The 144,179-nt window shown below is 40.8% G+C and overlaps 1 protein-coding gene and 2 long non-coding RNA genes across 3 annotated transcripts; 1 reads left to right on the top strand and 2 right to left on the bottom strand.

The window, feature by feature from the left end:
• Positions 1–70,077: 70,077 nt before the first annotated feature.
• cspg4 (chondroitin sulfate proteoglycan 4) lies at positions 70,078–135,387 on the top strand. The gene is made up of 11 exons (XM_086074354.1): positions 70,078–70,207; positions 112,280–112,443; positions 112,890–116,447; positions 117,567–117,755; positions 117,830–118,105; positions 122,327–122,503; positions 126,814–127,012; positions 127,086–127,217; positions 128,499–128,659; positions 130,223–130,406; positions 131,095–135,387. Exons 1-11 carry the CDS (start codon positions 70,135–70,137, stop codon positions 132,957–132,959), a joined length of 6,978 nt encoding a protein of 2,325 aa, XP_085930480.1. The 5' UTR covers positions 70,078–70,134; the 3' UTR covers positions 132,960–135,387.
• LOC147175034 (uncharacterized) lies at positions 111,717–125,759 on the bottom strand. Its single transcript, XR_015094649.1, has 3 exons — positions 125,466–125,759; positions 124,303–124,355; positions 111,717–112,425 (listed from the first exon to the last, which is right to left on the bottom strand). It is a non-coding gene; the product is annotated as an uncharacterized LOC147175034 (long non-coding RNA).
• On the bottom strand, positions 126,468–142,954 carry LOC147175032 (uncharacterized). The gene is made up of 3 exons (XR_015094648.1): positions 142,707–142,954; positions 140,746–141,355; positions 126,468–127,236 (listed from the first exon to the last, which is right to left on the bottom strand). It is a non-coding gene; the product is annotated as an uncharacterized LOC147175032 (long non-coding RNA).
• Positions 142,955–144,179: the final 1,225 nt, after the last annotated feature.

Raw genomic sequence — 144,179 nt, 5'->3', positions numbered from 1 at the left:
AATGTCTGGGAGTGAATGAGTTAAAGTTCATATTTATATATGTTGTATAAGATATTATTTCCTTTGCCGCTAGAGGGCGCAGTACCACACATTGAGAATCACTGTACTGGAGGTTCAAGACCGATTTGCAGACGGTTCGCTGCTTTTCAAAAAAGGTTTTTCTTTTCAAGGTCGCAATTTAAACAGGATAAGTCTCACAGATGACCAAGAATCCTTTTCATTTTGAGTGACAGTCAAGATAACATGACCGAGGTAGCTTAAAGTCAAAAGTCTACCTGTCATGTTTTTATAAATCAAACTTCTGGACTACATCCGCCAAGAATAATTTTCACGAGTGTATTCTTCCGGTGATTTTCAGAATTTCAGGATAACGTTTTAACATCAGAGCAATCGCTCTAATGATTTTGATCATTGTTTTTTTTTCAAATGATCCAAAATTGTGTGTTTAAACGAGAATGAGCACCTTATTTATTTGGATTTTTTTAAACGGATTATTATTCTATTATTGTCAAAAGACTTGAGTGTTGATGGCGAATCACCTCCCTGCATTCCCGTGTGTATGGTTTTGTTAGGGTGGTGTGCAACACGAAGTATACATCAGAGTGGGAGTTGAATTTCCCCATGAGGGACATGAACAAGCACTTGTTTTGATATAATTAACATCAGTTTTAGCTTTATTGAAGGCTCTTGATGGCAAATATGACAGAGAGAGAGGAGCCATTTTCCAAGTACTTTCTTGAATTCTACGGTGTTTCTCGCCAGCGTTTGGGAACTCCGTACTTTGTAAGGGAGGAAACATGGCTCAGATTGTTAAAATTTAAAAGTCAATTAGTGCAGTTTTGGACTTTTTGGAGCAATTTTCACATTTCTTTCAAGCAGTCGACGGAAGGACTCTAATTTTGAATATGATCCAGTGCTGTCACTATTGAATATTTTTAGACTCGATTAATCTATTGATTATTTCATCGATTAATCGACTAATCCTATTCATTTTAATTTTGCATTAAAGTGTGTTACAAAAGCATTTTTTTTTACCTGATTGCTGTTTATTAACCAGTGATTGGTGTTTATTTCGTACTTCATATTCGTATCGTGTTAAAAAAAAAAATTATTATGTTGTACTATGATATCGATTTGGTCATTGTTTTCCAAAGTAAAAGCTGATGTTTTATATTGATTCAACACAGAATGAAGGACTACAGAAATCAGTGAACAATTACTGTTGATATGCTCAGAGGATTTGGACCATTTTAAATTTAAAAAAAAAATGTCTCCAAACGATTATTCGATTATTAAAACAGTTGTCGATTCATTTGATAATCGATGACTTGTCAGTTTTGACAGCTCTAATGTGATCCAATCCAAGGTCATATCTTGTCGATAAATATGAGCCTTGCCGAGCATCTCCAAGTCAACATTTATCTTCCAAATGTTCAGACAGAACATCACATTTGAAATGAACGATCGTTTGGTTTGCGCATCGCTGACTCTTGCCTCTTCCTCAGCGTGATGCATGTTCTCCGCAAGCGGCGGTGGCATGGAAGAAGTGGAGGCGGGGCTTAATCAGATTACCAATGGCCACAGCGCCATATGGCACCTGCGCGCTTCCAGGAAGTAAATTGTTGTAACTCACTCCATTTCCTCGGGGGTATTTATTTATCGCTTAATGTCGGCGCCGAAGCATCCATTTGCACTTTCAATTATTGCAAAATGAAGAAGGATGAAGGATGCAACGCTAAGGCAGTAAACAGCATCGGCCAGTTGTTCTCAAAAAATGTTTACACCTACTTTTTCCATCTTTGATTACACGTCGTCACAGCATACCTGCTGATTCAGAAGCGGACTGATGACGTTGGCGTGATAATTCACTTGAGTTTTGGCATTTTAAAAAATGGGGGAAAAAAATCCCAAAAACGCGTGATTCAAACAAGTGACTCAGAAACACTTGAACATGAGATGACAAACGACGTGCTCGGATTATTCTGAGTCGCTTCCTCTGAAAGGGAAACAGGCAGACGTACGATTTTCACCTCAATAGAAAATATTGTGTCGAGCTGACTTGGAGAGGAAGCCACTTATTTTCAAATTAGTCACAATTTGGTTCTATCAACCTCGCGAGGACTTTCAGACTTATCAAACAACCTCCAACAGTTTTGAATGGCATCCAACGAAGGGAAGAACTTTTTGATGTAAAAGGAAGGAACTATTGATTTTCAAAAGTTATCACACAAACGCCGCTAAGAGAATTGAAGGCGCAAAAAGGTCCCAAAATTGTCATGTCTTTGTTTTTCTAACCACAATTTCTCCTTAACAGCGTCTGACTTCGACCACCGACCTTCGTTGAATTCCAGTGCAATGAAAGGTGTGATGTTTCCCACACCATGTTAATACTTGGGCGGGCCACCCGAGTAAATTTTTCCAGAAAATGTATTTTAAAATATATTTTAAAAGCGGCACAGTGGCTGACTGGTTAGCACGTCCGCCTCCCAGTGCAAGAGGACGCGAGATCGAGTCCGGGCTTCGGCCTTCCTGGGTGGAGTTTGCATGTTCTCCCCGTGCTTGCGTGGGTTTTCTCCGGGTACTCCGGTTTCCTCCCACATTCCAGAGACATGCATGTCAGGTTAATCGAACTCTCCAAGTTGTCCATAGGTGTGATTGTGAGTGCGGACGGTTGTTGGTCTCTGCGTGCCCTGCGATTGGCTGGCAACCAGTTCAGGGTGTACCCCGCGCCTACGGCCCGAAGCCAGCTGGGATAGGCTCCAGCAGCCCCCGCGACCCTTGTGAGGGCAAGCGGTTAAGAAAATGGATGGATGGATATATTTAAAAAGAAAAACAAAACGTGTTCTTTCGACCGTCTTGACGTTACAACTTGCGCGTCTTGTTTTTCAAGCGCCTCCTTCGAACGCCTCATCGGTAAGTTAAAAAATGTTCATGACAATGTTTTTACAGCAACACTTCTCGTCGCCTCCCACTTTTGAGCGCCTTCTGCCTTCTTTCATGGCTTCCTCCAACTGCATGGTTCAACCCCCGCCTCCTTTTCTCGCCCCCTGTGGTCGGTTCCAGATGTTCATGTCAATGTTTTTTCCAAGCCCAAATTCTCCTTCACCTCTTTCAAGCAGCTCCTTCCAGAGCCTCCATCAAATGCCTCTTTGGTAGGTTCGAAAATGTTCAGGGCGAGCTTGCAATTTTTTTAATCAACTGGCCATGTTGCAATGAAGGCCTTTTACTTGGAACACCTTTGAGTGCCTCAGTTTTCTCTTTTTTTTTAAATTTATTTTTAATTTTTATTTTTTATTATTATTATTATTTATTATTATTTTTTTTTTGGTGGATCCCTCCACTGAAGAGCACCAAATAGATGATTTTTATTTTTTTTAATCCAACATGGTCTGATTGTTCATGTCAGTGTTTTTCCGCTAATTCTCCCTCACATCCTTCAAGCGTCGACTTCGAGCGCCTTCTTCCGTCACCGCCTTTGAATGTCTCCTTCAACCAACTCTTTGGTAGGTTACAAAGAATGTTCATGACAACGTTTTTCTCGCCGTAATTCTCATTTGGCTCTTCGACCACCCGCTCATATTTGTTTCCTTTAACCACCACCACTTTCGACCAAGCATATTTGACCCGACCGCCACTTTCACCCACAAATCGGCCATTTCAACCACGGACAAATGTTTGATGTTTTTTTTTTGTTTTTATACCTTAGAACAGTGGTTCTTAACCTGGGTTCGATCGAACCCCAGAGGTTCAGTGAGTCTGTTTGGCTGTAGGTGATCACGCTACATTGCTTGGCCTATCCGCGCTGCAGGAATTTGGTGCGCTCAGTAGTCGACTTTTGACTGTTGTGATGGCACGTCGTGTGATTTCTTCATAATTATAAACCCTTCATACTAACTTTGTCGGCAAGAAAAAGAAGGTGGTCAGACGAATTTGTGCGATATGAATTTGCATGTATAAGGGAACGCACGGTGTTCCACAGGGTTCAATTCTGGGGCCTCTTCTGTTTCATTGTATCATCTTAAGAAAACAGGTGGTTGTTTTAAAGTGCTCTATAAATATAAAATGGAGTTGAGTGATGGGAGTCAGCGTCCCAACTGCGTGATTTGAACTGCTAAGTTTAAGTTAAAGTAAACTTTAACACCTCCTACAAGGTTAAGAACCACTGCCTTAGAATAAGAACCCTATTGTTTAACTGACTGAGTCGAATCCAAGACGAGGTATTTGGTCTTATATATTGTGTGAATTTCTTCGTTTCCCGTTATATCGCCATTTTCTTATCCAGGAGCGTCTTCGAGACTGCCTATTTTTGGAAAATGCGCAATTGAAAGGTTAACAGACTTAAACTCAAACAAGATGGTGGCGTTGTGGGGATAAAAGCACGGATGGTGGCATTTTGAATCTGCTCCTGTGCAAATGCAAACGCGACCGACGACAAACAATAGAAAGCCTTTCAGACGCGCAGACTCGGAAGACTCATTTCCGTCACCGGGCTTGTTTTGATTCTGCTGGTCTTGACCCGTGGTACCCAAAAAAAGAAGTCCTGGCTCGCCAAGTACTTCATGTAGGTGTATTTCCGAGTAGGAAACCGCAGAAGCAGAAAAAGTAAATTCCATGAGACCGTGAGGGGAAGTGACATAATGAGGCTACCGTGCGTTTCGGCGTCTTGAGTGTCCCCGGCTAACGGCGCCTTGCGTTCAGTCGGCGCGACAGGCGCGCACGCTGGCTCAGTGGCGTCCAAATCCTTGTACCCCCCCCCCCCCTCACCAACCCAAACATACATACGGAGTTATTTGGCGCATTTGTCGAGGCTTCGTAAGGAACGCGGCCACATTTGACAACAAGAGGACTCACTGGGGAGATGACTCACTCCCTCCTTTTATGAATCATATTGTCTCGAGCTCAAGATAGCGCCGGCTTCGCTGAGGACGAAATAGATTCAATCGATGCCGCGGTTTCTGCTTGCGCCAGCAAAAACAGATGTCTTCACTTATTGATGCTTTTATTGAGCAGCGTTGGACAGCTCGGCGGCCCCTGCGAGTTGTCATCGGTCCCCAATTGAACCCATCACAGTTCCATTTGTCCTGCGCTTGAAACGTCCGGGAGTCAAAGCAAGATTCCTATTGATTCAAAATCAAATCTTACATAAGATGGACGAGTTAGCTGAGGTCAAAGGTAAATGATATTTTCCAATATCAAAGGATATCACCTATGGTCACGAGCTGTGGGTCGTCACCGAAAGAACGAGATCCCGGATACAAGCGGCCGAAATGAGTTTCCAGAGAGGAACCAGTTGAGGTGGCTGGGGCATCTGGTTCGGATGCCTCCTGGGCGCCTCCCTGGGGAGGTGTTCCGGGCATGTCCTACCGGCTTTAGGCCCCGGGGACGACCCAGGACACGCTGGAGAGACTACGTCTCACGGCTGGCCTGGGAACGCCTTGGGATCCCATCGGAGGAGCTGGCTGAAGTGGCTAGGGAGAGGGAAGTCTGGGCTTCCCTGCTAAAGCTGCTGCCCCCGCGACCCGACCCCGGATAAGCGGAATTGAAGACGGAACGGAACGGAAAGGATTTCTATTTCTGTGGGGGAAAAAAAATTGCATTTGACAACCTAAGGCCTGCCATAGACCACCGGTTCTCAACCCCGGTCCTCGAGTACCCCTATCCGGCCTGTTTTCCGTGTCTCCCTAGCCAACACGGCTGAGGATCGGTATCTTCATGCAGAGACGGCTGATAAGTTGATCGTTTGCCACACCTGTGTTGGCAGTGGGAGACATGGAAAACAGGCTGGATGGGTGTACTCGAGGACCGGGGTTCAGAACCACTGCCTTGGACTGCCATGTTCGACAGCCGTCTTTAAGCGTCACCCTGCCATCTTTGAACAAACTCTCTTGACCCTCAACCAACGATCTCAAACGTCAACCCCTGGCTGGCACCTTAGATCACCACTTTGGACCACTGGCCTCAACCACCATCCATGACTGGCACCTGAGACCGCCATATGTGACCACGAACCTTGACTTCTGGGCTCAGCGAATGCCCCTTGACCGCCACTTTCACCACTATCCTCGACCTCTGGTTTCAACCTCTCAACAATTTCCCTTGACTGCCGTTATACACTGTCGTCATAGATCGGCACTTTTAGCCACCGCCTTCGACCACCAACCTCAACTGTTGTCCTTAACTATCATCCTAGACCAGGGTTCACCAATTCCGGTCCTGGAGTCCTGCAGGTTGTAGATGTTTCCGCCCACTTCCGCACACCTGATTCATACAATCATATCATCAGCATGCCTGATAACGATCCTGATGTTTAGAATCAGTTGCGTTGGTCGGCGAAAAACGTCTCAAACCCGCAGGTCGGCGGACATCGAGGACCGGAATTTGGTCAACCCTGTCCCAGCCTCAACCACTACCCCGACTGACATTCTTGGCTTTTGACAACCCGCCTCGACCTCTCAACCGTCACCCTCAACAGCTACCAGACGACCACCCAAAAGGCCACCGGAAATTTATTTTGTAGCACTTTGAAATGTGCTAAACAAATATACATTCTATCACCAATAAAAATGTATAATAATATATATATATATATATATATATATTTTTTTTTTCACATGTAAGTAGCACTGTTGCTTCCCCCGCACTTTTACAACTGTATGTTTATCATTTTCTATAAAAGCACATGAGCTGATGACATACCGTGCGCGGCGTGCCTATTGTCGGTAGAATTGAATTGTAACGCTTTTAATTGAGTGCTGTCAACAATTACCCAAATAATGACTTAACCAAAATGCACTCGAACCCACAAAACATGCATTCGTGTCCTTGTGCAAAGTTTTCGAGCATCAGCAGCGATGCACGCAATTGAGAAGGCATCGCACCCACATTTCGTTCACAAGAGCGTGTATGGTTGGTCCGTGAAATGAATCCAATCTACGGCGCAAATAAAAAGCTTATTTCCCATTTCGTCCCTCAGGTCTTGTTCACCTTCATCTCATTCATCTATTGATTTTTTTTTCTTCTTTTTTTATAAGAGCTACGAAGTGATGTTATTGTGCGGTCCAAGTTCCATTCCCAATTGTTGTCTTCCAAAAGAATATATTGTGTGGAAGATAAAAAAAACACATTTAACATTTAACTTCCCTTCGTTGGTTGCAGACACTTTCCTATTAATTATTTGTGTGAAGCAGACTTTGAACTTTAAACACAATATTAATGTTACACAATGTTCATAAAAAAAAGTACACATTTACTCCTGCTGCTATGATGTCTCTTTGGCCGGGAAAAAAAAAAAAGTTACATTCCCAAGTGCAAGGCGAAGGTTATGTTTCCACTGCAGTTACGTATGTTTGTTTATTCCCAACACAAACTCCAGCACGCTCGCCAAGCCACTTCCAAAAAATCTGGTGGATGCTTGCAGTTTGAAATGACTTTTTTTTTTTTTTTAAAGGTTTTTATTTTTAGATGAAGACGATGAAGACTCCCTTCAAAAATTGACATTTTTATTCCAAATAAGAGATTTGTGCGTCGGTGCGTCATGACAGGTACAGTGCTCACATGAGCAGGATGTCCAAATCCAAATTATGCCGCGAATGAGGGATTAGGGGATAAAAGGTGGACATTCGGATACAGCCAAGGACATATTCTCGTATTTTTAGGCCAAATTGTAGAAAGAAGATTGCCTTAAAAAAAAATGGTGATCCTCCCACTGGTCGCTGAATCAGTGGAGGTTGGTGTTTGTGGATGTCACTCTGCTTCATCTATCCTTCCTTCCTTTAGTCTTTCCCATGGTCTCTTGATGTCTCCCTAATTTGTTGGAATTTAGATGTGTCTGGGGTTGGTGAAATATTCTTGTTTTGTAACTCTGTGGCTGGAAATTGGTGTCTGGTTGGTGTTGGCTTTCACTTAGTTTCATATTTCCTTCCTTTGATTCTTCCTCTGGTCTCCTGACAGCTTCACGACTCTAGCGGCACTCTGAAGTATCCAGTTATGGTGAAGGGTCTGGGATTTATAACAGGTGTCAGCTGTTTGTGGATCTCACTCTGCTTCATCTAGCCTTCCTTCCTTTAGTCTTTCCCATGGTCTCTTGATGTCTCCCTAATTTGTTGGAATTTAGATGTATCTGGGGTTGGTGAAATATTCTTGTTTTGTAACTCTGTGGCTGGAAATTGGTGTCTGGTTGGTGTTGGATTTCACTTAGTTTCATCTTTCCTTCCTTTGATCCTTCCTCTGGTCTCCTGACAGCTTCACGACTCTAGCGGCACTCTGAAGTATCCAGTTATGGTGAAGGGTCTGGGATTTATAACAGGTGTCAGCTGTTTGTGGATCTCACTCTGCTTCATCTAGCCTTCCTTCCTTTAGTCTTTCCTATGGTCTCTTGATGTCTCCCTAATTTGTTGGAATTTAGATGTATCTGGGGTTGGTGAAATATTCTTGTTTTGTAACTCTGTGGCTGCAAATTGGTGTCTGGTTGGTGTTGGCTTTCACTGAGTTTAATATTTCCTTCATTTGATCCTTCCTCTGGTCTCCTGACAGCTTCACAACTCTAGCGGCACTCTGAAGTATCCAGTTATGGTGAAGGGTCTGGGATTTATAAGTGTCAGGTAAATTAAAGAGCACAAACGCGCACGCATGCACGCAAATAAAAAAAGAGAGCGATGATGACATGTTGACTCCGGAAGGCTGCTGAATGAATAATACTGAGCTCTCATAAAATTAAAATTAAAATGGCGTCGTGCAATGCCTATCCCCAACTACTGGCTTGGCGGCACCCTGGTCACGGTCTTTGGTCAGAGTGAAGTGTGCAGTCCGTGCAATGAATTTGATCAGATACAGTGCGTGAGGGCAACATCTGTTTGGAGGCGTCCTGGCACACGCGGCTGCAAATTTGACCTTGCGTCAGCAGAGTTGGCCCGGGCCTCTCTTGCGCGGGCGCGTCTGCGGCATAAATGGGAGGACGCGATACTGAAAGCCCACACGCAAAAACAACAACAAAAAAGAAGGAGAAAAAAAGCACACATTTGCTTGTGGCGCCCGATGCATTCGTATCCATCACAGACAAACGAGCTGAGCTCTATATTTTTCCCGCCGCGGGCCTCCCAAAACACGGCGGCTCTGTCGTCTGGCTAGCATTGTGTTGTCATAGACGCAGCTGCTCCCCTTCACACACACACCTCTGGCTGTATGCTCATGACAATTATATTGATGTTCGCCACACGCATGCAAACACAAGCAAAAGCGGCGGCGTTGTCCTCAAGTGCAAAGCGAGGCAGCGGCAAAACACACAAGTGGGTTTTTATTTAGACAAACAACGCTTCCTTCCGCTGGAGCTGTCACCGTCTTCCCAGTTCTTTTTTTTTCTTTTTTTTTTTTTCTTCTTCCTGTGGTCTTTTCCAATAGCTGTCTCGCTCCTCAACATCGTTCCTATCCGACTACCTTTGTCGTGCTCGTTTCCCCTCCGAGCTCCAGTCTGTCAGGCTTGTCTGCATCTGAGTCGCTTTCCCATCCCGCATCCCGCATCCCGCATCCCGCATCCAGCATCCCTCCCGCTGTCCTTTGGCTGACTCGCCGAATGTCACTATTCCGCTTTATTTCTTCACCTTTCCCTCCTGACTTGTCTATCGCACCGTAGGCTTGCCAAATGCATCGTGCTCTCGCCAAAAGGGCCGCTCGGGGTTGGCATCCCAGCGGCAATTAAAGAGGAGTCGGATATACGGTTGCACTTCTAATTGCAAAACAAAAATTTGCCCCCCCATAGGTTAAAATATGACGCAAGTTCATTTGTTTACCATCGTAAAACCTTTTATGACATTGACTGTGCAGGTGGTGCACCTTTGGTACCAGAGTTTGGTGGTTCGATCCCTGCCGATTCATCCTGGGCTTTTTGCTGTAAACTAAACTGTAGACGTTCAAGTATATTTAAACATACCTAATAGTGCACTTAAATATACTATAAAGTATGCTTAAGTTTAATTTATAATATACTTAAGTATCCTTTTAAGTGTACTAAAATGGGCCAATTTAGTCCCAAGGAGTTTACTTAATGTTTACTTTTTTGTAGAAGAATAAGTACACTCGAAAAATAAATTTAGGTATATTCAAGTATACTCTATATTATGTACTTAAAGTATAATAGTTTTTGGTAAGGGAATAACAGATGCTGTCTTACTAATTAGCCATCATTCTTGCTCAAAAACCTCCAAACTATCTTAAGAGTTAGCAGCTATCTAATAGCATTATCCTCAGCTAACTTAGCTTAGCATTATCTCAGCTATCTACTTTTCAAACCCGTCTGTATTCTTCGGCTTTTGGCTTAGCGTGAGACTTAGCATCGCTTTGGTGCCTGCTGTATTTTGTGTTATGAATTTGATGTTCATTTTATTTGCTTATTCACTTGCCTACTTCTTGTTATTAACTCTTTGACTGCCAGACGTTTTCAGAAAAGGGATGCCGCCAGTGCCAGCCGATTTAAGCATTTTGACTGATTTTCAAGGTCCACAGAAAATGTTCTGTTTGGACTATGGAAACACACGTACTACCAAATGAAAGATTGGACTTTCATCTTTCATCAGAAAAAAAGAGTTTGTTTCTACCTTATTCCGTTCTTTAGTAATCAACAATAGAAAATGGTTAGTTTGACCCAATTTCGCCCGTGTTGGACCAAAATACGGAGAAATCAAGCTTTTAGTGAAACGATATTATTTCATGCATTCTAGTGAATTTGACACTTCTTTTTGTCCATGAATGATGCCACAAACACCTAAATAGTGCTTTACTTCTATAAAACACTACCACCAAGAATGAAAAAGTGTTTTTTGATAGCAAAATACGTTTATTTACATTCAACAGTGTAACAATTTGACAACAATTTGGCAAACTATTTACAAATGTGTGCAACTGTGGTGCTATTTACAAATATGTGGATGTTTCAACGACAGTTTTTCTTTGTGTAACACTCTCCTGCGTGCAAGAAGACGCAACAGCATTTGCATGATCCATTTTATCCACTCCATTCATGGTGGCATCGTAGTCCAGAAACAGTGTCTTCTCCGTGATCAGACTGTACCCGCTCCTCCGATGAATATGCATTGGACTCGGGGTACTCTTCATTGTCCGATCGAATGTCCGCTTGTGCAGCTCCGCGTTTTCCGGCCTTAGCAGCGCTAGCCGCGCTAGCCGCGCTTTGCCGATGAGGCTTACTACTTGTTCATAACAGTCACGCCAAAGCTTCCAACTTTGGCGTAGAGCTCGTTGTCATCTTCATCATCATCATCAATCTGCATTGGTCGATGCCAACTCTCCATCGCCCGATCGAATGTCCGATTGTGTAGAAGTACCCGGCCGGCTATTGTGCGCGTTTTCCGGCCTTAGCAGCGCTAGCCGCGCTAGCCGCGCTTAGCCGTGAGGCTTACTACGTGTTCATAACAGTCACGCCAAAGCTTCCAACTTTGGCGTAGAGCTCGTTGTCATCTTCATCATCATCATCAATCTGCATTGGTCGATGCCAACTCTCCATCGCCCGATCGAATGTCCGCTTGTGCAGAAGTACCCGGCCGGCTATTGTGCGCGTTTTCCGGCCTTAGCAGCGCTAGCCGCGCTAGCCGCGCGTAGCCGGTGAGGCTTACTACGTGATAGTAACAGGCCAAAGCTTCCAACTTTGGCGTAGAGCTCGTTGTCATCATCATCGTTGACATCAATGCGCTTTTTAGTATTGATTGATGCTTTCCGTCTTTGAAAAAAATGCTCAAGCTGAGCTGCTTGTAACCGGTTGCTTGGTCAAGCCATTGTGGCTTGGATCAGCCATTGTCTCCTCAACACTCTAGCTCCGCCTCACGTCTTCTACTGACGCCCACGGTGGGCGGCCCATCCAACCTTGTGCAAAGAGAGTCATCGCTGCCCTCTAGGGGCCAAAACGAGTCTTTGACTAATCAGATCAGCCTGATTCTTTCAGCACAGCTGCCCAAGGCTTTCCTGCACCCGTTTTTGAAAAAAAAAAAAAAAAACATAGGGGACGTCTTTTAACGTCCTCGGCGCCCTTCCCTAGGTTTATGCTAAACGTTTTATAACGTTTATGGCAGTCAAAGAGTTAATGTATTGATGTGAATTTTATTTACTTGTATAGCCTACTTACATAGAATGTTTGTTTTGTTTTACTTATCTTTACTACATGATTAATTTATGTTCCATGTACAGCACTTTGGATACAGCAATGCTTATTTTAAAGTGCTTTACAAATAAAGTCGAGTTGAGCTAACCATGCTAACGCTCTTTTGTAGAAAATATATGTGGCGTTTCTTTCCACGAAACAAACTATTCTGTTGTTTTATGATGTTTGTTTTTTAACCCTATTTCTAAACCATGACCAATTGCTCTCAGTTGTAACTAACTAATCACCGCTTATTGGTGAATTTATAGCTTAGCCGGCTAACGGTGCGATCACATCAAAGCTCTATTTTCTTCAAGTTGCGCAAGTTGTACATGACTGGAAATAATAATACTTTCCATGTTGTATTAATCGTAGAAATATTGCTGGAGCGTGTAGACTGTATAGCAACAACATGAAAAATCTATTTAAATCTGCTTTTTCGTGTTTAAATTAGATTACTTTTTTTTTTAATCCCTCCTTAAGGTTATTTATTTTGGTTTGTGCTTTGAGGGTAAACACATCTAAATGGGCTAATTTCAGCTTGACAAAATTAGGGTGGGTAAAGTGTTCTGCCTTTTTCTTTTAAATCATTGGGTTATTTTGATTTAAAAAAAAAACATGTCACAGACAACAGGGAACTGTTTCAAATTGTGGGAAATGTACATAATGTTTCTACTTTAAAGTCCCTATGCAGTATGACGAAAATAGAGTATGCACAGTATGGCTTGTTAAAATGATACACCAAAGAAGAAACGTTTAGCTAACGATGAATTTGAATAATTAAGGCAACAAAAAAAAAATGCAGTTGAATATAAAATGAGGCTTCAAAATGGTGAAACTCAAACGTTTTTCTCTGCTCTTGTGAATGTGTCAAATTTCACATCCTCTTTTATAAGACACTGCCATGTGTTGTGTTATCTGTTGTTATATAACATTTACTTTCACTCAAACAACTGAACAACATTTCTAGGCATATTTGAAGTCCAAATTACTGTATATAAAATTCCGGATATTAGTGTTTGACCTTAATGGAGATCTGAGCTCTCCTGTGTCTTTGCCGGGCCACCTTTTGATATTAAGTAGGTTCGCTGCCATCCCGCATGCAACAGTGCAGTATTGATTAGGTGGCTTGGATGTGATTAGATACAACCCCCCCCCAACCCCCCCACCTTCCCCACCTCATCTCATCCCTTCCCGTGGCCCTTTAGTCTCTCGCTCATCTCACGTTAGCACCATTTTATTCCCCAATGACTGCCTCTACATCGGAAAAGACCTCCTTGAAACGTATACAGCCCCTCCCTGGGTGATTCCTGGATGCAGAGCTTTAGGTTTACATGGTGACAGATGGGGGGGGGGGGGGGGGGGCTGTTTTCATTGTGTGTTTATCTGAGTGCACGAAAAAAGAAACAAAACAGTGGGGAAACATTGAAGCTCAATGTTGCCCCCTGGTGTCAGGAAGCGGTACTTACTCCCCTCACAGATTATTTATTTATTTATTTATTTTTTGCAGACAGGCCAAGATTATCCTCATAATAATTGCCTATCAAATTACAAGATACACTCTAAAAATATTATTAAAAGAGATCTTAATGTCATTTACTTTGTGTTGATTATTATTATTATTGTTATTTTTTCCTTTTTATTTTTTTTATCAGGGGCAGATTTTGGTCCAGTTTCATTTATTTTCTTTTTTTTAGAATAAAATAAAAAGTTTAAGTGAATTTAATTGAATAATTGAACCAATTTCAGATTAAAAATTGATTTGTTGACCAACCTAATAAATTTGCTTCAATTGGTAACACACGATTGTATTAAATTAATCCAAAGTGAATGTATTACGTTTAATTAATAATGAGTTCATTAAACTTCAAGTATTCACTTGAATTAAATTCATCCAAAATTAATAAAAAAAATATTGACTTGAATTAAATTAAACCAAAATTTATCTAAAGTGAATATATTAAATTTAATTAATTATGAGTTCATTAAATTTAAAATAATCACTTGAATTAAATTAATCCAAAATTAATCCCCAAAAAAATCACTTGAATTAAATGTATCCAAAAATAATCCAAAGTGAATATATTAAGTTGAATTAATTATGAGTTAATTAAATTTAAGATATTGACTTGAATTAAATTAATCCAAAGTGAATATATTAAGTGTAATGAATTCGTAATTAATTAAATGTAATATATTTACTTTGGATTCATTTAATTCAATCGTGTTACCTATTGAAGCAATTTTATTAAGTTTGTCAACAATTCATAGCGCAATTTTAAATTGGTTCAACAATTCTCTTTTTAGAGTGTTCGAATATTTTCAAAATGTCCTAAGAGTTTGTCCAATATTAATAAAGGGATGATTAATGCTTAAGGTTTTAACGTCATGCCTGTGTCGAAGCACTTTATATTCCCACATGACCATTCAAAGACCAATTAGCGCACGTTTCGGAAACTCTATTGATACTCGTCCTTCCATAGACAGAATACTGTAATACCTTCGCGTTCAACTAAAAAGGACCAGATTTCCCATGATGACGTAAACGTGTGTGTAAATTGAGACTCCACATCATTTGTTTATATTAACATTTAGCCAAACTGAAAAAGTGTTTTGGTTTTGGGGAAAAGAAGCAAGGGAATCGTTTTCTGCTGCCTTATTATAAGCAGTCCGCTGAAGTGTAAAGAAGCGATGCTCCATCTACAAGTAATATCCAAGCGTTATGTTTCCCAGATGCTGCTTAACAGCTCCTCGGAACCACGCAAGGAGTCTGGCTGGCGGTGTCGCGAAGGGGAGAACGGGGGGGGTCGTTATCACCCCGAAGGCTAATGGGAGTACAGTACTCGCAAATGGTGGCCGTGTGAGCTTGGAGTTCCAACTGCGTTAACTAACTGGAACTGGAACCGACTGCATGACATCAGGTCACCTCACTTGACCTCAGTTCAGGTAACGTCAGACATAAACCCAATCACAAAAAGTTAAGGTTTCTGGTTATTTGGGGGAAATTTCAAATGTCCGAAGGTTCAACATTTTCTTTTTAACTTTTCGTAAAAAGTGCCTGTTCACTGCAAAAACAGAAATCTTACGTAAGATATAATTCCTTAAATGTGCTTATTTGGCTCTGACACGTTATTTTTACTTAACATAAGATTGTCAGGCAAGATCATTCTGCTTACTTTAACATACTTTTATTACTTATCTTATTTGATCAAGCAGTCAACCTGAACTGAAATTGAATTTTCTTATTTTACGATTTTGCATAATCTAGTAATAAGATAAATGGGGAATATGCAAGTGTGAAAACAATCAAACAAAAGTGCATAACAGCACTTAAAAAAAAAAAAAAAAAAGGTGTTGGCACAAACGGAAGTAAGGATAGTTGCGGAGATGTACAGTACACACAATGAGTTGACATAAAGTGAGACGATAAACAACAGAAACGGCCAATCTGATTAAATGGACAATTTGCTTCCTGTAACCGCAATTAAGGGAAAAGACTGCTCATTGAGACATGAGCAGAAAGTGCTTCTGCAATTCCAACCTTACAAAAGTTGTTTTGAGTGTTTAACGTATCATAACATTAAAAATCAGGACAATTTAACATTTTTGCATTATTGGTGGCCATTCATTTTATACTTCAAGGGGGTGTTTTTTATTGTTGTTAGAACTGATTGGTACGGATTATGAGTGACTGGTGGGATTAGTCAATATTAAATATTATTATTTTAAATGCGCGCTGCACAGCAAAAAAGAAAAGAAAAAAAAAGTGTAATGATGATGACAGTTGGAATATCAATACTAAACACTGCCCTTTGTTGTCTACAAAATTATTTGTGTCATTTTGGAGTTTCCAGCCTCTCCGATCTTCGAGACAGCTCATAAAGTAGTTGTGAGATACCCTGAGGGATCACGGGAAGTCGTTGTCTTCGTGATTAAAATCTGACATGACTCGCGACTAAGCAAAACATCTCATATCTGCTCGGGGCAACGCAAACACAATAAAAACAAAATGGCTCTTAGGCAAAGAGGTTTTTATTACCGCAACAACTTCATGTTGTATTATGCACAATGTTTCTGTTCATGAAGTGTGTTATCTATATAGCATCCATGTTCTTATATAGCCTAGCGTTTGCATTGTCATTTGTGAATGCGGCCATTGATTCGTTTGGTTATTACGTCAACATAGCAGCAAAGTTTGATGACTTCCCATAAAACACAAAATGCTAATAGCTCAATTGTACAAGGTTGGATCTTGTATTGTAGTATTTATTATGGGGGACGCATACTGGTAGAAATAGTGAAAATGTAACGACTATATTGCGCGTCCCGAGCCAGACTGCCCAAAACTCCCTCGGCTGAAACATTTTGAAACAACAAAAATGACAGGAAATTTGGTTGATATGCCAAGGACGCATGTGTGCCTTGACGAACCCTTCTTTATTCTTTTTTTTTTTTTTAACCCACCAGAGGCAGCAGATACAATGAAAACACCAGAGGCCCCAGAATTGACCCCTGTGGAACACCATATGTTTAGTTTTACATGTTAATTCATATTGCATGTATTTGTCTAACTACCTTCTTTTTTTTTTTTTTTACCCACCAGAGGCAGCAGATACAATGAAAACACCAGAGGCCCCAGAATTGACCCCTGTGGAACACCATATGTTTAGTTTTACATGTTACTTCATATTGCATGTATTTGTCGAACTACCTTCTTTTCTTTTTTTTGCTCAACATAGTATGAAGGGATTACAATGAGGGATAGACCGATTATCGGCCTGGCCGATTATCAACGCCGATATTGGGCATTTTGACGAATATCAGTATCGGCCTTTTTTTAAAAATCTGACGGCTGACAAAAGGTAAATCTAAAACCACTTTAAACTCAGGGAACTATTTAAAATTTTCAGTTGACTCTATAAGAGATGCTGCTGACCCTGGGAACATTTTGTTTTTGGTCGACATTAAAGCAAAAAAATGTGAAAGTTTAAGATTTCAGGTACTTTTAAATTTCTGTATTGTCTAAGATTAAAAAAAAATTAAATATACGTTTTAAAAAGTCTGAAAAATAATTCAATAAACGTGCTTTAAAATAAAATAAATATTTTAATTTGTATTTTAGTTTTTTTAGTTTTTACGCCAAAATTCAACCCCGCCCCAGGTTAAGAACCCTTGTTCGACTTGCTATGCCACCAAAAAGCAATTATAATGATGTTCAAGAATGGAATGAAGTTAAACGTCAATGTGACTTTGACTTGGACCTCTCAGAACGAAAAAAAAGAAAAAGAAAAAGAAAAAAAAGGCTACTCATTGGACTATTGAGTGGAAGGTGGCCCATTTTTTAATCCAAAAGCTCAATATTATTTCACTGATAACACCTGCCTGTGAGTGCGGCAGTGGCAGGAAATAGTGCGCGCAGAGCAGCTGCAGGCCGGTGGCTAATTACTTGAGCTTTTGCTGCTCCAAGTAGGTGGCATTAGATCAATTATGAACAAGCTCAGCTGGCCGCCATGTTCACACATTTCTGCCAGCGGAAGACCTTTTCTCCTTGCAAGCGCTCACGTGTACCAGGATCGAGATGACCATCCGGTATCCAACTTCTATTCCCTCACAACTTTAGTTCATTGGGAAGATAAATAATTGCCTGGTATACAATATCACACAATTTGTGATTTATATCGGCTGATTATTTGTGTATGAAAATTCGGACTCTTTAAAATATCGAAAATCAAATTTTAAAAAATGGCAAGAAAATGATACGTTTACAAAGCTATTAATTCACCTTCCAATGGATTTTTTTTTTTAAATGGTTCAAAATAAATAAATAATTAATCGCACAATATTCCATATAATCGCGATTACTAGTTTCTACTAAACTTGTAATTTTGTAATGAAAGTGGAAGTCAACATTTCTTGACAATAATGTTATTTGTGACCTCACTAGTCTAAACATGACATTCTGATTAATATTACATTTGTGGAATATGAGTTATGAAGCAAAATTCAGCTGTTTTTATCCGTTTTAGGGGGCGGCCATTTTGCCACTTGCTGTGGACTGAAGATGACATCACAGTTGCTCAGAGCTCAGGCAATGACCAATCACTGCTCACCTGTTATCTGAAGCTGAGCTGTGATTGGTTGTTAACTAAGACCTGAGCAACTGTGATGTCATCTTCAGTCAACAGCAAGTGGCAAAATGGCCGCCCACTGAGATGGATAAAAACAACTGGATTATGCTGCCTAACTTCGCAATATAAATCAGAATATCATATTTTGACTCGTGGGGCTGCATAGAACATATTATTGTCAAAAAAATTGGGGGATGACTTCCCCATGTTTCTTTATCTTCCCGCCAATGACTCCTCCAAATTTGGTTGCACACTGAGGTCGTTATCTGAGTTCATTTTTCTCAATGCTATATTGAATTGAAATTAATCTCCAGAGTTAAAACTTTAATTATGACAGCCCTAAAAAAAAAAAAAAACAGTTATATATCAGCCATTGTTTTCTGCTTGTCCTGGGTCAAGGGAAGCCCAGATTTTTCACTTCTCCAAGACAAATCTTGGTGCTTCCCACTGAGTCTTCGGCATGTAACGATAACGGCAATATCGCGATATTGTGATATTAAAACTGCCACGATATCGTCGTCGTCATGCCACGATATTAAAAGCAGCACATCTGTTAAAAATGTCAAGTTGATTTCCATTCGTGCAGTTCGAGCATCCTGGAGTGCAGTTTAATTTTCATATGGCATGTTTTGGCCCTTCTATGTTTAAAATCCAACGCTAATCGTCAGATGAAGGGGACCGTAATATGCTTGGGAATCGAGGCAATATGTGGATGTGCGTGTGTGTATTAGCAAAAAAGTGCTATACTAAGTGTTATTAGAGATTGTAGGTTGTTTATGCATCACTGTTAAGTACAAAAGCACAATATTGTCTTTTTTTTTTCTTTCTTTTTTTTACAAAATCGTGACCTTTTTTAATATCGCCATCCTCCCCACAATATTGTGACAATTATCGTATTGCGACGTTTGGATATCGTTACATCCCTACTCATGTCAATGACAATTACAATGAACTGCAGTCACTTCAAACTAAGTGGCTTGCACTCGAGCAAACATTTGAGTAAACGTTGCCAATGAGTCAAACAGTAATAAAAAGCTGTCGTGACGAGATGTAACGGCTCCCACGCTAAATAGTGAACACGCTGCAAGCCCTTACACGTCTTTATGCTCCAGTTGCGTAACAGGACAGCGTTAATTTCTTGCACGCCTTCGTCGCGCACTGCAATAAATGACTGTGTGGAAACGTTAAAAATATCAAATAAGCCACTGATGACTACGGTGGAACTAAAGCGAGTGCACACGCTCCCTTGTAAACACTCGGTTATATAACGGTTCTCTGCTCCAGGAGGTTTTCTATTAATCGTTGGTAAATGAGACTTTTAGAAGGAACGCGGTGGTTCACGCGCCAGGAGTGCATGTGGAGGCTAACGTTGACGCTCGCCTATCTGCTCATCGTCAATTGTCTTCATCTGATAATGACGTCAAGTGTTTCATGACGTTTTACCATAGATAGCGGTGAACTTGCGCTTAACCTGGCAACGTATCATTTCTATTCCTATTATGTCCCCCTTTCTAAAAGTCACGGCGCAAGAAGATGCAGGTGTACGGGAAGCAAATGAAGAGGCGGTCTCTCTCTCTCTCTCTCTCTGGGAAGCTCTTAACGCATCTCGCCCACGGAGGTGACGAGGCTGCCAGGACTCGGTGACACTGACGCAAAAGTGTTAAGAGATGAGATAATGACGTCTGCTCGGCCCGAACACGCGGCATCGATGAGCAAATGTCATCGCACCTCACGGATTTGCAAATTTCCATCTCATCCCCAACGTGACATCCACATGACAGGCGCATCTTTTTTTTCATTCTTGCGCGCAGTGAGTCAATCCGTTAGTCTTTGAGGCACTTACAGTCACTTAGTTACAGTGGTTAATCAATTACAGAGTCATTTGTCAGTAGTAATATTGGAAGAAACTGTTGTTAGCTAGATGATTAGATAATTAGGTGTTTATCAATTAGTAAGTCGAAGTTGTTATTTCATTAGCTATAGTAGTTAGTTATTCGGTATTGCAGTCAACTACAGTTAACAGTTAGTTAGTCAGTCAGTCAGTCAGTCAGTCAGTCAGTCAGTCAGTCAGTCAATTAATCAGTCAGATACAGTTAGTTAGTTAGTTAGTTCGTTAGTTAGTTGAACAGTCATTTAATATGATTTTTAAGTCTGTTTTGTTACATTAGTTATTCAGTTAACCCATCAGTCAGTTGGTCCATTCATTTTATTTTGTCAGTCAGTTAGTTAGTTAGTTAGTTAGTTAGTTAGTTAGTTAGTTAGTTAGTGTACCTAATCAGCCAGTCGAACAGTCATTTAATATGATAAAATGAACGTGCTAGTTTTTTTTTAACTTACATTATTTATTCAGTTAACCCATCAGTCAGTTAGTCTAGTCTAGTTTATTTTGTCAGTCAGATACCGTTTTGAAGATTGTTAGTTAGTTGGTTAGTTAGTTAGTTAGTTAGTTAGTTAGTTAGTGAGTTAGTTAGTTAGTTAGTGAGTTAGGCAGGCAATATTTAGTTTTTCAGTTATTGTACCTAATCAGACAGTTGAACAGTCATTTAATATAATAAAATGAACGTGCTAGTTTTTTTTTATTATTATTTTCGGTGGGGTGACCAAGGTGACACAGTGAGGGGTGGCCTGTAGTCGCAAGTCAGAGGTTGGGAGGATGGCCTTGGCTACACTGCCAACACGGCCTACAAGTCATTGTTTACCGTACCGTCAACCATGAGACATGGTTTCACGAAATAATGCAACCATATACCAAACTTGCCCAACACACACATAGCACAAGCATTAAGTAAAAAGCAACATTTCATTGAGATTGAGATGAATTTACTGGATGTTGTTTTCTTTGCTTTTGTCACATATATCCTTTGCACTGATTCGCTAGCTGACAGCCAATCAGAGCGATTGTCTTGTCAGGGCAGGAACCATTTTGGAAACTGCCGATCAGTGGCTCATTCATTCAAATCATATCAATCAAAGTTCCTGGGTGACTATGTGACTATTCGAAGATGAATAAATCAGTTACTTTTTGTTTATTGCTCTCCCAACTCCCAACTTTTTTGAAGGCAGCTTTACATTTTAAACATCAGTAGCAACATTCCTTCCCACCTCCCTTCTTGATTTTAAAGCTGTCATTGTGATATGACTTCATTATCCTGTCATCACATTAGATGTCCGACAAGTCAACTTCAGTCCTCACTGTAAGAGGCCAACATTTATTTTCTCCCGCACTCAATACCATCATTTAGCGCTTTCAATCCCTCTCTCTCTTTCCACTCATCCTTTTCTTCCCTCCCACACTGGTGGCAGAAAAGGGAGAGACGGGATGAGACGAGAGAGGACAGCCGCGCGAGGGAGGTGAGGAATGATGTCACAAGTTGTGAGGGAAGTTTCGGAGGGAAGGTAAGGATGCGGGAGGCGGGAGGCGGAGTGTGGAGTGCATTGGCGTGAAGAGTGTGGGAGAATGGAAAACGCATCAGGGTGGCCAGGATGAGGCGGCAGGTGAGAACGATGACAAAGCCGAGCCGGAGAGGATGTGACGTCCGTTTTCAAGAAACGCCACAGATGCTCTTAACAAATTGCTTTGAAGTTACTAACCTTTTATTGTGTTGTCATTCAAACGTAAACCTAGTGGGCCATACCGGAATATGTTTTAGGGCGTATTAAGGCTACGTATAAATGTTGTTTTTTTAGAGGGCGGGGGCAATTTTTTCCGAGAAAGAAACTCCCATTGCGACTTATCAAAGTGGCAAATTTGCGACTTTATAAAGTGGCAGATTTGGGAGAAAAAAACTCAGAAACTTACGACAAATACACGTCGCGTAGCTATAGTCTATTAATTAATCGGACACTGTTTATAAAATGAAAAGTCAGGATGGAGACAGATTCATTCTTAATTTAAACTTTACTCGTCATATACGGCAGCCAGAGCGACAACACTTCCTGATCCCTTATCAGCTGACTAAATACTAACCAATCAGAAGTTAGCATACATCAGGTAAATGCAAGTGAATGACATAATCACATGGTTAAAGCCATTACTATCTCCCTAAAATCCAACCCAAAAGTATTGGTACAAATATCTGAGAAATACGCTCAGAAACTTATTTCTCATAGATTTTTGAGGGTTTTTTCTCGCAAATCTGCCACTTTATAAAGTTGCAAATTTACAAGTTTTAATATGCCGCCGTACCAAATAAACTCAGTTTAGAGTAAAAATTTACTCTGGAGAATTTATTTTGCAACAACATTTGTGAGATTTTATCTCGAAACATACATCACTTTTCTATTGTGCTTGTTCTGATTAGCTTGGTGAGCTGGTAACTATCCCAGCTGACTTTGGGCAAGATCCAGGATGGACCGCTTTCTCACTACACTGCCAGAACCACCCAGGAAAAAATGTTTTATTTGGTTTGCCAGAGTTTGACAGCTGCGTTCACACCGGACAACGGAAACGTTATAAGAGTTTGATTAAAATCAACTGAATGATGATGAAACTCTTCAACTCTTGCCTGATCGAGTTCATGTTGACAGGTTGCTTTCGAGTGTTCATAATTCCCATATGCACAAAAAAAATAGCTCGGAATTTGGAACAAATGTGATCAACAAAGATGACTATTAGACAAAAGTGGACCAGGCCTTGAGTGTTTATTCAAAGCATAAAGTCGCTTATCTCTTTTACTTTCTGATATATTTTCGACGACTAAGTGCAGTTCACTTAAACAGATTTAAGATGGAAGGATGAATAATTTACACCCTGAAAAGTTACTGTGGATTTATTCAATAAAGTCTTGTTAAAGAAATAATTGAGAGCAGACTGCGAAGGTCAATTTTCTATATAGCAAGCGCACATGGCATGTCGTAATACTTTTGAGTTTGTGGGAAAATTACATTTTCAAATGGGAAGGAATGCACAGTGGCATTCATTTTGATTGAATGAACTGTGAGATGGAAAGATTGAGAGTTGGGGAACAATTCCATTTCCATTCCACGGCCACACTGCAACGGGAACAAAACCAAGTGAATCAACGTATTGGCTGCATTATTGGTGGGAGGGGGGGGCGAAAAAAAACGTCCTTCCATTTTTCTGTTTCACTATCCCAAGGGGGGAAAAAAATCAAATGGCATTTATTGAGCTCATACGGCGACAGCGAGGAAAATGAAAAATTGCTCATGAAAGTGAAGGAAATGGCGTGAATAGAAGAATGTAGCTCTGAGCCTTGACAATAATTTGGAAGCGGAATGAATGAGGGGAAAATGTAGGTCAAAAAAAGTGACGGGGGGGGGGGGGGGTGGGCGATTAAAGTAGACCTGAAATGGTGGCTGGTGTTGGACAGTTTGCAGGAAAGGTTAAAAAGGAGGCGTCATGGAATGAACGTCTCCATCTTGGAATGGTCTCGCTTTTTTGCGTAAGTATGTTTTACTACAACCGTGAAACGCAGAAAAACACGGCCTCTACCCCCCCCCCCCCCCCCACACACACACACCTCTTTTTCCGTCATCACTCCTCTCCGTTTTGTAGCCTGAAGCTTTTGATTTCTCAGTGGGCCGCGTGCACGTCCAGCACCTGGACACCACGTGTGTCCGCCGGCCAAGTCGAGAGCGGCTGCCACTTTGCCGCCACTACATCATGTTTCCGTGGGCAAAGCGTTTGGACCCAAGCGACACCTCGGGGGGGGGGGGGGGGGGGGGGGGCATGTTGATGCTGAGATGATTAATTTCTTCATAGCTTGGCAATGCAAACATGCACTCGACTCAACTGCACTTGACAAAGCATTTTATGTACACACCGTTTGCTAACCATCTTGTGGAAATGGGCAGCTTTTTTTTGCGGGGGGGGGGGCAAAATTACAAATTCTTATGCCGTACGTGGATGTAAAAAATAAAGGGGTGTCAGGTGATACATTTTTTTATGACTTCAATAGTTAACTCACGATTAATCGCAAATTTTATATCTGTTCTAAATGTACAATAAAATATTATTTCTGTTTTCATACTCTTAACATAAAAGTGGGGAAAAAAATTAACTAATAGAAATATGGCTGCATCTTTTAGTCATTGTACAGTAATTTTGTAATAATTCATAAAATGTAGTTAAAATTAAAAGATGTACTGTACTGAAAAAAACAAGAGTGATATTGATTTGTGTTGAGGTCATTCTTCTGCCACTAGATGGCATAATTACATTTGTAAGACGGTGGTGACAGCTCAGTGCATTTTTCTTTTCATATTAAGAGCTATTGAAACTTTAACATGAAGTAACTTGTGAAATTCTGCATATTTTTTTAAATTGTAAAATACAACTTGACCCCAGTCTCCACAAATATATGCATTATTATTACTGCTAAATGTTGACGTTGACGTTTCTGCCGCGTTGCATTTGGAATTCCACCAGTACAGGCTTTTACAAGTGATGGGCGGTCATTAATCGCATGTTCAAAAAAAATGAGTGGGGTTAAAGGAACTTTAAATTAACTCAAAATGAATGCACTAATGTTGACACCCCTAAAAAACAAACAAACTTGATATTCGTACTTTCTGACCTCTTTCAAACTGGTCCAGGATTCTGCTGCTTGAGTACTGATAGCATAACAACGTTGGATCCCTGGTACAAATAGTGTGGAATTATAATTTTTTAAATCCACATCTAGCAAAATACAGAAAAGAAAGGCTACATTTGGAACAGCCTTCATAAGACTTTATGAAGTCTTCAAACGCAGACTCCAAAGGAGACCCTGAACTGGGACACAGCGACTGCGTTCCCGGAGTTCAGATGTACTTTGCTCTCAAGACTGAGCTCAATACAATTTTATTTATAGAGCACTTTAAAAGCAACCGCAGATGAAACGAAGCGCAGTACTTAAATATAAATCTCACAGAAAGAATAAACAGAGCTGGAAACAATAAAATCAAATTAGGCACTAAAACAATGGAAGATTCTAAAGATGTGTTGGAAGTCAAAGATTAAAAAAGGGGGTTCAGGCATGTTTTACAAATGGATAGTGAGGGTGCTTGTCTAAAGTATTCTGGGAGGTCATTCCATAGTTTAGGACTCGGCACGGGCCGATTACCGTTATGACGGCTTACCATGCTTTTAAAAAGTCAAGGTTTCATTTTTGAGGGCATGTTTTAGCAAGGCAAAATAGGATGGCAAGGCTGCTTGCAGAGAGTTGAGTAAACAAGTCTTTGAAGTTATTTACCTCATCATCACTTTTCAACAAGTTGTATAAATAACACTCACACTGTGGAAAAAAATAATACATTTGTCCAAAAAGGAATCATCATTTTTGGATCAATTAAGTGAAATGCCCCAGCAGCGTGGTGTGGTTGTAAATCAATGTTTTACACGATGTTCCACATTGTAAATTTGACTTGCAAATCCACCAAGACAACAAGTGTGAACATATTGCAGCAAGCGTTGGGTACAGCGCGAAGGTCCAAAAAGAGCGAGCTCACGAGCGCAAAACAGCTGCTCGCAGGTGAAAGGCACCAGACAAAATGGAACACCTCTGCGCTGACGTCTGTGGAATGTTTTCATCTGTGATGGATCTCCTCATTTGCGCATCATGACGTCTGGCTGCGAAAGCGGACCCGAGGGGGCTTCGGGTGACGCCGTAAGCATGCGTTTTTCTTTTACGCAAAACTGCCTTTGGAGAGATGACCGACCACATGATGCGGAAACTGATGTTACAAATCAAGGTCATTCAATCATCACAAGATATTAGTGGGTGCAACGGATCAAAAAAAGTCCTTGAACGGATCGTTTTTCGGATCAGCACATTTTTAATAAAAAATAAATACCTCAAAGTGCAATTTAAGGCACATTCCCTTCCTTTAAACATGGTGAGTGAATTACAAAGTAGCCTCAATCCAGAATGTTGAAAAATAATTCAAGTAAGCCAAGTACCAGCTGTCAAACTCGTTTACAGCTACCATCCAGACACTCGTTGCTAATGCTAACAGCTAGCCACGTACGTCGGCGACTTCTGCCGTATATCATACAATGACGGCGTACTTAATTAGCGGTTTCTTGAATACGAGTTCGGGATAGCGTTTGTGTTGATATTGGTCGCAAGTACAATCACAATCAAAACTACAATTAAAAAAAAAACATCCTAAACGTCTAAAAGGGAAGTGAAGCTAACCATCGCGCCACAACGTGCGCTAACTTCAATGGAAAATGTCTGCTAAGGGTATTTGCATTGCCGTTGATGAGTTATTAACATTGTTTTTTTAGTTTTAATATATATTTTAGCCGTTTTGGATTTAGTTATAGCAGTATGGCTCAATGAATAGAATTGTATTCTTATCTGTGTTATTTTCATGAGAGAAAGGGCAACGGGTTTGTACATTTGCTATCTTTAATGGGAGGGCCGGTCTCTGCCGGTCGGAAGAAGGGAGTCACAGGCTTATTATTATTGTTTTTCTCTAATCTGATTTATACCCATGGGAACAGATTCTCTTGTATTCACTGAGTTGTAACCAAGTGTGCTGTGGGCTGATGGGCGGAGACTATTCTATTTACCCACTTTTGAATAAATGATGATGTGACGGGGAGCCGAAGACACAATCTGACCAGAACACGGCTTCAGTGTCGTCAGCCTTTTGTCATCAGAAGCTTCTGATAATTATTTACCTTTGCAAAGGGACTTCTTCACCAGGATCTCGCCATTCAGTTAATTGAACACGCAAAGAGTACAATACTTAAGATTGTCTACTCTAACACCGTCAATGTGTTATTGGATCAACTTTATTTTGAAGTTAGCCTTAGCGTAAGCGGCGTTGTTGATCCGTTTGCACCACTACAAGATGCAGTATGTTTTTAAGATGTATCCAAAAATCCATTTTCTGTTTTGCTTGTCCTCATTGGGGTCATGAGATCTCCACGCTGCCTTTTTATAAATATCTAACTGCAAAAAAAATACAAAAAAATACAAAATGCTGACCGACAACATGGAAGTGTCCGCGGCTCCTTCTTCCTGCGTGTAAACTTCAACTCGAGCTCAGTCACACGCTCGTAACATTCCGTTTACACACTGCTTGATTTCATGTCGCACCTCAACTGCAACTATTATTTCCTAAAAGCTCGTACAATCCCTGCACGACACGGTTTGCCACATTGTGCAGCATTCAAGTATCAAGAGGACTCGGTCCTAATGCACTTTCCTTGTCGTTTCAGACCAAGCGCTACAAATCACTTGGAGGAAAGAAAAAAGAAAAACTTGACTGATTTAATGGATTTCTGCTTTCCCTGCACTCATGTGAGCTAACATGTGCTGCATCCTCACCTTTTTGCCGAAGTTTGAAAAGATAACGACGCATTATGGTGTTTTCTACTTTTTGCCCCTGATTTAATCTGACTCTTTGATCGATCCGATCTGGAAAACGCCGTCGTCCTCTCCAAATTTCCGGGCCGCAGAAAGCTGTCTGCTTTCTATCTTATTGGTGTCAGCACTTGCTGAAGGCGCCGAGATGCATCAAAAAAGCTCAGGGACTCATTACCAATTCCCTCTTCCAGAGAGGGATTAAATATTATTTATGGTGCGGGGGGGGGGGGGGGGGGTAGACTTAAGTTCACTTCAATTGCTTCTGCCCCCGTTGTCAATCCAAATGATGCGCTTTGAGCCTTTATTTGAGAGCTGAATGTATTTGGAGGGTTTGAAACTCTGTGTTTTGCCGCAGGACGTGTAAAAAAGAGCAGCCATCCAAATTAGGCTGAATGCACCGTGGGACAGAGAAATTGATATTGACTGACAAGAGCAATTAGAATCTGTCTTCATGTTCTGGACTTCGAGTAACATTCGGAACGTGACCGCTGATTGCTATTGATATGTGGTTTAGTTAGCGGTCGATGGAACGGAAGTCACTCCGGAGGACTCATCTTATGATGAATTTGCTGTTCTCTGGCAGGGAACAATATTTAACATCTTCATTTACGTTTTTAAAAAAATCGGCAGGTTTGTGCGTACTGCTCTTATTCTGCGCGGGCACTCGAGATGACAAACTAGCGTAGCATAGCATAGCATAGCATAGCATAGCATAGCGCCAAAGGGCATCAAGACATATGAAGAACACAATGAAGAAAGAGTAGAAGAAGAAATAAAAGAAGCTAGGCTTACTGTTAGCTTATCTGGCGACTCCATTTTAGTTTTAAACTCTTCTTGTCATTTTTGTTGTGGTGAATGACTTAAGGGATGTTGTACAAATGCAAGCTTGCTAATTGGCTATCGTTCAATTTCATAATTATGTGTGAGATTTGGCGTTAATCACACATCAAAGGATTTGCAACATGTTTAACAACTACAATTGTCAACCCTGACCAATTGACGAGCAGATCGGGGAGGAAGAAAGGAACACAAGGTTATTAAAAAAAACTATTGTTGAGAAGGAAAATACTCAAATATGGCAATTGTTAGATTAGGCCTCTTAATGATTAGATAGGTGACTCGAGCTGGTCCGTTGTGTCGCTGTGACCGGGCCTGATTTGACGCTTTTCCTATCTATCTGCACTCTGGCACACTTATCCAGTTCAAACCAGTTCAAACCATCAGGTCACATGGGTTAGGCTGAGCCATCCCCTGTTGTGGGTGGGCGGGCAAGACGGTATAGGAGAACAGACCATTTTGAATAGATTAGACCTTCTTCTCGACAGCTGTGTAACTCAATCTTTCGAGCATCCAGTAAATAGTTCAACTGAGAATATGCAGTTTCCTGGATTTTATTTTTAGCATAGCTAGCTAGAATGAACCATTTCTGGTGGAAAGGAGAGATGGCAAAACAGTTGATGCTGTCAACATGTTACGAGCTACCGGGATGCCATCGGAACCAAAAAATAAACTCTGTCGTTAAATGTGTGATAAGCCGGGGTTGTGTCAAAACAATATAGTACTGACAGTGCTGGCACTTCTCAAAGTCAAAATGGTCCACTTGCGCCACTGAACTGCTTTAAAATTCAAATATATCTCGTCGTGTTGCTAATGAATTGAGGTTTGCGATTGGCTGTCCTGAGTGGTATATTTCAGGACAAGAGTAAAAATGTATACGCCGTAGAGCTGCTTAGCTTTACATGCAGTTGCAAGCACAGAAGATCGACATTGTTGATTGTGCTCTGAATATTTATATTTAAATGTAAATATGCAACAATATTTCATTCGGCCCGAGTCGGGACAAGCCAGAAATCGTAACTGTGCGCCTGAGCTGTGCCATCAAGAATATGGCAGGTTGGCCTGTGTGGAACCTGTGTACGCTAGTTTCGGCTAGCTGTAGCTGCTAGCTAGTATTTCCATATATTTGTGGGTTTCACTGTTTCTACCATACAATAAACATCTGGAAAAAAAGTACTTTAGCGACTGAGTCCCCGTTTTGGCTTTGAAACCGCTTGAAAAAAAGTTAAGAAAGGTCACCACAGAAAACAATTTTGTATCTTTTGCGCTGTAAATTCCCCAACAGTGATCAAAGGAATGTTTTTGATGGCGCCGCAAGTAAGCAAATATCAAATATTTTTTTCAATTAAAGTTGAATAGTTGAAAGAAAAGGTTAAGGAAAGAGTTGCCCTTCAATGAAGCCAAGCAGACGCCTCCTCCGAGATGTTTACCGAGTAATCTCATTACATCTCAGCATTCGTGTGACGTCTGCATCCTTGAAAAAAGGTTATTTCATTAGTAATCCTTTGTGGGGAAAGATCACCTGCTATCTCTCCTTAGCATCCCGAGCCCTTTTTTGTCACCGATTCCACGCATTCCGTCGGGATTAGTTGACATCAAGGCCGCTTTTTGATGTCGCGCCTCAGCAAAGGTGCGGCGATATTAGCGCCTCATCACGAGCCTTCCGTTTGCTCTTGGTCTCGCCATCTGTCCGTGCTCATCAATGTGTGTGCTGTCATGGGGCGAGGACGTGATGGGGGGGGGGGGGGGGGGGGGGGGTGTCTGGGTACAAAGTAGCCTTCAAAACAATATCTGGGCTCCACTAAAAGGCATTTCTGCTGCGAGGCTGAACTTTGCTTTATCGAAGGTGTCAGACGGCTTGCTTGACACAAGACGGCGGTTTTCTGACGGGATTATTTTCCCAAAGACGTCTTTTGACAAAGCCTCAAAATTTAAAGCCAAGCTGCTCCCAAACGTCGAAGAGTGTTGAGGGAAATGCTCAATTCCAACAATTCACCAATGTTTCTTGTGCCACGAACCGCTTTCATAAAAAGCGATATTTTGACGGACAGGCATAAAAACTTTTACTGATGTAATTTTTAAATATATATAGTGCTTTAAAATGTTTGTAAACAGTTTCCAGGGGGAATTTGAATTTATTTATTTGAAAGGGACAATGCACGTTAATCAACATTTTACAAAGTTAGCTAAGTCAAGCTAATTTTCATTGTCAGTCCCTTGAGCGGATGTAAAAGCCTAAAATGAGAGTCACTAATCAATTTCCAACAATATACAATAATAATAAGGAGGAAGGGATCGTATTCTGCTTCAGTATGTCACTGTACATGATTCCCTGAATGAACTGCACCTCCCAATGCTGGTGTAGCATTCATGCAGCCCCAGACCATGACACTCCCACCACCAATGCTTAACTTTTGGAACGACACACTTATTTTTGTACTCATCACGTCGTTGCCGCCATTCACATTTGCCACCATCTAAACCAAATAATTTGATCTCGGTCTCATCAGACCACAGCACATGGTTCCAGTAATTAGTCTGCTTGTCTTCTTGGTCAGTCATTACATCATTACATTTGGAACTAGTGGCTTTCACTCAGTGTTGTCGAGGTGATTTTATTGTTTACCTCACAAGCCCTTTTTTTTTTTTTACTTGGCTTCATTTTTAAATATTTAGTCAACTCAAACATATTCATGTTTCATAAATGTAAGCCCATAGAAATAAGCAGATATTGGGGAAATATCATCACTATTAATTTTTATTCATTCTTAGTTTAAGGTTTATTCCCCTGAGGAATAATATTTTCATCCCAGTGAAGGGGAGGGCAACTAGAATGCAATGATGTGCGGCCATAATGAGATGCCAAAGCGATGATGGTGCATTTAAAAGATAACACTTTCATTAAGCTTAAATAAATCAATTTAGGAAGGCAAAATTAAAATTATTCAACTATGAACGATTGGAGGCACTGGCGTATTAGCAATCTGTAATTAAAGTGAAAAGTAAAACCAGTTAGTCACACTTCATTAAGATCAAGAAACATTGCATGCAACGTGGGCTTGGCAAGGGTTCATAAGTTCACTTCTTTTTTTTTTCCTAAATATACTGTAGATGCTATTGACACATCTTTAGGCGCCACTTTTTGATCAGTGATCACAATGCCGACCTGCTTAAGTAACTTCGTGATTTGCGCCAGCTCACCTGCTTTGATTAATGCTAATCAGGGCAAGTAGGACAGAAAATGGATGGATGGATCCAGATATGTAAACCTTGATGTAAAAGAGAAATGATGAGGAAGCACGTAATACTCTGACCTGAGAAAATTAACCCAATGACTTCCAGCCATTTTCACTGAAGTAACCCCCTTCGCTCCCGGCTGTTTTGTTTGGTTTTTGACTGATTTTGCAAGGCCCACAGAATATTCTGTTCTATTGATATAAAAAGATAGAACCTACCAAAAGAAATATTAGAAATGTTCTTCTTTCATCAGAAAGAAAAAGTACATTTCTATTTGTTTAAGGTTTTGCAGCAATTAGCAAAATGTCATCATTATTCCCGAACCTGTTAAAAACACTGAGAAAAAGAGCTTGTTGCAACATGGCGCTTGCTAAATTTTTTTGTTGCTAGTTTTTTGTAATAACTACCATTGCTTTAAACAACCTCTTCATGTCAGAAGCTGTATCAAAGCCTGTATGCTCTAGCATAAAAAAAACCCCACAAAAAAGTATTAAAATCGTATTTATAAATTTTGGGGTTTGAATGAGGTAAAAAAACAACTCGTTTGTCATATTCTCAGAAGCAAGATGCGCCAGACGTTTTTCGACGGTGAATATGGTTGACGAATTGCTCCGCAAATTTCTTCCCCTTGCGGATAAAGCAGCTGTTCCCCCAAAAACATCCGTCGTCACTTTACGTTATGGACTTGGGTGGGATGGATGATCCTCCGATTACAGCATATCGTAGTAATTGATCACTGATTTTTGTAGTACTTAACGAAAGAAGACTGATTATCTTATCTGTTTAATCAAAATAAGACATTTGCAAACATCTGTTTTTACTTTGGAAAAACAATGACCGAACCGGTAACATAGTACAACATCAATCCACCCCCACCTTTTTTTTTTAAATCACTATACGAATTCTAAATACGAAACACCAATTACTGGTTAATACACACTAATCATGGGGGAAATGCTTTTGTCCATCCATCCATCCCTTTTCTGTACCGCTTGTCCTCACAAGGGTCGCAGGGGTTGCTGGAGCCTATCCCAGCTGGCTTCGGGCAGTAGGCGGGGTACACCCTGAACTGGTTGCCAGCCAATCGCAGGGCACACAGAGACGAACAACCATACTCACAATCACACCTATGGACAATTTGGAGTGTCCAATTCACCTGCCATGCATGTTTTTGGAATGTGGGAGGAAACCGGAGTACCCGGAGAAAACCCACGCAAGCACGGGGAGAACATGCAAACTCCACCCAGGAAGGCCCAAGCCCGGACTTGATCTCACAACCTTTGCACCGGGAGGCGGACGTGCTAACCAGTCAGCCACCGTGCCGCCCTTGCTTTTGCAATAGACTTTAATGCAAAATTAAAATGAATCCGATTAGTCAATTGAATAATCAATAGATTAATCGATTCTAAAAATATTCGATAGTGACATTATTAGTTATTTTTCTGCACTGCAATAAGAGCGAGCCAGGAAGAAAGAGTGCGAAAATACAGACTATCCAAAGTTAGCTAAGCTACACAACTACTGTTAGGTAAACATTGTTAGCTAATTCCATCGAGCCTACAACCGCTTACTTAGAATGGATTGTAAACCCTCGACCCGGTGGCCAAGGCCAGACAGACACTAAGTTACACACGTGACAATGGGGCGGCACGGTGGCTGACTGGTTAGCACAACCGCCTCCCAGTGTAAAGGTTGTGAGATCAAGTCCGGGCTTGGGCCTTCCTGGGTGGAGTTTGCATGTTCTCCCCGTGCTTGCGTGGGTTTTCTCCGGGTACTCCGGTTTCCTCCCACATTCCAAAAACATGCATGGCAGGTGAATTGGGCACTCCAAATTGTCCATAGGTGTGATTGTGAGTATGGTTGTTCGTCTCTGTGTGCCCTGCCATTGGCTGGCAACCAGTTCAGGGTGTACCCCGCCTACTGCCCGAAGCCAGCTGGGATAGGCTCCAGCAACCCCGCGACCCTTGTGAGGACAAGCGGTACAGAAAATGGATGGATGGATGGATGGACGTGACAATGGCGATGCCAAGTGGACAAAAGTAAGACTCACCTCACATACATATTGTATTGTGTTCAGTTTCCATATGCTAATCGCCGTGAAGTATTGCTGTAAATGCCGCGGGCTGTAGTTTGGACATCCATGCTCCATGCTGTCATTTGTCATTTTAGCAATAAAAAAAAAAAAATGTAAATCAATACATGCAGTACCACAGCTCAAAGTGTCAAGTTTTGGGACAGATTGTCTTCCCCTCGCAACCCCAAGACAAGCAACATGCACTTGATCCGTTACGAGAGCCGCGGGCGATGATCGCGTCAAGGTCGATTGATTTAGCAGGCAGCTCGCGGCGTAATCAAAGCTTGTCATCCCAGAGGCGTCCCTTGCTCAGCTGCACCGCAATCATATTTGCACTTGATCACATCCCCAAAGAGCTTGTCACCTCCACATTTAAAGCCAATACAGCGCACGCACCCACCACACCGCAGCCCGGCGCTCCACTCGTAAGAAGGGAGTTGACCTTCCCCGGCTCAGGTACGAGCGCGCGCAGGCTCCAGTGCCTCGTAAATGAGATGCGCTCTCACCCATGCAACCGCCTGAAAGGGCTGCAAAGAAGCTGCCTGTGCCAATCCCCCCGAAATGAGGGCATGCGGGAAAAGCAGCCTCTGGCACTTTTATAAACTTTTATGTATGTATTTATTTTTAGGTAGCGGGTATGTAAACACACCAAAACGCTTGAGCAAATCTTAAAATCGACGTGATTGTCATTGGAGACGGGAATACAGTACATATTGACTTCGGTGAGAGTTACCCGTGCCGGGGAGGTTCTGCCTACCATGTCGAGATGATTTTATTTTAGATCAGCAAATGATTCCCGAGCGCACGCCGCTCCCTCCGGGGAAGGGTCCAATGCGGAGAACGAATTTCGCCCCACTTAGTTGGGTGTGACAATCAGTGGTACTTGAACTTTAACTTTATGATGTTATTTTTTATGACATTGAATTGTTTGCAACAAAACAGAGACCTGGGATAGAATCTTGTATAGCATAATTAGTATTTATTGAAAACAGTGGTGCCCTGTGATATGGGTTTTTTTTTCTTTTCTTTTTTTTTTCTTTTAAGAGCACAGTATTGTTCATTTGGTAATGTCATCATCATTGCTCTCTTTTTTTTTTTATTATTATTATTTTGTATGTGGATGAGTATGTGTGTGTGTGTGCGTGCTTGCGTGTGAGTGTGTGTGTGTGTGTGTGTATTCGTTAGTTCACTAAAAACCTATTAAAAACATCCCATACCGTTCATCTAAACCGAACGCCGCCGTCAGGAGACCCGAGAAAAAAATAATAATAATAAATAAAGAGCAATGATGATGACATTTCCGAACGAACAATACTGAGCTCTTTAAAAAAAAAAAAAAAAAAAGGAGACCCGAGGAAGGACCAAAGAAAAGAAAGGAAAGTGAAATCCAGCACCGACCAGACACCACCCACCGGGCCACCCACCAGAACTCCTCCCCAACCCAAGAAACATCCAGACCCCAACAAATCCAAAAAACATAAAATCAGGGAGGCCTCAAGAGACCAAAGGAGAGACCGAGAAAAGGAAGGAAGGAAGGACAGACGAAGCGGAGTGAGATCCATCCTCCATGTTAATGTTGTGGCAAATGTGAGAAACCAGCTTGTTTTGTCTCTGCATCGGTTTAGGAAAACAAGTGTGTAGCAAGCTGCGGTGCATCAGGGAATAACTTCCCATCGGTTAAGTAGGTCTAACCTCGACGATTAATTATTCACAAGAGCTCATAGTCTGATCTGCGATATTACAACCCTAAATTATGAATGTTTACTTTACTGCAACTTTGCATTATTTTGCAACACGGCAAGCTCCGCGTGCGTTATTATTCCACGTCTCTCCCGCGCTCTGCAGTAGACTGTAAACATGGATGCACATCGTCCGGAGAGAATTACCTTTACCGGGGGGGGGGGGGGGGGGGGGGGCGGGGGGTTGTGGGGGGGGGGGACGCTACGGAAACAAGATTTGTTGAGGAGTTAGCTGCAGCTGTCTGGAGTGTTCAGCATCAGTGAGCTTCACCCAATTGAAACGAAACAGTAGCTCTCGCTTGTCTATTCAGTTGTCCCGCGCAGGCATTATTGAGACTCCGGTCACTTAGTTTGTCCCGTCTCGAGTCGACTGCCTCACAACTCACGAGGTTGCCGGCTTAAGAAAAGGCTCTCGCGGTGCCTCGACGTTGACACATTTATGCGTTGTTGTGAGTTGTGCGTGTCAAAATAAATCACGACGGGCTTTTCTTGGACACGTTGTACGTTTGACAACAACGTCCCATACGGTTTGACCCTGGAAACGGAGCTGATTGATTGCAGGTCAAAGGGATTAATGCAGACTGCATTCCGCCTGGCCGGCAAAAAAGACACTTCCGATAAATTCAGCGCCCGTCACCATTCGAACCGGTGCCCCCCCCCCCCTTCCCGTGACCACCGTACCGTGATGGATGGCGGCTGTCAGTCGGGCGCTTCTGGTGTCACCTCTGAACAGGTAAGAAGCCGCCGCCTTTCCTCCTTTTAAAACGAGACCTTGTCAAAATGCTTAGCAACCGCTGCTTGTTAAGTGACGTCCAAGTTGTTGGAAACATAAAACCCGATATCCTCAGATCAGAATCGGCCCCTCTTCCAAATGTGGATACAATTCCGACATGAATCGCGCATCTGCCAATGCAACAGCAGCATAAAGACACAGACCGCATCTACCCCGTCAAAACCCGGCATCATCGAACAACCCTTTAGAATCTAAAGGGTTGTTCGATGAAGTTTAGATACTACTATAAGCAAAGTGCGCATCTCGGCAGCGCGGTGCATTATGGGTTGGTCGGCTAGTAGCTGGCTACCATTTTTTTATTAAGAACTAATGGAGTCTAACAGGGAAGGTCTGATTTGGACCATTTCAAAACTTTTAATCTATTGTAAACATGCACAGCGTGTCGTTACTGACTGCCGTCTGCCGGGACACGACAGTTAAGCTTATTTAAGTGCTTAACGTTTGGCTGAATGTGTGCACTTGACCGGTGGAGTTGGACCGAGGAGGGACATCAGGACGCGAAGGAAGAGACGGGTCGGATATTTCTTCATCGAGGGGGTCAATTGGGTCTGGAAGCCGGTTTCCTAAATGACCGTCACGCCATTAGCTTCGCTACACGTATGTCCGCTAGGCAAGCTTCGTGATACTTCAGTCTGTTTCCTCGGTGTCAGGATATTGACCAAATTTAATGTATGAAAGACATTTTCAATTTTTTCCTCTTTTACATCCATTTGAAGCTTTAAGCTGTACAGCTACGCAAACAATAGGAATAACAAGCGGCAAACAATACGGATACAAGCGGCCGAAATGAGTTTCCTCCGCAGGGTGTCCGTGCTCTCCCTTCGAGATAGGGTGAGAAGCTCGGTCATTCGGGAGGGACTCAGCGTCGAGCCGCTACTCCTCCACGTTGAGAGGAACCAGTTGAGGTGGCTGGGGCATCTGGTTCGGATGCCTCCTGGGCGCCTCCCTGGGGAGGTGTTCCGGGCATGTCCTACCGGCAGGAGGCCCCGGGGACGACCCAGGACACGCTGGAGAGACTACGTCTCACGGCTGGCCTGGGAACGCCTTGGGATCCCATCGGAGGAGCTGGCTGAAGTGGCTAGGGAGAGGGAAGTCTGGGCTTCCCTGCTAAAGCTGCTGCCCCCCGCGACCCGACCCCGGATAAGCGGAATTGAAGACGGAATATCCGCCATTCAAATGACGGATATTTTGGTAGCCACGCTTTTTTCAAACTCGATTTTCACGCATGAGCAAACGTAATGCGCACTTCGCTTAATATAGCAGTCCGTTTTGTTTTTCTTGTTTGTTTGTTTTCTGTCAGTGTATCAGTTGGAATTATGTTACTTTTAATGACGAGCGCTAATGGTTCCAAAGTTATGGTGATTTGAAAAGCATGCGTCATTTCCTCTCCTGCGTCACTCTCCTCTATGACGCACCACTTCCTCCTCCTCCACACATGACAATCTGCCAGCTAATCTAATGAATGTAGCATCGACGTAAAGATCTGCTTCTCTGCTTTCAGAAGCCGTTGGAATTACGTTGCTAGCGTAAACGGTTCAAGAGTTATGGTGATTTGGGAAAAATATGCAGATGTTCCTGGAGGGGAGGTATTTTGAGGGTCGTGTACACACGCTGGGCACGAGACCTGCAGTTTAAATCCATCCTTTGTGGTGAAGCAAGCAGCAGAAGGTGTAAAAAAGTGTGATTTCGTGAGGTGAGTAGTGAAGCTTCCAGCACGACGAGCGCAAGGGGGCTTGGAGAGTCGCTAATTAATCGGAGCAGTCTCAGCATTCTCGAGATGAAGCGCGTTTCACGTGACGTGCCGGCGGCGGGTTCTTTGCTTGCTAACGACTGCGTTCGCACATGCCAGAAGACGAGCAGATGAGCGAGCCCTTCCGACATTTCCAATGCCGGTCAGATTTGCACTATAGATCGCAAGCTGCAACGGGGGTGGGGGGTGGGGGGGTGGGGGGGGGGGGGGTTCTATTATTACTGTAGTTCTGCAAATAGTGGCGACTTTCAGATCCTGGAGGCTTTCATTTGTATAAATACATCAACAACATTCGCCGTACAGTCAAATTTTGCTTTACAAACTCAAACAAATTCATTTCGATTGTTCGTAAGAGTCTTGGAACAAATTGACTATTTCAATTTATGGAAATCTGAATCTGTTTCAGCTTCAGAACTAAGTTAACGTAATTTGTATACGTTTAAACAGAAATGACTGATCAATATTGAGGGAAGGTCCGTCAATCCGCAAATGACGGACGGCCATTTTGACGACGATTGACGAATGACGGGGAACTTTTCGTTTTAATCCGTCAATCCATCAATGACGGAATGCCCATTTTCGCTGACGAATGGCGGATTGATGATAACAACGTTGTTCGTCTTGAAATATATTGATGGCTTGACGATGACGGAAGGACGATTGATGAATAACGGACGCTAAAAATGTACCTTATTGGTGTTCTATCATGTAGACCAGTGGTCCTCAACCCTGGTCCTCGGGGACCGGTATCCAGCCTGTTTTCCATGTCTCCCGCAGCCAACACAGGTGATTCATATCATCAGCTAATTAGCCAGCTCTGGAGAAGCCTGATAACGATTCCCACCTGTGTTGGCTGTAGGAGACATGGAAAACAGGCTGGATACCGGTCCCCGAGGACCGGGGTTGAGGACCACTGATGTCGACGACTAGCGACCGCAGATAAGACAATATAAATAATGTGACTTGACAAATCACAGGACTTGACTAGAAAATGTGTGACTTGATCTGACATCTCAAAAAACTTGACCTGAGAACCTGCAATTTGGAACATGTCTTATCACAAGACTTGACGACGTATTACAGGACTTGACTTGAGAGCATGTGACTTGGGACTTGACTTATACAGCAATGGGACTTGACTTGAAATAACTGTGACTTGGTACGGGACTTATCATTGGACTTGAGAACACTTGACTTGGCTAAAAACTTGACTTGGCTGATATGTTACTTGACTTGAGTAAGACGAGACTCATCATAAGATTTGACTGGATATAACTTGTGATGTGACTTACCACAGCACTTGACTTAGGATAACCTGTGATATAAGACCTGATTTATCGTGAGACTTGACTTGAGATAGCTTGTGACTTGACTTGACTTGACTTATCGCAATATGTAACTCGACTGGAGATAACATGGACTTGGGACTTGACGTGACTCTTTATACGACTTGACTCAAGAACCTGAGACTCGGAATTTGACGAATTGACTTACATTATTAATCTTGCACTTATGAGTTGAACCCATTTTTTTAGTTTGAAGATCCTTATCTATAAACACGAACAACGCGCAGCACAACTACAAGTCATAAAATAAGATTAGCGATAATACTGATGTGCAACGTGCTATCTCAATTCATTGGAGAGACTGTTTACATGCCTCGCTAAGAGGTTAGCAACAGAGTTCAAACGGGCGCAGCAGTTAGCTCTTATATTGGCCGTGTGTGAACAAAAGCATGAACAAAGAAGATTATTGTCTCTATCAGTTTTTTTATGGGGGGGGAAAGGAGGTTTCTACTCGAGGGCTAATGGAGGACAGGACAGGACATGCCTGGCGATGTCTTTCACACTTTTCCCTCTCGGCCCTGACGTATGAGCTCTCCTTTATTGCGCCCCTTAAAAAAATGTGGCCGGGACGTATCGTGAAACGTGTTTTACCATCTGTTATCGACCTCCTTCGCTTCCACTCCAAAGACACGCCATCAAAAGCAGACGACATACTTTCGGCTTGACTGCTGACCACAATAAAAGCGCCGATAACTCCTACACTAACTTTTTTCTTGGGTAGCGATACGACCAAATGAGCGCCCGCTAAGAAGGAATTGATGCGGCGCGCTACTTATTTCTCCTCATATAACCTGCACAACGTCAATAAATTTGATGATTCATGAAGGAGATGTCCATAAAATATCACCATATTTTCCATTTTCATTCAACACTTTGATGCTTTATTAAACAAACCGTTCATTTCAATGGCCCCAAATGGCAAATAATTACTTTTTTTATTAGTGGTATTTTCCTTCAGAGATTAAATTGAGTCTAATAAATAAATGGGGGGAGGGGCGGGTCGTTGTCTCTTTGAAGTATAGATCGAAAAAAGTAGTTCTTTGGACGAGATTCCCACGAAAAATGGTCCCATAATCAGGGAATCAACTGCATTCTATTGACCCTTAGAGAGCAGTCTATTTTTCAAAATGTAATTTTATACACACTGGCAGGAAATCAATAGCACGCACGGGATGGGGTGGACTAAAACTCCAAAGAGGAAAAATATGTCTATAAAAATATATATTTCTAGAAGCATATGGCTGCTTCTTCACAATAGGTTTCCAAATAAGTGTTTTCTTCTTTTTTCTCATTTTTTTTTTTGTAATAAAAAAAGGCTTTAAACAGCCAACCTTGGTTAAAGATTACCCTGGGTGTCAATCAATAACCATAAAACACATCTTGCTAAAAAGTATTTTCTCTGCCACACACACACACACACACACACACACACACACACACACACACACACTAAACTGAAAAGAGCTTCAAGTTGTAATATTGGCAGTTGCAGCCACCTTGCAAGCAGCATTTGGAGGCAAAACACATGGTAGGTTCTCATTAGTGATGTCAGTCAAAGTATTTGAACAAATAGTGCCTGCTGACTGTGTTGCCTTTGATTAAAAATCAATAACAAATGCCACAATAATCTCTTAATCTTTGAAGAAGGCTCCCATGCACCTTCTATTCTGATCAATGGGCCATAGTTACCTCACTTTGTTGGATTTATAAAAATTAAAAAAAATCTTTGTTTGATATTGAACTGTAGCCATCACATTTTATATTAACATTTGTCATTTGATTGTTTTTCATATCGAATTCATTTGAAAATTGAAATTTGCCTTTCATATGGAATAGTTGTGACTTGAGATACAAGTTTATTTTGTTCCATGACCACACTTGTAATTCAAAACACTTAAAATATGATCTCAAATTATCATTCCCCATTGAAATGAATAGAAAAGCCATTAATGTGTTCCAGCCACCTAAGATGACTCCAAGAAAATTTGTGTTATATGCTTTTATTTGAAAATAACAGTCTTTAATATTGCACTCTATAAAAATATATTAAGTAATGACATAATAAAATATTGTACAGTGTAAAGAATTTTAAAAAAAAAAATTGTTTTTTTTTGCTTGACTTCAATGCACATTGTGCTGCTCTTTCTGGTGTGTGTGTGTGTGTGTGTGTGTCTTGGCCAGCTCGGGGAAGTGTAATACAGACACAGAGTCACAGCCAGAGGTGGGCGAGTCAATGAATTTTGAGAATCCGTCATTCAGCAGTCGTCAACAGTTCGGGAAACCCTTCCGTCAAGCGTAATCATCAATTTGTCAACGTTATTTTAACTGGGCTTCCGTCATTGCTAAATTACAGCTACTATTTTAGGACCAGCCGGAAAGTTCATAAGCGCAGTCTGTCAAAGTTATTTTATTCATGCTTTCGTCATGCTAAATGACATTCTGTCACCGCTATTTTCCGCTTGACAACGTTACGGTACTATTCTTTTCCTCACTAACGTCGCCATACATAGTATGTGCACACGGTCGTAACTGCCGCGAATACTGTTGCCTACGACCAACAGATTTTGTTATTTCATTCATAAACAAGGGGGGGGGACTCAATACTTCCCGTTTTTAGGACCCTTAGCTGTTCTATAACCTGCCTGACGTAGAACGGCGTACCAAAAGAACCCTTAGCTGCCTAACAACATCCCTGATGTAAAATAAATGAACTGAGCACTAGCATAAACATAGCAGTAATGAGGAATTTACAGCAGGAGGAAAAGGGCTTGGAGAATGGTGTTCGAGGAAGTTAGCATACCTGATAAGTGTTCTTGTCTAGGAGGGGGGGGGGGGGGGGGGAGTGCCTCTGCCACAATTCCAGGAAAGAATCGGAAGTACACGGCAAAGTGGACCTCAGTAAACTTCAGCGAAATGTGTCAGGGTAAGGAATAGATGCCTATTGAATATTGTTACATATGCTGCTCCACTGTTTATCTTCAAATGTTGATTGTGTAGCGGGTTATAAAACCTTTCTGATGGAAACTCATGTCGGCCATGATAGGACACTTTGAGAGTCAAGCATTTGTTTAGCTGATACTTGATCTAAAAAGTTCCCGAACCACTGGTTCTAAAGGATCCCCACAGATAGATAGCAAGGTCTCAAAAGGTGATGTCGGATATTTAAACGAGGTATACAAAGAATGCAGATCACTCACGTCTTGTGTGGGTGTTCCTCCTGGAGGTCTTTTGTTGCATGGGGGGGGGGGGGGGGGGGAAGGATGAGGGGAGATTAAAGGCATAAATATGGCAGGGGAAACCAATAGCGGTGTGCACCAGCGAAGACGCGACTGTGCATCATCCACACCTCGCAAACACGAAATGTCAGCAGGCAGAGCAGCAGCTGTAACCTTGGCAATGATAATAAAGGTGCTTCAAATGGGGAATAGCGCCGCCATTTTTTGGCCCGCTGAGATTGGAACGCCTCGCGTAATCTGTCTCCGCAACACAACGCTGACAGAGAATTGATTGACTCAATTACCTGCGATTGATTATGTGGTGAGCGGAGTTATTTCAAGTGTACGATGACCGCGCGCAGGGAGGCTAACGTGCGTATTATCGTCTGGATTTTATTGCCTCATCACTTTATTACCTCCTCCAAGGAGTTTGTTCCATTGATATGGATTTGTTGTGTGCAACTAGTACTTGGCTAAGGTTGCTGATATATCACGCTAATGAAAGGCAGGAATATTTCCCCAGAGGTAATAACGGGAATTCATTAGTTCTAGCGTCAATCTGTCACCATTCACAACACAAGAACATGAGCAGCAATTGGTGCATTTCAATATTCGTACTTGTCAAACAAGTGGACTGTAATAATGCGTTTACTGAGAGGTAAAGCTAAACAACTCACCACCAAGTAACTATCTAGTCTGACTCATTTACTGAATAACGAAATGACTGTCTCGCTAACTAATATAATGGCCGCTTGGCTGGCTAACTAAAATAAGTAACTAAGCGTGACTAACCAAATAGCTGACTGTCCAACTGGATAGTTGATTGACTAACTGACTGACCGACTGAGTAACTAACTGACTTATAATTAACAGACTAATTAACTAACTTACTGTCTGACATGGTGGCTGACTGACCAACTAACAGACTACGTGATTAACTAATCGACTGACTGAATTAAAAAAAAAACTGTCTAAGTAAATAACTAACTGACTGATTGACTATGAAATTAACTAAGTGACTAATTAACTGACTGGCTGACTTAGTGTTTGACACAGTGACTGACTGACCGACTAACTAATCGACTGACTGAATTAAAAAAAATAACTGTCTAAGTAAGTAACTAACTGAGTGACTAATTAACCGACTGACTAGCTGGCTGGATAACTAGCTAACTACAGTATATACTTTAATAGCTACCTATTTCGAATACTAATTAACTATCTAACTGTCTAACTGATGGAGTGACTAGCTAGATGACTAACTAAGTGACAAATTAATTAGTCGAGTTAATGCCTGGAATGATGGCTACTGACTAATTGAATAACTTACTGACTACCTGACTAAATCATCGACTAGAGAAAAAAAACTAGCTGTCCAATTAAGTAACTAAGTGACTAACTTATTAACTGACAGTCTGAGTAGTTGGCTGGCTAACTAAATACTTGAATGCCTAACTCATTAAATAACTGACTGAGTGGCTAACTAAATGACTGTGTGGAAAGAAAACAACTAACTGCAACTGAGTGACTTGAAAGCAAAGTTGCTGACTTGGGCTGGTGCGTGGGAGTGTCGTTAGGAGCCATCTGCTCACAAAGTGCGCACCAGCGGCAGGATGGATGATGACGTTCCCGCTCGTCGCATTACACCCGGCGGCCTCATACGCGCAGTTAACGGAGGACGGGCGTTTAAATGCGACTCGATGCCAGGCACAATGTTTGCTGGCTCACGCTTGCTCCACAACACAAAGGAAGCAGTGCTTTTTGGGACCCACAAACACAAACACACAGAAGTCATCTCATCTCACCATAGAAACTCGGAATGAAAGTTGGACATGTTCCATCTTGAAGGTTTGTCCAAATCATAACAAGCATAAGCGAGTGTTTTTGTGAGTGGACATCAAATCTTTACTCATTCTTACATACACTTTTATTGTGCTCCACTTTGGCATGGGCCCATATTAGATTCTGTAGTGTTCTGAGCAAAAAGACCATGATGGTACTAAAATGACAGCTCTAAACCATGTTGAGAAAAGAAAGGGATCATGTTGGAAAGAAAGAAAGAAAGAAAGAAAGAAAGAAAGAAAGAAAGAAAGAAAGAAAGAAAGAAAGAAAGAAAGAAAGAAAGAAAGAAAGAAAGAAAGAAAGAAAGAAGTCTTCGTCCCTTTGAATTCTTAGGTAGGTAGACAAACTATTTTTAGAACAGACCCATGGGCTACTGATGTTGTCCTTGGGGGCTAACTAGCACCCACTGGCAGTATATTATTTTTTTTCTTTTAGCTAAGGGTGTCAAAATTAGTGCGTTAATATTGAGTTAATTTAAAGTTCCTTTAACGCCACATTTTTTTTTTTAAATGTGCGATTAATAACCGCCCTTATTTGTAAAGCCTGTACTGGGGGAATTCCAGTCACAACGCAGCAGAGACGCTCAAGTCAAAATTTTGCAGTAATAAATTCAATAATAATGCATTTATTTGTGGAGGCTGGGGTCAAGTTGTATTTTACAATTTTAGATATGTGCAGAATTTCACAAGTTACTTCCTGTGAAAGATTAGGTAGCTCTTTATATGAAAAGAAAAATGCACTGAGCTGTCGCCATTGTCCTACAAATGCAATTATGCCATCTAGTGGCAGAGAAATGACCTCAACACAAATCAATATCGCACTCGTTTTTTTTTACAGTACAGTACAGTACATCTTTTTAATTTTAACTCAATTTTATGAATTATTATGAAATTATTGTATCAATTAGTTTAACTTTTTGTTTCCACTTATGTTAAAAAGAGTATAAAAATGTAGGGAAAAAATTATATTGTACAATTTATTGACAATTAATTGTGAGTTAACTATTGAAGTAATGTGATTAATTACGATTTGTTTTTTTAAATCGCCTGACAGTGACACCCCTACTTTTAGCATAATGCACATTAATCAACATCGCAATACGGCCTCTATGCTGGAATTATTATTATTTTTTTTTTTTAAACCATGGCAAACTGTCCATGCTTAGTTCCACCACTATGAGCTATATGGCTGCGTGTGTGTGCGTGTGTGTGTGCGTGTCTGTGTGTGTGTGTGTGTAGGGAGATTTAAGTGCCCGCAGAGCAAATAACGCCTCAACATTGCCCACGTTTAATTAGATGCATCAGCTTTAATGTTGGTAAATATTAAATCTGATATCAATTTGAATTAGGATTAGGAAACATCATCAAGAGAGAAAAGAGGGGGGGGGGGGGCGCGCGTGTAATTAATGGGAAGATCGATGATTGAGTTAATTACTTTCGCGTTTATTCTGTTATCTGTTAAAAGTGCGTCGTCGTCTGCATTTTCTTTAGGAGCATTCTGTGGTTTCAAGCGGAGAAAAGTTGTTGTTGTGGTGAATGCAATCAATAGGACGCCTCGTGTTGCAGTTTCTCTCTCTCTCGTTTAAAACGCTTGGCAAGTTTTATACATGGGGAAGAAATGTGGCATCGTCCACTCGTCCCGTTAATGGTAAGTAGTCAGCAACGGGGGTTTTTAAATGAGGGTTTCGAGACAGTTTTATTTGAGTGTTGGCGTTCGGGCTTCAAACTCATTTTATGGTTTCAAGAGACGAGGTTGGGGGTTCAAAATAATGTTTCAAGCCAGGCATCGGGTTTCAAGCCCAAGTTATGGTTTCGAGTAAGAGTTTGGAATTAAGGTCAGGATTCCAAAACAGGGTTAGGTTATCAAATTTTGGTTCGAGGCGGGGTTAGGTTTTCAAATTAAGGATTTAAGACTTGAGTCAAGGGTTACAAATCCAGTTTGAGTTTTCAAATTAGAGTTCACATTGCAGTTTCGTGCCACGGTTGAGTTTAAAATCAAGGTTTAGAACTAAAGTTAGGGCCTAATTATGGTTTCAAATAAGGGTTTAAAGCTAATGTTGTTTTTAATTAGGGTTTCAAAACAAGATTAGGGTATAATTTTTTGGTTACAATAAGAGTTAGGGTTCCAAACCTGCTTATGGTTTTATATTGGGGTTTTGAAGCAATGGCTTGGGTTTCAAATTCAGGTTTCAACACTGAATTACAGGGGTTCGAATGATGGTTTCCAGCTGAATGTCATGGTTTAAGTCGAGGTTTCCAACCCAGTTTAGGTCTTAAAAATAGGATTTGAAGCCAAGGTTTAGGATTTCAATTCAAGGGTTTTAAACCAGGGTTGGAGTTTCAAGCCTGAGTTGTGGTTTTGAAGGTTTAATGCTATGTAGATGATTTCAAAGTAGAATTCCTAATCAGGGTTTCAACCTTGGCTTCATTATTCAAATTCAGCTTTCAAGGCAAGGATAGGGTTTCAAATCACATCTGCCAGTCTTGGATAAGGTTTGAAAATTGGCCTTGGCGTGATGTGACTAAGGCGCCAAAAAAGAAAGGCTCAGCCCTTCCCTGCTGGTCCCGCGGAGCGCTACAAGTCCACCTGGTTGGAGGGCGCAAATGAATACACGCCATCCCACCGTGGTCCGGGTTCAGCTCTTTGGGCAGGAAAAAGCTCCATGATTACAAACAGACCAGACAGAAAGTGCTTCAGGGCCAGCTCGAGAAGTAAACAAAAAATAATCCAGTGTCAACTTGCGAAAAAGAAATACTTCAACCAGCTGGAGGCGATGGCGACTGTGCACTATTGTGTCACGTCTGTCTTTAAGTGCCTATCACCTTCCTAATTGGTTTCCTCCGGCTCTGCGTCTGCTTTTTTTTTTTTTTTTTTTTATCCGTCTCTTCCTGCGGCTCGGGCCTCGTCTCGCTGATCTCTGTCTCGGCTCTCATTATGCAACCAGCGCTCAATTTGGAAGGCCACACGGCAACAGGGATCAATTTGAAGTCGGGCACCTTTCACCACGGCCATCACAAATGTGGGGACAAATCGTGTACGGTTATATAAGTCCCATGCATCCCTTTAATCATCCAACCTGCTTATATCCTGATGAATTCACGCTTTGATTGGTGAAGAAGCCTAGAGTATAAAACGTAATACCGTAAAACAACTCCCCGGCAAAAAAAAAAATCACACTTAAAAAGCATTTTTTCTACGGTCTCCTGATTTGCCGGCATCCTTTATTATACTGGCCAATTATTATTTTTTAGAATGCCAAGGACATTTTAACAATTTGAGTCATTCCAAGCTGCTGAGTCCTAAAATGGCATCAATTTATTTGATTTGGCTGGAGTTTGAGAGAGATTGATATTTTTGACAATTAACTGATCATTCATTTGGGGATATCGTTTATTCTCCAATAAAAGTGAAACAAGCTTGTTGTTTACTGCTCATATTGCTTTTTTTCCGCTTTTTTTTTTAATGCGCAGAACCCTTCACCGTGTCATTTGGCTTCTGATCCAGGTCGTATCCTGTGCCACGTATCCTGTGCCAAACTGGCTTATTTAACCTTCAGGCCATGTCAGCCCACTTGTTTTATGTAACACATTTGCATTTCATTGAAATGTTCCTTTTTTTATGTAACACTGTACACATCCTCTTTCCTGCTGTCAAAAAATGTCTTCACAATAATCTGTTGCAGCCCCACTCACACACACGACATACTCAAACTCATTCAAATCCAAAAACGGGTAAACACGTTATTTTTAATAATTTGTCCTTCACTCCCAAAAACATATTTATACTTTTATGGGGTTTTTTTTTTATACAAGAGCATACAGATGGCTTTGATGAAGCTTCTGGCATTAAGCGGTGGCTTAAAGCAATGGTAGCCATTACAAAAAACGGTCAGCAGGTGGCAGCAGAGTATAAGAGACCATCCAGGGCCATGTTGCAACAAGCTTTTTTTGCCAGTGTTTTCAACAGGAATGTGAATAATGATGAAATTTAGCAATATTCTAATGCTAATGCTGCAAAACGGAAACAGATACAAATGTACTTTTTTTCCTGATGAAAGAAGAGACTCTAATCTTTTTAATTTTTTTGGTAGGTTCCATGTTTTTATAGCAACAGAACACAATATTCTGTGGGACTTTCAAAATCGGTCAAAATTCAGTAAAACAGCCGGGAGCGAAGGGGGTTGCTTCAGTGAAAAATGGCTAGGAGTGAATGAGTTAATATCGCATATTTGGAATATGAATTAAGTAGCGAAATCCAGCCGTTTTTTATCACTGCTGAAGACCTTATTGGGTATACCTGCAGCAACTCTCATGTCTATTATTACATTCTTTTTTTTTCCTGCTCTTGTTGTTATTTCGGCAGACTTGAATCAGGCTTTGACAATCTCCTTGAGATGGCCGCTCTCCTTCACTCTATTGGGGCCATGAAAAGAAAAAGAAAAAAGTCCAATCTGTCTCCGTGATCACCAGTTGACCTGCCACAAAACGACAAGAGCTCGCCATAGAGGAGCTCCAGATGTGACTCAGACGGGGGGGGGGGGGGGGGGGGCGGGGGGGGAACAACATAAAGACACTTAAGAGTCAGCCCACGTCTGTCATATTGCCCGCTGCTGTGCATAACACTGGCCGTGGAATACTCAACTCGTCTTGGCCGCCATTAAACACCTCAATAACGTTGGGAGCAGCTTAGCTTGCGATGCAATCACAAGCCTGCACAGAATTTAGGAAAAGTTTACAGGCAACAGAAAAGTAACACAACAAATGAACCCATTCGTTATCATGTCTGGATTTGGAAAATATACATTCATTATTTTCTGATTTAAAAAAAAACTTTTTTCTTGAAAATGTATTGCCTTTTATTGAAAATACAGGTATAGAGGTACAGAGATTTTTCAGTTTCCTCAAAAATATATCATTTTTTTTCTTGAGAAGAATAAAGCTTTTTTTCTAGAAAACGTTTTTATTGAAAATATACATTTGTAAGTTTATTGCTCAAACTCAATCGATTCACACCACGAGGCCTTTTTTGAACATCTTGTCAGATTTAACCGCACTAGCGCTAAAAGATCATCTGCAGCCAAAATTAATAGTGTGATGAATCTGCATTAATACATGATTAATAAGATAATTTTGGGTGATTAATTCATTAGTTGACGCTTTAACTGTGACAGCACGATTAATAACATTAAAGTACTATGCGCTTGATAATTTACAACTTTTCTCAACAATGTGGCTTTTTTTTTTACCTTGAAGACATAATATTTGACTCCTTGTAAATATGTTTTGTCTAAAATTTGGGGAAATTTTCTTCAAAATGTAGACCTTTTTTCTTGAAAAAACTTTTTGGGGTGAAAAAAAAGTCTTCAAAATTTGCATTGAATATTTATCATATCAAGAACATACAGCTTTTTTCACCAAAAGATACTACTTTTTCCGATTTTTTTTTTGTTGAAAATATATGCCATACGATTTGGAAAGTTCAAACCGTCGTCATGACTGACCATCAATCTCGAGACCTTAATTCCTTCATTCAAGAGAAAACTTACTTAAACCTTAAACCATATGACATCATCGCTTGTAAGGTAAGAGTATGATTCTTTTTAATTTTGACATCATTTTATAAATGAAAAAATACTAATACCCATTGTCAACATGTTTTTATGTCTGAGTGTTAATGGTATATTTTGACACTTGTCTTGGCTACGAGGGATGCCATATTACTTAACTCATTCACTGCCACAAATTCATGAAAAAAAAGATTATAAAAAATTAGGGGTGACAGGAGATTAAAATTTTTAATCGCATGAATTCACTAGTTAACTCACGATTAATCCCACATTTTATGTTGTTCTAAATGTACAATAAAAAAATTCTAGGTTTTCATACTCTTGTTACCAAAAGTGGAAAAAAAATGTTGAACTAATAGAAATAATTGTTGACGTTTATAGCCGTCAATGGCAGTGAATGAATAAAAAATAAAAATAAAGATTATTAAAATTTCGGGGCGTCAGGCGATTAAAAATGTTTAATCTTAATTAATCGCATGACTTCACTAGTTAACTCATGATTAATCACAAATGTTATATCTGTTCGAAATGTACAATTAAAAAAAATCGAGGTTTTCATACTTTTGTTAACAAGTGTGGGGGGGAAAAAAAGTTAAACTAATAGAAATAGTTCAAATGAATTTTTGACGTTTATAGCCGTCAATGGCAGTGAATGAATAAAAAATAAAAATAACGATTATTAAAAATTCGGGGCGTCAGGCGATGAAAAATGTTTAATCTTAATTAATCTTAATGACTTCACTAGTTAACTCATGATTAATCACAAATGTTATATCTGTTCGAAATGTACAATTAAAAAAATCTAGGTTTTCATACTTTTGTTAACAAGTGTGGGGGAAAAAAAAGTTAAACTAATAGAAATAGTTCAAATGAATTTTTGACGTTTATAGCAGTCAATGGCAGTGAATGAATAAAAAATAAAAATAACGATTATTAAAAATTCGGGGCGTCAGGCGATTAAAAATGTTTAATCTTAATTAATCTTAATGACTTCACTAGTTAACTCATGATTAATCACAAATGTTATATCTGTTCGAAATGTACAATTAAAAAAATCGAGGTTTTCATACTTTTGTTAACAAGTGTGGGGGAAAAAAAAAGTTAAACTAATAGAAATAGTTCAAATGAATTTTTGACGTTTATAGCCGTCAACGGCAGTGAATGAATAAAAAATAAAAATAACGATTATTAAAAATTCGGGGCGTCAGGCGATTAAAAATGTTTAATCTTAATTAATCGCATGACTTCACTAGTTAACTCATGATTAATCACAAATGTTATATCTGTTTGAAATGTACAATTAAAAAAATCGAGGTTTTCATACTTTTGTTAACAAGTGTGGGGGGAAAAAAAAGTTAAACTAATAGAAATAGTTCAAATGAATTTTGGACGTTTATAGCCGTCAATGGCAGTGAATGAATAAAAAATAAAAATAACGATTATTAAAAATTCGGGGCGTCAGGCGATTAAAAATGTTTAATCTTAATTAATCTTAATGACTTCACAAGTTAACTCATGATTAATCACAAATGTTATATCTGTTCGAAATGTACAATTAAAAAAATCTAGGTTTTCATACTTTTGTTAACAAGTGTGGGGGAAAAAAAAGTTAAACTAATAGAAATAGTTCAAATGAATTTTTGACGTTTATAGCCGTCAACGGCAGTAAATGAGTTAAGACCTTTGTTGAACAGTTAGTATACGTTTTACGATGGTGCCAGTTTGTCAGATGATTTCACTATCCCCGAAAACAGGAAGGACTGCAATCACCTTCAAATACGTTTGTGCCCCTCACAAACCTCGATGAACGTTGGCGTTCCCAACATGTCAGGTGCATTTGTTTTTGAAGAACACCAACAAGACCATCTTACAACATCTGCTCTTTTTTTTCCAGGGAGACGATAAGTGTTTTGAGAGGAAAGCTATTAAACTCAGCTGAGGAACTTGCAAGTCACCCTTTGCATGTTGCTGTGGATCTGTTTTAGGATGCAAGCGTCTCTTGCTAGTCAAAGACGCGCCGAAATCAGCTTCAGTCGCGCTTTCATATGTTCGTGCGTTAACGTGCCCCCACGAGGCCTCGCGTCGTTATTTATCCGGCTCGGATGAAATGAGGACTCTTGAGTCCTTTTGGTTGCATACACGACGAGGTCCGGTCGTTATCACGCGAGGGGGCCAACCTTCGTGAAAGGAAACATACTGTTATCGCAATTTAAAAGCGTTCCCGTGCGTCTTTGGTGACATTTTCGGAGACACGTTTTAGTCAAAAGGGGTTGAGACTGACCTTCTAAAGTAACTGAGTACAAATACTTATTATTGTGCTTTTCTTCTGCGTGTGTATTTCTGGCAACATTATTCTGCTAAGCCATCTTTATTTCTGTGAAATAAAATCACAGGAAATTGTTGGTTCTCGAACTGTGGAAAAGAAAGCGGAATAATTGTCTGACCAGAGCGAGGCAATTGCAGTATTAACAGGATAAAAGCAGCTCGCATAACATCTGCAGATGACCAGCAAAACGACGAGAGCCGTGAAAATAACAATGACCGACAGAGGGAGAGAGCCGAGGAAGCCTGGCGGCTCGCTAGTTAGCGCCCCCGAGTCTCTCAGGTGGAAATAAATGGAAAAACATGAGGAAGCGGGGAGAGGGGACGTAGTATGGACTTGGTCAATGTTTAGCGAGTCAAAACATGACGCAAGCCAACTTTGCTCAAGGGCCAACACGCACATTTTTAAACTACTGTACATCACTCAAGTAAACAGACTGATAATGTAACAACAGTCAAAGACGAGGGAGAGAGCAGAGGAAGCCTGGCGGCTCGCTAGTTAGCGCCCCCCGAGTCTCTCAGGTGGAAATAAAGGGAAAAACATGAGGAAGCGGGGGAGAGGGGACGTAGTATGGACTTGGTCAATGTTTAGCGAGTCAAAACATGACGCAAGCCAACTTTGCTCAAGGGCCAACACGCACATTTTTAAACTACTGTACATCACTCAACTAAACAGACTGATAATGTAACAACAGTCAAAGACGAGGGAGAGAGCAGAGGAAGCCTGGCGGCTCGCTAGTTAGCGCCCCCCGAGTCTCTCAGGTGGAAATAAAGGGAAAAACATGAGGAAGCGGGGGAGAGGGGACGTAGTATGGACTTGGTCGATGTTTAACGAGTCAAAACATGGCGCAAGCCAACTTTGCTCATGGGCCAGCACGCACATTTTTAAACTACTGTACATCACTCAACTAAACAGACTGATAATGTAACAACAGTCAAAGACGAGGGAGAGAGCAGAGGAAGCCTGGCGGCTCGCTAGTTAGCGCCCCCTGAGTCTCTCAGGTGGAAATAAAGGGAAAAACATGAGGAAGCGGGGGAGAGGGGACGTAGTATGGACTTGGTCAATGTTTAGCGAGTCAAAACATGGCGCAAGCCAACTTTGCTCATGGGCCAACACGCACATTTTTAAACTACTAAACTAAACTTAAAACTAAATTTTAATACTTTACCTCCAAAACTTGACATATTTTATTAGCAGATTTTTGGTGGCTTTTACCTCCATATTTATGCATTAAAAAAAAAAAATACAAATGAAAAATCCATTTTTGGAATATACTGAATTTTGGTGTCTTTCTGACATTCTGCAGCAGAGACAACAAAGAGCTGCCACATGGCCGGTGACCTTTGGACCGCCTCCTTTTTATTGGCTTCTCTTGGCCTGCCCTTTACAGCGGGCAGACGATTATGACTGATTATCTGATCTAACCTTTACAACTGTAAACTTCTTGTTTTTTGCCTCTTAAAAAACGGATCCGGCCTTTTACATCTTTTAATGCGGCACAAGAAAGCAAGTAAAAGTCGACTCCATGTTTTGTGCTAATTAACGAGGACGTGATGAGGGTAATATGCATAATGACGCCTTATACAAAAGGCTGCTATTGTAATATAAACAACATTTCACCAATGCTAATGAATAGCATCGGTGTCTCAGTATTAAAAACATTCAAGCAGACTGATAATGTCGCAACAGTCAAAGACGTATTCTTTATCCTCTGTGAAAAATGTTACAAATATTACGACATCTTACAGAACCAAAGTAGTCGTGAAACAAAAGGAGTGACGATTCATTCTTTATCGTCGATTTGATGATATTATTCCTGAATGTTTATATAAAGTATATGATTATAGCGTGGCCAATTTTTTTTTAAATATATTTTGGTCGGACGTTGGAACGGATTAATGTCATTTCTTTTCATTTCAATGTGGAAAATGATTTGAGTTATAAAGACAAATTATAAACTCACGCTACCGCTTTACGTATATGCACAATGTACACCTCTTAAAAGTGGAACCGCAATCATTTACATTTTGTTATCTCCGTAAGGGCCCAATTTGGATCTTTGCAGGGTTTAACGCCGCAGCCTGCGAGTGTCGGCCATATTGTCCAAATGGGAAGTTCGGGGGAGGACATAAAGGCCTGTCGGGCGGTCTCCCATCAAGTTAAGTGCTTCAACTTCTGCCAGTCTGATTGCAAATGAGGCCCCCGCGCGCCGCCCATTAGCGGCGCTGCGACCGGCCGTCCCCCAGCGGAGCAGAACGCCGCCGTCCAGCTTGAAGCAACAGCGCCCCCATTCGGAGCACGCTCAGATGAAGAACGCCAGGCAAGAAGGAGGAGGAAGAGGAGGAGGAGGAGGACATACCCGGCCATTTTATGAGGTGGAGTCCATTCCCGAGGTGGCCCTTGGAGAGAATTTGGAGCATTTTTTTTCCTCATCCTTGATACAGACAGCAGACAGCCAAGCAGAGCAGAATTTTGAAGCGCCGTGGCTGAGATGAGAGCAAGCGAAGTCGCACGACTGAAGGATGTCTTCTTTTTTTTTCCCCCCCATTGCATTTCATTATGAAACAAGCTCGTTTCATTCTTTCCATTATTTCCTGACATCTGGAACTCCCTGGTGATTACCGCACAGCTGAGTCCATTTCATTTGCTAAGATGCCGTCATAAGCACCATCATGACGTTTTTACTATTCAAACACGTTGCCTTTTCTATGAAACATTGATTTTAGAGTTTTCTTTTTTTCTTTTTTTGAAAGTCCCACTTTTTCATATATTTATATACTGTAGTTCGGCTGGAGGCGGCACGGTGGCTGACTGGTTAGCACGTCCGCCTCCCAGTGCAAAGGTTGTGAGATCAAGTCCGGGCTTCGGCCTTCCTGGGTGGAGTTTGCATGTTCTCCCCGTGCTTGCGTGGGTTTTCTCCGGGTGCTCCGGTTTCCTCCCACATTCCAAAAACATGCATGGCAGGTGAATTGGACACTCCAAATTGTCCATAGGTGTGATTGTGAGTATGGTTGTTCGTCTCTGTGTGCCCTGCGATTGGCTGGCAACCAGTTCAGGGTGTACCCCGCCTACTGCCCGAAGCCAGCTGGGATAGGCTCCAGCAATCCCTGCGACCCTTGTGAGGTACAGAAAATGGATGGATGGATGGATAGTTCGGCTGGTGCTGTGACTTATTCTCAGGTGTGACTTGCATAAAAGCTTAGACTGGGACCCAAAATCTCCGTTGCCAAATCATGTTGAGTTTCTATGGCCACGGACTTCCGACTTCCGTAAATCCCACAGGCAGCGTCCCAACATTCTCGCACCTCCACCCCCCCCTGTGCCCCCCAACCGGACGTCTCAGCTCTCTGAAATGCTTCGGAAAAACGCCAAGCGGGTGGCAAAAGGGGCGGAAGTGCAAGCACCGGGACGCGGCCTACACATCGCGAAACAGCGACCGGAAACAGCTCCGGTGTGTGACACACGGAAGCTGGAAGTCCTGCTTCCTCCGTGGGCGGTGGCAAAAGAAATTTGGTGCGTTACCATCGGTGCAAAACAGATGGTAGAAGAAGAAGAAGAAGAAGAACAAGAACAAGAAGATAGAAAGAGAAAATAGAAGAAGAAGATAGTAAAAGAAGATAGATTAGATGAAGAAGAAGAAGATAGAAGGAGAACAAGAAGAACAAGAAGATATAAGAACAAAAACAAGAAGATAGAAAAATAATGAATTTTGTTGTTTAAAAAAAATGATAGAAGAAGAACAACAAGAACAAGATAGAAGACGGCTCCCCTCTTTGGTGGAGATTTTCATGCATGCTAGATCCACCACACCAGCATCTATCGAAACTGGCTGGTGTCTGTGGATCTCACTCTGCTTCGTCTGTCCTTCCTTCCTTTTCTCGGTCTCTCCTTCGGTCTCTTGAGGCCTCCCTGATTTTATGTTTTTTGGATTTGTTGGGGTCTGGATGTTTCTTGGGTTGGGGAGGAGTTCTGGTGGGTGGCCCGGTGGGTGGTGTCTGGTCGGTGCTGGATTTCACCTTCCTTGGTTTTCTTTGGTCCTTCCTCAGGTCTCCTGACGGCGGTGTTCGGTTTAGGTGAGTGAACGGCATGAGATTTTTTCTAATAGGTTTTTGGTGAGCTAACAAATACATGCACGCACGCACGCACGCACGCACGCACGCACATACACAAACTCACCCACACACACAAAAAAAAATAAAAAAATAAAAATAAAAAATAAAAATAAATAAAGAGCAATGATGATGACATTTCCGAATGAACAATACTGAGCTCTTTATAGGAGAAAAAAAAAAAAGAAAAAAAAAAGAAAGATAGAACAAGAAGAAGATTTTATTATTATTATTAATGAAATAACATTTTACAAACATTTTGGCATTAAACACAAATCAAAACGAAATATCAAAGTGCAATTTACAAGGCACCAAAACAGTGACATGATCATCAAGAAGATCGATGAAGTAGAGAGATGAAGATGGAACAAGAAGAAGAAGATAGAAGAAGAAGAAGAAGAAGAAGGTCAAGCAAGCAGCAATCAATTGTGTCACACACATTTCCAAAGATGTTCGCATGTCGGGTCATAACTTGTTTACATATTAAGGCAATTTTATTATCACTAAGGATTTGGATTTTTTGTAGTTCACTTATTTGATATATTTCTACATCTGTTATGCTGCTGACTGAAACATGTCTTAATAAGTTTCTCTTTGCATCCTCTTCATTTTGTTTCAAAACATTTTTTTTTTTTTACATTTTGTTATATGTTGATAAAATATTGAGCGCTCTAGTTAACCTTACTGTAGTTTTCAGGACAGCTGTTTTAATTTTGGCGATTTGTTTTAATAGCAGCCAGCGGACGCTTGCTGGTCCACGTCTTGAGCATGTGTCACAAAAAAAAAAGGTCTAAAGCAACATAAAAAGAAGTTCAGGGAAGTCGAGAAAAACTCCAAGGAGCAGAACCATGGATGTGAAGATTGTCTTGAATTAGAAAGTTGAAAGGATCTCACGCGTCTTCGTCTGTCCTTCCTTCCTTCCTTTTCTCGGTCTCTCCGTTGGTCTCTTGAGGCCTCCCTGATTTTATGTTTTTTGGATTTGTTGGGGTCTGGATGTTTCTTGGGCTGGGGAGGAGTTCTGGTGGGGGGTGTCTGGTCGGTGCTGGATTTCACCTTCCTTGGTTTTCTTTGGTCCCCTCGGGTCTCCTGGTGTTCGGTTTAGGTGAACGGTATGAGATTTTTTCTAATAGGTTTTCTGGTGAGCTAACAAATACACGCACGCACGCACGCACGCACGCACATACACATACTCACCCACACACACACACACACACAAAAAAAAAAATATATATATATATATATATATTAAAAAAAAAAAAAAAAGTTGAAAGACTTCCAACCCAGACGCAATTCTGGAGTCTGCTGTTTGTTGGCCTTATGTGAAATAAAGCACTCTGGTGCAATCTAGTTATTTTCCCCAGCAAACCTCAACTGTCTCATATTGTCTCGTCTCGTCTCTCAATTATTTTCCCCTCCCTCTGCCTGCTCCACTTTCTTTCGCCATCTTGCAACACTTCACCTCGGGGCTTTTGAGGCCATTGTGGAAAAACTGGCCCGAGTCCCGAGTCCCGAGCCCCCTGAGGAGGCTCAAGGGGGCTCAGGGTTGACTGATCGCTGGATTTCAACACGGGCTCCCACAACGGGGATTGTTCAAGAAGCTTTGCCTTTCCGCCGAGACCCTCTCAGATTAGCGACTGCCGGCTTCCTCTTGCAATAACACGGCCTCACATGTTGCCAGGATTGCCGTGCAAGGAGAGACGGGGCAAGTCATGACACATTCGGTCCAACGATCCAATTCTTAGCATGTCTTGTCCATCACTATTGTCTTTCTTGTTGCTGTCACGGGGGTTGATCAATGAAAGCCACGAGTTAGAGCAAATAAAATAAAATAAAAAAACACTTTTGAGTGGCATGTAATATTTTTTATGGATAGACCCAGGCCGATTGTGGGCACCGATATCGGGCGAATATCGGTGTCGGCCTTTTTCAAAATCTGCCGGCCAAGAAAAAGTAAAGCTAAAACCATTTTAATCTCACGGAACAATTTATTAAAAATTTTCAGTTAGCTTTATAAGATGTTTGTTGATCTTGGGAAACTTCTGAACCTTTTGGTTTTGTTCAACATTAAACCAAAGAAATGTGGAAGTTTAAGATTTCAGGTACATTTTGGGGGGGGAAAAATGACTATAGAAAATTATCGAAAGTATGGTATTTACTTATTTAAGTTTCCTTTTAACTTTTGAAGACATACTGATAACCTTAGGATCTCCCTGAACGTTTTTATTTTATTTAAAATGTCTATTGTCAAAGACCCCAAAAAAAACAAAAAAACATTTTGACATTTTGAAAAGTCTGAAAATGTTTTCAATAAGCAGTTTTTTTAGCTTCAAATATTGGTTATCGGTTGTGGTGCAACAAATCGCAAAAGTCACGGTTCGGATCAGATCACGGATTTGAGTCACAGATCGGATCGTTTTTCGGCTCAGCAAAAAAAAAAAAAAAAGATAAATAGTACTTTGTCTTCATTTATTTTGTAAAGCGCTTTCCCCATTAAATATTGAATATAAAAAAAATATTTTGACTTTTTGCAACCCGCTACATGAGCAATGTGGGTCGGGAATATTTGGCTGAATAATGGCATTGATTACAGAAGAAGAAGAAGAAGACGACAAAGTAGAAGATGAAGAAGAAGCCTTTTTGGAGATCTCCCTCAGGTCAGCAAGAAAGTAATTGCTGGACTTTTGCACTCAATATAAAAGCGCGCTGCAGACAAATGGGCAGCGTCAAAAAGTAAAACGAGGTGGGGAAATCCTCTTCCTCCTTTCTTCTTGCTTTGGGATCCCGCCAGAAGAAACTTGAAAGATACCGAGGAAGGCGCGGAGAGGGAAAAGGCCGGATTGTGAACGTTACTCACGGGAACGCGTAGAAAAGGAAAGTACGCTCGCAGTTGTTTTATGTTACTTTTTTTTCGATTTTGGACTGAGATTTATCAAGCATCAAGACGCCCACACACACACACACACACACACACACACACACACGCCCGTACCACAATCCGGGTCCATCCAGGGGGCACACTCACTTTTTGTTTTACGTCCTGATAACTCCAAGGCAGATTTCAATATCTGTTAACAAGATGACTAAGGTCGTTCAGTACCTGAATGTAAGATGCAAACCACAAAATTTTATATAATTTTTCTTTTTAGATTAGTTTTTAAATTTTCATTTGAATTTTTTTTTTACTTTTTAGAGCGATTTTGTTAGTTTTAATTAGTTTGAGTATTTTTCGATTATTCGTCAAAATCATCACACCTGTCAATTATGTCAAATGAAACTGGTAGATAACTTTTATTAATACTGTATTTCTTTGTGTAGTAAATTGTACAATTAATTACAACTTTAAAAAGTACAAATGATTTTCAGCTCAAATATTTGTGAGGCGCATGACTCATTTAGCGCCAAAATGAACATGAATGTGTGAAAAAATGCTCTCCCACATCAGATTTCTGATTCATTCCTCAGTAGAGTCATAAGAACGCGTTCACATGCCCGGACCAGCTCGTTCCCAGCCGTTAGAACTTCGACCCTACATTTCTTACACCCGCTTCTGACCTATTATCATACACAATGGCTTCTGACGGAAATGATTATTTATTCAACATTCTGTTTGCTCACATGGGATTGTCATCACATACAAAAAAAAAAAAAAAAAAACACAGACCACAGACCACATCAGGCTCGTTCAATCTACAAGAAAAAAAATATATACTGTAAAAGTGCTATTCTCAACTGTATCTTAAGAAGCGAATGAAAGTGGACCACCATTTGAGTGCATGTTATCTTCCACCAGGGGGCACTGCTAAGTCCTGTCTTGACCTGGTCGCTCTGCTCTGGTGGACCGCCAGTTGCATCTCATCCCTCCCCAATCTCAGTGGAACACATTGGGGTCTTTTCACAGTCTTTTGGATGGTTGAAGGTGGATTTAGGTCAGCCCCTTCCCCTCGCGGCAATTAGCAAACGACGACACCAGACCCCTCAAACCCCATAGAATCCTATTGATTGTATTCCTTTCAAACATAAGACAGTCAAGGTAGCCATCAAGTTAAAGTGCTCTGTTTGCTGTAATTTTTCTGGAGTACAAAGCTATTGATTGTCAACGATATCCAACACAGGTTATCATATTTTAGCACGATGAATTATGTAATTCCTTTTTTTTTCTTTTTTTTCTTTTTTAAATCACACTTTGAGGCGCTTCTCCTTCCATGTAATTCATCTAATTCACATCATTCCAATTTCAACATATTCTAAAAATTCACTCCATGGGTGCTATTAAAAAAATTCAGTTTTTCCATAATTCAACATTTTCACTTGAAAATTCCCCATTCATTCATATTTACCATTCTTTTCGAGTGGCACATTCAAAACAACAGATTCAGATAGTTGCCATTTGAAATTGAAATCATTCTACTTATTCAATTCTCCTCATTGAACGATTTTCAGCATGACAACATTTTGCACGTACCAAGAATTCCCATTTTTTTTACTCCAAAAAATTCCCATAATCGGGACATATTCTACATTATTCACTTCTCCTCCGACACTACCTGACCACTTCAAATTTCAAAAACTCCAACTCTAACATTTTGAGATCATTCAAGCCATCTCATTTACTACTCCCATTCACAAAATTCACATTTTCTAGAGCCCCAAATTCTAAATACTTACATATTCACTTCTAGTTTGCGCCAATATTAACCATTAAAGCCAGGTCGTTCCGTGTCATTCAGGATCATTCCAAATCATTCCACATCATTCCACATGCTTCAATGTTTTTGATTCAGCCTTTCAACCTTTACACACAATTTCTCCAGAAAAAATGTCAAATGTCTAACGATGATTTTGCTGTTGTTTATCCTTTGGAAGCATCACTGACTAACTACAGTGATGGAATTTCAAAATGAATGGACTGAGTGCCTGTAACGGCAAATGAATGAAAAATAGAAGAGAACATGTCTTTAAATGAACTCAAAGCTCAGCCGTGTTTTCCCATTAAGCAAATATGTCAACGCTGCTTTCGAAATTGAAATGTGACAATTATCGTCACTGGAGGAAAAAAAAAAAAAAAGTATTTTTACACAGTACGTGCAAAAGCCAATTAAGTCGACGTCGCCCTAAAAAAAATAGAAGAGAAGCGGAAGCAGAAATTAGAAGCTGAAAAAATGATATCTGCGTTGCTCTTTCATTATCTCGCCAACGTTGGCTGCGGGGCTGCGACTGAGAATGTGGAGCGTTTTGTCCTGCGCGTGAACTGACTATCAGGGAGCGTCACCCGCGATACACAACATAAAGCTTTATTGATTCAAACCCTTTCGCTAACGCCGGAGAATACAACTGAATTAAATGAATTCCTCATTTCCGCATTTTTGTCACGATTTAAACACAAATTTAAAGGAGACGTATTTGCATGTATAATTTAGACAATAATGAGTGCCTCATTGTAAGGGTGTTTGAAAAGCCCCTTTTAAAGAATCCTAAAGTTAAATTAGGTTAAGTTAGGTTCGGTGGCTCCTCCTTAAATTTAGGACAGTGTTTGTTATAACAATTGCGCACAAGTTTGTAATTTTTGATACGATATCACTATGATACCACAAATAAGTAACCACAAATTAAAACAAAAATATTCCTGGTGATAAGTTTAGCTGATGATATTGGTGATTTGTGACAGGAATAAGTTAAGTATTATAAGTTGCGGGCTAGTCCGCTAGCTCTTTATTTTTTTTTATTTTTTTTTTTTATTTTTTTTTTTTTAAGAGCTCAGTATTGTTCATTCGGAAATGTCATCATCATTGCTCTTTTTTTTTTTTTTTTATATATATATATATATATATATATTTTTTTTTTTTTTTTGTGTGTGTGTGTGTGGGTGAGTATGTGTATGTGCGTGCGTGCGTGTATTTGTTAGCTCACCAGAAAACCTATTAGAAAAAATCTCATACCGTTCACCTAAACCGAACACCAGGAGTCCGCTAGCTCTTAGCAACAAGCGGTCCGGAGGATTTTGACAGCTCATACATTTCTTTGCAAGTGTTATTTAAAATGAAGAAGTCCTCCAGTTAACACGAGAGAAAACCATCATTCATTCCCTGTGAGCGGCTTTTTCAAACTGACTGCGTAAATATCGACGCGTAGCGAGCCCAGTGACCCGTCTCATTTATTTGCTGGCCAACGAAAAACCTTTCGTGGGAAAACCAACGGCAATCCATGGAGCTATATTGTGTGCGGTTATCGACTTCACTCCGGGAAATCTTGTTTGGCCAACAAGTCTGAGAGCGGACATTGACGTGACACCGTTTGTGTCCCAGCAAAATGTAATCCTGCAAAATATTCCACATTTCTAAGAAATAAAATCTGGTTGTGTTTTTTTTTTTTTTTTTTTTGTAACTGCAACAGAATACGGTTACTTCTTTGTTGTATCCTGAATACGTAATGCCGGTACATGTATCCCGTTACTCCCAACAAGTCCTCCAACATTAACGACCATATTGGTCGTCTTACCATGCACCAAAATACGACCAAGTGTTTTACGTATTGCAGTTTAGCGACCTCTATCGGCCATGTTAAATAGCAAAAAAAATACTTAACTGAGACTCGAACCCGCATAGTCTGGTCGCAAGACTAACACCTATCGGGTAATGATCTTAGTTATCGCTAAGAGCTTTCCTTTGGTCCTTCCTCGGGTCTCCTGACGGCGGTGTTCGGTTTAGGTGAACGGTATGGGATTTTTTTAATAGGTTTTTGGTGAACTAACGAATACACACGCACACTCACACGCACGCACGCACGCACATACACAAACTCACCCACATACAAAATATTTAAAAAAAAGAAGAAGAAAAAAAAAAGAGCAATGATGATGACATTACCAAATGAACAATACTGAGCTCTTAAAAAAAAAGAAAAAAAAGTGTAATGATCTTAGTGTCCATTTTTAGTGTTGACACGTTTGTCAATTCGCCATCACGGACTAATGGTTGGAGTGAGGATGAGGCTTTTAGTGAGGTCGTACAGTACACGTTAGGTTGAGATTAGGAAAAGGCACAGTGAGGTTGAAGACAATAAGAAAACGTGTCGTCAACACTAAAATAATCACTGGCCAAATAGCTCAATCAGATAAAGACTCGTCTTCCGACCAGTCGGACCTGGTTCGAGTCTCATTTTTGTATTTTTGGGCTATGGAGGTCGCTAAACTAAAATACGTAACACTTGGTCGTAATTTGCCACCTTTTCAAAACGACCGATGCGGTCGTATTTATTGGACGACTGTCTCATTCCTCCCCATAAATGCAGTCAAAATGTGGATTTTGCTTCAGGAAATTGAGCAGAAATGTGCTTCAAATGATGTCATCTTGGCCTCCATGACCTCTTTTTGTTTTGGAAGGAATCCCCCCATTCAGCCCCTCGAACAGGAACCAGGTCAACGCCGACGTCTCGTCTCTACTTCCCCATTTTTGTGTTTTCACCGAGCTGCCAAGGCAGACTTGGAGGAAGCGTGAACTTTAGCCCGCGCAATCATGCTAATGACAAGTGAGCTATTAGTAGAAGTAACAGACGGGCGGGGAGGCACGTTGACGGGCGATCCGTGGGAGAAATGACTCCCGGTTTCCTTGAACACACGCCCCCCCCCCCGCCACACCCCACCCCGCCTTAGCGTTCTTACGAGTGCCACGGCGCTCTTTGTTCCCGCTTAATTATCAATGCACTTTCCCCCCCCCCCCATCACCACATGATGATCAAAACAGAGCCGTGATGATCTGACTCAGTCTCACGTCCTGACAGCACCCCCAAAGAAATCATCGGCTTGGGGGAGCGGTCCGGCGGTCCGACAAGATGAGATCTGAGCCGGAACGCTGAAAGGCGAGCTGAGCAAAGATGACTTCAGAGGTGATATTTTTGGGGAGAATGTCCCCAAGTTGACCTCTGCTCGTGAAGATGACATCAAAAGGCCAAGGCGGAAGATCTGATCAGGACGGACGCCAAGCACAACGAACAACACAACAGCTTTGATTCAAACCACATGTTCAAATGTTAACACTGTCTTGCCGTGCTCGTTTCACTTGGTAGGAAAGCAGTTGCTTCATCTCGGAGGACCACAAAAAGACCAAAGCCGCTTTCGCTACTGACTTGTTTCGTGTTCCTGACCATCCGATGGTGGTCAATTGAGATGAAACCCTAAGCATAGTTTGAAATCCTTATTTGAAACCCTACTTTGAAAACTGATGTCACATATTTTGAAAAGTCTAATTTTATAGCCACTGTTATAAATTGTGACCCTGCCTTGAACCCTCTACCCCTAGTATAAAACCAATGCCAAAACAGAAGCGTGAAAATTATTAAAATAAGCAAAGTGCAATTTCTGCCGAAAATGGCGCGGCAATGCTGAAAAGATGAATGCTATTAGCTGAATGCTAAGATTTCAATACATGTGCTTATGAAGTAAATTGAAAGATAAATGACACATTTTTAATTGTAGTTAAATGACAAATGAATCAAAAGAAAGCTTAACCTGCAACCTGTCTAAGGTGGGATTGAATCATTTCAAATAAATGATCGACCATTTCCTGATATTTAGTTGGCGGCAGGCAATTGCTCGAAGCACTGAGCTAAGTTGACTTGTTGAAATTCTTGGCTAATTGCGAATTTATTTTTGAATTGTGTCATCTGATGCGGAAAGCTAACATGCATTTAATCATTTCAGTAAAATTATAATGAATTTCCTGATATGGTGTATGCCTAATTAGCATAACGGCCATGGAGATATTTGCAATGTATATTTCCGCATTCCCACAATGACACTCGTTTCTCACCAACGGTGTTTGATCCATGAATCGATCAACACACTCGCAGGTTGACATTGAAAATGAAATGGTTAACGGCTGCTCATGTTTTTATTATAACACAAGACCAAGGCCAAACCTATAATTGATCGAAAACTGCTGAAACATTAAACATTTGGACATTCAGAAGTTTAAAGACGGACAAATTAAGATGTTAGGCCCATTCGGATTTTTGTTGTTGTTGACAAAATAAGAGTTTTAAACAAAATAAAATTGCTTATTATATCCTTGTTTATTACACGCCGTAAGAGTCTATTCTTTAATAATCAATAGACAGTTTACATGTTTCGATATCTGCTGTTATTTTGGTTAGCAACGCAGCTAAGGGGTATTATTTTATATTGACATTCAACTGTACGTTTTCGAGGGAACAAAAATTCCAACTTGCTTCCAGTGAAAACGATACAAATTTGATCACGTCGGTGTTTTATAATTCCCGATCATACAGGAAATGTTTCGTGCTATGCTACAACATCTGTCAAACAACTCGTCTTGTCTCACAGCTGGAAGCAGGTATGGAGTGGCGGCTGTGGTGACGTTTGTGGTTTTGCTAACCCAGCCCGTCTACCTTGATATCGTTTTACCTTTGTAAAAACATCTTACACACGCACGCAAAGCTGTGTCAACATAACAGAGGCTGCAGATGCGAACGTTTGCATCGAGTTGAGAGTTGAGCTGTGTTGATTCTTTGGAATGTTGTGATATTTGATTTTTTTTTTTTTTAAATATCCATCAATGTAGCGGTAAAGCGGGAAATGCGTTCAACATGTTGAGGCCGGAGGAGACGTTTAATGTGTTTTATGGGGAGACACGCTGAATGCAAACAATTCCTCGTTTGGTTCAAAGACTCCGCAGGAATCCCGGCGTGCATGTTAAACATTATTAGTGCGCTTTTAATGAAACACTTTGAGCCAAAAGCGATTCCCTTGGGAGGGACTGACGCTTGCATCAGAGGAGCACACTGGTGACGTGGACTGCATACTCGATGCAGCCCATTCATGTCAGCGGTTTTCCGTGCGTGAGGATCCCAGGGTGAATTATGTCTCCCGGGGAGGCGGGAGCGTGTCCTAGTGGTCGCGGGCTCGAGAGGGAGCGATTTAAAAGCGTGGCTCGTGCCATGTTGAAATAATCAGGGAGCTTGTTGTCAAATGGGATTGTCTGCCAGAAATAGTGTTGGGTTACAACCCGCCATGTGTCGTTCAGTGGCTCGTCTTACAGCCCGCAATCGCTCGTTCGGGGGGGCTCGCATGTCACTGCGTTTTTTCGCAAGTGGGTCATTCCACAATTGGAGCACAATTTAGGCACCAACCAGTTTTTGAGAAATTGAATATTTATTTATTTATTATTACTTATATATAAGGCTGCTCTATAATGGGAAAAATAACAATCATGACTAATTTGGCAATAATTGAAATCAGGATTATTCAAATGATTATTTATTTTTTGGTACAAAACAAGAAATGTTTAAGCATTTAAAAATATTCAAACCGATTTTTTTTTTAAATAGAAAAACTATAATTATGTAAGTTCCTTTTGGACCAAACAGAATGTATTTATATATATATATATATATATATATATATATGTATATATATATATATATATATATATATATTTATTTATTTATTTATTTATTTATTTATTTATTTATGTTGGCAAAAACTGTGCAGTAGATCGATCATTTATTTTTTAGTACAAAACAAGAAAATGTTTAAACGTAAAAAACATTATTTTTAAATATTAAGACCAAATTTTTTGAAACACTATAATTATGCAAGTTCCTTTTGGATGAAACAAAATGTATTAAATAATTTAAAAATTTTAAAAAGGTACAAATGTATCAATTTAAACAACTCAAATTGTATTTATTTTTTCTGATTTTGTAACTGTTCAGTGTAATAATTGAAATTGTAATTGGATTTTGATTAATTGCACAGCCCTACTTATATATTTACAGTATAATTATTTATTTAGTATTATTATTATTACTATTATTATTATTATTTAAATTTAAAATGTGGGTTTATTTATTTATATATGTATTTATTTATCTCATATATTGCTTTTTCAAGAATATCAGGTAAAAAATTATCATACCGTAATGTGATTTTTCCGGCACAACAATCAATAGTTTCAATCAATTTTCATGTTCACTAAAATGTGTATATTAAGTTACCAAAGACCCAAAATTGTCTTTGATGTATTGTTTACAATAACGTACATGATATGCACATTAATGATGCCAATTATTGACTATGACACTCAAGATCCGGTAAACTTTCCACAGCTCCATCTGGTGGGGCACTTCCCCAACTTCCCCTCATGCAAAACTGATGCAAACTTGACTGTTTCTTCCGTTAACAAAATGACATCAGCAGTCATTTATTGTTTTCCGAGGTTTTCCACACCGCTAGAACATTCTAATTATATAGCCACTTCCCTTGTCAGTGTGGATAATTTGCCAAGCTGTTGACTGTGAGATGAAGAAAAACTCTCGACGCTACGCGCAAGCGGGAAGTTTAATCTTGCCATCCGAGCAGAAAGTGCTAATCCTTGTCAGGAGAGCGCGCGCGCTCGTTACAGGCAAAGTGGAGCGCATCAGCTGTTAACACTCGATTTAAGAACACGTTGGATTGTTTTAGCGGCGCAAAAAAGTTTGCTGCATATCTGTAAGGGCGAGATGTGAAGTGAAGCCAGAAGCTCTACCGGCACGCCCCGGCGTAAGCCTAATTAGCTCGGGGAGCAGGTTAGTAGAACAAAAACATAAAAGAAGCCGACATTGATCAAGGGAGAAGCAACAAGAGAGCCTTGGCAACCTGATTGGTCTTTAATTAAAAGCAAAAGGTTTATCCTTGCGGAAAGCAGGCTGCGCTCCCAGCAGGCCACTTCAATTACAGGGGAAGACAAAAGGAGGGAAGCTAGACGGAGGTGGACCTGTTTAGCCCCCAATACTATTATTTCTTGCTGCATTGTTTAAATTTTCTTTGGTCAGACATGGCGGAAGGTACCCAAAATAATCAATCCGCAGCACAGAGGAGCCGTATCATTAGGGCGGACCTGCACTACACGGATGGGTAGCGATTGAGAATCAATGCACTATTCTATATGACAGAATAAACACAATGAGGGATCAAATAAAAGTGGACAGAAAAAAATAAAGAGTGACTAATATCGGGCCAGAGCAACTGCATGGCAACTGACAACTTTGCATAAGACTAGACAAACTATGAGTGGCTAACACATCATCATCTAAATTTAGCATCATCACTGGATAGCGACTACAGAATAACAAGGACGAGGCTAGCGGTTCTCAAATGGGGGGTACGTGAAATTTGAGAATATATTTAAAATGTATACATAACTATTTCAGAAAAATATAAGTTCATGAAATGAATTCTATATTGAATAGGATATTTAATTGCAGTGTCTAAAAACACCAGCATCTCTTTCCATACCAAAATGGTTCGATACAACTTCCCATATGCCACCTTGAATCACTTGTCAATCACTTTAAAACTTTATTTAACATTCAGTTAATTATTTCACAGAGGTTTACTATGATCTTAAAGGACACTTTATGTTGACAATATTTTGTATGTGCACAAATCTTTATATATATATATATATATATATATATATATATATATATATATATATATATATATATATATATATATATATATATATACACATTTTATTTTTTATCTAGTTCAAGAGTGGCCACAGAAATATAAATAGAGTTCCAAAGTTTAATAAATTAGACAATGATGGCACTGCACTGGTCTTAAGTCGCCCCCCCCCCCCCCCCCCAACCGGAAATGCTTTGTGCTGGTTAGGGGGTACTTGGCTGAATATTTACGTCAATGAAAAAAGGTTTAGAACCACTGGACTAGGCAAAATGTGACTGACAAATATTTCTCATCATAAGTGACAACTTAACTCATTCAAACCCCAAAAAGTATAAATCTGTTTTTAATACTTTGTCCTGCACGCCCAAAAACATTTTTTTTTATGCTAGAGCATACAGAAGGCTTTGATACAGCTTCTGACATGAAGAGGCTGCTTAAAGCAATGGTAGTTAATACAAAAAACGACCAGCAGATGGCAGCAGAGTATAAGAGATCAGTCAGGGCCATTTGCTCTTTTCCTCAGTGTTTTTAACAGGTTTGTGAATAATGCTAATTGCTTTTTAACTGAAACCGATCCAAATATACTTTTTTTTCCTGATGAAAGAAGAGACTTTAATCTTTCTTTTAGTCGGTTCGATTGTTTATAGCAATAGAACAGAATATTTTGTGGACCTTGCAAAAACAGTCAAAATCCAGTAAAACAGCCGGGAGCGAAGGGGGTTGCTTCAGTGAAAATGGCTGGGCATTCACTCCCAATGAGTTAATCAGACCCAACCCAAAACACAGTCACATATGACCAACCCAAATCACCTTGACCGGAAACTCATCATTATCATTGAACTGTTTGAGAGTTTCTACAATTTAAAACCATTTAAATATCATGATTGCCTGAGATTTCTATTCCCGTTATTTCCCATGGGAATAATCCTATCAGAATGTAAACAAATCCTTCTCTTTCACATATGCGTCTCAAAATGAAGCGGAAAGAAAGCGAGACAGGAAGTCATTCTTCAGCCTTGGAACATGTGTGCAAGTGGGTTTGAAAGCTCTGAAATGGGGGGGGGAGGAGGGTGTCGAAGTGGGTTTGGAGAGAGGGGCGTCGCTCTCCTGGCCCCTCCCCGGCCCGGCCCGGCACGGCCCCTTCGCACAGAGCAGCATCGTGTAGTAGGTCCCCAAAGTAGAAAGTCATTCAGGCCCCGGCGAATGGAGTGTGTCTAAGCACAGAGGACTTTAACTGGCAGCACTCAAATATGAGATCCTCGCAATGTGCCCTGGTGGGCGCCATCCTGACCCTGCTCAGCCTCACTGACCCCAGCCATGGAGGTAAGGACCACTGCTAATTACTGTGCTCACCCCTCCCCTCCCTTTTGCTTCATCCACATCTGTTCCACGTTGGCAGAGACCCCCCCCCCTGATGTTTGAATTCAGGTGCAAGTCCAGGATTTTATCTCTATGCAGAACTTCCTTTTGTGGTCTTATTCTCACGCCTGATTCATTGCTCAGCATTTGGATGAAATTCAAGCGAGCGTCTGGTCCAGACTCTTGAGGTCTGTTTTCAATCCAGCGCTTGCTCTTACAATGTCTCCTATCGCGCCCCGAGAAGTGTTTGCGCATTGAGGTTCTGCTTGTCAGAGGTCAGCAGCGAGAGAGGTGAGAAGATGAAGGCGGCGGCGGCTATGAATCGTTCTTTCACAGGGAGAGCGAGCACCGCAGGGCCCACGTTTCAGCGTATCCACGCGGAGGTGGCGGTGGCGAGAAGGGGGGGGGGATGAAAGTAAGAGTGCAGTGTGAGTTTTGACGAGGAGGCGGGGGGGGTCCATACAATGGCTCCACAGTGCGCAGGCACAAGTCAGCCTCAGTACCTTTATAAATGTGACTTTGCACTTCCTCCACAGGGCAAGTAGAGTATATGCAAGGATGCACAGCGTGAATAAGCATGCGACGTATGTATTGGGTGGGGTGGGGTGGTTGGGGGTGGAGCTCAGGAGAGTTCCCTTGTGACTTTCACACATACATGTCCTGTATTCTAAAATGATCAACTGTATTCATACTTTGGTCAGTACGGAAGATGATTAGGGCCAGTGAAGAGGAAAAAAAGGGTTGGCAGGATTCTCACTTTATTCTCAGAATTCTGACTTTAATCACAGAACTCTGACTTTAAAGTGAGAATTCTGACTGTGACGTCGAGGTATGAATTGTGGGTGGAAGTCGGAAAGTCAGAATTCTGAGAATAAAGTCTGAATTCTCAATGGGGAATTCTGACTTTAAAGTCTGACTTAAAAGTCAGAATTCTGAAAATAAAGTCACAAGTCTCACTTTAAAGTCAGAATTCTGAGAATAAGGTCAGAATTCTCAATGGGGAATTCCAGGAACCAGGAACTGGACTAATTCAAGAATTTTTAAAAAGCTTTTCTAAAACAACACATTTTTGACCCATGAAGGCCACCGTACTTCTAGATTGCAGTCAACAAAACCTTGTGCACTAGTATGACCAATTTACACGCTGAGTTTTTTCTTTTCCATAACTTTCCGGCCAGAGGGTAAAAAATATGACAGCTGAAATGCTGTCAACGGCTAAAGACTGTACTTAAGTCAGAATTGGCAAGATGAACATTGGGCTTGGGGCGGCTGTCGAAACCCATTGTCTCGGTCCATCCGTCCCGCACCACAAATTGCACTGCGCAATTCCGCGCGGGGCAAAGCACTCCCATCAGCTTTGCGCCGTGTGCACACAGAGCGACGCTTTGTTTGAGAGTTGACGCTCGGCCGGAAAAAGCTCGAGTCAATCTGTTAGCGGTGTGAAAACAGTCGTATGCTTTCATGTTTGCTTGTTTACAGGGGGCGATAGGGGCGGAGACTTAAACCAAGATACAGTGCAGGGGGGCAGGCTAGACTGGGTGTTGGTATACTTAGTATTGATGGGCCATTTTGGTGGTTCTTCGTCATTATGATGGCACTTGGTATGCTCAGAATGTTTTTAGGAGGTACTTAGTGTTAAAAACACATGAACAAGACTTCACCAAATACTACTTTCCTATTAGCCAGAGCCTTGCTGCCGTCTTGTAGCATGTCATAGAAAAAAAGAGCCAAGTAAAAAGCAGATGGAAATGTGATTGGGCAGGGGGTTCATTGTGCATGCAGAAAATAGTTCACAGGGTGTCATTTTCCACCAAAACCCCGATCAAATAATCAAAACAGCCTAACAGAGGACTTTTTCTTCATCTACAGTAATTGTCTTCTGGTCCTGATTCCTCCTGAGTGGCTAATGCAAATGCTGGCCAGATGTACCACAGTCCCCCGATTAAATTTAACCTTTGCTTGACAAAATCTCCGCCACCAGCTGTCAGGATGGCGAGTGAGAAGGTTCTCGATCTTCCCGGTGTTTACATCTTCAAATGTCACAGGCCGTGTTACCACATGACGTCCTCAAGAAGCAAGCGATGGTCAATCTGTATCTATTTAGACCGTCTTGGTTCAATCAGAAGCAGATTTTGAGGTTGGGGGTGGGGGGGGGGGGGTGGGGGGGCGTGAACAGGAGCCCAGAGAGTCATGTAATAACATTTTCCGTTCATTTTCTGCAGCCCACAACTTTTCCACAGTTTTATGTCCTCATGTTACTCCCTGTGAGGATCTGCTAGACGATGGAAGGAGTGCGAGTATAAGCAGCGGCTCAGCAAAATGAAGACACAAAATGGGATTGCTGAGGAGCTGACGTTGTTTAACATCTGTGCTTCCGCACACTCACAATCTTATTTTGCCTGTCGAGATGGAGTATCACGACACCAATCCAATGAACAGAAACAAGGACAGCAAAACAGGCATCCTTATTTTTCTCCAGAGCGAGCGATTGCACATTGCGTCGCGTCTGTATCTGAAATTGGATATGACATATCACAGCACTCCGCAGCACGCTGTGGTTTTTTTGTATCTATTACGACTTTCCTTGAACTTAAGCGGTAACGAGGTTTGCAGAAAAATGGTGAGGGGGCCGTTTCCCGAGTGTAACTAGATCAAGTCGTGTGTCTGCTGATGACTCTCTTGATCGGAACAAGACGTTTGTTTTAGGTATCTGCTTGTGGATGGATGGATGGATGGATGGATGATGGCCAGAGGTCTCAAACAATGGATGGATGAATGGATAGATGATGGCTAGAGGGCTCAAAAACTGGATGGATGGATGGATGGATGGATGGACGGACAGATAGATGGATGGATGGATGGATGGATGGATGGATGGATGGATGGATGGATGGATGGATGACGGCCAGAGGGCTCAAACAATGGATGGATGGATGGATGGACCGTGGATGGACGGACAGATGGATGGACGGATGGATGGATGGATGAATGATGGCCAGAGTGTTCAAACAATGGCTGGATGGGTGGATGGATGGATAGATGATGGCTAGAGGGCTCAAAAACTGGATGGATGGATGGATGGATGGATGGATGGATGGATGGATGGATGGATGGATGGATGGATGGATGGATGGATGGATGGATGGATGACGGCCAGAGGGCTCAAACAATGGATGGATGGATGGATGGACCGTGGATGGACGGACAGATGGATGGACGGATGGATGGATGGATGAATGATGGCCAGAGTGTTCAAACAATGGCTGGATGGGTGGATGGATGGATAGATGATGGCTAGAGGGCTCAAAAACTGGATGGATGGATGGATGGATGGATGGATGGATGGATGGACGGACAGATGGATGGATGGATGACGGCCAGAGGGCTCAAACAATGGATGGGTGGATGGATGGATGATGGCTAGAGGGCTCAAAAACTGGATGGATGGATGGATGGATGGACGGATGGATGGATGGATGACGGCCAGAGGGCTCAAACAATGGATGGATGGATGGATGGATGGACAGATGGATGGACGGATGGATAGATGGATGAATGATGGCCAGAGTGTTCAAACAATGGATGGATGGCTGGATGGATGGATGGACGCTAATGACCTACATTAGGGACAGTTACATTGTTGGTGTGATGGATAGATAGTCTTTCATAGATTGACCAGAAAATTAATGGATGGGTGGATCGGTAATAAGATGGATGATGACAGACCTTCAGCTTAACGGATAGATGGATGTTGGGCTCTCCAGGTGGACAGATTGCTGAATGAATAAGACCCATGCAACAACAAAAAAAAAATATTCAGTGGTGTAAACCGTGACTGATTACAAATTAGTGTTAAATGACCCGCTTTTAATCCTTCTGGTAAATTACATCACTTGAGTAAATTAGTAAGAAAGAAATTGGTCATCAAACAACAATAGAAACATACAGTGATGCAATTGCAAAGCTGAACTAGAGAAATTGGATCCAGAGTGTGCATATGAGCCCTTTTATTTCCCAGTGGGTTTCATGTCACTATGGCAACATGGGAACAATAAATAAATATGGAATCTGCCTGGGCTCCGTGAAGCGTCTCTATACAAGGTCTCTACGCACAGGACTAATAAGTCCATTATTTGCTTAGAGATATTGATGAGTTAGCGTTATTCTGGGGGCCGCTTGTCCACAGACACACTCGGCGACCCCCTGCTCGCCTCTTAGTTTAAACAAGGTCGCGCTGGACCAAATCCAAACACGAAAATCAGGAGTGTCCATAAATTTGCTGTATCCACAGCATGGAAGTTTGTTTGAAAAAGAAGGAATGTCCAAAAGCTCACCAAATTCAAGATATATCCTTCAAATTGTTCCTACTTACGATGCTTGAAAGGGGAATCCACTCAATAGTTACCCCGGAACGTTAAGGTTGTAAGTGGCAGCGGGTGATGGCTTACTAATTATATTTAGCCTAAAGATAGCCAACTGTTGGTATCACCAACCTTATACAGTACAGCTGTTGGATTTTATATACGTGACCTGAAGCAACCGGGCGGACGGACTGCCACGGTCGTGATTGCACTCCGCACCTCCAATAATGGAAATGTTTCGTGTAACAGGAATAACTTTTTGTCAAACGGGTCCTTGAACGAGATGCAGGGCTGCTGCTATACTTCAGGCAAAACTACAGCGAGCATATCACTGAATTATAATCACGAGCATTAGAACCCGTGCCTTAATTAGTCGTTGGGTGGACTTATGGCGCAATTAGATGCCTCCTTCAACTGGATGGATCCATTAAATCCAATTTTGTTCTGTTAGAATTTGATTTGCCAGTGCGAGGGTCATTGGACAATGACAAAAAAAACTGATAGAAAACATGAGTCAGAAATGTATGAGGTATGTTATCGCATAAGAAGTCGAATCAAAAAACATATTTGGAGGTTCAAGTGACAGATATCCAAATTCTAAGCAGATGTTTGTCATTGCGCCGCACAAGGCTGGCACGAAGGCTGGCACGAAGGCTGGCACGAAGGCTGGCCCCTTTTGAAGGCCTCTTCAAAGATGCAACCTTCTTGTCACTTTTTTTTTTTTTTTTTTTTTTTTTTTTATTAATTTTATTTTTTAATCGGCTGTACAATGTGGCTGTCCTTCGCATTCACCCACTTCCAAACATTAAAAAAAAACAAAAACGTTTTCAGTATAGCGGAGATTTTGACTCATTTAAACTATATCAAACTTGTGGGACAGTTATATGCTATTTGCCAAAAACGCGGGTTAAATCAAAACAGCAGCGCCTAATCGTCTCTCAAATGAATTAAGGTGTGGAGAAGTATAAAATAAATAATAAATATTGTTGCTGCTATGTGAAAAACACTAATACATTTTTGGGATGTCTGCCTTCAGTTTCATACCAAAAACATAAAAATAAAAAATTATAATAAAATGTATTTAGTTATTTTTATTAAAAAAATATATATATATTTGCATTCAGTTTCATCTGAAAAACATAAAAAAAAGAAAAGAAAAAAAAGAAAAGAAAGAAAAAAAATGTGCATAAGTGTTTTTCACATAGCAGCATTCTATTTGTTTCCATTTTTTTCTTTTTTTTAATTTTTGGAATGTTTGCATTCTGTTTCATCCCAAAAACATCAAATTAAAAAAATGGGAAAAAAATGGACTTAAGTGTGACGATATGTTGAAAGCATGTTTCTGAAGAAGTATCCAAAAATAGAGATGGTAAAAAAGTAAACTAATAAACTAAACTAAAATATTCTCCTCACCAATTGAATATAAACCTCGGGTCAGAATCAAGCATCTTTGAGATGCGCCTCCACAGTTTCCTAAGTGTCGTCTGGATTCCTTGCTAACCCTCCAAAACATCTGTATACCTTAAGCTCATAATTAGCTTTAGTGGTGCTGGCTGATATAAACAAACATGTAAATAAAAACAAAAAACAAGTGGGGCGGGTCATTTTCCTTCAGGGCCTTTCATTAGAGGGTTAATTCAGCCCCGTCTTAGTCATTCTTTGACGTTCCTATGAACAACCCTGTTCCAAATATCGGCCATTAACTGCGCGGTATGTCTTGATGCCCGGCGGCCAAGACGGCAAGAAAATAAAGAAAACGTCGAAAAAGCAGAAATAGCCAAACTTAACAATCGCCTTTAGATAGCAGACTTTTGTCCCGCTTGCAAATGATGGTTTATTCTCATTGAGATGCAGGACGATAACTAAAGAGCCGTCCGTCGCCCTGAGGACTCCTTGGCAGATGATCGTTCCCACATGGCTCCCGTTTTGATAGACAGCTCGGCTTATATTGGAGGGCCGTGATCTGCTTAGCAGGGGCCGGCAGCCCACACACAGTCCTCGTTTAGCCTTGAGGCGTGCGCACAAAAGAGTCGCTGTACATAAACACCGGCTGCATTCTGCCCCAGCACTCGCGGAAGGTGAAAGGGCAACTCATCTTAAGCCGCCGTGTTGTTTTTAAACGTCATCCGCATCAATCGGATAAGTCAGCGACGTTTGCCATAACGGGCCGGTGGGATTTTAGCTGCTCGAGTGGCAATTTGGAATGTTAAATTGTTGATTAAAAAAACGTGATTGTCGCGTCGCCTTGTAATTGCGGGGGAAATTCCGAGCATGCGGTTTTCGAGTGCCAGTGGCATTCCAACAGCTTGGGAACAGGGACTAATGGCGGGACTGCGGGCGGGGATAACCTCAATTGTTGTGACGTTAGCCTTACAGTATAAAACGTTTTTTAACATCACAATCTAAATACAAAAATATGACGGCGTATTAGGGCCACATAGAAATATATATTTTTTAGAGGGTGGGGGCAATATTCAGAAGAAAAAAACCTCGCAAATTTGCCACTTTTATAAGTGGCAAATGTACAAGCTTTTTCTTGCAAATTTGCCACTTAATAAAGAGTCTATAAAGTGGCAAATTTGCCACTTTATAAAGTGGCATATCTGCGAGAAAAAAAAACTCGTACATTTTTTATACGCACAAAAATACCAACTTGCTGATGAACATTTTTTTTCTTTAAGTCTGTGTAGATTCTCGTCATCCATGTCACGGTAAAAATTTACCTTCAGGACCCACAAGCCGCATTGGAAATCAAAGTGCTTTGTGAAAGGCAGGCTTACATCCGCCGTCCATACAAAAGCAAAGTCAATTGGCGTGTTTGTTTCTGATAAGAGCTTTTTTTGGGAGGTGGGGGGGGGGGGTTTAGCATCCAAAATGGAAACGCCAGAGAAGATTCTCATTGTCACACAACTGCCAAGTTTTCAAAAAGAAGGAATTATGCATGACCAGATGTTCTGATACGGCCCTCTGTGGTGCTCCATTTATTTTTTTATTTTTCCCCAAAATGAACAAAGAAGATTCCGTTCTGTTTTTTGCTGCCTTTTTATCACTGGAAATACATTAAAATGATAAAAACAAAATGCGCAGTGCGAAATGACAACCACCCCAATCCGCCGTCCAACGTCCCGAGCTCATGACCTTAAGTCCGATATCGGCCACATCGTCTAATTTAATCAAGATGTCGTTATATGGACATGATGGCAGGGGATAATTTAACAATCTAATTAAAGAAGTGAGGATGACATTTCAGAAACGTGTTGCATGTATGTCACAGGGTGGACAGAATGAGGTTGAGTGTGGCCGCAAGGGACGATACAGAAAAACGTCCGTAAAGGGCGCAAGTTCGGCCCTTCGATTCATGTCGGACTTGGGCAGAATTCACACTGCACATTTAGCTGCCACACTGCATTGCTGCCTGAACTGTGTGGATTATTTTTAGTTATTTATTTCTACAGTGCAAAGTTTTATTTATTTCTACTGTGCATCACGAATAACTGTGGAACCAAGAAGCACATGACTTGAAAAAAAATAATAATAATAATAAAAGAGCAATGATGATGACATTTCCGAATGAACAATACTGAGCTCTTAAAAAAAAAAAAAAAAAAAGAAGCACATGACTAAGCATGCCTTTCATAAGAATAACTGGTAAGGAAATTTGCATTGCTACCTTTATGGCACATCTTCGTTGTTTGCATGACCAATCATGCCGGGACATGATCTGCCTATTTGGACATGTGCTGATCTTGAGTACGCATCAGAGCACTGGACTTTTTTTTTTTTTAGAGTTTTAAGAGCGCTCTAGTGTGGTCTAGCGTGATTCCGCGGGAAAAGCTGCATGACTCACAGGAAACTGAGTCATTGCCTTGTGTGTTTGGAAAAAAAAAAAAAAAAAACGTCTCCAACATCTGGAGCTGTCTTGAGTTTGAAATTGTCCCTCTGCTTCTCTTTTGCCTAATATAGACAAAACTAGTAACATTGTGATGAGAGACGTCCGCCTTATGGCGAATGCGTACATCTCGATGTTTAGCACGTCCTATTTAGCACGCGTGCACGCATTATGTCTGGAGACATTTGCCCCGATAGGAACAATGTGATCGCTCACATGTGAAAATGAGTCACTCGTTTAAAATTAGCCCGCAGGAATCAGTCTGCAAGTGGAGGGACTCCCTCCAGACTCCAGGCTGCATGAGTCACTATCATGAGGCTGAGCTGCTTCATCATGTGGCGGCGGCCTATTAACTGTGCCACATGCTGCATCTGCATGCTAACTGGCGACCATGCTTGGCTTATTGCTACTGTACGTGTTCAGAGTCCGACATGGCTGTGTTGGGCCACCCAAAGATCATTCACGATGGCCAAATCAGACCACCGGTACAAATTTTATAAATAAAGCAAAAAAAAAAGTGCAATTTCTGAAATTGCATGGGAATGCTGAAAGCTAATAAAAGCTAAATTCATGTGTAATGCTTGTGAAATGCTTATAAAGTAAATCGAAAGATAAATTAGTCAGCTGGAATCTTCGTACCACTTAAGAGTCGTTTTTTTGGTCTCCTTTTGGATACTAGCAGACAGTAAGAGTGGCATAGCTCAGGTGGTAGAGTTGCAGTCTCCCAAGTAACTAGCAGAATGTACTCGAAACATTTCCTTCTAAAATTGACTTGGAATTTCTGAGTGAAAAAAAAAATTACTAGGTTTGTGTTCTCTCATACACTGTAAATATACTTTGAGAAAAAAATTACTTTATACTTTATATTTTCCTCTCTTCCAAATGTAAATGTAAAATGTAAAATTTACTCTTACAAAATTTACTGTGTGCTAGCAAGATTTTTCTATAGGTGTTCTCGGTCATTTGACCGTCTAATTACAACTTGAGATCAGAATGGAATCCGAGACGGTTAGGGATCGGGCTCGGGCTAAAAATAGGCTGCATTCAATTTGTAAAGGTTAGGAAAGGTGATACAGGCTTGATTAGGTACAGTGTACGCGTGCATGTGTGTTTTCTCTGGTTAACAGCGTGAGGGGCCGCGGTAAATGCCATCACGGCGGTGGGCGACATCTTAAAATAGCGAGGAGGAAATGACGCGTGCCGTCAAGTTGGGTGTGCAGTCGCAACCGAAGCCTGGAACAGCTGCACAGGGGAGCTGAGGCAACAACTTCGTTGCAGACAACAAGCTCCTTGTGCAATCACGCTGAATATTTTACACGCTTGTGGCAACGCGGGCACAAAAAAAAGGTTCAACGCGCTTCTCTGGGTTTAAAGAGGAAGGAAAAGCGACAACTGTCGGAAAAAGGACGATGATAAGAGTCTATTATTGGACTCAAAAGGTAGTTGCGCTTGTTTATAGTTTGAGGGATAAAAAAAAAAAAAAAGTCAACATTTTAGATGTGTTTGTGTTGCAGCCTCATGTACATCCATCCATGCTTGTCCTCATGAGGGTCATGTTGACTTTGAATGAGAGGTGGCGGACCACCTGGACTGGTTACCAGCCAATCGCAGGTCACAAAAAGACAAGCAACCCTTCACATTAGGGATGAACGATTTTGAAAATAAATAAATAAATAATTGTGATTTATTTTTATTTATTTTTATCAATAAACAAGCTTCAATTTTGGCCAATACTTAGGCCTGTGCAATTAATTTAAGTTATTACACTCCAAAATTACAAAGTCAGCATAATCGTAAAAAATATATATTATTAATACTAATGTTGAGATGTTTGAGATTTGCACCTTTTTTAAATATGAAAATAACTAATTTAATAAATTTAGTTTCATCCAAAAGGAACTTGCATAATTCTAGATACATTTTATTTGTCTTAATATTTTTTACATTTAAACAGTTTTGTGTTTGTACTAAAAAATAAATGATCGTCCTAATCGTGATTTCAATTATTACCAAAATAGCCGTGATTAATATTTTCTTCATAATTGAGCAGCCCTACCAATACTAAACTTTTTCCCCCCAAAGACTTCAAGTTGTTTATTGCCAGTCTCTTAATACTTATTTTTTTATCAAACCAAATCATTTAATTTTGCTATACAAACGTCCGCTAGCTTCATGCTAACACACAATGCAAAACTCTATAGACTAATGAATAGCGTCTATGTTGCAGTGTTGTAATACTTCAACAAAAATGGTGCAGCAACAAATGGACAGAAAATATGGAAAAAGTGCTCTCAATCACAGGCATATATTCTTTACCCTCTGTGGAGAGAAAAACATTACAGCATCTTAGTCTTCTTTCATCTATTTCATTATTACTATACGTTTGCATTAAGTACAATATTATTACATATTTTTGTTGTTGTTGTTTTTGGTCAACTGGAATGTATTAATGACAGTCCTAGTCATTAACTTATTAAACACTTGACAGTTAACAATGTTACTTACAATGTTTACTTATAAACAATGACATCGCCATGGCCAGGTTATTTATGTTCCCATTATTTTTTACAGTAAAAACCTTCTGCTGTATCTTTGAGTGAGATTGCATAATGTATAAATATATAGCGGCTGCATTGGAAACATACATGCAAGCTGTTAGTTGCAGTCACATCACATCACGGCGAGTCTATAGGGGGAGTTGTGTTCATTTATTGAGCAAAGAAAGCAGCTGGAATTCTCGCTCCCGTGTCTGTAGGGGAGGCGACACTCTTATCTTTATGTTTTATGCATGTTCCAAATCAAAGGAGACACTTCCGATGGGCTACAGGGAGAGTGTGTTTATATGTGAGTTGACGTGTGTGGCCTACTCTCACATTGAATTGGTGGAAAATGTAATCCAAACTTTACCTAAAATGGGATTATCTGGGATTAGATTCCATCTAGCGGACAAAGGTGTCCCTACAAACTTCGGGCATACAATCATTTCCCCCCCCGTTTGCTGCCGGCTGCAGGCAGCTTCAGATAACAGCAACAAAACAAGAATTCCATTCGCGCCATCAGCATTGCAGATCTGGAAATCATATTTCGGTTTATGTCTTCAGTACGAGTTTGCTGGGAAAAATCACCATGTTGTTCAATATGGAGTGTTTTTGTGGCAGGCAACTGAATAAGGGCGCTGGCGTTTTTAACTAGAAACTTGTAGATTGTAGAACAGGGATGGGCAACTGGCGGCGACACTCTGAGTGGCGCCTTGAGTCATTTAAAAGAAATAAATGTTTGCTTTTTTTAGGGCCATACATGAATAAAATGTAATTGTACATCCACTCCAGTAGGTGGCAGCGGTGTTCTCATTGTCATAGTGTGTGTAGGAAACAATAGTGGGGTTTCCATCCGCCCATTTTTATACGAATTTTCAAGAAATGCAAAAATAAAACAATGGAAATGCTAGAAATTCGAAAAAGGGCCCAAAATTAGCACACAAAAAAAAGTTTTTACGCATGGACGGGGTGGATTTTGAAGTGTATCGAAAAAAGGAAAATGTAAATTTTTGTTATGGAAACGCTGACAAGACCGGCTACACCTCATTTTGACCGGTAATTATGTCACACGTACGTTTGTAGTCACAAAGCAATGGCGGATGATAATGATGGGGGGGTTAAGGCGAAATAGAAATCTTTTTGTTATTAATTATAGAAGCGAATATTAATGCATTGCAATTTTAGATGGAAAACCACAAAGTAACGCTACGGTTTATCAAGAAAAAGAAAACAAACTCATACGACGTCATTGCACGGCGCAGTCACTTCCTGTTTTTCTTCTTCTTCTTTTAAATTACTGGTGATCACATCTCTATGGTGTATACCGCCACCTGCAGCGGCAGAATCCCTTCTAAATATTCGCAAAAGAACAACAGAAGGAAACGGGCATAAATTGTATGTTGCGCACTTTCAGTAAATTCGCTTTAAAAAAAATCGAAACAATTGGATGGAAACCTGACTACTGCAAATAAAGTTATTCAGCAGATTTAAATTTCTTTAAATCTTTTTTTATCCATTTCAGGTGGCGGCCATTTTGCTTTGTACAGCCACTTGCTGTCGACCGAAAACGGCTGACCTGTTTTCTGGGTTTGGTCATGTGACGTTCGCAAGCTGAGCTCTTAGGCACAGTGATGTCATTTTCAGTGGCCAACAAGTTGCAAAAGTAACCGTACGTGTTAATGTGTCGCCCCTCCGCTGACTTTTCGAGCTACCATTTCTTATTGTCTAAAATTGCCTACTCCCCCCTTTTTTTTTTTTTTTATTACTCATGGACATTCATATGCTAACAAAACATGATTCAATGTTAACTGGCAAGCGGACACAGTCGAGAAAGTGAAGGCAGAACCGGACATCAGCTCAACATTCCCGAGCTTGCGGCCGGGCTGAGTTGGAGCCAAAAGATCTGAATTATCTTTTCAGGCGCTTCCAGTGGAAAGGGAATATATAACAGCTGCATAAAAGCATCCGTGGTTGCAGGATTGTGACTTCACCGGAGTCTGCTTTGTCCATAAACTCCTCCTGATGTGAAGAGGGGAACTGTTATAGTCATTTTCATTTATCTGCCATCTTTTAAGACCGAAAAAAAAAGTGCAGAAGGAAAGCGAGCTCAGCATGTTGGCGGTTACTGCCGAGCTTCTTTTTAATTTCAATCCAGCCTTAATGATCACATTAAAACCATTTATGAGAGCGTAAAGACTCCTTTTTAAGGGTTTCTGTGGATCTCCTGGTCACTGACGGTGCCGCGGGATCAGAGATCAGAGAAGACTGAGAAAGTGAGTTAGCCTCCAAGGAGATTACTTCCTTTTTTTTTTTCCTTTTTTTTAGAGCTCAGTATTGTTCATTCGGAAATGTCATCATCATTGCTCTTTTTTTTTTTATATATATATTTTTTTTATATATATATATATATATATATATACATATATATATATATACATATATATATATATATATACATATATATATATATATACATATATATATATATACATATATATATATATATATATATATATACATATATATATATATACATATATATATATATACATACATATATATACATATATATATATACACATATATATATATACATACATATATATATATATATATATATATACATATATATATATACACATATATATATATATATATATATATACATATATATATATACACATATATATATATATACATACATATATATATATATATATACATACATATATATATATATATATATATACACATATATATATATATACATACATATATATATATATATATATATACATATATATATATATACATACATATATATATATTTTTTTTTTTTTTTGTGTGTGTGGGTGAGTATGTGTATGTGCGTGCGTGCGTGCGTGCGTGCGTGCGTGCGTGCGTGCGTGCGTGCGTGCGTGCGTGTATTTGTTAGCTCACCAGAAAACCTATTAGAAAAAATCTCATACCGTTCACCTAAACCGAACACCAGGAGACCCGAGGGGACCAAAGAAAACCAAGGAAGGTGAAATCCAGCACCGACAAGGAGATTACTTCCGATTGGAAAGTTAATGGATTGTAGTTTCTTCAGGATTTTCTGACACCAGTCCGAGAACTTTTCTAACACACCTCATGCGAACCAATGTGATTTCATTGCAATCCAAAAATTGCAAAAAAAAGAGAAAAACAGTAGCTACCTCCAGTCTATTGTGTGACAAGTGGCCTCAACCGCAAGAAGAAACGGAGCCTCACAGTTGGTAATGCTGGTGTGGTACGAGCATGTAAATGCTGTCGCCCGGAGAAAATAAACGCTGGATGTCAGACAGCCAAGTGGAAATGCAACAATAACAACCATATTCCTGCCCATGGATTTTTATATGACCAGCTATCTATAGTACTAGCATATTTTAGTTGCCTTTTCCTTACCACGGGTATTTTTAAAAGCGCATATTTGTCTACGCATTTTATACATAAGAAAAGCTTTTCTTTAGATTTCAGATTGTGACGACTGCTGCGCGGGTGTCGTTTATTGGCAGTGGTCTCGATGCTTGCAAGAAATCCCAAAGTGATCCAACAGTAACAAAAAAGTCATACAAGGACACTCGGGAAGGACACTTCGTCACATATTCCATTTGGGCGCCTTATTAAATTGCACAGCTGTTTTAAACCGTATCCCGCACAGTGAACTCGTACGGCGGGATGGTGGTCAAACCCGGGTCACGACAGGCCATCAACTACTGATGGTGGTCGCCGTATGAACTCCTGAATTACACGACATCGCTGCGATGAGCTCATGTGGAAGCGGAGGCCCCGAAAAAAGTGAGAACGAAAAAAAAAAAAAAAAACGGGCTGGTGCGGGGGCGTATTTGAATGTCAGCGAACTCTATTGTGGAATTGAGGAACGCGGCGTTAACTAAGAGCAGGTGCTCCGTGTGTCACGTGAAATTGATTTCCTTACCGTGAAATGTAGATAAATAAAATAGTTCCAAGCTGCTGAATGTGCAGATTTCATACACTAATTTTTTTTTTTAAATTCTTAGTGGGGACTAGCAGAGGAACGCTGTGGTGATGCGCAGTTGGGGGGTTTGATTGCCAAACTCAACAAACCCGGCCACGTGCGGCGCCACCCCGCCCTGCCACGCCCGATCTGGGCTGCCTCCTCAAAACGTTCCTCACAAATATATATATATACCATAGCTGGTAGTGACGCACATGGAAAGCACGGCCTGATTGTAGAACTGGAAAAGGTACTGAAAGGGACGACCTTCTTATGTTGTTGTAAAGCAATTCGGCAACGGTGATGCTAAACGCTAACATTTACAAGAACGTGTAACATGAGTCGTTTCCGCCCACATTCCAAAGACGTGCATGGCAGGTTAATTGACGCAGGTCAGGGTGTACCGTGCCTTTCACGCCCGAAAACGGCTGGGATAGGCTCCAGCACCCACCCCACCGAACCCCACCCCAGCCCCCTTTAAGTTAAGAAGATGGATTAGCTGAGTTCTTGTACTTTTACGGTTTTACTCGTCAGAGTCCAATTGATGAAGATGAAGATTAGAACATTAATGTCCCCTTTAACACAATGAGACAAAACAAGTTTGCCTGTTGTGAAACTCAAAAGGAATGGCGATGACTTAGACGATGCACAAAGAAATTCTTTGGGAAGACACCAAGCATTTTCGCGACCACTCGACTAAATAAGATCATGTTTTGGCCGCCACATCTAAGACCTTTTGTTAACAATTGCACTCTTCATTGGATGCAAACTCGTGCCTTGAGAGCTGCACGGCTCAGAACGCCTTTGCGTGTGATCCGTGCCACTGCGCAATTCCCCAATTGAGTTTATTTCCATTGGCCTTTTTTTCTTAGTACATCTGAGCGGCAGCTGGCTGGTATCGAGCGCCTTGGGCTGGATCATTGAGAATTCAGCGACGTTTTACGGCGCGGCCTTCGTTAGGAGGCACAAAAATATATATATGTGTGTACAAGTTGGCTGGAATCAGATTCAAGCTCATTGAAATTCCAATAAACAAGCGTAAATATATTCATAACTAAAGGGGCCAGAATTCATTTACATGAGATTCGCACAAGGGGATCTTGAGAGGCTTTCCACGTGTGTGCTGCGTTACATGCCTGTTTTGAGCGCATTAACATATCTGGGATGCATCACGCTTCCTCCGCGACAGCTACGACAGATCAAAACCATGGAAATGAAAGGCCTCTGTTACAAGGTGGTGCACCGTTAAAAATGAACCTGGTCTGTGTTATGCACATATGTTCACCAGGAGACTTGGACTTTAGATTTTTTTTTTTTTTTTTTTTTTTTTTTTTCTGACAGTTCACAGAGTGCAGCCAATCTTGTTGAGTGCTCGGAGCACTCAAGTTGGGCAAACCTTGCCGGGTAAGGCCACACTAGCTTTGTTGTTGTAATGAGTACTCTTAAGCAGCCGCAGTAAAACAGTAAAAAGGAGGATGGATACAGGTGTTAACAATGGTGAGAGCAAAGGGTTCCGGTCCGTTTAGGCTTTGAAGATACACGTTAAAACACAACCTGCTCCAGATTGTTGATTAACGATTTAGTTGTTTGGCACAACGATGTTTCCCAAAAGAATGAATGGAAATGAAAATAATCAGTTTCAGGTTCAAACTGTGGCCATCATAAACCTTGATTAACTCTACAGCCAATGTTTTAAGTCACATTAATCCATATGTCTGCGTTACACTGGCCACAATATTCATTTATTTGAAATGCTATTTTTCTAAGCAAATACACATTACAAAGATTTGTTTGGGGGCGGAAGGCTGAAACGAATGAATGACATTTGGACAATTAAACAATGGCTCCAAACGATGACTTGATTAATACAACAGCTGTCGATTAATTTGATAATCGATTAATCGATTACCTTTGACAACTCTCGTTTGGAGTTACAATCGCGGTCATGGAATGAATTAACGGCATATCTCAAGGCACCACTATATCGCTAAAAGCAAACACAAAGATAAAAACAAAGGTCACGCATAGCAGCGGTTTGAAGGTCAAAGTTGCTTTACAGGCATATTTTTCATAAAAATTGTGATTCTAATCCAGATTCGGAAAAAAAAAATCAGAATCTACTTTTGTAACGGATTTGATATATTATGTATATTTATGACGAGTATCTTCATTCCTGCCTTTACTCATCAGACCACACCTCTTCCCATTCAAGTCGATTGCTGTCACATGTTTTTTTATTGAACTAAATGTCATCCAGATTAGATTACCGGCGTGATGTCTGACGCAGATAACGGCCAATATTTGCCTGAAGCTAAAATCGTTAGCAAAAGCAGGAGACAGGCAAGCTTCCGTGGGTGTGTCCCACTTCAAGAGCAAGCGGTCTGGAGCTGGCGCATGCTTTCACGGCACCACCATTTCTTTCCAACAGTTAGCGCCGCCACATCAGACACACGCCAGGCCGGTTCCGAAAGTGAACCACGTTATTAAGGTCTCATGAAGCTGTGTCATAAGGCGAGTGACGCTACTGGAAACACAAGACCAACACCCCGACAGCCAGCCAGAAGCTCCACAAGGAACTTACTTGACTGAAATGCATCCCCCCCCTTTGGAGTGTTTCGTTCCATGTGTCTTTTCCTCACTGGACTGTAGAATAGTGACGACACAAAGGCTCTTTTTTTACAGTAGCCGTCAGAAATATATTGACTTTTTTTTGTTGCTGTTTGTTTGGGTTAGTGAAGTGGGGCTGTTTGTTCGAGAAGAGTCACTGTGCAACTCGTAAACGTTTCACACAAAGAGTTTGATCAAAACTTACCTCAAATGCCGACACTAAGGGAGGACGGCGGCAAAAACATCACAGCAGTCCGTTTCATCAGCGCCACAAGACAGCACGTTATTTATTTCGCACATGTGCAGAATTGCTTTTCAAACTTTTGACTTATTGAAACAGAACTCACTCCCACTTTGTGTAACGACTTTGTACAGTTTTCAATTATCTGCATACCGCTCAGATGAATTATTAAATCCGAGAGTTTGAACCTGCCAATTTGTGAGTCTGCTAATTGCGACAACTACAAATTGTTCATTACTGATTTACAAAGGGTTTATAACATAATATGAATCTAATAAACAAACAGTTTTTGTCAGTTCCTACGGCATGTGTCAATGTAATATTGCCGTCCTATGTTCAATGGAAACTATCCTGATGCAAATCTCATGTTCATTTTGATCTCAGCATGTAACAGCACGTAAGAAGGTAAAAACAGCAATGTCATCAAATCTGCTCAAAACTCGGTTTATTCAGTCATTAAATCAGGATTAGGTTCATCAAAACAAATTAATCGGCTTTCCCCTTCAGCACGTTATGTGCTCATGTTCCACTCCAATACAAAATGAATGGCAGTTTTGGTCCGAAGCATTTCTGGCAGTCAGTGCAGATACAAGACTCAACAAATTGACATAAAATAAGTTTGCAATCAGTTGTTGTTGTTGAAAAGCCAAAATACTCAAAGTGGAGATCAAGGTTTTGATAGTTTGGGAATTTTCATTATAGTTAGTTATTATTTCAATTTTGAGTTTTGTTTTGTAAATTTAGTTAGTTTTTATTAGTTTTACTTATTTAAAAAATGCTTAGTTTTATTTTAGTTTAGTTTAATTTTAGTAATAATTTTCTCTTTTTTTTATGTTGTGTGTTGTGTGCAATATTTAATAAATACCATGGTAAAAGGAAAAAAGCAAAAACCCTTACCTAGCGTTGCACTTCAACTGAATCAAATGAAAAAGCGGGCAAGGTGAGCCATTGGAGCCAAAAGTCAAACGCGCAAAATTGGCACCTGGGAGCGACGTCATCTGAAGGTGCTTTTCTATTGGCTGCTGCTAGATGACGTCACTTTTGTGCGACACACTGTCAAACGTCCTTATTCCGGTTAATATTGGAATAAATATAATTAAATCACATTTAAAAATCAACCCCAAAGGCTCATGTATTAAAATAATTACCAAATACATAAATTAAATACATTTTCATTATAATTATAGATCATTTTAGTTCGTTTTGTAAATGTAGAATGTAGTTTCAGTTTGTTTTCGTTTTTTTAAAAAGCATTTTTGTCTTTACTTTACTTTGTTTACAAAAATCTTTTTGTCTTTTTTAAATTTAAAGTAGCGGTAATTATTACAAAAAACGGCCAGCAGGTGGCAGCAGAGTATAAGAGATCAGCCAGGGCCATGTTGCCAGTGTTTCCACCAGGAATGTGAATATTGATGAAACTTAGCTATATTCTAATGCTAATTGCTGCAAAACGGTAACAGATACAAATGTACTTTTTTCCTGATGAAAGAAGAGACTCTAATCTTTCTTTTGGTAGGTTCCGTGTTTTTATAGCAATAGAACAAAATTATCTGTGGGACTTGCGAAATGAGTCAAAATCCAGTAAAACAGCCAGGAGAAAGGGGGTTACTTCAATGAAAATGGCTGCGAGTAAGTGAGCTGTATAGAAAATGGAAAGATGGATCATTGATGGAATGGGGGACCAACAAAGGTCAAAAAGAAACTGCCTCACAGTTGCAATACTTTTAGAGGTGGTTGTATGTCTTTGGACAAGGTATTGACAGAACCACTTTAGCTGTAAGTCACAATAACATCATTTGTTCTTTATCGGGTGACGGCCGTCATGCTCTCGGAGCCACGCGGCCGCTGGTCATCATTCTTAACGAGTGGAAGCCACGAGGAGCAATGGAAGTCATGTTGTGTTCATTTGCAGCTGACAGTAGAAGTTATGAGCAACTTTCACGCCGCATTAACAAATCTTACAAAACAGCAAAAAAAGCGACAACTGAAACTGAGGGTCGCTTGTGTCCTGTGCCACGCCCTGCCTGCGCATGACTCACAAAATGTCACACAGCTAAAACAGCAACCTGAGCGTGAGCGGCGAATACAGAGTCTTGTTTGTTCGAGACACACACACACACACCCACACACAACAGCATCTATTTGTAGCATTAATTGCACACGCGTCATCTATGGAAACTCCCTCTGCTCTAGACAAAATAGTTACATGTGAACCAACAGTGTATATAACAATTGTACTACAACAGGAATAGCTTAAATAGCTTCAGCATCTTCTAACTAATAAGGAGAATGGCATCTCTATTCTTGCCATGTCGCTATCCAGAGGTGGCAATTGGACTTTAGCCCTAGGTGCTAGCTAGCAAGCTAGCTCCCATGGTGTTCATTTACCTGCTAGGGACATAGCTAGCTTTAGCCCCTATGCTAGCTAGCTAGCTAGCTAGCATAGGGGCTAAAGCCAAACTGTGGCAGGTGTTTTTACTTTCTGGACCTGGATTTGCCACCGCTGTCGATATCCGATCAACTATATTCATGATGTATGTTATTGGTGGACCGGCCAGGACACGTCCTAAGGGCTATGCAAACACTGTTTACCATGCGGCTGCTTGTAAAAAATTTACACCATTAGTTCTCTATTTTGTAAAATTACATTCTGGTTTGAGGTCACACAAAATCTTCAATATGTTAAGTATACGGACACTTAAGCGCAACGTTTGATTTAAACTAAGTATGATTATAGCGCAAAAGTCAATTTTGATCTCTGTCAATTACTATCATCATATAAATTGTCAGGGTTTATTTTAAATATATTTATTTCAGTATTGCTGTACGTTCGTGCAGAAAAGGGAAGGTCAAAGAGTCTTTGAGAGTTGTAATCTACTTTATATTATTACACAATATTTAATATCTTGCACAAAACTCCATATATTTAAAATAATAAAACTAATACTAAAACTGATATAAATGAAGTTTTTTTTTTATTAAAACAAATAAAAAATAATAAGCTTGATCTAGAAACTAATTAGAGCTAACAATTTAAAAACAAAAGTCATAACAAAATAAAAACGAACTAAAATGACAAATCACCACATTAAATGCTCTTCTACATAATTAATGTCTATCCACCAATATGTGCCCTAAAAAGGTTGAGAAATACTCTTCTAAAATATTCTGTCTCCTTCATATGTTCCCAAGTAATGTTTAACACAAAACAGGGCCGGTCGGTGTCTGTTTGTCATCATCTTGTCTATTAGAAAAATGCTCAGCACCATTAAAAACCCAAACAAGAAGAACAAACACAAGTTTGTCATACATATGGCTGCCAGAAATTCCTTGCAGGTCCTTTTAAGTAAGGTTTATGTATACAAATTTTGAAACGAAGATCACAGCACTCAACTCAATGCTATTAATCTCTCTTATTTTTACCTTTCAAGGTCATTAGAAAAAATGACGGGTATAACGTGTACAGGACGTTTGGTGCTATTTACTCAAAGCATGTCCTTGTCTTGACAGATCCCGACAGCTAATCTGCAGATTAGTGATCATCTGCGGCGTACAGTTTTGAACTGCACACAAGTGACTCTCGCACGCCGACCTTCTTGCGAGGTTTACTTAATTGGCACGAATGAACACATCACAGCAGGGCCCCGTGTTTTTATTTTCCCGGGTCTCGCAAGCGGATACGTGTGGCTTTTCCATAAACGATGGCAGAAGCTGAACATCTGAAAAAAAAAGCTAAATATTAACCAACGGTTTCTTCTTCCAGACTGAGCATAATCGATGGTAATTCTTCAAGTTGAAATGCAGGAGAAAAAAAAAATCACTTGATCTGATGAATGGATGTGAATGTCTCAAAAGCAGGTGTGCACCAGGAGGTCAAAAGAAGAGTGAAGAAAACCTCTCTGAATCCTGGTAAATCCCGGCCCGCTCCAAAATCTAACCTCAAATAGGGATTATCACCTTGGCTTCATGACTAAGATCAAGGTTGTTTCTTTTTTTTCGTTTTTTAGATTAAAGTGTCTCCTCTGCTCTCGTCTCCTCTGTGAAAGTGAATTTAAAGGTGCTCCGGTGTATTTTAACACGCTCTTTGTACAAGCTTTGAATTCTTATGAACGAGCAGGGGAAGTTTGAAAAAGTCAATAGCTTTAACTCAAGATAGGGGATGAATCGTATAACCCGCTTTGAGGTTTTAAATGAAGCAATCAGAATTCTACAACCACGCTATCAGACCTTGGTGCTTTTCCTTTGGCAAAACCAGGTACTGTGAGGTAGGTTTTCTATAATATCAGGACAGCTAAGTTTCCAACCTTTCTAAGCAGATACAATATGGGTGACGTAAACCACAAAACGCATGCTAACATTAGCTTAACATGTCACCGTACCTTAGCTCCCGACTATGGACCAAAGTCACTACTTGGCATAAAACTTTATCTAACTAGATGTGTTTTTTCTATTTTTTTCCCCTTTATTTTCAATGTTTGCCTTCAGTTTTGAAAGAAAACAGAAATTTTAGCGAGCAAGCAGACATCCACAGATCAAAACAGTAAATGTACTCAAAAAACAAAGTGTGACGTTTGTGGGAATACATTGTTTAAATGACCAATTAAAGACCATTTTAAAAAGATTAAACCTATGTGCAAACATGAAGGAGGAGGACAGATGTATATATTTGTGATGCTAAAGCTAGCTAATGTGCTAATTTGTGATGAGTATTTAAACTAACATTCAACTCAATCAAACTCCTTTGTTACCACTCCTACAGTGGTTATATCGCGAGTTACTCTGCGGCAAGGTCGAGCAAGAATACAAATCTGATTCAAACGAGTTTACAAACAAATTAAATTCACAACTGAATTGTTATCATTCACCAGATATTTAATATGTCATAATGAAGTCATCCGGTGTCGCATTTCCCAACTGCCCCCAATGCAAAATCCCCACAATGTGATAGTCACTTGACACAAAAAGTTTAACAGAGCATCTACTGTTTCGCTAATCCAAGTAACGAGTAAGACAAATAAACATGAGACTCATCAAGAGTATATCCGAGTCAAAGTGGTCTTCTTGCCACTTAAGAGGTGAACAAGAGGCAAATATCATAAAATTCTTGAACACGAGATGTATGACACACACCGTAAAAAACAAAGTGAAAAGGACAAGGGTGAAGAAAAGGACGTTTCGCCCAGAAGGGACTATTATTACTGTATTGTGTATGTCCGGGAGCAACATCATGACATACTTTCATGTAGCCAGCAGGGACAGCCTTTATAATATATATATAGCGTAGCATTTACATATTTCCAAACAAGATATTCTGTGTGTATTTCTTCTCACATACTTGTCGCACGTGTACCCATAAACCCAAACGGAAAATATTTATCCGGATCCTGAATGTTGCCAGTTCTCTGCTACATGCAAGGAATGACAATGAACCTCAAAGAAAACTTGATTGCACTCACTCTCTACCGGCAGATTCATTTCCTGTTGGATCGGGTAGAAGAATGAAAATATCTGAAAATAAAATATTGATCTGTTGTCTATCAAACTCAAATGTTTTCAAGTGTAAAAAAAAATAAAGGAATTGCCCAGTCTGTTCCAATACTTTTGAAGGGGAGTGTTTGTGGATGTTATGGCAATACCTAACGTATTTCCTAAGTTTGTGTCTTGGGGAGGAACCAAAGTTTTTTTCTTTTGGTCTTAATAGGAAAAAGTTTGGCCTCAGGAGTCTGTGTTTTCATTTATTTGTTGACCACAAGTTTGTAGCGATTGTCCCCATTGGCTTGTCTGAGGTGGCGCATTGACTTTGGCGCTGGGCTTTTGTTTCACTCCTAAGTATAGCGTAGGCGACCACGACTCTGCCTGAGTGGATCTCACACCTCCAGCGGTGAATGAAATGGACATTCTTTTACTTTGCCTCTGGCCAGTCAGTGTTCAGTAGCCGGCCCCGCTATTGACGAGCTCACATTGAGTTCCAGCATTGTGCTTCCGCGGGTTGGAATTCAACAAGGTCTTGTCAATAGTCAGCCAGATAAAGTGAGCAAAAAAAAGCCACCTCGTGACAAAACAACTGCACCAGTGAATCTGGAATAGATTCATTTCTTTATGTAATTGGACATGCCATTACACACATGCCATCTTGTGCGTGCAGCATGTCTTCCTTTTTACCATCAAATTACTCACGCCATGTGTGGCACTTCCATCAGTACACTTTAATTGTGTTTTGGCGGCAAGATAAAGAGGTTTCTCTCGCCGATGATGGATGAAAGGCTCAGGACGGGTACGATGCGGATCAGCGGGCGCGTCCTGGCGACAAACGTTTGAAGAGAACGTCCAAACGGATGCCATGATAACTTCTTTAGCGCGGCTATTAAGTCGTGCTCAGTCAGGAAGATGACACTCGGCTAGCATTTTAAGATAAGTAACCAACAGACCTTGGATAAATAAAACATCTATAAGCGCACCTTTGTCAGCTCCAAAGTTAGCAATATACTTGGTATCATTTGTAAAATAATTGTCTTATTATTCACCAAAACGCTCAAGCGACTGACATGATATTTATTTACTACCGTGATGCTAGCAAGCTTAGCGAGGTAAGGCTAGGCTACAGACGTAATCTGCACAGTCTTACTACTCTCCTGCTTATCTCCGAATTCCATCCATCCATCTTCTATACCACTCACACATAATAACGTTATGTTAAGAAATGGCCTAATAAGAGTATATTCCCCACAAATGGAATAGAAAAATATCAGCAGTCACTCAGAGGCAATGAGGTGCGTTACTTGTAATTACTTTGTTGTCGGGGGAAAAAAAATTGTCCGTGCTTTGCTTATCATCTAAATGCAAATTAGATGTAAAGGGGATCTTGTGTGCTAACCTGGGTAGAAAAAAAAAGAAAAGAAAGGGATATGAAAACAGCAGCAACTCTCTCACTCATTCTCGGTATTTTGCCACTTGGTTTCCTTTTTCCCGCCCACAAGTATGCTGCAGAGTTGGGGAGGGTGCTTTATCTTTTTTTTGTTTGTTTGTTTGCTCAGAGGCATCCTGGAGTTTCAAGTAAGCAATAAAAACGTCTGAACTCGTGGCGCTGCCGCCTCAAATTCAGACTCATGACCCTTGTCACAAGAAACGCTTGCACATAAAACTAAGAGGACAGTCCGTACCAGGAATTCAACAGATTGTTGTCCAAATGTTTGGTTTGAGCAAGTAAGTGACCTTTAAGACAGCAGACTTCACGCGTTTTTATTATTGAAACTATTGAGGCAAAATATAAGCCTGTAAAAATTCACACAAAATTTGAATAACATCACACGAGACTTGAGTTTGCCAAGCATCAAAGGATTAACTATGTATGCAGTGTTGACACATTGCAAATATTGAAGGAATGTACCAGAAGCTCTTATTGTAGAGTTTGGCCCTTTCCGATATATAATCTGTTTAAGTATTTAGGGTACACTCTCTGACACGGGGCTCAAATAATCGCTTATATTGGGTCATTTTGCAAATCTTGATCATCTCGTTCTAGCTGTCCCATGAGCTACTATAGGATCGTAGAGGCAGACCTCTGTCGGTCTTTGGCGGTGTCCAGGACTTGAAAGGGTGGCATGTTTTTCTCCATGTCTTAACATTGTCCCTCCAATTCCTTCTGGGGCTTCATCTTCACTTTTCCTTCCACAGATCCTTGAATCTTTGTAAGTTTGCACTCTTCTCCAATGTCAAGATGTTTGTGGGTTCCAATAGCCTCGTGGATTTGTTGGTTCAATGTGCTCTGTACGAGACCCTTAATAAATGTCAATTGTATTTCATCTCAAAAAGCCTCAATCTTCCTTTTTTGAGATTGCAGAGCGCGTTTCACATCCGTAGAGGAGTGTGGAGAAGACAACAGAAGGAATTAGGTGGACTTTTGTGCTTGTTGAGTTGTTGTGTTGTTGCTCGGTTAATTGCATCGTCAAAGTCTGGAGTGCTCTGGCCACACTTCTCCGGGTCCCCTTTAACAGACTTCGCATCAGCTGTAATGGTGGCGCCAAGATACTTGGAAATTTCAACTTGTTCAAGTAATTCTCCGATTGAGACTCTTGACATGTCAGAATTGTCAGATGCATTCCCCATTGCCATTGATGAGCTTTTTTCTAGAAATCGCAATCATACGTAGGGCAAAATCCTTGGTTTGTTTTCAACATGCGAAAAAAGCAAATGTTGGGACAGTCTCCTGGAACAGAATCTGGTGAAATTCCAAGGGTCCAATGTGTAATCTTAACTTTTATAAGAGGGCTTGTTCTGGATAATGTGTCTGAATTTAAGGGATTCTTTCTTCTCTTCATATCTGAAACAAAGGTTTCCCATCTGTGATAAGATTCCCGCTACACAGTGCACTTTCCTGTCTGAAAATAATACCTTTGGATGGAGAGGTGGGAGCAGCAGCCAAAGCCCGACTTCCCCACCCAGTTCTCGAGCTATTTTAGTACGAGCGTGACCGCGGCGAGGCTGAGTCCCGAGTGCAAGTGGAATTAAACAGAGAGCTTCCGCTCTATTAGACAAGAGGTCTTTCCAGTCTTTAGAGATCGACAAAAATGAAATGATATGCTCGATTCCGTTTGGTTTTTTTTGCCACGGGCTAACATGATTTTAAATTTTTATGCAAGCAAAATGTGCCGCCACAGATTCAAGCTTTGGGATTTGCACTTAAGTACATCGGCCCCCGGCAAACAGTGGCTGGTATTGGGAGGACGTACGTGGCCATGACGCACCTCAAAGCCCGCCGCGGCATGCGCGACGGCAAGACTGTCAGAGCCGTTTGGTAAAAGGGAGCGCCGACTTCGCCACCGCATGCTTAAACCATTAACAACACGCAGGCCCGGAGAGAGTGGTGTTTAAATTGAAATGGGTGTCGTGTGATGAAACCTTGTAATCCATGTGCAGGAATGGAAGGGTTCCACAATGCGGATGGCACCGATTGGTGGAAAAAATGAGTGATGAGTTGCTGCTTTTGGAAAATCCTTGTGTGTGTATGAGTGTGCAAGAAGCACCAATAGTCAGCTAAGCCTATAATTATCCTTGGAACTGAAACAGAGGCCATTCCAGAAGGTTCCACCATCAATTCGTTTGGACTACCAATACATTTTCCTCTTAGAAAATAATGCAAATAGAATCAATCCGATTTAGAAAACTTAAATATGACACACAGATCACAAAGTTTGAATGTTTTAAGTACTAGTTCAACATTTTTATGATTAGGAACTGCTTTGTCTTGTCTCAACCGGGATTTCTATTTGACTTTTGATGACTAACGATGATCGATGATTTTCGTAAAATGTTAGGTTCAATTCAGAATTCGACTTAAGAATCCACTCAATAGTTACACATATACTTGAAAACCATATAACTTTATGTCCTGATGTACACATACTCGCTGAGCCATTGAGCAGGAATAAGGAATAAAAAATTGTGACAGATCTAGGGACTCATGCATATGAACTGTCTTTATTCTCAGAATTCTGACTTCAAAGTGGGAATTCTGACTTTGTGAAGTAGAGCTATGAATTGTGGGGGGGAAGTCAGAAAGTCAGAATTCTGAGATTAAAGTCAGAATTTTCACTTTAAAGTGAGAATTCTGTGATTAAAGTCAAAATTCTGAAAATAAAGTGAGAATTCTGACTTTAAAGTCAGAATTTTTAATAAAGTCAAAATTCTTATTTTAAAGTCAGAATTCGGAATAAAGTCAGAATTCTCACTTTAAAGTCATAATTCTGAGAATAAAGTGAGAATTCTAACTTTAAAGTCATAATTCTGAGATTAAAGTGAGAATTCTGACTTTTTATCTCAGAATCCTACTAACCCTTTTTTTTCCACTCAGCACCCCTCCAGAAAGCATCATGGAAATTGCTTGTGTAGTTTTTACAGAATCCTGCTAACATAAACGCAATCAAGCTCATTATTGTGCTTGCAGATGTAAAACCCAAATGCTACAGACAGAAAGCTCTTAAAATGTTAGACAAACATTGGATATGGTCTTGCAAAGAGAAAGCCAAACATGTCCACTACATATTTCCACCGTGTTGCATTTTATATGTGGTTTATTGGGGTACTGTATGTGAGTGAGCACTCAGTACTGGGATTGTTTCCCAAATGAGACTTGGACTGTAGTCTGGGTGGGGCAGGGTGGGCCCCCTCAACGGTAGCGCGGTGGAAAACCCTTGACACAGAGGCAGACAGCGGGCTGACTCAGCCACCGAGCTGAGGAGAAATGACTATCAATTGCTATATAAGTCTACTCTGCTGCGTGAGTTGTGTGTGCATTAATATGTGCAGGAGTGTTTATGTCTAAAGCGCGTGCCTCTGAATTTGGGCATGCAGTTTGGAATGGTTTGGAGTAACGAAAAGACCGTGGAGCCAGCATCTGGATAATGCATTTTTCTGGCCTTCAATTCGGAGGTTTGAGTGAATACGGGGTGTCTCCAGGGAAGGGGTGAGGTGGTGAATGCGAGGGGGCCAGGAGGGTATACGGGGGATCCGTCTGGACTGGGTCAGGCAGTCTGCTGGTGTGTGTCTTCAGCTGGTTCTCATTACGGGAAGGGGGGGGGGGGGGGGGGGGCTAATGTGACGCTCTGATCTTGAACGCACACTAGCTTTCCTGGCCCTGCTTAAAGTCAAATATGTGTTTTTTGGGGAGGCCCATTCACAGCAGCTTCTGTATCACTCGGACTTCCCTCAACTCACTGGAAAGTCGGGGGCTGATTTACAGAAAGGTCTCCCCCTGTCACGTTAGGTCATGGAAACTTTGGAGGTATGACATTGAAAGCTGTTTTGAGCCGAGTTGAAAAATTATACGGTGACTTAAAATCAGGGTTTGCGTGGCTGATTCGTCAAAACGCAAATGTTGCTCTTTTTCTGAGTTTTATGGAGGATAAATCACTATTAATCCTTCAGGGGCCAAGATTCTCTGCGCGTCACTGTAAAATCTTATATTAAGTAAAGAAAACATGGAGTCCTCTAAAAATGTGGCTAGAATTGTCAAATGTAACAAATGTCAAAACCAACAAAGAACTCAGAACTGATTTATTTTTCATCTCAGAACTCCACTCAAACTCACAATTTTGTAAATCTTTTCAATGAGCATGTAGAGCCATCCTTTTTTTTTTTTTTTTTTTAATCATCCTTGACCTCAAACCGGGTCTCATAAGAGCTTTAGCCTATCCTTGCTGACATACATTCATGCTTAAATTGCCTGCGGCTACTATTAACATCCTAATTATAGTAGCCGAAACAACGGGTCAAGTTTTGTAGCATTTTCTGAAACCTTTGATTAGTTTCTGGAACAAAATCAAAACATGGCAACTAAGTTGTCACAGTAATGACAACAAACAAAGGCCGACGGTTTATTTGGGATGTTTTGCTGAAAACACATGACTCATTTTTTCACAAACAGCAAACGTGGTTGGAAACAGTGAAAGTACTGCAATCTAATTGTGTCACAAGCACACAACGTCGGAACTTGAGATCCCAACCTTAACGCTAACCATATCCCGAAACCCGTACCCCTTTATTCCTCACCCTAACACCTTAGCCCACACTCCAACCCTAACGCGAAGCTGAATCAACCCGAGCGAAGCAGATACCAGCCACAGCTGGAAGTCAAAAGGGTGGAGAGAGAGGAGCATATTTCTTGGCACCAGAGGCAAAAAGGACTGAAAGTTCACAAGACACCAGGTGGAATTCATTCCAGAACGAACAGAAAAACAATAGTACAACTGACACCGACCATTTTTCTTGCGGTTATGGAATAATCGCGTTTGAACCACCGTAGCCCGTTAAGTTTAATATATGGTAGAAAAATATATCAAGCGCACTCAACTGTTGAATGAAGCACCATTTTTTGGCACAGGAGTCAAGGCAAGAGTTTCAAATATTTTAAACAATAACAATGACTTTTGGGATTCCTGATGGGAGATGCTGTAAACAGGCCGCTGGAGAGTTGGTTAATTTACGAGATCTGTCTGGGAAAAAACCGAGAGTTCCTTCAACAAGCGAGTCCAACCGAAACTCAATCTTTAGCGTGCACTCGCATACTGTACACAACAGGGAAGTTTCCAACTCTTCAACTCCCACAGCTGACATTCAGATGAAGAATTTATGGCAGTAAAGTGCAATTTAGCAGCAACTCTTTTTTTTTCGCCTCCAAAAAGCCACTGAAAAGCCAATGCCGCGATGGTAATTAACAGTAGACTGACGGATGCCCACACGCCCAAGTCAACTGCCGCTGGGGACGCCGGCATCAAAAATCGAATGAAGGTCTTGTCACAAATGACTGTGAGCAATGAATGAGAAGTTGCTGGGAAAAAAATTTGGATTAAAACAAAAGCGATAACAAGTGCTCCGGGATAAATCCTCCACAATAAAAAAAATAATAAAATTTTTAAATTAAGGCTGTTCCGATAACATGCGCCATATGATAAATTCACTCTTGCCCAGAAAATGTCAGTAGAAAAGAATCTCAGGAGCACAATTTTGGCAGATACCTGCAATTGCTGAAGTGGCTTGTCAATCAAAATAAGGAAATATAAAACCGTTCCACTAACATAAAACAATATATTTCATATGAAATAATAATAGGAAATGATGGGGGGGGGATAATTCAATTAGTATACAAGTTACAATGACAGACAGAAAGCAGCCACAGTTAACTTGAACATACAGCCTCAGACTTTAATTATAAACCCATGATATAAAACTGCTAGCTTAGCGGTAGCTCGGTAGCAAATAAATTAGATGTCAGCTACTTAAATTCTTCTTAAAAAGCAAGTTATATCTAAAAAAACATTAGTAATAGTGTTAATTTAGCTCCCTAGCACAAACAGCTACCATAATGCTTAAGCTGTGTTTGAGAACACGGGGAGGTAGCGTTAACAAGGTCTCCCAAAAATCGTAACTCATTCACTCCTAGTCATTTTCACTCCCGGCTGTTTTACTGGATTTTGACAAGGTCCACAGAATATTGTGTTCTATTACTATAAAAAATATATAAACTACCAAAAGAAAGATTAGAGTCTCTTCTTTCAACAGGAAAAAAAAAAGTATATTTCTATCCGTTTCCGTTTTGCAGCAATTAGCATTCAAATATAGCTAAGTTTCATCATTATTCACAAATCTATTTAGAATTGTGAGTAATTGAGGTTTTTTTTCAACATGGTCCTGATTCATTTCCTTTGCTCTGCTGCCATCTGCTGGCCGTTTGTGTAATAACTACCCTTTTTTTTCAACCGTTCTTTGCAGTTGAGTGGCTGCAACAAAGCCTTATGTGTTTTAGCATTAAAAGAAAAACGTATAAATACGTCTTTGGGGCACTTAACATTTTTTAATTAGACGTTTTTAGGAGCAAATGAGTTAATATATACCAGAAATATTGTTTAATATTATTCCAGAATTGTACCAATAAAGGCCTACCCTGTAATAGAATGAACGGCACAGCCACTTAATGCACGTAATGGTGTCACACTTGCCAAACTGCGAGACAGTAATAACTAACATTATCTGCAACAATCAGTCTTGTGGCAATAGAGCCTCTTTTCTACACTATTGTGTATTGACATTGTGATTATCAGAATCTTTAATGGGTGCTGCTTGATTTCCTCCTACCAACAATTAGCTCGGAAATAAAGCGAGAGATGTCTAGCCAATCCAGGTTTCAACTTTTTTTGTTGAATAAAGCCCTGAAGGAAAATTACAATCCGTTAATGACATTTAATTAGATTTATAAGGCTCCGTCAAGGTGGAAGGGGTGCACTTGAGGTGAGAAATGTACGGTGGCAGAAGCCTAATTGTCAAGATGTGCTTTCTATCAGACTGTCGCGGGATCTACTGTCGATTCCCTGCAGGCTTTAGACACCCACCTCCAACTATTATTCACATGAATAGTGTGTTAAAATGCCCTTTTGTTCAATTTACCTGGGTATTTCCATTCACAGTTTAAAGTGGTCTAATAATAATTAGATGGCTCCTTTTTCTCATTGAGAACTAAATGGCAATAGAAGAAGTTCCGAGATGTCATTTCCGATTCTATTTGAACTCTGTTGCTACCAAAACAGGCAGCATGTCAATGTAATTCATGTGAATTAAATTCTGGAGACTCGCTCTATGTTGCAAATGCGTTACCTGCCCCGGATTACATGTGATCTTAGTGTTAACGTGTTTAACTCATTCAAATCCAAGAAACGTATAAATACGATTTTTTAATACGTTGTCATTCACTCCCAAAGACGTATGTATACGTTTTTATGCTAGAGAATACAGAAGGCTTTGATACAGCTACTGACAAGCAAGAGGATAGTTGTTATTACAAAAAACGGCCAGCAGGTGGCAGCAGAGTATAAGAGATCAGCCAGGGCCAAGTTGCAACAAGCTCTTTTCCCCAGTGTTTTCAACAGGTTTGTGAATAATGATGAAACTTAGTATTCTCATGCTACTAGCTGCAAAACGGAAACAAATACGAACATACTTTTTTTTCCTGATGTAAGAAGAGACTCTAATATTTCTTTTGGCAGGTTCCATCTTTTTATAGCAATACAACAGAATATTCTGTGGATCTTGCAAAATCAGTCAAAATCCAGTAAAACAGCCGGGAGCGAAGGGGGTTGCTTCCGTGAAAATGGCTGGGAGTGAATGAGTTAATGACAATTAGAATTCCAGTAGATTTTGAATTGTGATCGTTCGACGAAGTTGCGTTGCGTTTTTTGCGTGTGAAAAGGTGCACCAACAACTGAGAGTGCCTTGAAAAGTGGGGTAAAGGCTGCTTTTGCTCAAGTAAAACAGTCTCAATATGTCGGATTGTTTCTTATGCAACATTTCAGTTGGAGAGGGATTTAGGTTGATTATTTTAATGAGACCCACCCAAGTGGGACCTCGGCGGTTTTGCCTGCTTCCGCGCCGCACACAGGACCACTTTGTGTCCCGGTTAGTCATAAAGTTAAGCCGTCCAGGGACTGGCCACAATGCTTCTGTTCACACTTGTTTGTTTTACAATGTTGTTATGCCGAGTGAGATCATCGTACGTCTTTTTAGCGGCGCGCGTGATGAGCCAACATGCTGCGAGTTGGTCTGCGTGCCTTATTTGGACTTTTGAGAATGCGCCATTGTGTGAACTTCTGTACGAGCACAGTATTTCTTTGTTGCTGCACAATGTGAACATGGAACTGAAGTGGAAATATTTTCACTGACTGTGTGATGAAGTCAAGTTGACGAAACGTGACGTTTTCTGTCCAAGTGAGTAGCATTTATGTTAGGATTTTCAGTTTGTTTAAGATTTAGAAATTCTGGATTCCCCCTCGTTATTGTACTCCATTCATGGATGCCCATCGCTATTTCATGGGCTTTTTTTAAGGAACGTATCTCTCTGTCGTTGTGGATATCTGCCGTTTAAAGCCAACGTTTTTTTATTGGTTTTACAGTCTTTTTCTCTGGTGAAATGCCCTGGTTGGAAAGGAGTGCCACGGAGAACAGTAAAACACAAACAAAGAGAACACTCGTGCAGCTGCTGTTTGCCACCGCTCACACTCACGTGCACACACTCAGCCTCTTGGAGGCATACAGTACTTCTAACACAGAGACACTACAATACGTACAGTATTGTTTGTAAGGATGCAGCACCAAATATTTTCACAATCAAGTATTCTATTGATCATTTGCATATTTGGATACAAATTTAATTGAGTGTTCCATGCTATTGCAGTAACAACATTTGTCAGTGTGGAAAAACGATCCATGCAAATTTTTGAACAGATTTTGCTTCAACCTGTTTTTGTAAACAAATTACAGCAGGAGTTATTCAAACAATCGTCACAGCCCTAATTTGCATACTTTGAAGTGGGAGGGGTAAAACAATTCAAATCTATATCCATCAATTTCCTTTCCCCACTGGTCCTCACAAAAGGGTCACGGGTGACTCAAGCCAATCCCAGCTGATTTTGAGTGAGAGGCGGGGTACACCCTGAACAGAGATAGCAAATCCACGTCCAAATCCAGTTTGAGTTTAGCACCTCGTTCTAGCTAGCTAGCTCCCTAGCAGGTAAGCAAGCGCCCGTGGATCTACCTAGGAAGCAAGCTAGCTAGCTAGCACCTGGGGCTAAAGCCAAACTGTAGCCGGGTTTTTACTTTCTGGACCTGGGTTTGCCACCGCTGACCCTAAGACTACTTTCCAGTCAGTCACAGGACACATGCAAAATACAGTAATTCACACTCACATTCCCAACTAGCCCCTCGTGCTAGCTAGCTAGCTGCCTAGCAGTTAAACAAGCATCCGTGAATTTACCTAGGGAGCTAGCTGGCTAGCACCTGGGGTTAAAGCCAAAACTGTAGCCGGGTTTTTACTTTCTGGACCTGGATTTGCCACCTCTGATCCTGGACTACTTTCCAGTCAGTCGCAGGACACATGGAGTAAACAATAATTTACACTCACATTCCCACCTAATTTAGCGTATTCGATTAACCTAACATAAATGTTTTTGGAGGAACGTGAGAGGAAATCAGACCCGCCCAAAGAAACTCCACACAAGAGTTGTTACAAAAGCAATTTGAAGCTGAATCTCCTGATTCTGAAGCAGACAAGCCCAACATCGTCCCACCGACTTAAAGAGATTCCACTGTATAATATTCAATAAATCAAGCCGGTTACAAAGAAAAATCCCCTCCCGCATTGTAACTCTTCAAACAAAGTTGCCTTTTTTCCTTTAACTCCGTGGAGAGTGAGCCTTCTAAGAGAGCACAAAGCCAAACGAGAGGGATTCTTTCACAATGTTCTTTGCACACTTTCTCTTCGTCTCTTTCGCGCTTTCATTTTCTGGAACTCTCCATTCAATTTGACCGGTCATAATTTTTGGTTTGGGCCGCCATGCACTCATTGTCACTTTGGGTTTTTGAAAGACAGAAAGCCGAGGAATTTTAACTGTAGCTCCCCCGCCGTGTCGCCCGGAGCCGGTTCTTTTCAGATTGGGACCTCCCCGAGTCCTTACGGCGGTGTCTCACTACCATGCGGAGGTCGATCGGGGATGTGAAAAGGTGTCCCGAGTGATGCTGAGTTGGCTTTCAGGCAGCTGTGAGAAATGGCTCCTCCAAGCCCGTAAAATTGTGTCCCCGGCGACTTGTGAAAAGTTGGCAGCGGCAAGAAGGGGTCCATATTAAGTAGTGCTGTCAAGGAATGCAGAGTTGTTGCTGTCCTCTCTACTGCGGACTCAAACTTTCTAATACGCTTGAGTGTGCAAACATGTTGCACCATAACAAGGTTTTAAAAGTTGAACTTATACGCGTCGACCAAAACAGAAGGTACACCTGGACCATCTCGTGAGATCCAATCCAATAATAGAAAAAAACATCAGCTTTAAAAAAATAAGTAACGGTAGGTTTATTTTTGTAGCTATTGTTTGCAGTCGTGTACAACTGGGGGATTCTTTTATGCTAAAATAAATACATAAAATGGGGCACCAGTGATGCAGAAGGTAGGAAACGTGAGCGTAACTATGGAACTAGAAACGGACCTTAGTGTTACGTTGGAACGGGTTTGTCTGCTCAGTGCAACAAGCATAATGGCTAATGAGTAGTAGCATTAAAAAAAAAGCTGGCCAACAAAGAGTAAATAATTGTTCTTTTAGTTTGAACTCATTTGCTCCCAAAAACGTATATATACGTTTTATTTTACGTAAGACATATTTATACGTTTTTTATGCTAGAGCTTCAGTGAAAATAGCTGGGAGTGAATACGTTTTAATATAGAAGTTAATGTCTCATTATACATGCATGAGAGATACAAGTGTAAAAAAATGAAGCTTCATTTTATCCTATCAGAATTGTATCTTTCTAAATTAGGCCAAACGGCATTACGGAGCGGATAATGTTGGACTGTGCTCGGTAAAATCTAAACTAAGAGATTCTGCGAAACCTCACATTTACAGACGACTTGGAATATTTACAGTCTTTCCGAAGATCGATCGCAATGTGCTGCAGTCCACAAACCATCTCGGGGGAAAGTAAATGATAGACCCTCATAAGAGTTTGCAAATCATGTTAACGATTCTGTATTCTATTCCTTAGGAGCTCTGGCGGTGCATGTACATTTTTCTTAATAACACACCCTATCCCTCGTGTAATTACCCAGAAGCCCTTGTGCCCTCGCTCCACAGCCGCAGCGCCGGCAAAGGAAACAAATGAGAAACATAACCACTATATTTATAGGCTTAAGCGTGAGTGGGTGGTTTGTTTCGATCCCGGGCGTTGTTACCATGGCAAACTTGTGCAGGAGGAACCAACTCCGGCTGTGCTTGCTACTGAATAACACTTTGAGGAAAAAGCTAAATTCCTATTTCAAAAGGACTGTGAATAAAAAACACTTTCCTAAAAACAAACAAACTAAATGTAGCACAGCGACTGTTCATCTCAAAGAGGGTCGATACAATACAGGGAGTCCTCGAGTTACGCGGTACGCGACCTACGTCGTTTTGGCTTTACGGTGCCCCTGCCACAATAATCACGCTATTTTAAAGTTATTTAAAGTTGTGTTGTTGTTACCTCCAGCAACGGACGTCCATCGGGCAGGCCGGTTTGCCATTTAGGGGCGTCACATTTCCATGTTTAAGTTTGAATTCGCTCCGCTCTGCCATCTGTCAGCAATGAATGGCCGTGCGGAAACACAAAATAGTGGTTCTTCCGGGTTGTGCAAATATGTTTTTTTTTTTTTTTAATCACTGTACAAAGTATTTTCATGTAAATATAGACTTTAACGGTGAAATCCGACTTAAGTCAAAATGTGTTACATCGCCAGTAGGGGTGTTAAAAAAAATCGATTCTGCAATAAATCATGATATTACAGCGCACAATTCTCGTATCGATTCAATATGCAGCTGAATAAAAAAATGTAAGATACATTTTGGATGGAAATATTCAACAAAATGTCTTAATTAGGGTTAGGATTCACACTTTAAGCATAGAAGAATGTTATATTTATGGTACATTAAGCCTTAAAATTTGATTTTAATGCTGTTCAAACATGAAACAGATTGCAACCTGTTTGTTAATGTACAGTGGCTCACAGTTATAAGCCTGAAGTACATTTTCATACAATAATACATTTGATTTAAAAAAAAAAAAAAAATCGCAATAATTGACTTATAGATTCGTTGCGGGATTAATTGGTATTGAATCAAATTGTGACCTATGAATCGTGATACAGATCAAATCGCAAGCTAAGTGTAGGAACGGAACTCAGCTGTAACTCGAGGACTCCCTGTACAATAAATATACGTGTAGTAAGTGGAGACACAAAAAATTAAAACAAGTAAAACAATTTAAAAATAAGGTGACTTTTTCCACAAATAAAGGAGTACAGCCCCCACCCCCCACAAAAAAAGAGTAGGTGAATTGGCAATTGCCGAACATGTCAATGGACAGTCCATAAAAAGTTGGAATCTGGCAAGGCCTGCACAGTAAATCCAGTCCAAATCCACTGAATGTCTTATGTGGTCCCTCAGTTCATCTTCCTTTCCGGACATGTGTCGAGAGAGCAAAAAGTGTGGGGGGGGGAAAGGAAGAGGCGGCAGAGAAGAGGGAAAGGAAAACAACAAGGGTCATTCATTAGATAATAAGCAAAAACAGAGAGGAAGACTCTGTTTCCTCTGAGTGCATCAAATTAGCGCCATCTGCACTGGCCTGAGACCAGCGTCCTACTTGACCCGCAATTAAGTAGTGTGAAGTGGTTCGGGGAGAGCAAATTAGCCTGCAGTTAAGCTTTGTATCGAGGTGGCTCGAATCTCTAGTTTCGGATTGTGAACAGACATCAACATATTCCCAGCATGATCCCATCAAGCCGAAAGCTCGAGTCTACGGAGCTTGACAACAGCTTGATGTGATACTGCGAAAGGAAAACAAGCTTCCGTGTTTCCTCTCACCATGTAGGTACGAGTCCTTGGATGCAGTGGCATGAAAATCACTTACAGAAGGCCTGAGAGTGAAACAAGGCGGGTCATTTATACAGATTGCGTTTTGGAAAATGTGCTTCTCCTGAATGCGGCTCTTTCTACGATGAGCTTTACTCATCTTAGCAGGAATGGGACTAAATGAATTCCAGGTCGAGGTACGCAACGGAAAGTGGCGCCATAGTGTGAAGCACGACAAAATATGCTCCTCTTCCTCAAGATGATTTTCAACCAGAAAATCCCCGGGTGCAATTGTCTTGGCATCGGTCTCTCCCCTTCAGGGTTTGATTCTTGTGCTCAGCGAACAATCCAACAAAAGCTCAGCTTTAAGAAGCAGAGAGCTCATTGAGGTTTTCTTTGTTAATGCAATTGCCGAGAAGAAAAGATTCTTAACCATCTATGTTGCAGTCTCAGCCTGGAGGCTCCTGTGCAATTAGCGCAAGTCGTTAATCCGGAGTACTTTCGCATTTTTAATCAAATACGGGATGGATAACATAAACATCTCGGGCAGCTACAACCACTGCCTGTCCGTACACGGATAGTGTCAAATGTCTGGTCGGTGCTGGATTTCACCTTCCTTGGTTTTCTTTGGTCCCCTCGGGTCTCCTGGTGTTCGGTTTAGGTGAACGGTATGAGATTTTTTCTAATAGGTTTTCTGGTGAGCTAACAAATACACGCACGCACACACACACACACACAAAAAAAACAAAAAATAATAATAAAAAAAATAAAAATAAAAGAGCAATGATGATGACATTTCCGAATGAACAATACTGAGCTTTTAAAATAAAAATAAAAAATAAAATTAAATAAAAAAAAAGGATAGTGTCAAATGACTACTATACCCTGAACCCCCAAATAATAGCATTTCGGCATTTAACTCATTTGCTCCCCATAACGTATAAACATGTTCTATTTTAAATATTGTCATGTTCCAAAAACTTATTTAACCGTTTATAAAAAAAATAATAATTATGCTAGAGCATAGAGAAGGCTTTCATGCAGCCTCTGACCTGAAGAGGTCGCTTAAAGCAATGGTAGTTATTACAAAAAACGGCTAGCAGGTGGCAGCAGAGTATACGAGATCAACGAGGGCCACATTGCAACAAGATCTTTTCCCCAACATGTTTTCAACAGGTTTGTGAATAATTATTATATAATAATAATTGCTGCAAAATGGAAACAGATAAAAATATTATTTTTTTCCTGATGAAAGAAGGGACTCAAATTTTTCTTTTGGTAGGTTCTTATAGCAAAAGAACACAATATTCTGTGGGCCTGGCAAAATCAGTCAAAATCCAGTAAAACAGCAGGGAGCGAAGGTGGTTGCTTCAATGAAAATGGCTGGGAGTGAATGAGTTAAGGGGAACATATGGTCCAGCACTTTGTTTCAGAGTTGTTTGTTTTTGAAGTGAATGGCACATGTCGGCAATTCGGTTCAATTACTAATGGATTTTGTCTTTGTGGCAGAGCATGGTCCCTGTACCCATGCGAATATCTGCCGTTGACTGTCTCCCACTGTTCATTTCTTCACATTTATCATGGTACTACGGTCACGTTAGTTTTTCAGAAGCAATACAAAACTTTATTAAAACACAACATAAATCAGTGTTACAGCGATAAGAAGCACAGCAGAATGTCGTGTTTCCACAAAGCGCACAATGTCATCAATGCATTGTGTTGATACGTTTATTTTGAAAAGAGCATAATTGCTCTGGTGCGACTTATTTGACTTTAAATCAGACTAGATTCAATAAAAACAACACCTAATGGCCGCCATTCAAGGTTGTCTGCACTTGACTTTCCTACAAGATCAATTAAGTATCTGCTATCTATCTTGGTTAATTACAACAAAGTAAGTGCAACCAACTTTTGTCTTCGTCCACTTAGTTTGAAAACAAGTAAGTGAATAACGTTTGCAAGTACGTGTTTTAAAAGCAAAGGTACTTTGGGGGGGGGGGGGGGGTGGCAGGCTTTTTCTTTGGTTGTTGAGATACACACTTTTTAAACTATGCATGAAAATAAATATCAAAACAGTAATTAAAGTGAACTTAACTAAGCTCCCCCTGACTGAAAAAAAAAGTCATTTGAAGTACGCCACTGTCATTCCGACAAACATTATTTCAACATAATTTATGGCTAGCTTGTTCGCTATTGTACACATATCTGCTAGTAGCCCCTTTATAGCAAATTTCAGACGAATGTCCCAAAACTAACGTAGAGCAGAACAAAAGTGACATGGTGAGAAGCTCAAGAAGTCAACAAATGTAGATGCTAAGCTAAACACAGCAGAACTCTGTAATCACCAGCAATTAGCTCAACCGTTTTTCAAGTTTCATTTTGTGTGTTTTCTCAATAAACGGCCGATGGCGGTTCAACATGTGGCGCCGTTTAAAAGAGTTGCCTCGGACATTTATTTTAAGGGAGGTAACAACATTCATTTTCCTTGGCTGCTTGAGCTCGCTTCTGTGCAACAATGCACGTTGGAGAGACTCGCTGTGTGCGTTTGGCTCAATGCTGAGTCTGCTCAACGCAGCCTTGGAAGCACAAACAGATGCCTCTTAGTCAAATCTCCCAAGCATGGGCGTGACGACGGAGGCTTTTGCTTCCCGTCCTTCTTGCTGACAGCAAATGAAACTGATTGTCCTGGTTTATGTTTGCTCTGCTGAGCGGCGAGGGTTCACTGTAAGGATGGGAAACTAAAAGAACAAATGCAACCATCTGTTGTTTAGCGTCGGCACCAGTGTTGGGAGTAAGAAAAGTTATAAAAAATAACGTCATTACAAGCTTTGTATTTCTGTGTGAATCCAACCTTCCAGAACAGGATCATTAACCCCCTTTTCAAGCAGCCTGCCCAGCAAATTGGTGCATTACTATTTCGTTTTTGATTAATCTACCGTCAATTTTCGGTGTGTGGAAGGCTTTGAAGCCAGAGTACCCAGAGAGCACGGGGAGGAAAGGTGTGAGCAGATATTCAAACCCAAAACCTCTTGACTGTAAAGCTAACCATGAAAGGACAGTGCTACAGATAAAAAATAAAAAAAAGTAAAAAAGTACAGATAAAAATGTTAAAATGTAATCAGTAAAAGTAAAACGTAGTCTGATAAATAAGTATTCAGCAAAATACAAATTGACAGAAAAAAAAAGCTACAGCAAAGTATTTGTATTTTATTACTTCCTATCATCGGCAACAAGTAGTATATAAAACTATATACTAAGTGCAATTTCTGGAGAAATTGCGTGGGAATGCGGAAAGCTGAATGCTAAGAGTTTAATGCATGTGGAATGCTTATGAAGTAAATTGAGAGATACATTATGAAATTAAGACCTCCTGCTTGCTGGACACTTTACCAACTGTGCCACCAAGCAGTATCAGACACCTGGTAATGATGATAAGTTACATGTATGGAAGTGGGCTTGGAAAGTGATACTTAGAAAAAGTTCAATGTCTGTCCCATTGTAAATGAATGGGAAAAGGTTTATATGTAACGTTAAATTGTGCGAATACTGTAAGTAATGTGGAATCAGATGCCCCGGGAGGCGTGAATTTTGGAAGCAAGTGGAAATTTGAACAGTGTAAATCAAAGTATTATGTGGGAGTTGTTACGCAGCAAAAAAGTGTGGAGAATAAAATTCACAATAACACATATGTGGGAACGCTTCATTCCACAATTACATTTTGAAAGTAAGTGCAACTATTAATTATTTTTCTCCCACATGGTTGCCTATTTATGGAATGAGCATTTAATGTCTTGGGTTTTCCCTGTCCTGTATTATCACCTCATCGTGGCTGAGAGTGTTTATTCCGCTATGGTGAGAATGCACCCCATGGCAGCATGCCCACCAATCTGTTGATTTTAAGGGACCAGTCTCATGGGAAAGTCCTTAACACTAACAACCTGTTACTATTTCCAAATCACCTTCAGAGTGTCCCTAAGAGCTTCTGTATCAGGAGCTGTCACGTGGTTTATGGAAAGCCCCCCCTCTCCATATATCTTGTAAAAGTTCAGGGGAAACCCACGTTACGGAAATGGCTGTCTTTGGCATTGATCCAGTGTAATTTTGGCTGTGCAAGAGGAAATAATTGACTTCCTTCATGGCTTCCTGCATTTGCTGAGGGGCCTCAGAGCACAGTTGAATGCTAGATTTGCATACCATTGGATACATATCAAGGATGAATGTCCTCAGAAAGGGTTATGACTGATGAACTACTTAAAGCTGAAGTAGCTTCTCTGGAGCAGGATGCTAGACAGTAAACAGTAGTCACACAGTAATGCCTAACAAAACTATAATCTAATCCTGCATTTGCTGGCGTATTTTGGTCTCATTTCAATGTAGTAACACGCTTTGATTGATTGGTGGATGGGTTATGACAGAATTAAGAAAATGCCTTCTCCTTTGACTTAAGGTTTGTATCGAGATAACATGTAACCTTTTGGGTTTTTTTCTTCACAGAATCCTACTTTGGGGACAGTTTCTGCAGTATCCAAACCTTTCAAGATGTTTCCAGCTTCCATGTGACACTAAAGATGAAGACGAGTCGGAGAAGTGGCCTACTGCTCCTCGCTGCTGGAATGGAGGATTACTTGTTCATTGAGCTCCTAAATGGGAAAATACAAGTGAGTAGATGACTGGGGAGAAGGATTTTTTTCTGAAGCAGTACACAAACAGAAGCATTACTGTCACTGTGCACTGATTATGTAGTGGTACACATTACTTCCTTTCATGAAGCTAGCGCAGGTATGGATCTTGGCCAACGCCGATTTGCATTGTTAGTGTATTAAAGGATTGCATCCAAAAGAACATCCGGCATAAAAAACTGAGCCGTAGAAATTGTTGGAACAACCTGTCTTGTTGAGTCCCACCGTGATTGGAGAAATGCCAAAAGGCAACAATATCGCTGCTGTAACTGTCAAGGACCATAACCATTTCACACTGATAGTTTGGTGAAGTTCCTTAACAATCAGTCGCTCATGCTCACGACAAGCACAAGGCTACATTAAAAAGCACCATGTAAATCCTAATCATTGATGATAATTTTGACACAAATGTCATTTTTCCGTAGGCTCGAATGAACATGGGCGCAGGCGAGGTGACCCTGTCATCATCACAAGGTCTCCAGCTGAACAACCTTCTGGAACACAAAGTTTCCCTCACGCTCCAGGATGCCAAGCTCACCATAACAGTTGACGAGCTCTTCTCCACATACGTCCCTGTTAGCGATGATGGGGGGGAACTGAACATTGACCAAGGCATTTGGCTGGGAGGAACCGGCGACCTTGACACTCCCTACCTTAGCAATGCCATTCCGCCTTTCCGTGGCTGCGTGACCAACGTCAAATTCGAATCCCATGAATTTGATATTCTCGGCACACTCTTTAAACAATGCCATGACACGAAGGAATCCTGCAGCAGCGAGTTTGAAGCAGGTGACGGAGAGGCGACCAGTTTCAGCACTCCAGATTCTTTTGTCTCCTTTCCCACTTGGAGTGGGGCGAGTGGAGCTCCAAGAGTTTTGGAATTCTTGATGAAAACTACCATTGAGGATGCCCTTCTTGCATTTCACCCGGGGAGAGAGACAGACTTTATCGCTATTGGTGTTGTGAAAGGCTATCTCAAAGGTGTGATAGACTACGGCAAGGGCATGGAGGTGCTGGAGAACAATGAGGTGCAGCTGGATGATGATCAGTGGCATAGAGTTAAGGTCCAAGTCAGTCAGGATTCGTTTGACATTAACATAGACAGCCAGATCGTCTCCCTTCCTCTTGACTCTACTCAAAAATTGGACTTGGTGGGAAATTTGTATTTAGGAGGCGTTCAGGCTAAAATGAAGGATGTCTTTCGTGAGAGTGACTTATTAAATCGTGCAGAAGAAGAGATGACCGCCGAGTCGTTTATCGGATGCTTCGGAGAGATCAAAGTCAACCAGAAAGATAGAAGCCTGCAGGATGCACTAGTGACCAAAGATGTTCATGTCAAATGCGAAGGAGAGGACTATGACTATTCCAGCTACTATGACATTGACACAACAACAACATCCCCACCGCCTCGCACTAAATATGTTGATATTGAAACTACAGAACCACATTGCTACCCGACAGATGACATGCCAGCGATATTCAAAAATGTGACCAAGCTCCTTGATGTAACACCGTTGCTTGTGCCAGAAGGCGGAGAGGTTTTTCTTGACATTGACCACCTGAGCCCGACATTTGACCTTAGTGCTGCAGGTATGCGTCAGTCCCAGATCATCTTTTCTCTCAAGACTGACCCGTGGTATGGACTGCTTGACATGAATATCAACACAAAACGCACACAAAAGTTCACCCTTCTGGATGTCGTCAACCAGAAAATCAAGTATATGCACGATGGACATGAAAGACATGCAGATCGGATTCACCTGGAGGTGGTCGCGAGCAGTATCGATGGCTACCTCCCTGAATGTCTTAAAACACCACAAAGTTATGTGCTGCCAGTTGAAATCATGCCCGTCAATGACAATGCACAACTGAGTGGAGGAGAAATCACCATTACAGAGAATGGCAGGACTCGCTTGAACCCTGAGCTCATCAAAATCAAAGATTCAGATTCCCGCTGTGACAAGTTGGTGGTAAAAGTGACATCTGAGCTTTCCGTTGAAACTGGTTATCTTGAGAAAAGTCAAGAACCAGAACAAAGCATCACAGAGTTTACGTGCAGGGATCTAAAGGAAGGGAATATCTATTATGTGCACAAAGGGGGCGAAGCCAATGCCATTACCCTGGAAGTATCGGACGGTCAATCTGTCAGTCACTCTGCAACTTTCAAGTTGGCCTTGACACGTCCACACATGACAGTCGTTACCAACACGGGACTCCTCTTAGCTCAAGGTAGCAACGCTTCTGTCGGCATTCACAATTTGGCAGTCCTCACGCATCCTCGCAATGCAGATGTCATTTATAACGTCACGCAGCCACTCCTATATGGGGAACTGAAGATCATGACGAGAGACGGGCTGTTTAAACCAGTCACTGAGTTCCATCAGTCCGATCTGGATCAAAACTACCTAAGATACTTCAGCACAGATTCCAGTGACCAAGAAGACGTTGTTGTTGAACGCATTCAGTTTGACACACACCTGGGAACGTTCTCCCTCAGGAATAACACATTTTCAGTCAAGGTCATGCCTTCTCCGGTAAAACTCTCTACCCTTGTGCCAATGAAGATGCAGGCTGGTGAAGAGATAATCATTGGATACACTGAGCTTCAAGCTGAAGTGAAAGGGAGAAACCCAGACCCGGAAAGTGTTCAGTTCATTCTTGTCAAGCCTCCAACACTGGGTAGTCTCCAGATACTGGACACAGAGATGAATGAAGGTGACACCTTCACCCAGAGAGACATTTTGGACAATTATATCAGCTACAAAATGGTAGTGCGAAGAGCAGTTGACACTACAGATCAATTCCAGTTCAAAGTCTTTGCAGAGGATCAATACTCTCCCTTATATACATTCCCAATCAGCATTCTTGCAGATTCTGATGCTCCCGTCCTGACCAATGAGGTGCTAAATGTCCTACATGGCAGTGAGCAGGTTTTAAACAAACAATACCTTTGGATGGAATCAACCGGCTCTTCAGATTTTATGTTCCAGATCAATGAAGAACCAAAGCATGGGCGACTCATAAGGGACTCCCCTGAAGGGCAGCCTCGATTTGAAGGAGCAATTCGAGTGTTCAGTAATGAAGACCTCCAACTTGACAGACTCATATACCAGCACGATGGTTCCAGGACCGACAAGGATGAATTCCACTTCACAGTATTTGATCAGGGAGCAGACAAGTTTGGGGTTCAGGAAACAATAAGTGATATTTTCAGAATATCTATCCAAAGTAAGAATGAACATGCCCCAGTGCAGGTTGTGGATAAAGCGTTCAATGTTGTCCGCCATGGACAGCGCCTGCTAACAATTGATGATATCGAGTTCAAAGATGATGACTTGGGTTTTAATGATTCTCAGATTGTCTATGCTCGTGAGGGTATTCTTTCTGGCAATATTGTCGCCGCACACAATCCCTCACAATCCCTTTTCCGCTTCACCCAAGCCGACATGCGAGGTAAAAGGGTTCTCTTTATTCACCAAGGAGCAGATCAGGAACGCTTCCCGCTGCAAGTGTCTGACGGCTTTCACAAGACAACCGTTCTGCTGCATATTCAAGCTGGCGAACCCTACCTGAGAGTGGTGAACAATACAATCATTGTCATTGACCATGGAAGCACCAAGACTCTGGACACGACATTGCTGAGTGCCGAGTCCAACATGGACATCAGGGATGAGGGTGAGATTAAGTTTCAAGTGACATCACCCCCCAGTGACGGCAGGATTATCGTAAGTGGAATTGAGGCGCAAGAATTCACCCAGGAGGACCTAAAAAAGGGTGTCGTTTCCTATGAACATAATTACGAGAGCCTGAGGTCCAAGGATGCCTTCAGCTTCAAAGTCCAAGCCGGAGGAAAATCTGAGGAGGGTACATTCAGAATTAAAATATTCAAACAAGGTTACCTATCAGAGCCTGAAGTGATTACCAACGCCGTCATCATTTCCTACGAGGGCGAGCACACTGTCATCAACTCGGATTTTGTCAAGGTAATTCATCCCTGTAAAAATGTCATGTTGAGTAAAAAAAAACTATGCTTCAATTTGTTTAGGTTGCACGTGTTTGAGTCAGGCAAGCGTGTGATAATTATTTTTGTCTTCGGGGATATATATATGTTTATTTGATGTGATTCGGGCAGCTTTTATCAAACAGCTCACTCGAGCAATGCCTCGTCTCTAATCTACATCGCAGCCACATGAAAGCAGCACTAAATGTGACGGCACAGCCACTGCTTTTAATCTAGTTTATGTACTAAATTGCAGTCTATTAAGTGTGGAAAACAGAGCACTGTGTATCCCGTGGGGAGCTTCCTGAAGCCCACTGTAATTTGTAAGAAGGGCCTGCCTGCAGTTCATCTGGAAAGCAGCTAATGGGATTCAAATCATCCGTCAAGTCTAAACGCATTCTCATTTTACAGTATGTAACTTGACTTTCCGAAAGATGAAGAACAATTTTGATAGCAAAATACTTAAGACCAAAGTATACATACTTCTCCAATTTGTTCAGTCTCTCTGCCTTGATAGTACTTTCCAATGGTAAAATATTGACTTGGCTTATGGAAGTGCACCTAATATGTTTCCAACAACACTATGAAATGCAAAGTAGTGTGATGTGAAATATAGTGAAAAGGGAGCCATGACTGCTAAACAGGCTTTGGTCTCCGTGGAGCTGATTAAAAACTTCTCCGAGTTGGATGACCATAAATCTGTCTGTGTGTAAATGTGTGACATGACACGGTCTCCACCCGTGTCCCAATTTCTCACACGAGTGTTAATGAAGTTGAAAGTGGGGTTTTTTTCCCCATGCTTTACTGACAGGAAATACCACCCATCCAATTTAAATACACCGGCCAGGATTTGATTTACTCTGTTACCAAGTTCCATGCTATCGGTCAGGGTTCCCCTATTCCGGTCCTAAAGGTCCAGAGACCTGCTAGTTTTTATATGTTTTCGCCTACCAACACACCTGATACTAAAATCAGGATCGTTATCAGGCATGCTGGCGGAAACATCTAAAACCTGCAGGACTCCGGACCACGAGGACCAGAATTGGTAAACCCTGCTTTAGGTTCAATTAAAACCTTATCGTCGACTATTTCCTTTCCTTAGGTGGAGCAAGCCGACATTCTTCCTACAGAAATGGTGTTCACCATCAAAGAACCGCCTCGCCTCGGTCATGTGGTCAAGTTGACCAACAGCTCAGATGGCACCGACTCGCCAGTCCTCGATTATATTCACTCGTTTACGCAGGATGACATTGATCACGGACGCATCCTCTACGTTTCTGCATCCATCCAGGTGTGTTCTTTAATCTGTGCCATCTGCTGGGTTTTTTTTCAGCATGACGTACTTGAGGTTCCATGTCTTGACAGGGTGTTGACACCTTTACCGTGGATGTCAGCAATGGTTTTACCACAGTGGATGACCTGCGCCTCACCGCCAACATCGTGCCGCGGATCATCCCCGTTCAGTCCCTCAATTTCACTGTGAAGGAAGGCTTCAGCAGGGTCATCAACGACGAAGTCATCAATATCACACATCCCTTCTACAAATCTTTCAACATCGAATTTGTCGTGGACGAGCCGCCAAAACACGGGGAGGTCCGTTTCCAGGATGGAGATGAGCTGACGTATTTCACGTGGGAAGAGGTACAGCACAAGTTCCATGATCAAGTCAAACATTTTCTTTATAATATGTTACACTTCGCCAAAGTATGAAGCTAATTTTGAGGCAACTGCGAGGTCCAGTTACTCATCGCTTTCAGATTTATTGACACTTTCCCGATGGTGAAAATGGTAGGGATAGACCGATTATCAGCTGTGCCGATTATCGGCGCCGATATTCAGCATTTTGACGAATATTGGCATCGGCCATTTTGAGGAATCATACGGCCGAATAATAGATCCATTAAAAAAAAAAAAAACTTGTATATTTATATGATCAGTCTATCTCTAGAAAAGAGCTATTTCTATTTGGAGGAGGGGTTTATTTGCCTGAAGTGAAGTTTGTCAGAACATCTTCATTCATGCTGTTAGAAAGTATCCGAGAGTGTCTGTCCATGTATGGAGGACCAAAACTGCCAAAATTAAAAATAAATAAATGAGTAAATAAATAAATAAATACATGAAAAAAAAATTTGAAAATAAAAACGGATATAAAAAATATGAGGTCTTGTTCACGAGCGGGAGATCGACAGGCGGATCGGTGCAGCGTCTGCAGTGATTCCGAAAGAACAAGATCCCGGATACAAGCGGACGAAATGAGTTTCCTCCGCAGGGTGTCCGTGCTCTCCCTTAGAGATAGGGTGAGAAGCTCGGTCATCCGGGAGGGACTCGGAGCTGAGCCGCTACTCCTCCACATTGAGAGGAGCCAGTTGAGGAGGCTCGGGCATCTGCTTCGGATGCTTCCTGGACGCCTCCCCTGGAGAGGTGTTTCCGGGCAATTCAAAAATGAAATACAAAAAATACATATAAAAACAACAAAAAATATCCTTCAATAATTAAATAAAATTAGAAATAAATACAAAAATACAAATACAAAACTTAATTACAAAAATAAAAATAAATGTCTAAATAAATGTAAATAGAATTAAATATCAATCAATCAATAAAAACGCTCTGCTCTCTCATTTATTTAATTAATTCGACTATGTTTAATTTTTGTATTTAATTTTTGAATTATATTGTTTATAAATCGTTTTTAGTTTCACTTTTATTCATTTATTTCTTTAGTCATTTATTTATTTCTAATTTTGGCAGTTTTGGCCCTCCATATCCATGAGGAGTCACCGTCACTGAACTTTCCCCAGTTACCAGTGAACACAAGTTGTTGTGTTGTGTCTCCCGCCACTTTTAGGAAAAAAATTAAAAACACACGAGCAGTTACCAATGGAAAAAAAGAAAGCCGGAACGTTACCGCATCGTTTAGCTCGTCAGACAGATATCTTGGGCGCTCCCACATCCAGCCCCGGCCCGCATCTTTCTCGTCGCTCTCTCTAGCGAGTCGCTATGCTTCACTTCTGGAAAAACTGACGCTGGGTTTTGAGCGCCTGCGGCCAAAATAAACCGGCGGCGCGCATTCCTATAATAGAGTTTCATACAAACCACCCATGCTTTGCGGGCTGCCAGACCCGCCGCGTGTACGGCTCTCCGAAATCACAATGAAAAACTCCATGGAGGGGAGGCCAGCATGGGCATTGATATGATCTGCCGCTATTGAAAGACAAAGCTCATTATACTGCCTCTCGGAAATGTTTTATGTGTGCAGCGTGTGCACTTCTCACTTTTTATTGCCACGCTCCCAAATGAACAACACATTGAGCCATTGGAGCCAACTGTAATTTTTGACTTTTTTCCACAAGTTGAACAGTTCCAAGCTCCTCTCTTGGACACCGGCAGATAGCCGTGTGTGTGTGTGTGTGTGTGTGTGTGTGTGTGTTTGAGTGTGCGATCATGTTCTTGACTGGGGTTTGTGGAGGTTATACGAGTCAACAGTATCAGAGAATGACTCGTATTGGATGATCCACAAGGAGGTGAACTAAATCAGACGTGTCAGCTCACAGCATGGGATCCGTTCTTGCTAATCTCGTTTTTCTCCTCCAATAGACCTTCTCTCTTAAATCGGTGATTCCCGTGGGGTGTACAATGAAAGCATTGGGACACTTCAGATGCTATTTCTGGAAAAGACTTTCGACAGAATTTTGTGTATCCATATGATTTTTTTATTCCCATTTGTGGCAATACAAATCACTGATGTTTGTTTGATGTTAATTCCGACACCAATCCCATCCAAGGATATCTTGTAGTGCTGTCATATATTAAAAAAAAAAAAAAAAAAAAGGGAATCGGTGAATCTACCGATTATTCAATCGATTAACTCATTCACTCGCAGCCCCACAAGCAATCCTCAGTGAATGCACTGAAGACTGTACTTCGCTCGTCCCCGACATTGCCTCTGAGACAAGATTTATCACTTCAATACGCTTTCTTGTGCCAATTGCTGTACTACTTCATTTGGAGAGCAATTTTGTGGCATCTAAAGGAGTTCTCCAGTGAACAGCTAGGAATAGGTTGCACAAAAAAAAAAAAATAGATATGCAAACATATGCAACACGCATCATAAGTAATTATATCAGATCATTATTAAAACTGTAAGGCTAGTGAATGTCAGACAAATAATTCAGTTAAGTCAAAGTGAAATCAAATAAATGATCATGTACTCTGTAACGCTGACTTGACTTTTGTGACTGTGCTCCCTCGGTAATGACCTAGTTTGTTATTCTAGAAGCAAAGCCATCATATGGGATCCATTTGGCACTTCCCGCTCCCCGAAGCGTTTCCACTCATCGGAGCACTTTGCCGGCTTGTATCGAGATAAATGTACGACTGTCGTCTTTGGCGAGTGGTCTGCCAGATCACTGTCTGAAGTGTCAAAATGGCTCCAGTCGAACAGGACTTCAAGGCTAAGCGACAAGAAGCGGGGCGAGAGATGTGGCGCTTCCTTTCTTTTGTATGCATGCAGGCGCCGGAGTGGACCCGGCCTGCCGCAGGTAGCGCTTTCCATGGCGGCTTACTTGTCAGCGGATGACGGATTCCTTTGTGTTTAAGGTCTCCTCCCCACAGAGACGATGTTACTTGTCCCTTTTGCAGGCAGACATTACCGGCCGATTATTACTTTCTGTCTCTGTGCAGCACAGCAAATAATAGCTCTGACTGCAAAACTGCATGCTCTCCCAGAAGTCACTCTACATTTCCGATATCGTACACTTCGGGTGTCATTCGGACAGATGTGAGGCCAGCACCACTTGACAGCTTAGACGTTGTGACGTTCGTAAGCACATCGGATATTTTTCTTTCCTCGACCGCAGTTTGAGAAGATTTACGGCGATCACACTGCCCCAATGCAATAGTATAATTTCTGTTATTCATCACCACGAATGAAATAACCAAACTCCTAGAAAAGGCGTTCACAGCGTGCTCAAGCTTTACGCATACCTACTTTAGTTGTTTTCAGCAGTGGTGGCAGTAAAATATAGAGGACCAAAACTGACAAAATTATAAATAAATAAATAAATAAATGCAGATATAAAAATATAATTCAAAAATGTAATTCCAAAAATGTATCTAAATGGAAATAAAAACAATATATATAAATAAAAGTAAAAAAATATTTTTAAATTTTTTTAAAACGAGATAAAAAATGTAAAAATACATATAAAAATAAATGTGGAAACAAATACAAAAATCATTGCAAACTGCCTTTCAATGGTTGAGTGAGCGGGTAGGCGGAGTCCAACCCAAGACACGCTTAGGACCGCCCCCTCATTTGAATAACATTTCGACCTGACAGAGCGTTTTATTTATTGATTGATATTTAATTATTTATATATATTTTTATATTTTTATTTCCACATTTATTTTTTGAATATCGTTTTTCTTTTATATTTATTTTTATTTATTTGATTTTATTCATTTATTTATGTATTCATTTATTTATTTTTAATTTAGTTTCATTGTTTCAATAATGTATTTCCATGTATATTTTTTTTATTAAATTTGTAAATGATATTTTTTATATCCGTTTTTAATTTTCACTTTTATTCATTTATTTATTCATTTATTTATTTATGTTTAATTTTGGCAGTTTTGGTCATCCATACTAACAGACCTTCTTACATTCATTAAAAATTCAACTCCAAAGCCCCAAATCTCAGACCTGTTAGCCAAACATGTTAACCACCATCTTATCATGCTGCCCGAATCTCAACATATTTAAAACGACGTAGTGCGGCGTGGAGCTGTCATTGTTTTGTTTTGCAAGGCCTGTGAAATGTGACAACGTCTGTATGCAATCCTTTCTGTCCGCCGCAGATAAAACTCGGACACATCTACTACGTGCACGACAGCAGCGAGAGCACCGAGGACAGCTTCATCATCTCCGCCTCGGCTTATGAGATCGACCGCCGCAGCCTTCCCGTCACCGTTGCCGTGACTGTCAGGCCAGTCAACGACGAGCCGCCGAAAGTGACGCGCAACACCGGCCTGGAGGTAATGTCCTGGAAAGTTCCCGCCGCTTTTATCTACCTCGACGCATTCGCTGGTGAAATGTTGCAGACGGAAAATCTTTACAGGCTGAACTTTTAGTTTGTTTTGCTGTCTCTGATGATGATTGAAGCTGGGCAGGAAGAGGAAATGTCCAATATTTAAAGCCTGCAAACGTGAAGAAACTGTAGGCCAGTTAAGTAGGGAGACCGGGGCTAGTTGTATCCCTTTTTATATTTTTATCTATTTCTTGAAATCAATACATCATATATAAACAAAATGTATACCAGATGAAAGACCAGTATTAGGTATATTTTTGGTATTCATATAATTTTCATACTTTGTGCCAGTGCAGAGTTATAAGCCATCAAATAGAGGGAGTAAACATGTGACATGTTGCCCCACTAATGGATAAGTTGTCACACTATATGGGGTAAGACGTCACACTGGATTTTGCAACTAATAAAGGACAAAATTATCCATTTTCTCCTATTTTTGGGGGGGGAGGTTTGTTTGCTTTTTACAGCTAGAGAAATTGTTTGTCATTGATCTTGAAAATGTATTATATTCATTGAGCAAATTTTAACATAAAATATTATGAAACAGATGAATGTCCTTAGGAACTGCTGGCATATAGGTCATAGCTCTGCCTGTGTTGCCTCCCTTAAACTGGAAATTTGAGATTAAATTGAATAAAAAAAAATAAAGCATTTCGGTTAATGGATTGATGGATGGTTCATTCATCCTGAAACTTAATCTAGTCCTGACATTGGCATACTGTAGTTCCAACAACAACTGGAAAACCCATTTTTAAACAATGAACCAAAACCTAGCAAATTAATTTCCTCACTCTTCAAACTCATCATCTGGGCAATTCCGGCATATGTAAACCAAGTTGCCAGAGGTGCATTTTTCATTAGCCCATTTTTTGCATATGTGACAACAAACCCCAAAACGACTGAGAAAAGTTGCCCCAAACTACCATGCTGGCTAATACTTGCTCTAGTTTAAAGTTAGCTTAAAACAGAGCAATGACTGAGGCATGACAAGATGCCTAAATCTCTCTTCTAACGAGTCCACGTGATTTGCTGCTAGAATTTGTCTATATACGACACCTGTTTCAAAATATATGAAGTTGAAAAAAATGTACTTTGGGTTGGCAAAACAGATAACTGGCACTCATCTCAGCTCACAATGTGCTATTCTCTTCTCAGACAGTACACAACCCCTGACCATTTATAGGAAGAAAACTAGTATTCCACTTTTTCGTTGCGCCCTTTGGTGGAGAAGAAAATTGCAATGTGACAACTTACCCGTGATACAACTATACCCTCGGTCTCCCTACTGTGTAACATGAACCCCAAAATAGAGCGAAATACGAAGATTTTTTATTAACTAAATAAAGCAGTCAAACGGATTACTTTTGAGTTGTGGTCCAAGTTTGGAAGAGTCCCGCCATAGTTTGGAGTGTCGGCAAAAGTCAGGAGTAATCAGCTCCCGCAACTGGAAAGCAAGTGTGTCATTCAGCCCATTCCGTCCGTCCCTCCTCCTGCGGCCGCGCGTCTCCCCGGCAACCCATATTTTAGGAAAAACCGCCAAAGCGTCCGCCATTTGATGATGAGGTCTCCAACGTCCGTCGGTGGCGCGTTGTTGTGATGCGGCCGCGCGCTGCGTGTAATGCGATATCGCGGCGAGTGCCGCTCGCGCTGATTTAAAGCAGGAAGTGCGTGCGCGGTGACCTCTGAAGCCCGCCATCACACGATGATGACTAACATGGGCTCAACTCGGCCGCTGTTCTCACTCACCGTTTGGCATCGTCGGCTGGTCTTCTTTAGCGGTTACACCAGGGGTGGGCAACCTACAGTCAATTGTTGTTAAATATTATGGTCAAAATTACTATCAATCTAAAATTACTATAACTTTCCTAACTTTTTTTCACAAGATTAATTTAAGAATGAGCACGACTCAACCATTTTATCTTTGGTAGAATACATTACCAGTAACTAGAGTTGACAAACGATTACTTTTTTTTAATCAGATTAATCGCTTAATTACAAAAGGCTTTTTTTAATCAAAAAATTTTTGCCCACCAAATTTAAAGAGCACCTGTTATGTGTTAATTTTTTCGACATTTCATGTTTTGAGGACGTCTTCAAAATTTTGCATCCACTGCACATGCTCATCCTCCTCTTTTTCTAATCAGTTAATTACTTGCATAATTTAAAAAGGGAAAAAAATACCCCAATAGTTTGACACACGCAAACATTTATTAAATGCTTTACTTTGTGCTTATAATTATGTTTATTGTTCAAACACAACCCGTGCTACCTTTAAACTAAAAGATTATCTGTAGTCAAAATTAATAGTGCGATTAACCTGCGTTAGTAAATGATTAATGCGATTTTTTTTGGGGGGATGAATTTATTAATTAACACTTTAACTTTGACAGCACTACCACAAGTATTTTTTATGACAAAGGTGTTCTGATCAGGGCTTATTGTTGCCGATTCTGATACAGATCTTGATTCGCTTTATCCTCCTCACCCACAAATTCTGCCAGATTCAATTAGATCTTTATTTTTTGAAGGCAGTCCAACAAGAACAGGAATCTTTTGGGGGATATCTGGCAGCGCTTATTTAAATACAACACGTTTTTGTCAGCTCGGGTTTGCCTGCTGAAGTTGGTAACTTCAACTATCGCTTAATAATTTACTAGGATTATGAAATGTTAGTAAAAACTGACAAATGTTTTTGACTAGTTCGGTGGGCAACAATTTTTCCTGGTCACGAGACAAATTTGCCACTTGTTGCTAGGCAGAATTCATAGACAACAAGAAGCCAATTTACAAAAGAAATGATCTATAACACACCACAAACCGATCAAGTGTGGTTAATAGGACTCCATCTTAAAAAGTAGAACGACATGGTCGTTTTTAAGGATTAAGAAAAGAAAAAAACACTCACTTACTCATTCCCATCATGGCTGCAGGCGCAGACTGAAGTTGGTGTCATAATGTTGAGGTTATTCTTCATTTCATTGTTCCACTTTTAACAAAGTATGCGCAGGGCAAAGTCCAGATTGAGGAAAGGATGTTTTCAACGAGAAGGGAGCCTCAAAGACGAGAGGAAGCATTCAAACATGTTTTACGACTCGAGTATTTAAACGTGTGCCGCATTCATATGTCTGTTTGAGGGAGGAAATGTCATTCATTTCGTGTCATCTTTTTGGTTTTATGTCGTCCATTCGTTTGACGTTGAAGAAGCATCGGTCCATTCATTTGTAAAAGAGCACCTGGCTGGTCGAGCGGTCTTATTCATCACAAGGCATGCGCTACATATTGTAGGGCGGTCCGAAGTCGCCATCTACTGTCAATTTCCGGAACTGCAAAATGACGTCACGACGTCGCCTCATGAGTTCCACCTACTTTGCGTCACTTCATTTCAGTCTTTTAAAGAGTAAAATAAATGCCAGCGTATATTTTTTATCTGTATTTTATTCTTTTAGTGTATGTTTCATATATACAGTATTTTTCTTAATGAGATATACTGTGCGCTGTTAATGTTTTTTATGCTCAAATAAAACATTAGCTTTATATAAGAAATAATAATAATAAAATTATTATTATTATTATTATCATTATTACTATTATTATTATTTAAAAAACTTTTGTTATTACAAAAAAGTACACAAGTTTCGTTTTTGTTTTTCATAAAATTGTAATAATCATAATTCTGATATTGGTTGTTGTAATTTAAATGTGTTTTTATACTCAAATACAATATGTATTCAGTACAACCCAATTAGATTAATTAAAACGTTTTTTTTTAATGAATAAATGAAAAAAAACTTCCTAGATTGAGCACTTATAACTAATAAATAGCATGCGCAAACAAAAAAAAACCTTTTACAGATATTTAAAAAAAATTAAGACATATAGAATGTAAAAATACAAAATAGACATATAAAGACTTATACATAATGTAAAAATACAAAACATTTAAAAAATGTATGTGCAAATGTAATAATAATAATACACCCCCCAAATACTTATCCTCAAACCTGAGGCTAAGCACAATGGATGGACAATGGATGTATGGCTATCGGGAATATATTGAGTAGACATATGTTTAATAGATAATACGTATATAAATCAATCATCAATAAACAAAAAATAATGGTGAGATATTAGTTTCACATTGAAATGATTGTTTCCACCATTTTACATATTTCCGAACATCCATTTTCCACTCCATCAAATAAATTCCCCTTCGGATGTTGCATTTTCATCCGTGCCTTCTCCCCGGTCTCCCGCCAGGTCCTCGCCGGCGAGGAGGCCGACATCACGTCCAGCATTCTGAAAACCGAAGACGCCGATACCCCCGCCGAGGACGTGTACTACAACGTGGAGTCGCCCGCCAACGGGATGGTTGCGTTCAAAGACTTCCCCGAGGAGGCGGCTGTCAATTTCACCCAGGCCCAAATTGACAACGGGGAGATGATCTTCATTCACGAGGGTGAGAGGACTGGCACACAATTGAGCATTATGAGCCATGCATGCTTTCAGACTCAACTCTTGTGTGACTCCAGGTGAGGAGTCTGGTGGTTTCAGCTTCACGGTGACAGACGGCGAGCACACGTCTCCCCTTTATAGATTTGTGGTCACGGCCAGGCCCCTCACCATCACCATGGAAACGCAAGAGGAGCTCATGGTGTTTCCAGGTGAGACGTCCACATGCTGCTAAGTAGTGAGCAGAGAACAACTTTAGGTTGAAATACAATCAAGAAGCTTTTAGGGTAGATGATAGCGTGTTGTTTTTATTTAGTGTTTGCATTCATTTTTTCATTATTCAGTTAATTCTATTTTGTATTTTGTATTTTTTTTTTACATATGTATATGTGTGCGTGCGAAATAACTGCATCCTAATATAAATGTATTAGGATGCCGTTATTTTTCAAAAAAAATTTAATTCATGTATTTGTTAATATTAATATTCTGCTGTAATTAATTATTCTTACAGTCTAATTTTAGAATGTGGTCAAATATGTATTTTCCTTTTTTAATTTTAATGATTACTATTGTATTATAGTTATTATTAGTAACAATGTTTCAGTATTTTTTTCCCAATTATCAAAATTGTAATTTATGATTATTTATGCATTTGCAGATTTAAAAAATATATATTTTTAATTCATGTATTTGTTAATATTAATATTCTGCTATAATTAATTATTCTTACCGTTTAATTTTAATGATTACTATTGTATTATAGTTATTATTAGTAACAATATTTCTGTATTTTTTCCCCAATGATCAAAGTTGTAATTTATGATTATTCATGTATTTATTTGTATTGAGATGTACATAATGGGAGAGTTCAAATTATTTAAAACATTTATGTTATGTTATTTTATTGATTATTATATTGTTAAGTTTTTTTTACTTTTAATTTAACTAATTAAATTAATTGATAATGTATTACTATTATTATTATTATTATTATTATTATTATTATTAATTTAACAATTAATTATTAATTATTAAATGTGTTACTTTATATAACTTCTTTATTTTGGTATGTAGACACATTTTTATTACTATTTATTTCTATCACAGTATGTTTGTTCAAGATGGGAAAACATTTCATTCTTGTCAACACTTTTACAGTTTACTGATTGCAACTACTCTGTAATGAAGTTTGTCAAATCGGACTTTAAAGTGTAATTTGAACAAGATAAACCTCCAAACAGATTTTTTTTTTCCAACTTCACTATTCAACTGAGTCCTTTCTACAAATGATGAACATTTAAAAAAAAAAAAAAAGGGAAAAAAGGTGATTTAATATTGTCAACGCTTGAGTATTTTCTAACCTACTAAAAACACATCACATGTGAAATGATATAAAGCATACACTAAACGGACTCTGGCGTCTGCTTAGCGACACTGGCTGGAAGTTAATTTTACACTGATTACCGCGTATGTGCGTGCGCGTGTGCCCGCAGGAACAAGGCAGCCTATCACGAGTGCCAATCTGGGTGCCATGACTAACGAGGACGGAAACGAGATCAGCTATTCGCTGGTCCATCCTCCTCGTTTGGGAAGACTCATCCTGGCCAACGACAAGAACCAAATGGAGGAAATCAGCCGATTTTCCCAAACACAGGTGACTTTAGGAATTAAGAATTAGAGCGCCGTATTTCTTGCCTCGCTGAAATTAGCCAGTCGAATGAGCGACTATTTTAATTTTATTAAAAGGTTTCTAAATCGTTTTAGGTTGTTGTTTTTTAAATAAGGAGTATTTGTCAAGTTTATAATAAATAGCCTGATAGGTGATGCTAAATTGTAAAGAATTTGGTTACATCATTGCGTATGAGCACAGCACGGCGAGAGAAAAAAAAGTGTGATGAAGGTCCCGCCCCCACATTTTGGCACCCTTTCACATGGATGCCACTTAACATTGGTAGAAAACCTCACAAAAGGAGCTTGAGACTCTGCAGTCCATTAAATGGTGGACAGAGAATAGCATTGAAGTGATTTGAAGTGGTCATTTTAGGGTCATTTTGGCCCTTTACGGGGGTCTTTTGAAGATGATTTGTCCAAAACAAGCTCAGGACAGAACAACCCAATTGAATAAATGTCAGCTGGCCAAGAAAAGTAAATTTTTGTTCCATTTGAGCCCAAAACAAATCATCTTTATTGTTTTAAAACCTTGCATGATTTATTTTCAGTGTTTTATGATGTTTTTGTTACGAAAGGCCTCGGTGGGTGATTATGAGCAACACGCCTCCACTCCAGTTACAAAGAAAAGCAAGAAGACAGAAAAAAGGAATTCATGTGTTCATCTTCATCAACTAACAGCAACGTCTCTTTTGCAAACAGCTGAGAAGAACCGCCACTATTTGATTATTTGAGTTCTTCGGTGTGTTTGTGTGTGCGCATATTATTTGACTTGAAGGTGTGTTTGAGCGAGAGAAAGAGTTGAGTTCAGGACATAGGAACCTCAGAGAAATAAACACAAGCCGCCACATTCCGATGCTCAGTCTTGAGACGCCGTGCGCCAATTTCACTGTACTTCTTTTCGACGGCGGCGGAAAAATGTCAGCTGAGCTCTCCAAAATAACTAAAAATAATTAGCTCTGCTTAAGACAAACAGAGATATTTCAGTTGTCATGCTAGCTCGCAGGTAAAGGAGCACCATGGGAGCTAGCTAGGTAACTAGCTTGTCTTCAGAGGTGGCAAATCCAGGTCCTGAAAGCAAAAACCCTGCCACAGTTGCCTTTAGCCCCTGGTGCTAGCTTACCTGCGAGCTAGCACAACGGAAACAATTAGCGATAAGGGCTAAAGGGCTAAAGTCAAACTGTGACAGGGTTTTTACTTTCTGGACCTGGATTTGCCACCTCTGAAGACAAGCTAGTTACCTAGCTAGCTCCCATGGTGCTCGCTTACCTGCGAGCTAGCACAACGGAAACAATTAGCGATAAGGGCTAAAGTCAAACTGTGACAGGGTTTTTACTTTCTGGACCTGGATTTGCCACCTCTGAAGACAAGCTAGCTACCTAGCTAGCTCCCATGGTGCTCCTTTACCTGCGAGCTAGCATGACAACTGAAACAATTAGAGATAAGGGCTAAAGCAAGGTTTTTACTTTCTGGACCTGGATTCGCCACCTTTGAAGACAAGTTACTGTCCAAATGTACGTTCTAAAGTCGCGTCCCTGTTTGTCCTCAGCTGGAGTCTGGAGCCGTCTTCTATGAGCACCAGATGCCCGAGAAGCCCTTCTGGGTGGTGAGGGACTCTGTGGAGCTCATCCTGTCTTCCCAGCCCGCCCCAGATGTCCACCACGTGCTGCCCATCACCGTCTCCTACTATGCGACACATAGCAACATCTCCTCACAGATGTGGAGGAACAAAGGTGAATGTCAGTTTTTTCCGTTATCATGCCAAAGGACGGTCAAAGTGAAATATTTTGCCACTACTCTATAATGTATGATTTACTTCTTTCCTCTATTGTGATTTTTCCGGAAATCACTTTCTTCAGGTGCCTGACTGGCTGTAAAGGTCTTAATGATGGGAGGTATAAGTTGTTTTTACATGAGGTAGCCTGTTTAATTGCCAGCCCAGTTCAAAAGGATCTTTGACGGCTAAAGCCGTCAATGGCAGTAAATGAGTTAAAGCCACCGAACCACTTGTTGAAAACAATTGATCATTGATTCCCAAACACTCCCTGCGATTGGCTGGTGACCAGTCCTGGGTGGACCCCGCCTCTCACCCAAAGTTGGGATAGGCTCCAACACACCCTAAAGAAGACAAACATGTAGAAAATGGAGGGATGGCTGATTCCCATGTGATTGACTGGCAACCTGCCCAGGGCATAGTCCAGGTTTGGGTTTGGTCCAAGTCCCTCTCAGGATAAGCAGTATAAAAATGCATGGATCCATAGGATCGCAGATGTCTCTGGGTTTCCATCACAAGGATTTATCCGTTGAAGGTGGTCTTTCTAAGACTGTCCGCCAAGTTTGCTCATACTGCAGATGAAATAATGACTGAATCATTGTTGGATCTTGTACGCCCTTCGTAATGTGCTCATTGTTTCCACTCAGGTCTGGAAATCGTGCAAGGCCAGAGGAAAACAATCGATGATTCCATCTTTGACGCTTCCAACCTCCAGGCCAGCCTTCCCGAGCCAGATAGCGCAGACGTGGTCTTTGAGATGAAACGTTTCCCTGACCATGGACGTGTCACCCTGGGGGGTCGGGACCTTCCCCGGGATTCGCCTTACTTCACGCAGGCGGATGTGACCCGCAAAGAGCTGGAATACCTCCACGACGATTCAGCAGCCTCCTTTGACAGCTTTTCCTTCGGGGCCCGTCTGAGGTCTCGGGCTGACGGCGTGACGTCCGACTCTGTGGTCCTGGAGGAGATCTTTAACATTTCCGTCAAGCGACGGGGATCTGAGCCCCCTGAGCTCGTCACCATTGACCAGCTGCTGGAGGTTCTGCAAGGATCTATGATCATTGTGACCCGGAAGCATCTGAACACCCATGATGAAGACAGCCCCCCAGATGAGGTCCATTTCAAGGTCACCAAAGCACCAAGAAATGGGCACCTGGTTGACGCCCGCACCATGGACACCCTCTCTGAGTTCACCCAAGAGATGATCAACAACGAGCAGGTGGGCTTTCACAGCGACGGCAGCCTTGCAAACGGCTTCATGGAATTCATTGTGTCAGACGGGGAACATCAGACGGAGCCACAAACACTTCACGTCGGAATCCTAGCTCGCGCCCTTATTCTGGACAAAGCCCCGGAGATCAAGGTGAAGCAGGGAGACGATGAAACTCTGGTGACCGGGGAGATGCTGAAAGCGACCACCGGAGGTCCCGTGGAGGAAGACGTCATCTACAAGATCACAAGTGTTCCCAAGTACGCGGCGGTCATGGTCGACCGGCAACCCACGTCAGCCTTCACCCAGAAACAGATCGACGAAGGAAGAGTCAGCGTGCGCTTTGTCAAGTCCACCTCGCCCCGCGACAGCATTTCATTTGTCGCTCGGAGTCGGGCGGCAAACGTATCATCCGTCCTCAACATCACGGTCCAGCCCTTGGCCAAGATTGCCCAGAATCCTCTACTACCCCAAGACTCACTTGTTCAACTCGACAGGAAGCTTTTGGATGCAACACCTCTGGCGAACAAGACCAGGACCTCGCCTACGTTCACAGTCATCCAGCAGCCACGGGGCGCTCGATTCGTCAGGTCTGGCGGCCCTGGCGCGGGCCAGCCCGTGGACTCATTCAGCCAGCGGGACCTGGATGAAGGGCGTGTTGCTGTAGAAATCCCCAAAAGCTCTTCTGGGTCCCAGGACGGAGTCACTGAGGATGAGGCCCGCTTCTTACTCAAGGCTCACGGGGTCCCCCCAGCAGAGTGTGTGCTTTCTTTTCAAACTGGCCCTTACAACGCCTCTGGTGTCTACCCTGCCACTCTTCTTAGGGTCCCCTCCGAGATCCCAGCAAAGGACAGGAAGAACAAGCCCAGCGTGGGCGTGTACCCCCTTGCAACTTCGGAAAGCCCTCGTTGGAAAGCCAACCAGGACCAACCCCACGGAGATGCCCATACCACCGCGGCCCCCTCTGACAGCGGCTCTCACAGGAACCCCGTGGTTTCTCGACGCGGCAACATCTGGTCCATTCTCATACCCATCCTCGTCATCCTCATCCTCCTGCTTCTGGCAGCCCTCTTGGCATACTACCTGATCCGTAAGAACAAGACAGGCAAGCACAACGTCCAGACGGCAGCGGCGGCCAAGCCGAAAAACGGCGAGGTCGCCGGCACGGAAACCTTCCGGAAAACAGACCCGGCAAATAACATCCCCATGTCCAACATGGATTCCAAAGACGCCGACCCCGAGCTGGTGCAGGACTGTCGGACGACGACTCCGGTCTTGAAAAAGAACCAGTACTGGGTTTGAGACTTCAAAAGCCCTTCAACAGAGGTGGATCCTCAAGTGTCTTCTCAGTATTAAAGACTTCATGCCACAGCAGTTTGATGGATTTTTGTTCTTTGTCGCAAACGGTCGCATACTTATCTCGACTCAACTGTGGACTGATTCTCAGGCAACAAAACACTGAATAGTTGTTTGGCAAGGCGAGAGGCAGTTTCTTATCTTCGAATGCCATGTATATTTATTTGATCATTCCTCTCCGTCAAAGGGCACAAATGACATAAACATGCTCCGTGTTTGCAAAAAAGAAAGTTTTCTAGGTGTGCTCGTCTATTTTAAGTCAAAGGCCCCGCATTACGTGTTCGCAGTCTTCATAGTAGATGAGCTTGCGGTTCATGAGGTGAGCCGTTAAAAGTGTAAATACAGTAAATGATGAAGTCGACACAGTTAGGTCCAGATGTACTTTATATGGACAGTGACCGTTTTTTAAAAATTTGTTTTGCCTTTATCCACCACCACAATGATATAACATAGAATTCCTCAATTTTCATGAGCTTCTTAGGGACCTTTTGAAGGTCACGAAATTGGATATTCTGGCAAAGCATTTCCAGTGAGGAATGTCAAATTTGGTGATGTCCATGTACTTTGGACGTAGCTCCAAAACTCAGACACACATTGGCAGGGGGCTGGACTGGCACACAAAAAAATCGGCCCTGGCATTTTGACTTCTGACCACCCCTGCCTAACACGTAGTTCTGCCACTGCTATTGACTGATTTTGGTTCAAGTTGTTGTGGACTAGTTCCTCTAAATTGTGGGCCAGTCTCTTGGGGTAAAATGCAAGAAATAATAATAAAATGAATAATCATTACAAAGCACTGCATCGGCCCGAAAAGATGTCGGCCCACCAAGCATCTACCCTGTTTGTCAGATGGCCAGTCCAGCCCTGCTCATTGACTATAAATGATTTCCAAGTAAGTTACACTTAAGAGCCTCTCAAATGGAATGGTACAACCTAATTGCAGCTTTCAAATCCATCATGGTGGTGGATATGATCCAATTACCAGAGGCGTCAAATCCAGGTCCACAAACGAACCCGTTTCCTTGCCATTTGTGTCAGCACCCGCGGCTAAAGCTAAACTGTATCAGGGTTTTTTTTTTTACTTTCTAGAACTGGATTTGACACCTCGGCTGTAAATGTATGTTGTGTTTTCCAGAAGATTTCAAACTGCCTTTTGCCTCTTCTGTGCTTTTTAGTTTGTTTCTCAGGGGCTAAATTCAGTTTAACGTCATCGCGCCAAACATTTCAGCAGCTTGTCTTTTTTTGGGGGGGGGGGGGGAAGATTTAATCCTGAAAAAAAATGTAACTTTCAAACTTGAATTTAGCTCCGAGGACCGACCATTTTCTGCTTCTAAAGTTTCTGGTGAGCTTCCTTCACCCGAGCGGACTGGAAGTTTGGTCTTAACCAGATCTGGACAGACGTAGTTTAGAAGCTGCTTGGCGGTGCAGGAGGTGATCGGAATGGACGACGATTCGGTCCAGTTTGCCTCAAAGCATTCCATACTGTATGTAAGCTAAATATAGTCGCGTACTGAGATCATGAGGATTTTTGTTTTGTTTGTTTTGTAATGATGAAGACTTTGACTTCTTTGTTCCTTTCTGATTGGCGAATGTTGATTGGAGGCAAAAAGGTGACGTGGGATTTGACCAGGGGTCCCCTCCCCCCCCCCGAGCTCGCGGACCATTTGCGGCAATGCGACAGCATTTGATTCGATTGTTATGAAAATCCCCAAAATATTTAAGAAACAGATGCTCATAATGTATTATAATGAAAATGTATGTGGTTGTTGTATTAGAATCTCATCAGTTTAGCACGCTTGAATGGGGAAACATTTTCCCCGTGCCTGAACTAGACTTTAAATCATTACTCCACTAAAAAAAGAAGTCAAAGTTCTCGCTCTTGATGCTTTTGTCATAGCGTTAAAAACGTTTTTTTTTTGTTTTTGTTTTTACCATTTACTGAAATGTCTTGACATCTTAAATCGTTGTTATCGTGTTGATTTTTTTTTTCTTTTCTTCCAGTTGGCACAAAGCTCAGGAAGTGATGTGTTCAAGGACACTTTGTATTTCCTGTGAAATGTTTGGGTTTTCTTATTTCTCACTTTTTCCCCTTACATTTGATCCCGTTTTTTTTGTGTAAATAATCTGTCTGTGTGTTTTCGCTGAAATCTAATTAAACGACATTTAATGAAGACTAACCGCCCTCCTTCTCGCTTGCTGCTGCTCCCTTTTGTTTTCATCAACCTTTGTTCATTCATTATTTATTATTTCTTTCATTGCCCTTACATCATCCCATGCTATAAAATATTTGTTTCCCTAAATTCAGCTTCCAGAACATGACGAGCATCCACCTAAGATTTCCATGACACTAATTTAAATAAAAACTCTGATGCAACAAAAAGGCTCTGTTCATTGCTTTGTTCAGTCGCTCGTTTCGTGAGCAGGAGTAATTCTTCAAATGCGAGTCACACGGGTGTATTGGAAGGTGCGAATGTTTGGCGGCGGTGGGCGGGGCCGTAGGCGCACACTGGCAGCCACGCTTCCGTCAGCCTGGCTACTTAAGTAGCTTGCTGCCACCAGGTGCGAATGTGTGAGTGCAAGAATAATGTATCCGTCCCATTGTAAAAGTGTCTTTGAGTGTCTCGAAAAGTGCAATATGCATCCGATGCATTACTAAATGGGTTTAGAGGTCAAATCCATCACTTCGGATTATTAGCATTATTTTTAATTCACTTTGGTACGGTAGTGAGTGGTTAGCACATCTGCCTCGCAGGTCAGAGTTCGTGGATTCAAATCTGGGTGGCTCTTCCTGTTCTTAAGCGAGTTTTCACGAGGTACTCAGGTTTCCTCCCACATTCCAAAAATGTGCATAGTAGCTTAATTGATTTTTTATTTATCTTTTTTGTTTATGCCAAATTTTTGCTAAACACTGGTGATCACCTTGCTGACGGAATTAATAAAATAATCTTTGTAAGGGCAGAATTTTTTTAAGCAACTTTTGTATTGAATCTGTTTTATTTGAATTGCTATTATTACAATAATGTTCATTTTAACAGTAGTTCATTATTTAAAAATAAAAAATAAAATGAGTTATAAAACTATTATTAATCAGTTGTTGTAGTAGCATTTAGTACTGTACACATTTTATTTTATTTTTATTTTTACAGCTGCTATACATCGACCTGACCACCAGCTGGCAGTGATGTACAAGCTTGCCAATGATGTGAAAAAGATTGAACCAACATTCCAGCTTTTTGAGGTGGGCGTGCGTGTGCGCGCGACCAGACCTGACGCGTTTCAGAGCCCAGCTGTGCGTGCGGCGTGCGCGCTGACGTCATCGCCTCTCAACCGCGATTATGCAAGCGATGTCGCTGCAGGATGTCTTTCAAGGGGGAACGCAATCCAGACGTCGTTGTTATTGTTGTTGTTTACTTGCATGTTTGTTTTGTTGAACTCATACGAAAGTCTTTATGATTTTATATTTTGCAGCACGGTATCGCACGCTTAGTTCGCGTTTTTTTATAGGCCCATGAAAATGTGTTAACAATATTTTATGGTGTAAACAACCACTCACATTCACATTCTTTCCTACGGACAATTAGAAGTCATGAATTAATCGAGCATGCTTTATTTTTCTTTTCTTTTTTTTTGAAAGTAGGTTTAACTGTTAGGAAGGCCAGAGCCGAGAATAGAGATATTCAAACCGTGTGCCAGACATACTAATCAGTAACCACTTTTTAGAATTTGACTCACTGGCAGTATTTGACGGGCCTTTGGTTGACCAGCCCTGGTTGTAAACAGTGTCCATGTTGAGGGGGGGTTATTTGTTTCCCATTTTTTCAAAACATTGAGCAGACGATGTTCCCTCCAGATGCTTCCATCCTTGAAAGAAAAACATTTCGTGTCTCTGGCCGACGTCGTCTTGCGTAAGTTTGGAGAAAAACGATTCCTCCAGTCTTTAAAAAAATAAATAATAATAATAAAAACGAGAAAATAACAGTTCCAGACTGGGAAGAGGAGGAGCCATTCTTGACATGCCAGGAGGATAAATACTCATTTCCTTAAAGTGGGGGGAATTAAAGGCGGACAACCACCAGAAGTTGTTTTTAACTTTAAAACAAGCATGACCTCATCTAACAAAACAAAGCCTGCCGGTAACCGTGGCGACGATTAGTTCAATGAGCTCTGTTTTTTTTTTTTTTAAACTAAGACAAAGTTGCAATGAGGTTTAAAGATGAGCAAACACGAGCGCTTCCAGTTGCGCTTTCTTATCTCTGCAGCCAATTGGAGCGCATCGCCTGCAGGAAGTGGCACCCAGCTGAGACAATGACTTGATGTTGCCGCCAGTTAGGAAATGTCCAAGAATAAAGGATAATGTGGCAGGAATAAAAGTAAATGCAGCCCAGGATTAAATATCCAAACTGTGCATAATGATACAGCGACTTTTTTTAATTTTTATATCCAGTACAGTTCCCGTTGCATTTAATTTAAATAATAATTTGCGTTTAAATCAGTGATTTTCAACCTTTTGGAAAAATACTTAACTCTCCAAGTACCAAGTGAATTGTGCTAGAAAACTCTACTCAACAAAAAGGTTGATACTACAACATTATGCACCATTTGGATATTTAATTATGTGATACTTTAGCATACCACTAGAGGGAGCCTGTATAGTGCTCCTCTATGTTAATCCTGGGGGAAACTATATTTGGTCACACATAGACATTTAATTAATTTTAATGTATTTATAATAATTTATTATTATATTATATTATTTTTTTATTATTATTTCGTAATTATATATATATATATATATATATATATATATATATATATATGTATATAATTATTTCATCAATAATGATTTAATCTCGGAGGAAACTATTATGACATCAGTTCATAGACGCTACAGTATTTGTTCACAAATAGACATACAATGCTTTAACTACTGCACCCATTTGTATGCCGTCGCTAACCAAAACAGCAGCACCTACCACAGCATGTAAACAGTCGCTCTGTGCTGACATACTGCACGCTGTAAGCAAGTTTCCTGCCCAGAATTTAAAATGATTTTATATTCTGTTGACAACAATTAGCATGTTGTTTTATACTGCATTGTTATAAACCCCTAACATTCTTTTAATACTTTTTCAAAATTGAACAAGTGAATCAAAATGGAACTAAACTAACTAAACCAAATGAACATGCAGCTGTTGGACGGGGCAGCGGGTGCGATTGCAGGAACCCCGCCCCCAGGCCATATGTCGTGGTCAGGAGGTCAATATAACAACACACACTTGCGCAGCCAACAGGGAAGAAAAGACCATTGAGAGAAAGCACAAAACTCACATACTCAGGCGCACTCTCACCCGCGCACGCAAACAGCTGGAGGTGAGAGAAGTGATTGTGAATTGTTGCCCACTCTAACACGTGTGCATGTGTTTATGTCACCTTATGTCTATGATTTGATTTGTTTTGTTTTTAAACAAAACTTTAGGTGGTGTGTAAAATAATGACACCCATGGCAATTCAATGTACAAGTTGCATTGCTCATCTGAAGATTGCTTGTGAAAATAATATTTTTTTATGTTTTGATTGTGGCCATCTGATTAATTGGTCCGACCACTATTTTTTTTTTTGACTTTATTAAGTCATCTCGTGGGCCGGCAAACCCCTTTGCGGGCCTGATCCGGTTTGACACCCCTTTCACGCTAATGATTTTCTACGACTTTGGTTTCAGCTGTCCAAACCTGGTGAGGGATGGCTGAGAGCCAAATGTGCCGTACGATAGCAAGACTATTCAACACTGGAAAGATACAAAACAACAACCGTAAAAATGTACAAATTCATTGACTACCAATTGCACACAAAAAAAGAAGGAAAAAAAAGACCACTAATTTATGTCATGTCTTATTTCCCTGCGTACAACCTTGTGACATAAAGGGAAATGAATCATTAATGTCATTAATTAAATACAAATATCATTAAATACATAAAAATAATACTCACTCAGTAATTTAAATTGTTCGATTATTAAATAAATTACCATTAAGGAGGTGCAATGCAATTCAAAGTAATTGATTCATATTTAATTCATTAATTACCTTCATATATATTTCATTTGATGACAAGTAAGTAAATGATTAATTTAGGGTAATAATCCCCCATTTTGACTGATTAATTATCTATTAAATTGGCTTTATTTAATTTTGACAAAAACACCCCTCTGTCAATGTGACCTATTATGTGCTTAATAATGTTTTAGAGTCATAAGTAATACTAAAATGGCCATAAAGAACAATCCTTATTCAAGAAACATAAAGTTGCCTTTTATTGATATCCCCACACTACATTCCAGTCACAGCATGCTACATGTCATTATGTGAACATTAACACTTTCACTCCAAGCTAACATTACCCTCAACTCATATGGAAGGATTTATTACACTTTTATAGTAACATTGACTGTTACCATATAATTCTGTAAATGTAGCTGTTAGCGTCCTGTTCTCGTCCATGTTTTTGTGTTTTCCAGCTGCACAGTACTAATGAGGTGAAAAAAAGAAATTGTGACGACATGAACGCCCAGCGGCCAACAACCGCTAACATCTGGCTTTCGTCCACAAAAGGTCAAATACTGCTGTCATTTTGTCTTAAATGCCAAAAACAACACTGTTGCTGGCCGACCACGGTCACGCTAACTAGCGGCTAGCTTCATTCGTAGCCCAAAACGGATTTGATCATTTGGTCAAATTGAGGGTTTAATATAGCGTTCAAGTTGACTTCAGGCAATGTTTTAGACATTTTAGTTACATTAAAACAACAACAAAATTTGATATTCTCACTCAGTGGCACGTGAGGAGACACATTAAGTGCTAGCCTTTATGGAATTTAGCATCTTTATTTGCAAACAGGCTAACATTGACACAAAATGGAAGCAGGCATTCTTAGTTTTTAGAATGCAGTATATACATAAGTCGCGGTAGCTTAATGGTTGCAACTTTGAGCGATACTGTATGATAAATGTGGATTTATTTATTTGTGGATTTGATTATTTATGTTTGAATGGCTCCCATCAGGCCGCAGGCTGAGATGCCCACGCTGTAGATCACAGCGGAGGAGGGCTACATTTGTCCCCAGAGCAGTAAATCTCTTGATCAGTGACCCCTCCCTGCCCAAACTGCGACGGACTGACTGCCGGAACGCATGTCGCACTTTAGTGTGAAGCACATTTTAATTGTAGCATTTTGTGTATGTTTTATGTTTGCTGGTGTAATGCCTGTCTTGAATTGCCCCTCGGGGACAAATAAAGTTTTATTGAATTTAATTATTTATTTATTTTTTATATTTTTAACCATTTTTATTGTTTGAATTATGTGTTTAAAATTTAAATATTATAAATAAAATTATAAATTATATAATTATAAATTATAACAATTATAAATAAAAAAGATGAATAGATTTTTATGAGACCAGCATGATCACAGATCATTTCAAGACAATCCCAGTGATGTAAGCATTCAATATTAATAAAGTTATGAAGGTTGTGATCATTGGAAAGCTAACGTAAAACATAAAAAAAATAATAATTATAGAAGGTGTCAGGAATAGTGAGGAATGAATATAGCGCAGGTTAAGAGGCATTTGTAAAATATGAGCCATCAAAGTCTTCAAGAAAACGTGTCTACAGATCAACTAATTGACACGGCAGTAGCATAGCAAAATATATAATAAAGATGAAAGATGGCCTTACTCAGCTGGAAGTTTCTGAGGAGGTTCGTCAACTATCGATTTCTCTTCGTTGTGTGGGTGTAATACCCTGCAGTGGTTCAGGAATTGGCGGCGATAAAGTGGTCCGAGAACCACACAGGCACTTGATGTACCTCGTCTCCGCTTTCTCCATCACGTCTTCCACGTATCGAAGTAGTGACATCATCAGGGTGGACCCCCGTCACCCCTCTCTCAACATTCTTTGTGGGGTTGTCATAATCTTTTTGCATGCAGCTGATTAGTTGGATCGCTCCCTGCCGCCAACACAGAACGATGTTACATCAGGTCAACATTTGCGCCATGTTGATGTTGGACACGCTGGAGGCACCACGTTGCAATATGATCCCAGGAAGTGCCTGAGGTGGTCCGAGATGTCAGGCGGCGGGGGTGAGACGGCGGTTTCATACTCGCAGAGATGCCGACATGGCGAATTATTTTAAGAGTAAGAGTCCTTGGGGAAATTCGCGCCAGAGCTGTCAGGCCTCCGCTGCTTTTCATCACGGCTCTTTCTCTATGCAATTTCCCAAATATGAAGTCATAGAGCGAAGTAAGGGGAAAAACATCAGCAGTCTCGTCCAAAAACAAGCACGATCCTTAAAGGAGACACATTGTTTTTCAGTTGAAATCATTACCCATGTGTCTTAAGAATACAACTCTGACAGACTTTTTGTCAAAATACCCCATGGATCAAGAATTACAGCACAATTTTCACCTTCTTCTAAAAGCATGAACATGACCGAGGTGGCGATCCGGTCTCATGTGAGCTACTGTTCGACCCGCCTTCCAATCATCGCCGCTACCATGACGACATCAGACACTCATTTGCTTGAATGAAGCATATTGAGTTGCATTGTGTAGGAAATGTACACAAAGCTGCCTTGCCGACTAAAATTTCAGTGGGAAAGGGATCGTGCCCTACTGCAAATAGCAGAAAACTTGTGAGTAATTTACGCTACCAAAGTGTTTGGAATTGCCTATGTACGATGGCTTATTAGGGCTACGTATATATATATATATATATATATATATATATATATATATATATATATATATATATAAAATTCCAGAGGGGGGTAATATTCAGAGAAAAAACTCGCAAATTTTCCACTTCAAAAAGTCACAAATTTGCAAGAAAAAAAACGTGAAAATTAGCGACTTTATAAAGTGGAAAATTTGCAAGAAAAAAACTCTAGTCTAATGTGAGGATTCGTTGGTGGTTAACGGGACACTGTTTATAAATGGAGGATGGAGACGGATTCCTTCTTAATTTCAACTTTACTCGTCATACACGGCAGCCAGAGCGACAAAACTTCCTGATCAGCTGACTAAACACTAACCAATCAGAAGCTTGCATACTTTAGGTCAATGCAAGTGAATGACGGAGCACAGCAGATTCGACACATCAACTTAGCTACTTGTACAAAAAAAATATCAAAATGTATGAATGTGTAAATAATATTTAAAAAATATGAAAAAATGAGTAGTATGCTAAGTGTATTCCTTGTACGTTTCTGGGGGGGGGGGGGGTCTGCAAATTTGCCACTTTATAAACTTGCAAATTTGCCACTTTATTAATACTTTTTTCTCAGACTATTAACCCCCCTCTGGAATTTTTTTTTATATATACATGGCCCTAATACGCCGTCATACCTTTGTTTATAGTTTAAACAGTAAGTGTACAGAAAATTGTGATCCTAAAATACTTAAATATCCTAAATTTCAAACTTATCTTACAACATTTCAGTGAATAACGGACAATAGGTTCCAAAAAAATCTAAGGTTAGACCCAAGTCTGCAATTAAAAGCTCGCACCCTTGAGTCAGTCTTCCCACAATTGATGTGATTCGTTTGGTAATTTGAACTTGGGTGTGTTTCCAAACAAACTCAATCTGTCCTTGAACGGTGTTATGGTAACTTTACGTAGCATGAAAACGCGTGACTTACCCGAAGACTTGGGCGTTAGCTTTAGCATGTCATCTGTTAGCAGCATGTCTTCTTTGATCAAGATGTCGATCCCATGTTGTGTTCAGTAGCGCAGTTTCACTTTCCAGTCCATGCGTGAAACAGTCTTCCTGGTCTACAACCTTGCGTCCAATCAGGGACGAAGAACAACGTAAGTTTGTGGCGATGTATTTTGGTTCACTTGGAATTTTAAACTACTTTTGAGTAGGGATGAAACCAGCGGATGGAAAGAAACAGACAAGTTTATGGTCCAATGAACTGAAAGCAGCCATCGCTATCCGTCTTCTCTAAACATAAGAGCACTGAACAAATGAAAGCAAGTTCAACGTGAAAGATGTTGCACTTGTAAAGAAACACCGGGGGGCCTTAAGCACACATTTGTTCTAGCCACATCCTTACTAAACTTTGAAAGAAATACGAATAAGGAAAACATTGCAGCAATCACCAAATTCTGTTTTGTGTGTTCTCTAAAGGTCATCCCAAGGTCATCCCGGCATTAGATTCATCACCGTTGTTTAGCTAAAGCTATTCCAGTTTTGTTTGGCTGTTGTCGTTGCAGTTCTTTCGACACACTACGTGTGTTAGCCAACGAGCAGAACGCGCGCTCGCCAAAAGAGTTTTGTCTTTGTATATCAGCTCGGACTCTGAGTGACCTCAAAGCATAGCGGGGGAATCTTCCTCACTGCCAAAACTCCGCTTGTTTTTATTGTTTTAGCTCGAAGGCAAAGTGTGCTTCTTGCTGCCGCTGAAGAAAATTCGGTCACACCTGTGATTCTGTTTCAACTTGGACTATTTTAAGCATTTTGCACACAGTGGTAATGATAATTATGGTGATAAAGTGACATTAGATCTAACATCATGATATCTATGTGACTGAAGAACTTTTCAATACTGACTTTATGAACATTAACTCGTTCATCGCTAGCCCTTTTTAAAGTGGAAGTCAAACTTAAACATTTCATTACAATAATATGTTATATGAGACCTCACTAGTCTAAACATGACATTCTAATCAATATGACATTTTTGGAATATGAGCTATGAAGCAAAATCCAGCCGTTTTCATCCATTTCAGGGGGCGGCCATTTTGACACTCGGTGTCCACTGAGGATGATGTCACAGTTGCTCATGGCTCAGGCAACAACCAATCAGAGCTCGCCTGTTTTCTGAAGCTGCGCTAGCTTGCGAGTGGTTGTTACCTGAGACCTGAGCAACTTTGATGTCATCTTCAGTCGACAGCAAGTGGCAAAATGGCCGCCCCCTTGAGATGGACTAAAACCGGCTGGAATTATCTGCTTAACTTATATTCCACTAATACAATATTAACCAGAATACCATATTTAGACTAGTGGGGCTGCATAGAACATATTATTGTCAAAAATAAATAAATAATTGGGTTGACTAGTTTTAGAGCATTTGGACTGAGCTTTCAAGACCCATAGAATTGTGCTTTGT

This window comes from Leptonotus elevatus, chromosome 4 (genome assembly GCF_054856555.1).
Source record: "Leptonotus elevatus isolate MCC_2025b chromosome 4, RoL_Lele_1.0, whole genome shotgun sequence".
Lineage (NCBI taxonomy): Eukaryota > Metazoa > Chordata > Actinopteri > Syngnathiformes > Syngnathidae > Leptonotus > Leptonotus elevatus.
The sequence above is the reverse complement of the archived record's forward strand: the minus strand, read 5'-3'. Positions and strand labels throughout refer to the sequence as shown.

What these genes read in the sequence shown, in the direction of transcription:
- cspg4 (XM_086074354.1), top strand. Translation starts at nt 70,135, where the DNA reads ATGAGATCCTCGCAATGTGCCCTGGTGGGCGCCATCCTGACCCTGCTC. An exon ending in GGAGCTCATGGTGTTTCCAG is followed by an intron (nt 127,218 to 128,498) that starts GTGAGACGTCCA and finishes GTGTGCCCGCAG; the next exon opens with GAACAAGGCAGCCTATCACG. An exon ending in ACAGATGTGGAGGAACAAAG is followed by an intron (nt 130,407 to 131,094) that starts GTGAATGTCAGT and finishes GTTTCCACTCAG; the next exon opens with GTCTGGAAATCGTGCAAGGC.